Source organism: Carex rostrata, chromosome 10 (assembly GCF_964058835.1).
Source record: "Carex rostrata chromosome 10, lpCarRost1.2, whole genome shotgun sequence".
NCBI lineage: Eukaryota > Viridiplantae > Streptophyta > Magnoliopsida > Poales > Cyperaceae > Carex > Carex rostrata.
Genome location: NC_135927.1, coordinates 11,291,323 through 11,435,501, shown reverse-complemented (window position 1 = coordinate 11,435,501; position 144,179 = coordinate 11,291,323). Strand labels below are relative to the sequence as shown.

Genomic DNA, 144,179 nt, shown 5'->3' with positions numbered 1-144,179 from the left:
TAGAGATTGGTATCAGGAGTGTGGCGCGTACACGGTGTACTTAGAGGGGTGTATCACCGACAACCCTCACAAGCGTGCACCGAGGCCGAGGGATCGGCGAGGACGAGTTCATGGTATCATTCCAGCCGGCGCACCGTTTGCATCTACGGTATGTTTACTTTTAAAAACTTGTAATATTTACTTCTGTACAACATTTCTACATTGTACTTACTTATAATTTTGCAGGCTTTATATCTGGTGAAGAGCTGTGTCATAGCGGCGACAATGGCCACAGTGCGAGGCTGGAAGAGACTCGGAAAAGCTATTCTAAAGCACAATGTACCTGCCGTCTGCCAATGTGGGTACAAGACGCGCCTAGACTCTCTCCTGAGATGTGCAGGATTGCCTGGATGTGATCAGATTGATGACATATCGGATGAGCCTGATATATACGTCCGATACGGTGGTGACGAGGCATTGTGGGCTTCAGTCCAGGATGCTCAGACTGTCGGTCAGGCGTTCGATAGAGGACAAGAGACGCTTAGGAGGCGCTTTGCAGAGCAGGCTGTCCCTACTCAGGAGTAGGCCGTCCCTACTCAGGAGCAGATCCCTACTTAGTTTTTCTCTACGCAGGTAAGTTATTTTTTTAATATATACAACTTGTGCATTTTTTTTAAAAAAAATGATGCATAACTTGTTTGTAAATTTGTAGGAGGAGGGACTCGGCTTCAATATCGACCCAAACCCTGATGGTTTGTATTCTCCGGGTTATGATCCGACCCAGTCGATTCCTCCTGCATATCTACCAGGGTTCACTATGCTGCACCCCTTTCCACACTTTCCTGGCAGCTCACAGCCTACGCAGTATCCTCCCATTCCGGACTTTGCTGGCACCTCCACACAGTATCATCCCGGTACGTACTTTCCAGGTATCTCCATGGATGATCCTATCGTGAGAGCTGCCTATGGTATGGTACCGACTCAGGAGTCTGGACACACAGTTGCATTTGGTCCTGCAGTCCAGCAGTCAGCTGAGATTGAGGAGGTCGAGGCCGTTGAGTCAGATGATTCTCTCGACCACACGCCACTCGCAGTGCGGATTAAGGGTTTGAGGACTAGGAGGCCGAGGCACCCATTCAGTCCTTCTGACTTTTAGGTTGTTGTTTGTTTTTGTACTTTTTTTTTACTCTAGTGTTGTCATATACTGTGATTTGTTATATCAGGGTGCTTATCTTTCTTTCATGTTGTTATTTATTGTACTATTTTGCTTTTATCTTTCATCATTTTTCGTCACAGTAAATCTGAACGTAACGATTTTGTAAAACAAACAATAAAACAACAAATAAATCACAAATAAATCAAAACAAACAATAATAGTGCGCCTAAATAGGTGTCTGCATGTTAATACAATAAACGAGTAAACAAACAATAAATCACAAATCTAAACTTGACCGTCGGATAAAAATACATTGCTTGCCTCTTTCTCAACCTGAAAATTTAATAACAAAAATTTAATATTTCAGGGTGCCCTCTGCCCCAGGAAGCGGCCCTGGCCGCTGGCCCCCAAAGCGGCCCATAAAAGGTGCCCGCTTCCCTGCAAAGCGGCCCAGATCTAAGTGCCCGCTGGCCCTGGAAGCGGCCATGCGAGATCTGATAAATCCAAACAAAATTGGTGTTTTGGTTTAATATTTATTATAAAATGGTATTTTTAAAAATATCGGGAAAATAAACCATGCAATAAAAACAGTGTACAAGAACAATTTTTTTATATTTTTATTGACATAAAAAATATGAAAATTTTATTGGAATTTGAAAAAATTCTATAAATACATCTTAACATTTTTTTTTCAAATTATCATGGTGAAAATAAAAATAGGATTGCGCCTTGCAACTTGCAAGTACATGGGACCTGATGGTGACTTGCTACACAGTTGGTTACACAAAATCTGCCAAAAATAATTGAAACTGCTTCTAAGTCACGGCAATCAATTATTGGGAGAAGAGACCGCTTAAAGTCTATATTGAACTAATTGTAGCTTCTTTTTCTCTTTGAAAAATTGATCTTGGGTTTCTGCCTTTTCTTTTGGGGAAATGCCTGTGAGGTACATGTATTTTCAATAAATTTGGTTGGTAATTGGTAGCTTTACAACTGTAAATATCTAAGGGTGAAGATAAATTTTATGTGTACCCCTATAAAGTCCCAGAAAAAATTAATGTTGTTTCATTTTTCAAATATCTCATTATGCAATTTTGATAGAGAACATTCATTTAGTTTGTTCTTCTAAAATTCATTATATCATATTTATCCTTTTAAATTTTAAAAACTCACAAACTCACAAACTCACTCATTTTTGTTGTCTTTTCTATTAAAACTCATTTTAAATTTATAAAATAGTAAAATACCCATTTTACCCTATGTTAAAAATAAAAATATGTAGTTTGTTTCTTTTACTGAGACGCATACACAATGAGTCAATGACATATAGGCAAACGTTTGTACGTGCATCACAAATAAACGTTGAACCATTGTCCTTACAATCAATCAGTTAGAAGACAAAACATTTTTCTTAAACACGCTACATGTTTTTTATTTTTAATAAAGGATAAAATGGATATTTATAAATCTAAAATAAGTTTTAATAGAAAATAAAAATAAATTAAATTTGTGAGTTTTTAAAATATAAATGGGTAAATACGATGCTATGAATTTTAGAGGGGGGAAACAAGTAATTTCTAAGGTTTTTAGGCTATACATGAGATTTTTTCTTAGAACAAAGACATCACGCACTCTCCTAAACTTAAAAACATGTATTATCTACAGTGACATAAAATTTGAATTCAAAATCCAAACCGTTCGATCATAATATGTGCCAATATGAATCAATTTTGAAATGCATGAGACTCCTTTAATATTCGTACCAAATGGAATTTTTTTTTTTCTAGTAATTCAACTGCAGAGGATACAGATTCCTTTTCAAAAAGGCTAATTCTAACTAGCCTGTATTAATTTCTCATTTGATCAGAGGGAGACATTTAGAAGGAACATATGAGCAACTCTAAAGACCACATAAATATGCTAGCATGGAATGAAAACATACTTTTCATAATTTGGGAATATGCATAATTTCCATATATTTTGAAATTCATAGTGTACTATTTTTTTTGCTTTTTTACTGTGAAGGGGCCCATTTTCAATTTGAAAATTTTACAAGGGCACACTTGAAAATTCAGTGTTCACCTAGTGGAGGCCAAGCTGTTTTCTGGTTGGTTAAGTGGAAGCATTCTCCTTTGCAAAAAATTTAGATGCTTTTGTAATTTGTTTCTTCACTTGTGTTATTCTTTTCTCTCTTATCTCAAAAGTTTGAGGAAGCATGGTATTTTGTTTTTCTAAAGCGTTAGGCGACCAAGCACTTGATATACCTTTTGTGTACTTTGATTCCTGGTCTCCTCTCCAGTTGTATAGGATTAATTAATTAATTAATTTTTTGAAGTAGATTTGATCTGTTGGTTTCAAATCACTTGCTAATACTACATATTTTAGTATACCAATGAAAAATAGAACTTCAGAAAAATTAAAATCAAGAGAGTAATATGTTCTTGTTGTGCCTAACAATATATTTTAAGGTTAATAATAGGAAGCATTGATCTCCACTTGATCATACATATGAATGTTTATTTCACCACTATGGAATAGAGCTGTAAATGAGCTGAGTGAGCTGAGTTTGAGCGAGTTACCTCCAACTCGAACTCAGCTCATTTAATAAATGAGCGAGTCAACTCGAGTTGGGATGATAATAACGAGCTGTAGAGTCAACTCGAACTCAGTTCGTTATCAACTCGAGTTGACTCGCAATTCGTTTATAATTCGTTTAATCAGTCAAGTTCTTAGGTATTGTTATACACTAATATGTATTTATCTATACATAAACAATTGAAATGGCCTAGAAATAGTTTATCTAAATGCAAACAATCTAACACAAAGATAATAGATCAACAACTTAGAATCCAACAATTTTTCATACAACTTAGTACATAAGTTGAGTTATAAATGAGCAAGTTGGGCTCAGCTCAAATTCAGCTCATTTATTAAACGAGTCAGCTAACTCGAGCTGAAACTGACTCGAGTTGTAAATAAGCGAGTTAAAGCAAGCCATTAATGAGCGAGTTGCGAGTTCGAACAATTTTGTACACCCCTACTATGGAATATATTTTCATATTTAATATGAAACACAAATTAACATAAACAAAACTCGTTTTTTTTTTGGGAAAAGATGACTATAGGGGCTCAAAGATTCATCATTAGGGGTTAATAAGGAATGAAATCTATTGATAAACTATAATTGATAATGGTTTAAATACCTTCTTTTTAATTTCTTCACCATTCTTCTTTTTTAAATATTTAATTAAAAAAAATCTAAGTTTTATTAACAAAATAAAAAATGAAACCCTCGTTACTTGCATCGATCAATATTATATTTTAAATCATGCTTGTAATATTATATTTCTAAAATTATATTTAATATAAAAAATACATTTTATTTTTGACGATTGTCAAAATTATAAAAATAAATGGTCAATTGATCCCTTTTCATATCACACATTTCGATATACTGTGTTCGATTTCTTATTTAGACTTTATATTGAAGTAAGAAACAATATTCAAAGAAAAATATATCTCATACACATGGAATAATTAGTTAATCTACACGTTACTTGCATTCTTCAGATTATTTTATAGTTTTATCTTATGATGACATTAGTACAGAAATAATACACCCAACGATTGATTTGGGCATTTTTTTTTTTTTCTGATTTTCCTTCCACGCGTTAAATATTTTTTTTTATTTATCTTTCATAACATGAGGAAAACAAAGGTAAGTAAATGAAAATTAAGTTTGTAAATTAAAAAAAAAATCAGAGACAACCAACCTCATTATTACTTGCTAGAAATGTCAAAATGTAAAATGAACTTGAGTTATATAATAAATGTTATTTGGGGGAGCCAACAATGAGGAATACTTGTAAAACTTATAAAATTTTGTGGTTACTTTTAAGTCTTAACCAAAGTTAAGTTTATAGAAGGGTCATGTAGGGGTTGAAAACGGAGCGGATAGTGGTAAAATCATATTCATTTCTTTTTAATTTTCTGAATACGGATACAGATAAGATATTAGACGGATACAAATATAGATGCGAACTGAATTGGATATTAAAAAAAAAAATACTATTACAAAATACTAAAGTTCTTAATATTTATCTATTATTAATTATAATAGTAAATAATATAATTTATTCATTTTATATTAAACTATATGATATATATTTATTATTCGAATATGGATAATTAAAACATAAAATCATATATGTATTCATATTCACACAGATATTTGAATATCAGATATCCAGATCTAATTTTTCGAATACTAATTAAATATGAATCGGCACTGCTTTCTCCTTGGGTGCAAACGGATCGGATAGTGCTCAACCCATATCCATATCCGTATTTTTTTCAGATACAGATACGGATCAGATATTTTCGGATACAAATACATATACGGATATAATTCAGATTTCTAATTCAAAATATATATCTAATTAATTTGTTACACCATTACAAAATATATATATGATTAACTAAAATTCACCTACATAACTATAACTTTAATTAAAAATACCAACACAAAAGATACTCTTTAAAGATATTCTAATACAAAAGATAAATAGACACAAAAAAATTCTCTCAAATCTTAACATATCCGAATATCCGAAAAATTAAATTATCCGGATCCAGATAATTATCCGTATCCGTATCCGTATCCGATTTCGAAACTCAACCCGTATCCGTATCCGATTCCGCATAAAAAAAATTCGTATTTGTATCCGAATCCGCAACTATCCGTATCCGAATATCCGAATCTGCAAAAATTCGGATACGGATCCGGATTCGGACGGATAATATCCGACCCGTTTGCACCCCTGTTTCTCCTCCAGAGTCATGCCAAATTTATTATAAGAGTATTTAAAAATAATAATAATAATAATAACAATAAAAAATTAATAAAAAATCTTTTAAAAGACGGGCATATACTTTGTTGAAAGATCCCTTCCCCACAAGAAAAAGGTAAATTTAGAAGTACATCCCTATCAGTTATTCAACTTAGAATATTTTACGCTAAAGTAACCAATTACAGATTTACAACAGACGCTTCTGTTGATCATTTGACACTTGTCGGATGCCGATTCGCTATCTATTTGTTATATGGTAACAAGTGAATAGAGGTAACTTTGGATGGATGTGGTGTCAACTATTCATTAAGGAAAATATTTCATTTCATTGGTTTCGCTTGAGTATCAAATTTTGTTTATTTAAATTTCCTTTCTAAATTTGAAAAACATCAGCAATTGAACCAGTACTTGAGGGGCAAGCGGATCAAACATGAATAAGATAGTGGTAGAATAATATTTGTATAAGTTTTTATTTTCGGATACAATCGAATATTAAATGGAATACAAGTTAGATATTAAAATGGAAGCATAAATTCAATCACCAATATAATCATATTTGTAATTGAAAAATACCAACAAAAATATTATTTTCCCTAAACATATATAATTTTAAAACAAACAAATATTCAAAAATAACAATAAAAAATACACATGTAAATAATTATTCATATTCGTATACATATCCGTACAAACATATATCTTAAAAAATAAAAAAATAATTATATGTATTCGTATCCGTATCATGCTTCTAAAACTAAAATCATATCAGTATCCGTATCTACATAAATCATATTTGTATTCGCATCTGTATTTGAATATATGAATCCGCAAAAATTCGAATACATATATGAATACAGACGTATAATATCAGATCGGTTTGCACCCCCAAGTAAAACGAGTCCGCATCTTGTGCATTAACTCAACTTGCATCTCGACCATCTGATCAGGATCCAATTCAATCCGCCCGACGTGAAATGCACATAGCATTTTTAAAATTTGTGCCAACACGAATATAATGGTCCGGATTCATTCTGCATTCGAATTCAAGTAAAACTGTGCAACAGAAAAGACACACGATTCGAATTCAAGTATAACTAACAAGAGGGGCTCTTATAGAACTGAAACAACTTCAGCAAAATTACTCTTTCTACCAGAAAAGTTAAATAGTAAGACACACGATATAACCACATTTCAGTACCAGTATGAATGGGTTAATCCGTTGATGTGTATCCGGTTTGATCAACTACACATCTTCTAGTTGTCACAATTTGTAAGGTCGAATACCCGACCTAGAATGGTGACTTGATTAATTCGTTCATAATTTGTATAATACAATGTGTATAGACAGCAATTAACCAACAACACTTGGTAATTAGGCCGAAAAGCTGAGTAATTGAACCAATGAATGTATAAAACCTAATTAAGCCCATTTCAGAACCAGCCCAACAAGTTAACGGGTTGGGTTGGGCATCATTTATAGGCCCACAGTCTGGTTGAGTTCAATGGCCCAGTTACAACATTGGAGAGAAGAATACAGGAATGCACACTTTAAATTTGTAATTTATGTAACACAATACACAACTGTCTAATTTTCATTAATTATATGAAACCTTGAATGGCAGATTGGAAGCACATGCATCATACCACCATATTGACTTTCAGGTAGCCATTCTCTAGCCCTTTATGTACTGTAACTAACTAGATATCCATGTACATTTTTATCTCTCTCCTCTTCCGTCTCTTTCTCCGTCTAAAATGAGGTCGTTGCCATCCTCGCCATGCTCGTCGCCTCCGACCCCACTGTCTCCACTGCCTGTCAGCGTGGGCCCCGGTAACACTAGGTATCCGTTCTCTTCGTCTCCTTCGCCATCGCCGCCTTTCTCGTCTCCTGAAACATCGCCTCTTTTGCGTGTTCGAAATACGGGAGAGCATAACGTGCCATCTCCTTTCTCCCTGGACATGATTGTGCAAAAGTCATGCCCAAAAGGGAGATGGTTCCAGCTCAGAGTCTGGTATTATCTGCTTTATTTTTATTTTAAGAATACAATTCTGCATACTATGCAATTTAATATAGATGTACATTACAAGAACAATCTTAAATAGATGAATGCTTGCTCCAAAAAATAAATGTATAATATCATTCTATAATAAATATGAAAACAACCTATTTCTAGCAATGACATAGTTTAAGCCATCTTGATAAAAAATACGGAGTAATGTTACATACATATCATGGTTCAATTTTTAGTATTAATTGTTCATGTAATGGTATTGAATAACAGCTGAAAGAAATCTTTTATCCAAAAAAATGAAATTGCTGGTTAGTGGTTACCATCATGACATGATGTTTCCACTGTCAATTAAAAAAAAAAAAAAATCATGACATAATGTTTATTTTTACAAAATTGAAGTTGTTGCTTATCATGGTTCAGTTTTTAAACTCTGATTGCTTTGGTGAACTTGTAGGTTTGAATGGTTGGTGATTAGATGTTGCTGCTGCTGCTGTCCTTCACTTCTTGCCTTATAGAATTTTATCTTTTTTTTTTTTGGTCACCACTTTTAAGCTTTGTGTTTGTCAACTACATCGATGAAAGCTAGCTAGATGAAAAATTTCATGAGATGAGAAGGCACATCTACTGTTCGATCTTGAAAATTAACCTAATTAATTAGCAGCAATTAAATTGTTTTTTTTAAGGATTTAACAGTTCATTAAGTTGCATGACATGTTCTATAAGTTTCCTAGAATAAGTTGGAAATTGTACTATTTTTTTCTTTTCGAAATGAGTGATTCGCATCAAAATGTGCACATAACCTGAAAAATTAAATTCTCAAGTAATATATGGTGCATAGGCGTGCCGATAAAACTCATTTATTTATTTATCTGACTAATATCATGTTCAGTAAGAATGATATGGATATGATTTTTTCCGTGCTCTAATTATTGGATAAGAATATGGATAAAGATTTTCGTTAACTTATAGTGTGAGATATATGTAAGAGCAATTTAGTATTTAGTGCTCTATAGGCTAATTGTTAAACACACACACAAATTTATGCGGCCATTTTTATTAATATCCCTAAAAAAAATCAAAATTTTAAAAATGCCCCTGTTCCCCATTTTTTAAAAAAAATGCCCTAACCGCCTGGGCCCAGGGCGGCCCATAGCACAAGTGAGGCGCCAGCCCCCAGGGCGCCTCATGTGTGTTTTTTTTTTTTTTTTTTTAGAGAAATCTTAGTATTTTGATTTGAATAATTTTGTGAAAAAAGTTTAGGGTTTATGTATATGTGTATGTGTATGTCAAAAAATAAAATATTATGTGTATGGCTACCGGAAGCATTTCTGCCGAGGTGCTTCCGGGGTTATATTTTAGTGTGTATCAAACAACAAATCTAAACCGTTAGATGTTCAATCTATTATAAAATATGCTTGGAGACCAAATTTTACATTTTTTGGAATTTTTTTACTATTTATTAAGATGGTTTGAAAATCGCTGTTTTTATTAAAATTCTGCACCATTAAAGCTTATATTCAACATAATGCGCGCCAATGTAATACAGCAGTCCCATAGTAAAAATACTACAGTCAGAAATATATTACAATAAACAAAAAAGTTCACACAAGCAAAATAGCAAGTTTATCTGCCCCTACCACGACGTCTCAATAAACCTAACAAACGACTAGTTGTACTGGTATGAGCTGCAGGTGCGGCATTACTTGTAGAGGCTTGGCAACTAGATGATTGGCTCGGAGAAGGGGGGGGGGTTGTGTTCTACCAGTTGCTTCAGCAACAACTCTAGCATTTTCTCTTTCGTTGTGCGCGTTTATGGCATCTGAAAATAAGAATACAATTCAGTTAGTAATATAATAAAATCATAAATGAATTTCGTACAATGCTACATACCTGCCGTGCGCCTGTCAGAAACAGAACGGCGAGCCCGATTTCCTGACGGTCGCCTACCACCCATCTCGTCCATGGTCATTACAATACGCTTGTGTCTCTTCCTCCCCTTTCTTATCCATCCTTCTGAAGGGAGTATTCTATCACCGACATATGCAGGCCACTCGTGCTGATCGGGATAAGAATGGAAAGATCCACCCCAAGTGGAAGCAAGGTAATCGGTACGGTACATGTCAGCAACATAGTGATCCTCGCAGTAGTTCCTCACTCGGCATACCACCATCACGTGACTGCAGGGTATGTGACTTAGTTGGGGTCCCTGGCATGTACAGGTTACCGCCCTGGCATCTCTGAATTTAACCACGTACTTGCAAGCCCTCTTGACAAACGCCATAGTCCCATCTGGTTTACGGCTAGTAGGAACGTACTCATTTGGATTTTTCACTTCGAATTCTGTTCCATCATTACCCATCGGGATAACGGTCATAGTTGTACCTTTGTCCCTGTGTCGTCTTAGTTTCTCCTCCACCTTTGTTGAAAATGACTGGTTCATCCTTATTAATTCTGCGGCCTTAGCACGCCGTTCCTGAAACCAGGCATTTAACTTGTAGAATGTGTCCTCTACAATTGCAGCCACAGGCAACATCCGGCTCTGCTTGAATACTGCATTCAGCGACTCGGACCCGTTGGTTGTCATAATTCCCCAACGCCAACCTCCATCACGGGATTGATATATTTTCTCGTATGCTGGATCTTCGTTGACATCTCGGGGATTATTTTTGCCCACCTTCATTAGGTAGAGATTTGCCTTTGGCATGTACTACACAAAAAATAAGGAAATAAAATAATGTAAGTAAACAATTGTACTGAAAAAATCATTCTCTTAAAATACAATAATATATGTAAACAATTGAAATACATGTACCTTTGCAAAACTGCTAGTCATCTCTACCACCCTTCTCGGCTTTTTCTTTCTGCAATTCCATCTAAATGTTCGTTGAACCCACTCGTCGCCCCCGGTTGCCTTGGAAAGGTTCTCCGCAACGTGTTGCATACACAACCTGTGCACACACTGGCCAGTACGTGTTGACCAACCGTAATTTTCACGATCAAAAACATATTTTATTCCTTTGTGCTGGTATGATATTTTATTCCTTTGTGCTGGTCTGCATACACAACCTGTGCACACACTGTGCACACACTGTGCACACACTGGCCGTCCTCTTTATGAACAATTGCAAACGCCAAAGGTAACAGCTGGTTCTCAGCATCATATGCGCATGCTATCAGTAGCCTCCCCTCGTAACGGCCAGACATGAAGCATGCATCAATGCTGATAACGGGTCTGATGTATGGCACAGCCTGGATACAAGCACCGAAAGCCCATGCTATGCCCTTGAATTGTTGAGCTCCCTCTATTAGTACTCCGTCTTTATCAAAAAAAGGGCCATGCCATCGCTCATATACGGTGCCGACATTTGTACTTGCCATGGCCTGGAGCAATGGTGCCAGATAGCCATACGAATCCTTCCAACTACCGAATATCCTGCAGATAGCAAGTTCACGACCTCTCCACAGCTTGTTGTATTTTGGGATTACATATTTGTATTTGTGTCTGACGGTCATAGCCACCGCCTTGATGCTCATCAATGGATCCAACTTAATGTCCTCCTCAATTGCATCGGCAATTAGTGATGTCGTCAGCTGCGCATGGTCTGTCCTTGTGGACGCAGACTTGCATGTATGAGGTGGTTCACACTTCTTAATCATCCATGCTTCCCCTGAACTCGCAGGGGTTGCAAAAAGGCGGAACTCGTAGCGCGGGTGAGTTTTACACAGCACAACTAACCTTGTTCGGTCCCTTTTGTGTATTATACATTCCCAGTTGCCGTGAACATGAGTCTCATTTATTTTCTTTACAAGTTCGTCTATGTTGGTATAAACTTGCCCTGCGGCAAGTTCTTTATTGTATTCAACACGAGGACCGAAGAAACTAATGTCTGCCTCTTCGAAAGCTGTGGTGTCGTTGAATGTGGCGACCGGATGCTTACTTCCCCGACCTGTAATCGGGAATTTTTCTGCCCTGGATAAACCTGGTACATTTGCATCACCATCTGATAAGTTATCAGCTTCCCAAACCCCTTGGTATTCGTCTCCCGTTTCCATTTCCCTTTCTGGTATGGCATCAATAGCATCAATATCATTTCGATTAACGGGTACCGGTCCTGACTCTGGCATAGTTGGAAATCTAGGGATTATGGGTGTCTGTCTGGGTGGTGGTGGCAACTCTTCAGTATTTTCTGGGGAGTTGTGGTACCCCTGGTTGTCATAACCGGGGCTGTGGTACCTCTGGCTGTCATAAGGGGACTGCTGGTGATATCCCTGGTTGTCATAAGGGGATTGCTGGTGGTACTCCTGGTGGTCATAAGGGGAGTGCTGGTGGTACCCTTGGTTGTCATAAGGGGAGTGCTGGTGGTACCCCTGGTTGTCATAACCTGAAGGTCTGGCCCTCGTTCGGGGAACCCTCTTCGAATATATGTCCATTACCGGGACCCCACAAACTACAAATTGAGTATACACAACTCTCCACAAATTGGCATCTGTTATTGGAAACTTAACAAAGTAAGGTCTACCCCCCCCGCGTGAGTTGTCAATCCGTGTAGCCAATTCTATTTCATACCTGTTGGGGTTTACAGATGTCTTTTCATATATTAGCTGCTTCAGTTCCTCAAATGTGGTATTTTCATTAATCTCGAAGCCAAATGCGACTTCTTTCGTGTAATGCACGCCATCTTCATCCCTTTCTAGCTTGCCGCCGACATACAGTGCAACTAACATCTCTTCTTTAACAAACTACATTTTAAAAAAATTTTACAAGTATTACATGACATAATAATGGGTACAGTAATAAATGACTAACTGAAAAATAATTAAAAAAAAAATTAAAAAAATTACAATTTTGCTACAGTACGATACAGTAATTACAACAGTCAGATACAGTAAATGTACAGTGCGCTACAGTAAATGTACGGTACGCTACAGTAAATGTACAGTACGCTACAGTAATTACAACAGTCAAAATTAACTACAGTAATGACTAATTATCAACAGTAATGACTAATTATTATAATTAAAAAACATACCTATTCACTCAGTTTCTCGCCTCGAGCGAAATTCTCAAATCGGGAAGTGACAGAGGCAGAAAATTAAGGGTTTAAATCAAATTAAATATGGGGCGCCTGGCTGTGTGGCGCCTCACTTGTGCTATGGGCCGCCCCAGGGGCTGGCGCCCCATGGGGAATTTTGGGCCGCCCTGGGCCCAGGCGGTCAGGGCATTTTTAAAAAAAATGGGGAATAGGGGCATTTTTAAAATTTTGATTTTTTTTAGGGATATTAATAAAAATGGCCGCAAATTTATGCCTACATTTTACTATAATAGTAACCAACCTGTATCATTACAGCAGAATAACTTAAAAAAAATAAGCAACTATAAAAAAAAAGTATCACATAAAATCACCGAATTTTTTATTAATAGAAATAAAATAAAAAAAATATCGAAATACGGGATTACTTTTGTTTTTTTTCGAAATATAGGTACAACGGGTTGTGTAAACCCGTCCACCGGACGGGTCTTATTATCCCGTCCGGGTTATCGATTTTTAATCAATCAATAAACTTAATCAACTTCGCGCAAAAAAAAAAAAAATCCGGATGGGTTGTGGCGTCCCGTCCCGGTGCAAAAAAAAAGAAAAGAAAAAAAGCAGCAGCTCGAACGGGGAAACTAAACCCGTCAGACAATTTATAATGATATTATTATGGGAAATTTACCTCCGTGCCACCTCAAAACTTAGAAATTACCAAATTGCCACCCCAAAACTGAAAATTATCAAATTGCCATTCTAAAACATCTAAAATTATCAAATTGCCCTGTTTATATTGCTGGTATACATATCTAATTAAAATTAATTTGAAAAGTGATGTATTAAAAACGTAATTTTGTATTTCCAGTTTTACCCTTCCTTCAATTACCCATCCAGTATCCTACCCTTCTCCCCAATATCCTTCCCTCTACCTTTCGCCTCTCTCTTTCACCCTTCCTCCGTCCACCAAAACCCAGAACCCAGAACCATTGTTAAAAATGCATCCTTTTATTTGTTCCACCACAGTCTGTCTCTCTCCGTCTCCAATTCACTCTCGCTAGGGCTGTGGTCATGGTACGATAGTGGTGAAAACAGTAACTTCAAAATTGGTGCATGTCTAAAACATATCTAATCTTCTCTCTCTAGGCAAGGGCGTTAGTTACTGGTTCGGTACCAAACAAATATAATCCAGGGCCAAGCCTAAACACATCTTTTAATATAAACACTACAAGTGAACAAACATGGTAACCAGAACGAAAGCTATATTAATGCCTCTGATTCCTAAAGAACGCTATATAAATTTGGATCAAAATAGAAAATCAGTTTATTTATGGCATGTGAAGTTTTAATATGCAAAATTCAACTACTTGAAAATCAGGTCCTTATGAATTAAAATCACATGCCAAAATTTAGATTCTGGATCAAAAATTCAACTATTTGAAAATTCTACATAAATTTGGATCAGAATAGAAAATCAGGTCTTTATGAATTAAAATCACATGCCAAAATTAAACTATTTGAAATGAATCAACGTATCGGATTCCAAAATTAAGTCAAATTATTTGCTGAAATCCAAAAAAGCAATAAGAGAAATTGAAACATATCTCCGTACTTCAATCCAAATAAGCAATCATACCATCTTTTCAGTCTTGTACTGGTAACAATTGGTACAACAATACAAAGGCCAGCCGACTACTTCTTACTATATTCACAAATAAATCAAAAGAACGAGATGGATTAAAAAAAGAAAAAACCACTTGCAACATCAATTTAGCCACAATTTTTTTTTGAGAAATTGGCAGAGGCTGCCAAACTTTATTGATGAGAATATTTACAAAATCAACCCCCAAGTGGGCTGAATTTACAAACTCAAAGCATCTTAAACCAAACCCATCTAACTGGTACCGTTGCAGTACCAATTTTACCCCTTTTCCAAATACACTACAATTGATTACCTACCCTTCTGCATCTGTTACGCATCCCAGGAGAGCAAACCACAAACTAAACTAAACATATAAAATCAACTAGCCTATGAACTAGCCTATGCCCTCTCTGGTAATTCGCCCTTGACAGTATCTCCTCCAAGGCACCAGCTCTTCAACTATTTGCTGTGCCAGTATGAATGGGGGCTTGCACTTTTCTCTAAAAACCTTGTCATTTCTTTGCTTCCAAAGGTTCCATATGACACACATAAAGTGAGTAGCCCATTTTTTCCTAGACATTCTTCCCTCCTGCTGCACCTTTCCCCATGAATTTTCAAATGTCTGCTCTACTGAATCTCCTTCATCATTACATCTCTACCCAAATATCTTGATACCTCTCTCCAAACCTCATTTGCATTTTGACAATGGAAAAAAAGGTGGAGTACCAATTTAGCCACAATTAAGCTTCAGTTTTGACCTAGGGTATAATTTGATTGATTTCACATATACTAACTTTCAGTTGAATGCCTCAATTTAGATTTTATTTCACTTAATTTTCTCAATATCCCTATATCTCATTAAAATTGACATAAACAAACAACTACACGGTACACGAATTTAGATTTATCAGAAAAAAGAAAAAGTACTAAATACACTAGTAAGAGAAACAATACTAAGTCAAGTTATGAATGAAACTGGAAGAAATATAAGAATCAATAACAAGAATTGTGTACCGACGGAAGAAGAAGCAATGCCCATTCAACAATTGAAGCTATTGATACACTCTTCAACGGCCTTTCCTGACTGGAGGTAGAGGCGGAGGTGGGTGCGCGGGAGAGAGGGTTCGCGCAGAGGAAATGAAAACCCGGAGAAATTAGAAGAAAAAAAAGAGAAAGAGGCGAAATGTTGGTAGAGAGAAATTTCATCTGTTCTTGAAGGGTAAAATTGGAAAATACGAAAATACGTTTTATTATACAATACTTTCCAGAATAATTTTAATTAAATATGTATATTAGATGTATATTCTGGCAATTTGGTAAACTTGATGATTTTAGGGTGGCAAATAAGAAGTTTTGAGTTTTGGGGTGGCAATTTGGTAATTTCCAAGTTTTGAGGTGGCACGGAGGTAAATTTCCCTATTATGGGAAATTTATATTATATTATATTTTTTTGTTTTTTATATTATATTATTATATTAATATACTTATAATATTAATATATAATATAATATAATATTATATTATATTATATTATATTATATTATATTATTATATTAATATACTTATAATATGAGATGGGCTACGGTGAGTTGCGAAGTAAAACGACTTTTACTTCACGCTCATATTTTGCGATTTTAAAGCTCAAAATATCGATCCGAACCGTTCATCCTGTTCTCCATATTGAAATGTGCTTGGAGACCAAATTTTACATTTTTTGGAATTTTTTTACTATTTATTAAGCAATTTTGAAAGTCGCTGATCTGATGGTCCAGAAAATTTTACTGTTTTTACTGTTCACAACAAAACAGCAATTTTCAAAAATGCTTAATAAATAGTAAAAAAATTCCAAAAAATGTAAAATTTGGTCTCCAAGCACATTTCAATATGGATTAAACATCTAACAGTTCGGATCGGTCGTTTGGACTTTCAAAATAAAAATACGGCGTGAAGTAGAAACACGTTTTACTTCGCAACTCACCGTAGCCCATCTCCTTATAATATTATTATATTATATAATATTATATTATATTATATTATGATTTTATATATATTATATTATTATATTGAGTAAAGCTATGGTGTGATGTGCTCACCAAGAGAGTTTGGTGAGCACAACTCTAAAAGTTCATCGGATTGACTCCATACGTCGAATCCAAACTGTTGAAATCCATGTACTTCATGAGTGATGCATATACATGTAAAATTTTGAAAGTTTCGAGTTTATTTGCTACAAGGTCAAGCGGTCAAAGAAATAATAAAAATGGAATATATAAAATAACTTATAAATTAACTTATAAAATGTTCATTTCTTTGACCACTTGACCGTGTAGCAAATAAACTCGAAACTTTCAAAATTTTGCATGTATATGCATCACTCATGAAGTACATGGATTTCAATGGTTTGAATTCAGCATAAGGAGTCAATTCAATGAACTTTTGGAGTTGTGCTCACCAAACTCTCTTGGTGAGCATATCACACCCTAGCTTTACTCAATATAATAATATAATATAAAATATATATATTATATAATAATATAATATAATATAATATTATATAATATATTAATATTATAAGTATATTAATATAATAATATAATATAAAAACAAAAAAAATATAATATAATAATAATATCAGTATAAATTCTCGGACGGGTTTAGTTTCCCGTCTGAGCTGCTGCTTTTTTTTGCACCGGGACGGGACGCCACAACCTGTCCGGATTTTGTTTTTTTGTTTTTTTTTTTGTGCGAAGTTGATTAAGTTTATTGATTGATTAAAAAGTCGATAACCGGGACGGGATAATAAGACCCGTTCGGTGGGACGGGTTTACACAACCCGTTATACCTATATTTCGAAAAAAAGCAAAATTAATCTCGTATTTCGATATTTATTTTATTTTATTTCTATTAATAAAAAATTCGGCATAAAATCACATACGGTCCCACAATGATATGAAAAAAAAAAATACTTGCAAAATATCATTCAAAAGTCAAAACATATTATGAGAAAATTACTGTATCCAAAAGAATTAAAGTATTGAAGCAACGATGATAAAAATAAAGCAAAGAAGGTCCCACTCTATTTAATTTAAACGGTCCAACCTTTTGAATCACTTATTGCAAATTATACAAAAAGGAAATTCAACAACCAACTCATGCTTCATTCGAGGGGTTTATATTCTTTGTAGACAATTGAGGAAAATGAAATTCATCTTCAAGCACATGATGCATTTCAGAGGTATTATCCTCATTGTGTGCTTTTCTGATCATGCTTCCCTCAATTCTACTACTTTCCATTTACAGCAAAGTGTTTTGCCAGAAATAGAAGGAGATGATATTCTTGCATTTCAGAAGAAAAATATGCGAAGTAGGATTTTTTTTTTTTTTTTTTCTGTTTTTGATAATTTCAAACTCTTTTTTCAAAACATTTTACCAATAAATATTTATTTAAATATCTTTATTTTGACATCGGTGCTCATTTTAACAATACATATTCTTCTCTTGCATTTCAGTGTTCGTTAGTACTTATTTGGAACAAATTTATTGCAAGAGATAGCCTCCAAAATTTTATTTAGGGACCATAATTTGCACCAAAGAGAAAAATGTGTAGCACAAAGCCACAATAGAAATCAGAACAGCTGCTAAGATATGGATTACTTTGTTTGGTGACTTGATCAATAAACAATTACATTAAATCTTGGAAAATAATAGAAACTGGAGAAAGAAGAAAAGACCAGTAAACTCCTGTACCATTCTTTGTTTTACATCAGATGTACCACCAGTCTTTGAGCCGTTACACGGAGGCCCTCTATGCTATGCGTAGCACCGTAGCCAACTCCATTTTATTAACTGCTATATATATAGACAGAACTAAAAGTACCACCCATAGTATAAAAATTTAATGTCATCTTTGGCAATGTACTTTTGCAAAGGAATAAATAATTTCCAACAAAAGAATAGAGCCGGAGTTGTCTATGATGATCAACAAATTTCTAAGCAAAAAAAATGGGTGGCAAATGCTGGACTCGCAAAAGCATGACACGAGAGAAAATTTTATTTTTGTTTAAGCAAGCTAATGTATCTAAATCTTTATAAAATATGCTGCTGCAAAGTTCAAGACTAATTTATTCCTTGTTATGTATTCAGATAACTGGCGAGTAGTAAGCAACTGCTGTTTATAAGCAAACCGCAAGAATCAGAAGTACATTATGAAAGCCAACCCAAAAGCAAACAATTGATATGCAACATCTCTAAAAAGATAACTTAATCTTTTTAATGCACCTGGATTTCATTTCGTGCTACTATGCAAGTTTATAGGCAACTATCATTTACAGTTCATCTCAATTACCTAAAATTCCATTTCAAAAGGTAAATCAAATTTAAATTTTTAGATACTCCTGAAATAAATCACCTTTGGTGCTTTTAAAAAATTACTATACCTCCAAAGAGAAAAAATTGAAAACTGGAAAGCAGTTTATCACCAGCAACAACTAATAAGCAATTAAAATTCTACAATACAATTAATAGGACCAAAATCCTCCAACAAGCAAAACAAATAATAATAGCACAAAATAGTCTCACAACCAACATACTCCAGTACATAACAATCAACTTAAAAAACACATCATAATAAACCCTAATTAAGAACACTGCCCACTAGGACCCGCCTCACTCATCACGCTTTTCCTCAGATCCAGCCTTCTCTTCTCTCTCCCTGTTCCACTCGTCACCATGCTTTTCCTCAGATCCAGCCTTCTCTTCTCTCTCCTCCCTATTCCACCTCTCACCGTGTTTTTCCTCACCTCCTCCAGACTTCTCTTCTCTCTCCCTATTCCACATCTCGATCTTTGCTCTCCTCTCCTCGCTACTCTCTCTCACCGAGTTCCTCTCTCTCCTATCCCCACCACCCCTTTCTCTGCCTCTGTCTCTATCTCCTCTATCCCCTCTATCCCCTCTATCCCCTCTATCGCCCCTCTCTCTGTACCTGGTCCGGTCCCTATCCCTATTATCCCTCTCTTGCCCCTCTTTCCTCCTATAAGGACCTGGGCTCCTGCTCCTCCCTCTACTCCTGCCCCCTCTATGCAACCTCCTCCTCATCTCTTTCCCTATCTGCTTTACATGCATGAAATTACAATACCCACCCCTGTTACAACAGTTCTCCTCAAACTGCCGACAAGTTGCCTCACGGAAATCCGTAACCGGTGAAAAATCAACAATCATCTGACGGCCTGAATAGAACCTCCCTTGTAGGGCCCGCAATGCAGCTGCTGCCTGGTCCTCTTCTCTGAATTGCACATAAACATTCCCAATCATATGATCTGCCAGGTTATCACACACATTCAAACTCTCGATCTCTCCAAATTTGGAGAGTTCTTCATAAATGTCTTCATAGAAATCTTCGAAGTGCTCCTGCATCTTATTGGGGTCAATCGGGTTGCCCTGAGCATCGATACCTGGGGTGATCATGTCGGGGCGTAGGTACATGTTGGAGAGGACTAGTGTGGGAGAGATGGTGGGGCGGTTATGGAGCCGTGAGCATCGGTCCCCGTGACGGCATGCACCGATCTTGAAGTAAAATGGGCAGTTGACCCTGTCTTTCTCTGTACCGAAAATCGAAGCCAAGTGCTCCGCCATGGTTTACTAGACCTGAAAAGGAAACCAAATGTACAATTGAAGAAGTGATGTTGATGTTTCTATGTTTTCAGTAACAATTGTACCACTTTGAAATTGAGATTTGTGAATGGTAATGGTAGTTCAATTCTAGCACGAAGAAGCTCCTTGCAAATATAAAAAGCAAGATTATCTTCTTGACCATTCACAGAACTCAAAACACATCATTTATAAGGATAATACACTTTAATGATTGCCATAGAATATTATATTCAACAATCAGAAAGACAAGCAGCAAAGTGCATTCATCCCAATCATCAAAATACAATAAATTCTTACAAAGGTAATACAAACCAGATATACGGAAAATTAGCTTCTTGGAATACAGAAATAAATTGAAACCTAGGAATTTACCCATTGAAAGAGGATTTATGGTGCAATTGAATCGATCAAATTCTAATCTTGAGTTCCTTTTTAAAACCTAATCTGCACAGTCTAAAACCATTAAAACCAGTTCATGAGAAAAATGAATCCAGATATCACGAATAAGGGTTGATTACAAAAGTGCCACTCAAAATTTTGTTTTTGAATTGAAAATTTGCATACGAGTTCTAATTTCATAGTCCATCAAACCAAAATTTGAATTTTCTGATGTCGAACTTGTATTTTCTTCTTCCCATATACCATAAAAAATTTGCATATGAGCTCTATCTGATGTACCACAAAATTAATTGGTTGGTTAGCCATAAGCAGTTGCAAATATTGGTAGTCAAGTTCTGAAAAACTCTGAAAACATGAGCAGCTCTTTTGTAAAATACCCTCAAGTTCGATTTTTTCTAGGGTTTCTCCAGCCGCATCTGAGTGAGATATCTTAGATTGAGTGTTTCTTTTAACCTAATCTGCACACCTTTTAAAAACCGTTAAAACCTGATCCAAAACTAAAATAAAAGAACAAAAAAATTCTTTGAAGGTTTAAGCACATCCTGCACTGATAAATATTAAATATACCCTGCTAAATCAAATCAACCAAACTCGAGAGATCGATTTATAGGTTCCACGGATTAGGGTTTTGTGCAGACAATCCCTGTCTACGACACGGAATAAAATCAACAAAATATACCAAATCAGATGTATCCAAAAATAAGGGTTTGAGGAGACCAAACCTTTCGCACTCCGCCGACTTCGGTTTTTGGCGAATCAAATAGATAAATAAGTTGCCAATCAATTACATAAATAATCCTTTGCACTCGGTCTATTTTGAGATAATCGTTTACAGAAACATATACCCCGATTTCCCCCAATTTCCTCCCAAAAATCAGAAAACACAAAATCGAGAAACAACGAGTTGCAACAACCGCAGTTGAAAAATTAAAATAAAAAAACACGAAAGTAAAAGGATGGAGGAAGTTACCGCAAAGAAAAGAGAGCAGAGGTGAGCAGCGGTTAGATGCGATGAAGAGAATGATGTAGCGAGAGAACTGAGGCTGAGAGCGCGAGGGAGAGAGATCAAACAGTTTAGATATTAACTTAACCTAGATCAAACGGTTGGGATTAAACCTGACGGAGACAAACAGCCTCGTAAGGGATGTTGAATTGTTGATGGGTTCTTTTATTGAAGCAAAAGGTATAAAAATAGTATAATATTGAAGCAAAATCTAATGCAAGTCCAAAACTCTGACGAATTCGCATCCTCTGAGATTTACATATTTTGCATTTCTGGAAAATCTCAACCGTTGAAATAATCTATGCACGAATCTCAAAGCTAAAATAAATTGTTCGGGGATAAAGCAGACCGAGCGGTGCAAACTGCAAACAGATTGGATAATATCTAACCGTATTTGAATTCGTATCCGAAAATTAAATATAGAAAAACATCATAATAGCTTATATATCCTTATAAAAAGTTAATATTTTTTCTATCCCTTTTTTAATTTAATCTTTTTATTTAATTTTTTAGAAATTGAATTGGTAAGTATATCCTCATTCTCCCAAACGCCCAATAACTTTTTCTTACTTCCTTACTATTTGATCGCTACCTTTTGTTTATAAACAATGTAATTTTAACTATTGAAAGAGCATCTATTACTTATTAAACCAGAAATTCAGAAGTTAGCTAGCAAACTTCTCTTTCTAATCAACAGCTTTTCAAGAAAACAAAGTACATCCTTTTAGTTAATTATATTGCTTCTCGCCTAGGTGAGGTGAGGGATGCTAGAAGCATTCATGAGCATCTTCGAGTCATGCTTTGGAGCAGCTGCTTACTCAGATCTTGATGCAATTGGAGGTTGGCGAGACGGGCTCTTTTGGTACAAGGACAACGGTTTATATGTCAATGACGATATTTGAGAGAGATGGAGATATATTTGTCAATTTAATATTTATAAATAATTAAATAAAATTTTAAATGAATAAAATGGGTGGAAGAAAAAAATATTAAGTTTTTATGAGAATATAGGAGATTATGATGTTTTCATGAGGATATTGATTATTTTAGACTTTTATACGGCTGTAGTTAAAATTTTATCTATAAAATAGTAGAGCAAAGCTAGTGTATGATGTGCTCTTTTGGTACAAGGACAACGGTTTATATGTCAATGACAATATTTGAGAGAGATGGAGATATATTTGTCAATTTAATCTTTATAAATAATTAAATAAAATTTTAAATGAATAAAATGGGTGGAAGAAAAAATATTAAGTTTTTATGAGAATATTGGAGATTATGATGTTTTATGAGGATATTAATTATTTTAGACTTTTATACGGCCGTAGTTAAAATTTTATCTATAAAATAGTAGAGCAAAGCTAGTGTATGATGTGCTCACCACGTGTGTTTGGTGAGCACAACTCCAAAAATATATTGGATTGATTTTAAACGACGAATTCAAAACGTTAAAACTAATGTACTTTACAAGTGATGCGTGTACATGCAAAATTTTGAAATTCATTTAGTACAAAGTTAAGTGGTAAACAAAATGATGAAAAACAAACACATTAAAATAACTTATAAAACTTCATTTTTCTTTACTGTTTGACTACTAAATGAATTTTAAAATTGTGCATGTAACACGCATATATATTATGTTATGTGGAATTATTTAGTTTGTAACTTCGTATGTAGAGTAATTTAGCTTTTTGCATGTAGTATAAATCAATTGTTGAATGATTTATTTTGTTTAGTGTAATTTAGGTTTTTTGTAGTGTAATTATTAATTGTAGAATTTTTTTTAGTTTGCATGTAGAGTGATTTAGCATTTTGCATGTAGTATAAATCAATTGTTGAATAACTTATATTTTTTAGTGTAATTTAAGTTTATGTAGTGTAATTATTAATTGTAATTTTTTTTAATTTGCATGTAGTATAAATCAATTGTTGAATGATTTATTTTTTGTAGTGTAATTTAAGTTTATGTAGTGTAACTATTAATTGTAGAATTATTTAGTTTGCAAGTAATTTAACTCTTTGCGTATAGTATTAATCAATCGTTGAATGATTTATTTTGTTATGTGGTTAGAACCAGTGAGTGTACTGGTAGAAGGGTCTATACTCTGTATATATACCACCCAATGTAATTGATTTTATTAATGAAATATAATTCAAAGTATTACAATCTCTATCTCTTATAATTTCCTTTAAAAATGAAATGATAAAATAGGACATCAACAGAGATTCGCACCTTTGATGGTGATGTGCAATCATAGACAAGTAATTAAACATGCTGCAGAAAAACTTTGCTAATCACAATAGCTAACACAAAATGGGAAAAAAAAATATCACATTACATAATTCCATCCAACAACCATATAAACCAAATCTAGATAACATTTCATGAATCGCAATAATATAATAAATGCACAATAAAATATTGTTCTTCAATAATCACTCATCATAGCAGACACAGCAAGCCACACAGAGTGCTTATTCGGGATTGAAATCTGAATTCATGAAAAAAGAAACCCCCCCCCCCCCCCCCCCCAAAGAAAAAGCAAAAATCAAACATAAAACATAACATAAACCTAGCTAGTTGCTTCCACAATCAAAAGCTTAAATCTTGTAAATAATCATTGCACTTTCACAAATTCATGCATTCTGCATCAAGCCATATAAACTAATAAGTAGAGAAGAGGAATTGGAGAAACAGATGATTTTTATTCTGATTTGCTCAATGATACATGTACAGTACAGTGTGTATGCTTATTTACAAGTGTATTACATCAATCACTAATCTATCCTAACTATGGTTCAGTCATCTAACTAGTGAAAGCATTATGTTATTACAATTGTGATTAGTTGAAACAGAAAGGATCATTCTGATTGTTCAAAACTGAATTGGTCTAGTTATTTCTTAACAAGCTATTAACGAAGGAGTTTAGATGTGGAGATGAAGAAGATGAAGCCTCTTTTTTATTCTCTCTTCTCTTTTATTTAATTTTGCTTATTTATAGGGAGATCTTCATTTGAAATAAAAGGGTATATTTGTCTAGATAACAAATTTAATGATTAAAAGAGAATAAAAGAAAGAATGCTAGATTTCTCTGAGATATTGAATATTTTAAAAGTTTACATGGTACGCTAATTTTTTCCCCTAAAACTAATTAAGCGCTGCAACGTAGTTACCACATGGAACGCTATCCTCTGCGGAGTTTTTCCGTGCGGAGCTTTTAATCTGATCCGTTCGTTTAGGATCGGACGACTGGATTAAGGGTTCACCAAATTTTGAGTTTTTTTAAAATTCGAGCAAGATCTGATCTGTTTCGTCCGATTCGAAACGAACGGACCAGATTAAAAGCTCCGCACGGAAAAACTCCGCAGAGGATACTTCCCATTACCACATGGTTATAAGGCTTGCAATGGATCGGGTTCAAGCCCAAGATTGAATTTGGTCAAGGTACCGTTTTTAAGCTAAGCCCGGCCCATTATCTCAATAGTTAATCCGTTGAAATTTAATTAGTGGGTGGAACGTGCGTTCCTCATATACATCCTGCAGCGATCAATAAATTTGTTTTACAAAAATACACCAATAAAAAAATATAAAAATAAAATTAGAGTTATCAAAAGGAAGAAGGAAGAGGCTACTAGAATAATGTGCTTGAAAGAAACGCATACCTCGTTGTTGTGAGAAATTGTCAAAGATCTAATTGAGAAGGCATCTTTAATTTCATCATTGAAATCACTTTGTAGCGAGATTCCAACAATGAAGAAGATATCTGCATGGGTTTAAATCTGCTAACATTTTCCATGTGCTAATTTGTTAGATCACAGCAATGTTCCTTTTTGGGGTATGTTCTCCTCTTTTGTTTCCTTTTCCTGATTTCTATTTTGATTTTTCTGTTTAAAACCTTATAGTTACGCCCACTTTGCAAAATTATTTCTTACAGTCTTACTTCTACCTTGTCATATATTTGAAAACATATATTATGTTACAAAATTTTACTCTTGAAATCTAAAATTTGATAAGAGAATAATTAAAATAAATTATTGAATGTATTATCCCGAGTTGCGTGAACGGACCTAACTTATACATAGAAATTGTCGGGTGAGATGGTTCTAAGTTACGTCAGGATTTTTCTTCATGTAGCTATGCTCGTGGTAGAGGTAGATGTAGTCTATTTCGATCAATGATAGAATACAATTTTTTCTTCAATACAGGGAAAAGAAATACACATACGGGTCGGTCCTTATGGAGCCACTGGTGGTACAGACTGGGATGATGGTTGTCATCGAAGAATAGAGCGGATCTTTGTTAGTTACTCGAGTAGATATATCGGTTCAATCCAAATTGTTTATAAAGATTTCAGTAACAACATTGTGATAGCGCCGCGGCACGGACCGTACTCCTACACTTTTGAAGTGGTAACTATTAATTTTATATATTTTTGGCTAATATCTGCTGTTCATTTTTCTTTTTATTATTGTGCAATTAAATTCAATTTTTTTTTAGGAAATAATTCATTTTTTTTTGTGGCTATTGTTCATAAAAGATCTGACACTGTCTCACAAGTGACAACTTCCTGGTAGATGTTGCAATTTGTAGCCCTTGAGGCAAATTGCTTTATGAACCGAGTTTTTTTTTTAAAAAAAAAAGGAAATTAAACAGTTATTTTTTCGATATGGAAAAGCCTTCAATCTTATTGTAAATGATAAAATCAACATATATGCGACCGAATTCTAAGGTCTGATATGTCGAGCAACATTTTGGGTGGTGCCAGTAAAACCCAATATAATTTTTACATCTTTTTGTAAATTATGACGAATTACAACCCCAATTGACACTTAAATTAACATATGATCTGTCAATTCAACTAAACAAAAATGTTATTTAAAATCAATCGATGCTATATATATTCTTCTGGTGCTGTTCAACGTGTCAGAACCATGCCAGTAGAGTCTATAACATATCATTGAATTTTTATACAGGTTCATCCTCCACCTGAAACTCCGATTACTCGAATAGATGGATACTTCGACAGAACTGGAATTACGTATCTGGAGTTCAGCACAAACAACAGCAAAATATGTTCTTTCGGCACAAAAACGGGTTCTCCATTCACCTACAAGGATCCGAGAGGGTTTGCCGGTTTCCACGGACGCTCCAACGGCATTTGTCTCAATGCTCTAGGAGTACATGTCACCAGCTCAGCCACAAAATATTTGAATCCATCGACTTCAAGTGGTAAAAAGGAAAGTTTGTAAATTCTGGCTAATTTTGCATCTGACGAAAGCAATCATAGTTCCATGAGTAAATCTCCATTTTTTAGGGGTTTATATGCAATGCCCCCCTTTGTATTCTTTTCTTCTTTTGATTATTCTATATTTTTTTTTCAAAATTATTCACACCTCAAATATAAATTACATACTGTTTTTTCTTAAATTTCTAGTTAATTGTATAGCTTAGTTAACATGTGTAATTGTGAACTTGTGCTCATTTGATTATTTTAGATCTCTGTGTTGGGATTGCACATCAACAAAAATGGGTACCAAGAAAGAGGATATATGTTTTGGATCGTTTTTTTTTCTTTTCTAAAATATAACCTAGCAACCATATGATCGGACGACAGAGTAGTTCAGTTTATTTCAGTAAAAAAAAAAAATGAAATTAGAGAATTGTAAATTGATTTTTTTTACTGATGATGTAATAGAGAGGGATTCTGTCATAAATTTCTCACTAAAAAAATATGTTTTAAATATGTGGATATAATTTTGAAATTCGAAGTACCACGATAATAAAAGTAAAACAAATTCTTGTAGTATCTAAGGAATAAATAAATGAAATCTGGTTTATATCACTTATTCTTTATATATTGAAATAAACTGAATATATGGTTGCTAGATAATTGTTTGAAGATATCGGGAAAACAGAAGAGTATAAGGATCAATTTTTTTATTTTTTATTCACGTTATCTTCCAAAATTTTTAAAAATATCATATTTAAAAGAAAAAAAAACCAAATAACCACGAAATCCTGAAAATTCGAAAAATACCCTAGCCGCATATACTAAACCCATATATACTGTTGATTTTCCTCTACATCTTTGGGTCATATAATTATAATAAAAACTTCTCTTCAATTTTTTAGGGGTTTATATTCGATGCCTCCTTTGTGTATTTATTTCTCCTTTTCATTGTTCTATATTTTATCAAAATTAATTACAACTCTAATATAAACTTATTATTTTTCTTATGTTTGAAGTTAATTGAATAGCTTAGTTAACATATGTAAATCGTTAATCACTTGATTATTTTAGATCTCTTTGTCTTATTTTAGATCACTTGAATTAGATAACTAGAATATACAAGAAATAATTATTTGATCCCTATAAGCTTCAACTTTCTCGTTAGTTCTCTCCTAACAATTATATCAAGCTAGCAAGCAACCCTCTGATCAGAAAAATGCCAAAGGAATAATTTCAGTTTATCTCAATAAAAAATAAACAAAATTAGAAAGTTAATTTGAATTGAATAATTTTACTGATGGTGTAACTGAATAATCCTTCGGCCCAGGAGGCCTGTTAACAAAGACAGAATGGTACAATTATATTGCTATGTTGTCTTTTGTTTGGGCTAGAATTGGGCCCAGTACTATTTCATTTCCAACCTTTCACAAAGTTATCAATCCCTCGGATTTTTTTGGTAACATGATGTGCATCTTCTGATTTCTAAATTTGTATTATGCTATCTGGGGAGAAACCTTTTCTGAGTTTTCTTTAATTAAACCTTCTTCCAAATTTGGGATAGATAGCTCCTGGCGGCCTGTTTGAGGTATTAAATTTCTGGAACTGTTACCAAACAGTTTACATTTTATCAACTACATTTTTATGATTCCAATAACAAAATAAAATGAGACGCCTCCTTAAGAATCTCAGTTTTTGAGGGCAATTTTGTCCATACACATGTAAATTCGGCCTCTAAGGAGGTCCTAAGGAGGGCCGCACTCTAAGGAAGCGAAAAGCTGAGCTTAAGATCTGGGTCTAAGGAGATGCTCTTAAGCCTGTGTAAGGATCAGTTGTTCGGCCCGCTTAAGGTCTTAAGGAAGACTAAGAAAGCTAAATCCACTCTGCCGAACATGTCCATAAATATAAGTGTGTGTACCAGAAAAATTTATAAGGTTAATAGAAGTGTGTGAATGAATATAACAATATAATGGTAAGTATTCATATATTTGGAATTCTTTAGTTTTATACTTTTATTGTTGAATTTTATGACTAACCATAATTAGCAATGTAATTTAGGAAAATGATATCCCGATCAAGTGGGGACCATTAGGATACCTTACTGCTGGTTAGAGGTGCTATCGGGTCGGGTCGGGTCCGGGTACTATTATATTTGGACCCGGACCCTAAAAGTGTTCGGGTCCAAATTTCGATCCATATACTTATTTGTTTCAAATCGGGTCGGGTCCGGATCCGGATACCTATCTACCCGTAGATATTTCGAGTCCAGTCTTTCAGTTGCGGGTAGATAGATACCCGTAACTTGTTTGTGGATTATCGGGTCCGGTTCGGATACGGGGCGGTTCCGGATCCAGAGCGGGTATAGGTCACAACTCCAAAGTATTCGAGAAATTATTTACATTTAAATATAATTATAATTTCTTAAACATCTCATATAATAAATCATTATAATATAAATTAAAAACTACTGCAAAATAAAAACTATACTATTAATCATGTTTATAAATAATAAAATATATCATGCTACATAGCAAAATAAAAATAATAACTCTAAATTATTAGTTGGTTGTTGGTTGTTGGTTGTTTGGAGTACTCATGGTGTAACAAAAAATATTGAATTCAGTTTTTTGTTAATAGCTTTTGAATTCAGGAGGATGGAGGAGATATAATTTTTAGAAAGTAAAATATTAGAGATGGTGATTTCGTTTTTTATAATTCAAAAAAATCTATGAATTGAATGTAATAGAAGAAAAAAGGTATAAAATAAGCTGGTTATGGAAGAATAAATTTGACAATCATGTGTCATGTGTCACATGTGTATAATATAGAACAAAAATTAAAGGGCGTAATTAAAGGGCCAGTTAAGGATGTAATTAAAGGGTAGTGTAAAACAGTAGCATAAATTTGGTTAAGTTTTATCAAATTATAGCTCAGCTGAAATATATTATCTAACACAAAAACTTGATGCAGAGTTATTAATATATATTTTATCGGGTATTTATACGGGTATCGGGTCGGGTCCGGTTATGGGTCGGATAATTAAATGATACCTATATCCTACCCATTACAGTATCGGTTCCGGTTCGGATCCGGGTCGGATATTAAATTATTAATTTTGTACCCATACCCATAATTTAATCGGTTATATTTTTTAAACCATACCCTATCCAAATTAATCGGATCCGGGTCGGTTCCGGGTCGGATCCGGTTCGGTTCCGGATCGGATCCGGGTAATCGGGTAAAAGTAGCACCTCTACTGCTGGTAGTGTGAACTGGGATGATGGTGTTCATCAGAAAATAGAGAAGATTTTATTAAGTTATTCTCAAGTAGAAGGCATAACTTTCCAAGCTGTTTACAGTGATTCAGATAACATCCAGATGCTAGGTCCACGGCATGGAGACAACAATGCCACATCATTCAAAATGGTATTTTGTGTTTATAAAAAACTACATATATTTGTTAATTAACATTTCTCATTTTCCTTTCTTAATTTTATATGTGAATAATTATTTTTTCTCATTCACTTCACCGTCATTTAAGGACATTACTATGATTTCTAACAAACTAAATTTTCTTTTTAATAGTTATGATGTACATCAAAGTTCTATAGTAAACCAGATCTAATTGATATATTGAAAATTTACTTGTGTTCTTCATTATTTAAATATGGAATGTACTAAATTTGGACCTAACTATTTCTTTACAATTGCAGATTACTATAAAAAAACCAGTCACTCGGATAGTTGCAACTTATCAATACGGTGGTCGCGGAAATTATTTTAGCGGAATTAGTTATCTTGACTTTAGTAGCAGTGAAGGTAGCTATGGTTCAATTGGGCGGAAGTCTGATCAGTCATTTACATTCGAGTCAGATCTTGGATTTGCTGGGTTCCACGGCAGTGTATCTGGCAAATCACTCAATTCCCTTGGAGTATATGTTAATGCCTCTGTCAAGAAGCATCTAAAGCCCTGCTCCAACTAATATATTTCCATTAAACTTTTTTTCTCAGTAAAATTCTGAATGTATTATGCATGATTAAGCTTGGTGTTTGTTTTGCTGGAATGATTGAAATATTTACTAGCCTACTGGTTTTCATAATTTTGACTTAGCTTGTTTCTCCATTTTTGTTTTGAATTTGGCATGGCTATATATTATAAATGTAGTAATAATCCATAGTAACATAATCTGCCATAATATAACAACATGTTTTGTTGCACTCGGTGAAGATCACATAGGTCATGCACTGTTTACAGACAAATTAATTTATAATGTCGGACTCTTAGCTGGTTCGGATATGGTACAGTGCATGAACAGAATGTCATCAGGGTTCTGTTTATGTTTGGAAAATTGAACAAATTGGAAGTGAAGGTTGTTTTTTTTTTTCTCGGAAAGGCATTGGACCCTAAAAAAAATAGAAAATAGAAGAATAAATAAAATAAGAACAATGGGGCGGAAAGCAAATCAGAAAATATTGAAAAGTGGATCGAATGGAGATGTCCATTGAAATTGTAATGAAGGGGATTATATAGATTCATTTGGGTAAAGATTTTAACAGAGCAGTTTTGGCTTTATGCAGCGCACAAACCATGTGTAGCCCTGTTTTGATTCTATAGTCAATGCGCTGCATGGAGCCAAATCTAATCTGTTAAAATATTTACCCGATTCATTTGATCATGAAATTGAGAATGCTGCTCCGGATCTGAAGTTAGATCGAGAAGAAACTTAGGTTTGAGAATGAACGGGCCAAGAGAAAAAAGAAGAGGGGCTACTAGACGGGCCTAATTGAAGAAAAGGAATGGTCTTGGGCCAAACCAACTGAAGACAGAATAAATAAAACAAAATCGGAAGATATTGGGCTCCCCAATGGGGAGTCGCCGAGTCGGTGTCATTAAACCTGACAAACTGGGTCCCACGAATTAGTGTAAGATCTTTAACTCAGCCAATTTTTTTTTTAGCAAGTTAAGATCTAACACAGGTGGTTAGAAGTTTTTTTAGAATTATTAGTTACTAAAAGTTCAAGAGTTCGATTCTGATTTCATAATCAAATTTTTTTTTTTTGAGGTACAGGATTAGGAATTGATATTTTCTTTTTATGAGTTTTGGTTATAAAGTTATACGGTGAAGGACTTTGAATAAATTAAAAAAAATCTTTATTCTAATTTCTAAACTCGTTCTATAAGAATCTAACAACTAAATTAATATACAAAGAAAATAAGAATCAATATGTAGATTCAATACCCTGTCGTGTTTCATTTAATAAATAAATGAAATAAATTTCATTTATTCTCATTTATTTAGAATCATTGAATTCACCTTTATGATTTGGAGTCTCTACAAAGTTTTTTAAAGATTGAAAATGTTTTTTTTTAGGTTGTAGGAATTATGCCGGAGCAGTTGTATTAATTAATTATAGAACAAGTTCAATTACAATTACAATTCCTAAATGCTTGACTTGTCAGGAAATAAATCAGCTGAAGTTCCGAGATCGGGTACGGTCCACTCTGAAATTCCTGCAATTTGAAATCCAGTCATCGAATTTTTTTTGAGAACGCATCTCGAAATAGCTGGTTTTTCCTTGCACGTCTCTTGGAACAGTTCGATGGCTGGATTCGGATTGCAGGGATTTCAGGGTGAACAGTACCGACCTTGGATTTCAGCAGATTCGGATCCGACTTGTCAAGCTCTTTCTACAACTTGCTTATTAAACTGTTACTACGTACGTTAATTTTGTGGTAACAATCAGCCCGTTAATTTAGTTTATAATAACAGTTATTTCGTTAATCTTTGATTTTATATGTCTATTAATGATTTTATCAATAACAAGAACGTATTTTAATCAGATACAAGAATATTAAAGAGATCATGTGAATTATATATATCTTGTATCAGATTAGTTCAGATTTTGATCAGACGGTTCGAATTTAAACTCAAATTTTGAGTCATATCCGGACCCAGTATATCCGGGCACATAACACTTCAATTGATTTTGGAAAATTTATTGGGTACAAAATCAGACAAGAAATAAAAAATTATGATCCGAATCATCCCGCCTTGTTCCAGTACTCTTCTCCTCTCTCTCTCCATCGAGATCCTTAACTTATTCCACCAACGAAAAGGAAGAGAAGCACTCTACCATTTTATTATTCTCATTCGATCTCTTCTCCTCTTATCTCTCTCCTGTATCATTATTTATTTATAATTCTTTGACTCACGGAAAGGAAGAAAAGCACTCCACCAATTTGTGTTAAGAGTCTTGCATCTGCCTTGTGAAATCAATAGATTTTGCACTTGGTAATATAATGAGAGAGACAGAGGAAAATAAACCAATGGCTACAGCTTCTGAAGCTTTTTCTTGGTATCTTAAGGTAAGTGATCGCAGATTTCGTTGCCCGTTTTACAAAAAAAGGGACAATATTTGGGAGCAACTTGAAGGATTCATTTGATATGATTACATTCCCAGCTTGATCTTTTCCATTTTTGCTAGGAGATCATTAGATCAACGTAAATATGCCATTAATTGTGTAATTAAGAGCTCGGCAGAATAACGAGTCACCTAATTACCACCCTTAATTAATAAATCAGTTACTTCAAGATGATAAATATATATACAAGTGTGCTTACGTACCTGAACCAATCTCAAGTTTAACAGATAACGTGTGAATCAATGTAACAATGGTACGTATTCATCTTTTGGAATTCATTAGTTTAATTTGTTCTACAATTTTATGACTAACATTAACCGGTAATATGTAATTTAGGAAAATGATATATCCCGATTTTATGACTAGCCTTAACATAGTATTGCACCTTTTTTTTTATCAAGAATTAATTAATAATTAGAAACATTTTGCATGAAAATACAGGGAAGAGAAATACACATTCGGCTCGGTCCTTGTGGGAGTACTGAAGGTACAAACTGGGACGATGGTTATCATCAAAGAATAGAGAGTATCTTTGTTAGTTACTCGAGCAGTTATATCGGTTCAATCCAAACTGTTTATAAAGATTTCAGTAACAACATTTTTATAGCACCACAGCACGGACCGTCCGTGAACTCCTGCATTTTTGAAGCGGTAACTATTAATTTTATGATCAATTACAAGTTTACAACCCCAATCATTTAATTTAAATTAACATATGATCTATCGATTCTTCTAACCTAAAATATTACTCTGGTGCTGTTCAATGTGAAAGAACCATACCAGTAGTGTCTCTTTAATGTATAATTGAATTTTTATGCAGGTTCATCTTCCACCCGAAACTCCGATTACTCAAATAGATGGATACTTCGACAAAATTGGCATTACATGTCTGGAACTCAGCACAAACAACGGCAAGATGTGTTCTTTCGGCACAAAAACTGGTTCTCCATTCATCTACAAGGATCCGAGAGGGTTTACTGGTTTCCACGGAAGTTCCCATGATTCTTGTCTTACAGCTCTAGGAGTATATGTCAATAGCTCTGCCACAAAATCTCAGAATCCATAGACTTCAAATGAAAATTGTTTCTCCATTTTTATTTTCAATTTGACACTGCTATTATAAATATAGTCATAATCCATCAGTAATATAATCTGTCATAATACAAACAACACTGTCTGTTACACTCAGCGAAGATCCCATAGACCATGCACTGTTACGGGCAAATTAATTTATAATGACCGACTCTTAGATGAGGTAATTGTCAACTTGAACAGTAAGTAGATGACAATTAGCTAGTTCTGATCTGGTACAATGCAGTGGTTAATTTCAAATCAATACCATGCATACTGTTTTTGAGGATAATAAGATAATTAATTATTGTTCTTGAAAAGAACCTATCAAATAATAAAATATGACTTGAGATGGAAGTATGGAACCATTTACCTGAACTGATTTGTCATGAATTTTTAGTTACATGTAGGGGTGCAAACAGATCGGATAGTATCCGACCTTATCCGGATCCGTATCTGAAAATTAAATACGGATATCCGATATCCGAATATCCGTGCGGATACAGATACGAATTAATATGATTTTGAATTTTAATTATCCGTATCCGAATAGTAGTTATATACCATATAATTTAATATATATTATGAAAATATTTATGTATATATTTACGGATATCCGATATCTAATCTGTATCCGAAAAATTAAAACGGATACGGATATGATTTTACCACTATCTGATCCGTATCCAATCCGTTTGCACCCCTAGTTACCTGTCATCTGTTGGTACTGACATTAATTATGTTCACTGATTTTTTTGTTTGATGTGTATATTTGTTCTGTCTGTGCTTCTGTTGTGGCATCAAGCATTCCATTTAATTTGTAATTTAGAAATAATAGATTACGGAAAACATAATTAATTTACAAACAAGTTTGTGATCGTATACGACTCTACCCAGTTATCAATTTCATGAACAGAATGTCATCAGGATTCTGTTTACGTACATTTAGAAAATTAAACAAATTGGAAGTGAAGGTTGTTTTTTTTTAAATGGAACGAGATATTATTTCATATCGAAAGAATTTTGAACTTGAGAGTCACTGGACAAAAAGTTCTGGTTTTACTCCGAAAAGCAACGATCCGTTTAACATTGTTATTATTGGTTGGGTTGCTTCTCAAGGTGCCAACACAGAAAGTACTGCCTTAACAGTAGATGGTTGCATGTCAGCAAGACTTCTTCATAAAATATCATTGAAAAAAATGGTTAAAATTTCAATGAACCGGTTAAATTCAGCTAAATTCATCATGCCGCTTTGTGAACTCAACCCTAAATTTTTTTGGATTGGCTTCAAACGACAAATTTGAACCGTTAAAACTCATCTATCTTATGAGCTCCACTATCAAAATAGAAACTTTCGAATTAATTTCAAGTAGTCAAAATTAGAAGGTTTATAAAGTAATTCTAATGCATTTATTTTTTTGAATGTTTTTTTACCACTTGACTCTATACAAAATTAATTCAAAATTTAAATTTTTTTGCATGTAGATGCATTCGTAAAGTAGATGGGTTTCAACGGTTCGGATTTGTCATTTGAAGCCAATCCAATAGATTTTAAAATTAAGACTTAGTAAACTTAAGAACACCCCAGTTCTACTCGGGTTTATATACAATTAAAGCCCCCCTTTTTATTCTTTTCTCCTTTTCATTATTTTATATTTTTTCCAAAATTATTTACACGGATATAATTACATATTGTTTTTCTTAAGTTTGTAGTTAATTGTTTAGCTTAGTTAATATGTGTAATTGTGATAATTTGATTATTGTTGACTCTTTGTATTGAGATTACACATCTACAAAAATGGGTCCCAAGAAAGTAACTGGGAATATAAATAAAAAAATTTGACCCTTATATGCTTCAATTTTCTCGTTCTCTTCAAAACTTTGCCTAGCAACCCTCTGATCGGATTCATCGGAACAATAACGAAGGAATGATTCAGTTTATTTTAATAATAAAAAAAGAGAGTTGTGGATTGAATTTTAGTATTTTACCAATGGTGTAATGGATAGGAGGATTCAATTCAGCATTAAATCTCCAAGAGAACTTAAAAGTTCGCTTAATTAACTTAGAAATTAATTAGGCCTTGATGGATATGGATATTAGGTTGGGTGTAATTGTGTTTTGCCTGGGGTCAAGAATGTAAGATTGACATGGTTGAAACCTTAATACCAGTATTTAGTTCAGGATGCCATCCGGAATACTGAGACCACAAAAAGGCACTGGCTTTATCTTTTGGGTAGCTTTCTATTTTTCATTTGGAACATTTGTATTTGCCATTTTATATCTGCCTATTTTCCAAAAAAAAAAAAGAAATTAGGCCTCGACAAATATATCAAAAAGAGCAATTTTAATTTAAAAAATAATAAAAAATGTAAAATATGGTAAGGAAGACATATATATTATTTTATTCGTAATATTTTATATTATTTTTATTTTTATAAGAGGTCGTATGTTCGTAATTTGATTGTTTTGTGAATATTTATATTTTGAAATTTGATCTTATTTTTATCTTAAAAAATAACCGGTATAAACTAAATATAACTTCTTTTTGTTTCTTTTAACGCGGTCCAGTATATGACCAGAAGGCCCGTTAAGAAAGACTAAGGCCCTGTTCGGCAGATTACTGTTCACCGTGGGAAAAAAAAATTCACTCAGAGCTAAGTTATTTTTCCCATGATGAACAGTAAAAATTAGTTCAAAATTTTTGATTCTCATTTCCATTCCTATTTCTTAGCTTGCTACCGAACAGGGCCTAATGCTATAATTGTTTTGCTAGGTTGCCTGTACTGTGTACAGTACCTCTTTTATTTGGGCTAGAACTAGGGCTCAGTGCGATTCAGATTCGTATTAACTTATTTTATAAAATAATTACATTCTTTGTTAATAATTGTTTTAATTATAGTTGTATTTTTCTACTTAGATTAATGTAATTGTAGTTTTATTTGGGCTAGAACTAGGGCTCAGTACTGTCAGGATGCAGATTTGTATCCGTATCCGAAAAATAAAAATGAACACCGACATGATTTTATCACTATCCGATTTGTTTGCACCCCTGGTTTCAACTTGAGTGGATCCCTGTGTTGGGTCAGGTCTGGTAAACTAAAAACGAATACATCCGTTCCTTCTATTTTGAGGAAAAAAAATTCAAATTGAAATTCTTCAAGATAGAAAAGGATCATGCGCATATAAATCAAGAGGAGCTTTGAAGAGAGAGAAGAAAATATAAGGTTGCTAGCAGTTGTATCAAATATATTTATGAGCTAAACCATGACAGATCAACTACAATGAAAATTTTGTTCAACAGTTATTAGAAAAAACAAACAAATTATGGTTTCAATGGCCATTTAGTTTTCTTGGGAAACAGAAAGTTTAAATTTGTGCAACTGCTTTCAAAGAGTTTCCCTTGGTAACTACTTTTACTATGATTCAAATAGTTTCCTGCCCCCGGGGACAGACGATTCGGTTCCATATAATAAAACTTCAAATGAAAAGTAACGCTTTAATAATGATACATGAATAATTTACTATGCAAACAAACAAACGATTTTCAAGTGATAATAATTAATTAACTAGGCCGGCTTTATACAGAACAATGAAGAATTTAATTACTACACAGATGGTCCCATTATATGTAGTAACTAGTATGTAATAGGGAAAATTTCCAGTGTACCCATTCAAATTTTCAAAATAGCCAATATACCCATCAATACATCATAATAGTCAATATCTCCATATAAACTTAACTTTCTTTCTTTTATCCCCTTTCATTTATTTTATCTTTTATTTAATCATTTTAAAAATAAAATTGACAAATTTACCCTCATCTCTCATCTCTCCTTCCACTGTACACGGACAACATATTAAGTTTGATTGATTTGCAATTAATATTGGGGAGTTATTATGTCATCACTCGTTTTATATTTATTTTGATTAATTGCTTAATTCCTGCTTTCTGAGATTTTTTTTGGATCTAAACAATCAACGAAAATAAATTACAGTAGAAATGAATCATTCTTTTCTAACTTCAATTATCTGAGTCCGGCAAAAGAAAAAAGAAAAAGCATCTTATTCTATAAAATTTCCCACCCTAATCATTTCTAAAAAAAATATTATTCATCATAGCTATAAAAGAAATAGAAGAACATAAAAAAAATGACTAATAATTACTATCGATCCAAGGTTGTTTCCCGAGCTTTACATACAATTGATCAACAGCGAGGAGTTCTAGTGCCACTTGTTCTCATGCCTTAGAAATTAGAATCGACTAAAGAAGTTATCTGTTATTGTGTAAGGGGGGACTCCAGATTCTTCTTGCCTCTAGGGGGCGTATTGGGGTAATTCTCCCCAGGTCGCGGAGGAAGCCATGAGACAATGAAGTGTTGATTGGGGGAGGACCATGAGATTTTTTTTTTTTGTATGCAGTGAATTAGACAGAAAGAGAGGGGGATGAGGGTAAATTTGTCAATATTATTTTTAAAATGATTAAATAAAAGATAAAATAAATAAAAGGGTATAATAGAAATATAGCTGAGTTTATATGGGGATATTGGTTATTATGATGTATTCATGGGGATATTGACTATTTTAAAATTTTGAATGGGTACACTGGAAATTTTCTCTATGTAATACATCTAATCAGTAATAAGAAATTCATAATACATAAAACTAGGAGATCGATCAACGCAGATATGTCATTTATTGTGCAATTAAGAGCTCGGCAGAATAAAGGAGTCACCTAATAAATATAAGTGCGTGTACTTAGTTTTTTTTGTGCATGTTATGTTGTTTAGATATTTTCTTAGATTGCTGCCTTATGTTTTGTGCATGTTATTATATTTTTGCTACTTTCTCATGTTGCTACTTTTGTTTTGACCTGTTGTAAAGACTTGCCACATTTGATTTTGGTACCAATTTTAAGTACCAGATCGATTGTGCTAAGGATTCTGATTTCAATGAAATCGGTGGTATATACCACTATTTTTCAAAAAAAGAAAAGAATAACAATATAATGGTAAGTATTCATCCTTTTGGAATTCTTTAGTTTTATTCTATAATTTTATGACTAACCTTAATTAGCAATGTAACTTAGGAAAATGATATCAATAAGTGGGGACCATCAGGATGCCTTGGCCCTTGGTAACAATGTGAACTGGGATGATGGTGTTCATCAGAAAATAGAGAAGATTATAATAGGTTATGATCTAGGTGGAATAAAATTTATCCAAGCTGCTTACAGTTAGGGGTGTAAACGAGCTGGCTCGGGTCAAGCTGGGCCTTAGCTCGGCTCGTTTATTTTGGCCTGAGTCTGGACCGAGCGAGCTAGACCTAGGTCACCCGAGCCAAAAACCCCTGGCTCGCTTGTGACAAGCCAGCTCGAGCTAGCTCGCTGGACTTTATTGAACTGCTATTATACAAATTCAAAAATATAAAAATAAGAAAGCTCATTTAAAAAATTTAAGAAATCATCCAGCAGACACATCTTCAAGTAACTGAAGCTCATATCCTTTCTTCCCAGACCAAAAATACATCAATTTTGCATAATTGTGCCTTTGAAAATGGGATTGGACTTAAAATTATACGGGGATAAATCCTAAATCCACTGTAGCTTAACGAGCCGAGCTGACCCCTGGCTCAGCTTATTTATTTTGGCCCGAGCCTGGGCCGAGCTGGCTCGTTAATAGCTCGGTCCACTACCGAGCGAGCTAGAGACGAGTCACGAGCGAGCCACGAACCGCGAGCTTTTTTGACAGCCCTACTTACCCTACTTACAGTGATTCAGATAACATCGAAACGCTAGTGCCACGGCATGGAAGCAATGAAGCCACATCAGTCAAAATGGTATTTTATGTTTATAAAATATATATATATAGAGAGAGAGAGAGATTGGCTAAGATCAAAGTGGTAGTTCCTGAGCTTTGGTGCTATCAATTCATTTTTCAATTTTTAAATTTTAAAACGTCGATCCGAACCGTTCAAGTTGTTCTCCATATTAAATTGTGCTTGGAGACCAAATTTTACATTTTTCTGAATTTGTTTACTATTTATTAAGCCGCTTTGAAAACAGCTGATCCAACAGTGGCTTCTGATTTTACTGTTTTGTTAAGACACCGTTGGATCAGTGCTTTTCAAAGTGGCTTAATAAATAGTAAAAAAATTCAGAAAAATATAAAATTTGGTCTCCAAGCACAATTTAATATGGAGAACAACTTGAACATATAGAGAACAACTTGAACGGTTCGGATCAACGTTTTGAACTTTGAAAATTAAAAAACGAATTGGTAGCACCAAAGCTCAGGAACTACCACTTTGATCTTAGCCAACCCCTATATATATATGAGGAGGGCTCCAATGCCTCATTTTTTTTATACCTCATCATACCTCATATTTTATATCTTCATTTTCTTCATATTCAAAGTCTAAATTGTTGATCCGAACCGTTCAACATGATATCCATACTAAAATATGGTTAGGGATAAAATTTTATATTTTTTGGAATTTTTTTGCTATTTTTTAAGACGGGTAGAAAATCACTGTTTTTTGAACGGTTCAAAAACAGTGATTTTGTACATATCTTAAAAAATAGCAAAAAAATTCCAAAAAATATAAAATTTCATCTCCATGGATATTTTAGTATAAATATTTTGTTGAACGGTTCGGATCGACAATTTGAACTTTGAAAATGAAAATATAAAATATGAGGTATGATGAGGTATGAAAAAAATAAGGCATTGGAACCCTCCTCATATATATATATATATATATATATATATTGATTATGATTCCTCATTTTCATTTCTTTTTATATTTGAAATTTTTTTTTTCCCTTTCACTAAATATAATATCAAAGATTTACTATGATACTAACACAGACAATAATTTTATTTTTTCCGCAGTTCTAGCATGCATGCAACTTGTCGAATATACTACAACAAAGTAGACACTTTTTGCGAGGAAAAAAATGCTTTTATGACGGTCGTCCGTTGCAAAAAGAAAAAACTAAACAATGAGAGTAGTCCGTCGCAAAAAGTCACTTTTTTATTCTCGCGAAAAGTGTCTCTGACCTAATTGATACGTACAAAAACACTGTTCAAACTTAAGATCCTAAAATAATATTGTATTCTTCATTATTAATGAAGTGTACTAAATTTTGGCCTAGCTACTTTAATATTTTTCATACCGGATTTTTTGTGGCTGTAAGAAAAATTAATATATTTCTTTATAATTGGAAAAAAAAAATACTTGAATTCTGAGTTATTGATCCTGGTTTAAAAGTCACTTCTAGGTAAAACATAAAATATTGTGATTTTTCTAGTACATTAATTTCTAAAAAGTTATATCTATTTTGAGAATTATTTTTGAATAACAATCATTAAATAACTTAAAATTTTTGTTTTTTCAAAAATAGATACAACTTTTTAGAAATTAAATGTACTAGAAGGGTGACAATATTTTTTGTATTTACTTAGAAGTAACTTTTGAACCGGGATCAATAACTGAGAATCCAAGCATTTTTTTTTCCAATAATAGATGAAGAAATATATTAAATTTTCTTACAGCCGCAAAAAATCCGACATGAAAAATGTTGATTCGGGTTATTTGTAGCAGTCTTTCTAATAAATGAAATTATATAGTATTCCATCTATTTCAAAGAAATATATTAAATATTTCTATAAAAATATATATATATATAAATATTTCCATTTAAATAAAAAATTGAAACCTCAAAAAAATTTTGTGGTTTTTTTTTTCAAAACCGCAAATTTTTTTTTGCGATTTTAGACTAAATTACCGCAAATTTTTTTTGCGGTTTGAGTAGATTTCAAAAAAAAGAAAAATCTAGATAGTTTATGAAATTTCATATTTTTTTTTAGATATTAATAAAAATTTCAAAATAAGAATAAGAACGTGCTAACATTAGACACGTTAAAAAAATTATTATTTTTTTTGCTTTTTTTTTTTTTTTTTTTTCTTTTGCAAATTGAGATTGTATTCCTCATTAGTTTATGAAAAAAATTGGCTTATTGATTTTATCGGAATAAATAAAAGGTTTAACTACTTGGTGAAAAAATGTGATGATTGACTTAGGATACAAGTTAAAGGTAAAATATAGTGACTTTGAATAAAAACCTCAACACAACAAAACAAAACAAAACAAAAAAGGCAAAAAGAGCTAAAAACATTACAAAGACAATCGTAAAATTAACACGCGGGAGAAAAAAAAAAAGAGCGAAAAAATTACAAACATAAATGAAAAATAGACTTTGATTTAGTGATTACGGTAATGATTTCCATACAGACAATCATTTATTAGAATGCTTGATCTCATCTTTCGAAATAAACAAACATCAACTAAATCTATAATTAGCCTAGAAGTCCTACAAGGCCCGTTAACAAAGGCTTAAATCTAAAATTATATTGATATGTTTGAATTACAGCTCTTTAATTGGGCCAGAATTAGAGTCCAATGCTATTAATTCCAACCCCCGACAAAATCATCCATCTCTCAAATATTTTTAGTAACATGATGTGCATTTTTAAATTTCTAAATTCACATTATGCTATTTGCGGAGGAACTTTCTTATTTATAGAAAAAGCATCTTCAATTTAGGTATTAGGTTTATTTCTTTACATTCAAATTAACCTTTTCACAATACAAAACATCCACAAATTTCTCTCTCAGGTGCAAGATCGATGGATTTGGGAGGAAGAGAGGTTACAAAATACATCGCTTCTAGCGACCTAAGGTTAATAAAACAAACCACTCTGTATTCTTTAGAAATTTTTTTATGAAGAAACAATCCACTCATTAAATTTAATTTCTTAATCACCTTTTTTTTTCGGAGCTAATTTGCATATTCTGTCAAGACTCTGTTTTCTTTTGCTCTTGATGCTTCTATATTAATTTGGTGCAAATGATATCATTACAAAATCAGAAAAATTTGAAGAATGAATTAAGGAAACTTTGAGTTATTGCTACCCGAAGAGGATGGATAATTAATTAAGGCACCTTATTGTTTGAGTGTAATTAATTGTTAGGGGTAAATAATAAATGCGAAAGTAAAAGGAGTATGAATTTGCATTTATAGAATCCTGTAATTCTCTCCTGCTAAACTACTATGACACTAACAAACTAAAAGTAATTTTGCAATTTGTATTCATACTCTTTTTCCTTAGAAATAAGGAAAGTTTGATCAGCTATTGAACACTTATATGTAGTGTGGAAAAAACGTGTCATGCCGTGCCGTGACTAACAGCCGTGACTTTGGTCTCGTGCCGTGACCAAGTAAACAGTGATCCGTGCCGTGCCGTGACCAAAATGTCAAGGGGTGGTCACGGTATGCGAGTCACGCCATGACTCGCGTGCCGTGTTCAAACGTAACCGGTCACGTTTCTCACGTTTAACTATTTTTCATAATTTAAGTTAGTTTATTCATGTTTCACCATTTGATTAAGACCTAACGGTCCTAATTATACGTGACTCAGATGATTACGTGTCCTGCCGTGCCATGATAGGATCTTTTGCGTGTCGTGCCATGACCAAAATATCAAGGGGTGGTCATAGCACGTGAATGGTCACGGCACGGAATAGTAACACTTGCAGTGCCGTAACCGTGCCGTTCCGTGACGGAGCCGGCCCCACCGTGCCATTTTTCCCACACTATTTATATGCAATGAAAAATCATATATTGATGAAGACAAATTGAAAGTAATTAATCAATCAAGTTATGATCTTCTATGTGATGTTTTTTTAAAGGTCTTCTATGTGATGTTATTGAACATATATCCAATGCAGCTAGTTTATTTATTGTTTTATACAAATAATATCAATATTATATGTGATGTTATATATTTAAACGGTATTAACATGTATTGTTAAAAAATATATTTCATTCTTATAGGAGTAAAGGATGGGAGCAGCTAGATATAGACCTGCTTTTTGAGATCTTCTTGCGCCTCCCTATAATCCCACTTGAGGAATGCAAAGGAGTTTGCAAAATGTGGAAAAAAGTTATTACAAGCAAATGTTTCATGGAAACCTATCTTTCATGTGAGCATATACTTGATTACCCCTAATTATCATTAGTGACCAATTTTTATACTGTATACACACTACTACAACAACACATAACCAATGCCCATTCTATAATTAGTGGTTTTACACTCTCTTTTTTTGTAAAAACAATTACTGTATATCCTTTGTATCATACTGGTAAATAAGTCGAACTACTTTCTAACGGCTCATGAGTGAAACAAACACTTAGTAGAGCTTCAATTAAGTACATTAATTGTTCAAATAACAGAATTGTTATAAGAGATTGAACATGTTTTAACGGTTCAGTTCTTTGAACCATTATAATATCACTGCATACATCTTATAACGGTATCTCTTGTAACGGTTCTGCTATTTGAACCGCTAAAACTTTTAGGCCAAGTTTTACTAAGTGTTTCTTTTTTCTCAGGAACCGTTATAAAATATTGCAGCAGTATTTTTCAAAATCTTGACCCTTACATTTTGTAACTGTTATAGGTCCAGAACCGTTATAAGAGATACTGCTATATAAGCATTTCTCCCACAGAGCCGCCTCTGTTCTGTTTGAATCAAAGAGGTGCACAACTGTTCGGTTTCGCTCCAAGTTAGAGTTGTTCTGCCAACCTCTCACTGACTTGCCCTGCTGCCTCCTCACTTTGTCTGTAATACCTTTCCTCCTCTATATCTCTCTCTGAAAAGGTTGGCAGTAGCTTCCACCTCTCTCTCTCTCTCTACTCCAAGTATATTTTCACTGTCTCTCTAAGGTTAATCAATTTACTTCCTTTTTTCTTATGAATAATTGATAGTTATATACTGATTAATGGTAGTTTTGATTAACTAATAACTATATATATATATATATATATATAAAATTAGTGGGTAGTATTATTTTTTTGATTCAATTTAACTGAACATTAATTTAGCATGCCTTTAGGTCGAAACCAGTTCAAAATTAATCTAATGGAGATTAATTTTGAATAGTTCCCAGATTGGGACAGCCCTTTGAATGTTTTGTTCCGTTTAGCGGATTTGATATTTAAGAAAACTTCATTAGCGGTTCTCCTTGTCATTCCCACAAATGTACATATTGAAATTCATGTTCAAACTCCAAACGGATGTGATCCTTATGCATACTTGAAGATACAAAGGGGAAAATGATACCGATTTTTTCTTAAATACTCAATCAGTTCATTTGTGTTCACTACTGAAATAAAACATTCAAAGAGTGGATTAGAATTGTGTACCAGTCCTATATAAGTCCTAAATTTGTTCTTGAAGACATTAACCTTTTGTATTCTTAATTTTATAATTACAGATTAACTAGAAAATGGATGTATATATGGAATATCATGAACCTCAATTGAGTATTGGAAAGGTGTTGATCGTTTCATAAAATTTGTTGTGGGAAATTAACAACTAGGAAACAAAGGTGAAAACTCATTTTTGTGTCGGCCTTGTAATGTTATTTGTCATAATTTAAAAATGATACATGACACTAGTCAAGTGATTCTAAAATTTGTTGTGTCGGCCTTGTAAATTTACAAAAGTGTTAATTTGTTGTAATAAAATTATATAATTTGAAGACAAGTGATGCATGGTTGAAATGATAAAAATCTCCTGATATATTAATTAATAGATCTTTAAGAAAATAGCGCGGGTATATGCTATATACACCACCGGTACTAAACCTGTGTTAATTCCACTTACATTCACCACCTATCCTATTACCAGCTCTAGCATAACCGCTGTTGATTTTCACTTTTAACCGGTGCTGATTTGCATTTACGTAGCAGTTAATCATTTCCCTTCTTTGGTTTCACCTTTTTCAGAAAAGTTCGTCAAATCACACTCGTGTTACTGAATTTTAATTTGACCTTAATTTGATCAACTTAGTTTATTCGGATTAAACATTTATCGAAATAAGAATATATAATAGCGTACGTGCTAACATGGACACGGTTTTTTTTGGCAAATATAGATAGAATACCTCATTATTTATGGAAAAAAATTGGCTTATTGATTTCATCACAAATTAAAAATTAAATTTAACTAGTTGTCGGTTGAGTGAGAAAATGGTAATTGACTAGTGATTCAAAGGCAAAATATCATGACTTTGAATGAAAACCTCAAAACAAAACAAAATAAAGCCAGTAATTAAATAAATATTATCATAAAACATGTGAGAGCAACAATATTAATTGTCTATACATGTATAGTTTTCTATATTGAAATGTTAATATGGTATGATTGTTGAGCCCTCCTCTAATATATTTAAGCAGTATTAACTTATTTTATTAAAAAAAAAACTATTTCATTCTACAGGATAACAGGAGTAAACCTGGCAGCTCTTGTCAGTTTATAAAAAAAAAGATAACATGAGTAATTAATGGCTGCTGATTTTACTGTTTTGTTAAGCCACCGTTGGATCAACAATTTTCAAAATGACTTAACAAATAGTAAAAAAATTCAGAAAAATATAAAATTTGGTCTCCAAGCACATATTAATATGGAGAACAAGATGAACGGTTCAGATTGACTTTTTGAATTTTGAAATTTCAAATTTGGACCGTATGCATATCGGCCCATATGCTACCGAATGCATATTAGTCTCTCTCTATCTCTCTCTCTCTCTCTCTATATATATATATATAATTTTATTTTATGGTTATTTTTCACCGAAGACCCTAGAGGTTTATTCGCCGATAAAAATTGTTAGCTTGTAATTACCATCAAACCTTGAGAAAAAACAATGATGCTATCTTTTGAACACCAAATTAGCTGCTAACATCGGTTAATCAACCGTTTTTCCATTAATCGGCAGCAAAATTTGTATGAAGATTCAAAACATATGGACAGATTGTATTCTCTTTTTTTAAATAAAATGAATACCCTATTCCAAAGACTCACATTGATTTTATTTTTATATTGAAGTTAAATTGTTCTAAAACATTAACGGTTAAAAAAAGTAGTCTAACGGTACGGAACCCACCAAAAGGAAAATATCTCAAGCTTTCTGATCTCTAAATTAGTACAGAATAAACAAACAGTGTTATGTTAGGCAAGTTTATCACCTGTTCAGATTTAGATTTTTTTTTGTTCCTTATATAACATTTTTTATATTTGATATTTTTTATTGAAATTTATTTGGTATATAATTGTTGTTAGAATTTGATTGTGTAATCAAGATTAAAATAACTGTCAAAACTGAGATTACAAATAAATTTTCTTAAAGGGAAAAAGTATGGTCAACAGAAAAAGAATAATTTTCCATCTTAATGATATATTCCAATGACAGCAGGTGATATTAACAATTTAGTATCATACTTTCTAAAGGACAAAACACGGTACAAAAAAAGAGAATAAAAATAAAAGAAAAAAATTATCATCTACAGTACCCAAAATGTTGTTGGGCACTGATTGCAAGTACATCAAAATAGGGGGTTTTTTTTTTTCAAGCAACCCCATTGATCAGCATCTACAAGCTCTGATTGCAAGTGCATCTCTCATTTTGAAACAGAACTGGAGTACTAAGTTTCTCCAACAGATCACTAGCGCCGAAATACAAATTGCCTATATATGACAGCAACCTAGCCTTCCTCTTTTATGGTGGCTTCTTGTAATATATACACACTAAAGGATTTATGCATAAATAATGGCATCATTTGCGTTTTCTTTGGATAGCCATGACTGAGATAGAGAAAAACAACGCTAATAGAATCCATTTCTAGTCACCTGATGAGCTGCTATTACGCGAGGAAGAACCTTAATAAGAACAATCAAATTTGTTTCAGGAATCAGAAAATGTTCTCTCTCAAAAATAAATGAATAAGCACATGCAACTTACTTATACTGTCTATTCCGTTGAATTATTCCATATAAATTTTAAACAGTTCACTGCTAAAGAAAGACTGCTGTTTTATTCTACACCTCTGTCAGAAATAACTTACCTTTAGAAGAGCCAACAAAAAAAAAAAAAAATACAGAGAGAGATGGAGTTGGAAGAGTGCAGAGTGAGTCCCAATCAAACCAAATTTTATATGGGCCGGTTTTAGATACACATAACCCCTTTAAGATTTGTGGTAGATTAAAAAATGGATGGTTTGGATCTTACTCTACAACCTACGGTATCTCACTGGATCTGAATTTTCCGGATGGGGGGAGGGGGGGAGTGGGCGTTACCTCTTCGGTGCTTTTTCCCCTCCATGGCTTCACGCTTCTCCTGGCATTCGCGGCAGAGGAATGGGCCATCCCAAGGTCGTAATTTGCCGCTTCCAGACCTAGAGGTCTCGGAATGGACGGAAACGCCCTCAGTCGGCTTCAGTTCTGTCTGGCATATGGCACATATGAACAGCTTGAATATGTTCCTTATTGGGTACTCTGTCTGCAATCTTTGTTTTTTTCAGATTGAACAAACAAAAGTCTCAATAAGCAAATGTTACAAAACTAATAAGGTTATCCAATTTTTTAAATTATAATGTTAATTTTTTTAAGAAAAACTCCTAAAATTTACATTGTATTTTCACTTGTATCAAGTGTATTGATATTTGTGTTGACCATGCTTTGTATTATCAAAACACGATTTGATGCGGTACTAATGTAGATATTCTTATTTCTTAATACGTATGTTTTTAACAAAACTCATGCTGATTAATTTGGCATACAATTTCACGTTATAACCAGATCCATGGCCAATATATCAAACAAATAACAAGGTTTACTAATCACAAGATTTAGGACCTCTGAATTAACCAAACTGTGTACCGATTGTTAACAAAAGAGACAGTTCAAGTTATGTCCCTGAAAATGTCAAGTTGCACCTCAACTTGACATAATAGATCAACATAAAAGGTACCATGCAGCACAAAATAATCTGAGAAAAATAAATTGCAAAACTAAAAAACGGTAAATAAGTACCGTTGGGCTAAGCAAGCAGAGCCCTCTTCGTATATCTCCTCAACCATGTCGGGCTCATGGTACTCCACATCATGCAAACTTGACGAGGTCTCAGAGGTTTTCTTAATTTTGAACATGTGCTTGAAAACCCCCATCCCCTGTTTCTTCGGAGGGGGCGGGATTGTCGGGGTCAACTTTTCAAGTGGTATAATGTCTACCACAATGCACGTTGTGTCGTCCCTCAGCCCTTTTACATGCACTGCTTCCTTCATGCGTTGCATTTTGTAAGAGACAAAAAGAAGTTGAAAAGGCAAAATAATAATGATAATAATTACAATGTGTTTGTTTGTTTGTTTGTTTGTTTGTATTTCTAAGTGTAAGACTTGGATGAAAAATGAACAAGCTTATATATGATCACCTTTTCTAACGATCAACTATCTAGCTAAACTTCTAAGAATTTATAGATCAAATTCAAATGCACAAACATAAACAGAGGTTGGAGGGAGATACTTTAACAACTTTAGTGGCGGCGGTTTCCGGAGGGAGGGCACGAGAAAAATCGAAGGCCATTTCAGAGGTCAATGCATCCCATACCCCATCACTACATAAAATGAGTCTGCCCCCTGTACTAGATAGCTGTATTTGGAAAATAAAATAGTTGCAATATATAAAATAATACTTATGTAAGCTTAAATTGTATGAAATTTTAAACATGCCTACTGGTACAAGATTTTGTTCAATGTAGCCAGGTAAGAAGTTGTGTGCTCATCTAGAACTACACTGTACTACAATAAAACAGCCTAGTAACAGTGCATAGAGCATGGATTGACTGGTATTATACCCCAAACTTGTGCTATTAAATGCCAATTTAATTTGGAGGCGCAGAAAATGAAAAATTGGTAACAGCATGTACTAAATTAAGATATAACATTTATTGGTTGGTGTGAAACAGAAGGAAACCTTCACTTGCTTGACATGAGGAACTGGAACGATAAATTCACCAACATCTCTATCCCCTATTGATCTTGAAAGGCACAAGCCACCTGGCCAGCATCTCAAAGGGCCAATCTGTAAAGTATTTAAAAAGAATTAAATTACTCCAGGAATATAAAATTAAATGACAAAAAACAGCAATACTTAAAACAAGAGGTCTAACAGAGATGGCCACTGACACCGCTACCTTTTTAAGTACCGCAAGGAGAAATAGGCGACGGAAATTTTTGAGAATTTCATTAGGGAGATACGAGAGCCTTAGGGATCATATTAGGATGTAGAACATATACAAAATACTGGTATCTGGGTCTTGCCCCTCTGAAAAGGGCTTCAAATAAAAAAGAAGAAGAGCGAAATAGTACCTGAGTGCTACCTACAACATTTAATCTTCCAACGTCGCCTCCGCTTGCTGTTACTCTCTCCACCCTACAAGTTACAGTTTTAGGGTTACATATAATAATTAGTTGAAAGACCGATTATGTGCCTCATTAGTCTACAACACACAATTGTTAATAAACGAACTAGTAAATCTTATAAGTTAATTTTATTTAAGGTCGGAGAAAAGTCGCAACATACTCCTCTTCATTCTCATCCAATCGATGATCAGCAGACAAGTAATAAAGGGAACCCTCTGCCTCGAGAACTGCACGTGAATCACCAACTGATCCAACAGTTATTACCAACCCATCTATTATCACAAATGTCACTGTTGTCCCTGAAATATGCCCTGAAAATGCCATAACAGAAAAGTAAGTTCATTATAGCATTCACAGGCAAACTGGTACAATTCCAACAAAGCTAATCTGAAAGAGAGGCTTGTTTATTATTCAATGTGAGACTACAATTTAATCAAGATATTAAGGTGAGAATAAGGATTTGCATTATAATATTGTATTTGTTATATTTTGAATTTACCTTGACTTAGGAAGTCTTTATCCGTTTTTACAAAACCAGAAACCAAAGCCCTCGGTAGTGCGCCAAGCCATTCATCTCTAGACAAATTGGGAGGAATTGCACTTAAAATATTACTTAATAGATTCTCCTTTGCATAAATAGCTGCCCGACTCCCATTATGGCCATCAAATATCTGAAAAATAAAGAGAAATAAGAATAATAATTGTACAAACATCGCCAAATAACTGAGAAGTTAACAGAGATATAAGAATGATAATTGTACAAACCCAAACAACAGCAAATTTACCAGAACACATGTACAAGGCTCAAATTCCAGTTGGCAAATGATTTTATTTTTAGTTACTAATGAAGCATATGGAATACCTTAAAGTATCCCTGTATGAGCAGACACTATTTACCTTAACAAATATGTACATCAGAAAAAAAAAAAAAAAAAAAATTGAACTGTTTCACTAGGTACTTCTCCAATTATCCAAAAATAAAATTAAAGCTGTTTCAGTAGGTGATTAATTTTATTAGTAATGGCAAGGATTTATTTGTCTTACTTTAAATGTGTCATAGTAAATATATTCACATGCAGTTGTCTTAAAATTTTCTCAGATATTTGGTACAATGTTGGTCAACTCACAAAGATATGTACTATATATAATTAAACAAGGCAGTACACTATCTGAACCCAAATTTTGGTACTGATCTCCTACCAGAAAAACTTTCCATACTGATTTTATAAAATAAAAATGGTCCAATAAAACAAACAAAAAAAATCTCCAAAATAATACCAATAGTAACTATAAAGAATATCTCTCCTAACCGCATAAACAGAGAAGGTGGAAAGGGGATTGCCCGGGACCCGTTCGCAGTCAGGCTTGATCAGTGTAAAGTCTTCACCTTTCTTACTCTGGGCCCACTCGCCATATACCAATTCACACTTTTCTCTATCTCTAAGCCTCTCATCCTTCACACATTCTCTCTTCAATAGCTCCCCGAGCGGCACCGGGCCGCTCTTACTTCGCAAATTAAGCATCTTCAGAAAATCAAAATCAGAGATTGCAGGTTCGAAATCCGAATGGAAATCTCTTGTGGATATTAATGTATAACTAAGGGATTGACCCTTAGTCTTTCCCAAAAGAAAAATCAGAATCAGAATTCAAACCGATAATAGCTTTGGATTTGATTCTGTTATTCCAAATCTGGATTCTCAGAAGAGAAAGTATTCCAAAGGATCGAGACTGACGCAGCGCTAACTTCTTTTACAAAAACAAAAGATCAATTTATCTGGATATGGACGTGATCTTGCTCGTGAAGGTAACAAAATTATCCTGAACTAGCCGTTGCTTGTTAAAAGTTACTTTTTCTAAATCTTCGTGGAACTTGCCGGAGTTCATTCTTCCGGGAATCCTTCAAAATCAGCAATTCACCAAAACCAGAAACACAGACGGAATTTTAGGAACACACAATCGAGAAAATCAGTTTCCTATCCTTAGTTAATTTTTAAAAGATACATCCTGTCATTTTAAAGACTGATTCGGTTTGAAATAAAACAAAAATACTTAATTATCTAAAAATAGATAATAAAAAAAACTTCTAAGACATAGAAAATAAGAAATTATATATTTGAGACTATTTCTTTTGGTCCGATAATGGTTGTTATGGAGTTCAAACAATTTCTTTTTGCAAGCTATCCAAAATGGGATCATAATAAAAAGAACAGATTTTCCAATTAAAAGACAAGTTTGTTTAAATTCTGAAAATCCTTATATTATTGACAATTGACATAAAAAATTTAAATAATTGAACTAATAAGGATTTGAAGGACTTGTTTTTTTTTTTTTTTTCTATGTGGCGATAGCAGTTTTAGGTTCTCTCTTCCAACGGTATGGGGCAGATGAAGAACAAATCAAAAGGTTGCCACTGGTTTATCTTGTTTTGGAGTTTGAATTGTGAAAGAAGATTTGAAAATTGCAATAGAGTACTACAAATAACGTTTTGAGATAGAGAGACCAAAAGGGTACAATCTTTCGATTTTATATTTATTTCGTTTATGAATTATTCAAATTTTGACACCCGGCAAATGTTAGGACTATTATTTCGACAATTTGGAAATTATTTGTTCAATTCACATATTATTTTATAAAATTAATCACCTACTGAAACAGTGCTATATGATACTAATTTTAAATTTTATTAGATAGACTTTAAATGATAAATTCAAACTGTTCAAATCGATTTACTGTATGAGTGATGCGTTTTAATGCAAAATTTATTATTTTTTCGAGTTATTTTAATCCAAGTCAAGCAGTTAAAAATGTTGAAAAATGAATGTATTAAAATTAACTTAAAAACTCTCACATTTAACCGTTTGATTTGATACTAAATAAATTTGAAAATTAATTATCTCATCTGATAAATTCGTTTTCAATAAATTTGATTTAATTCATCTAACTTTTTTTATTTTATTTGACATCATCAATTTAAATATTGAAGATAATTTTTCTCTTAAGAGAAAAGAATGAAATGCCTAATGATTTTAATAATTAATTTGCAAATAGATTTATTTAGAACTATTTATGTGTTTAAGTTTAAAATTAAGTTACAAATTCAACTTTCAAAAAGTAAACGGAGCTCATCCGGTCCCCGTCTGAAACATAGGGGTCTTTAATATTAGTGCAGATCTAAGTAGTACGAATTTTGAAGTTGATCGGATAGTTCAAATGCATTAACTCAAAAGTTTTTTTTTTTTTGAGTTAATGCAGAGGAAATGAATTCCTCTTAAATTCCCTTCTCTCAAGAGAAAAGTTTCAAAATAAATAAATAAATAAAATAATAGATAGTGCATTGTATTAATACTTGTTTTAACTTTTAACTGTGTTGTCAGATGTGAACTCGTCATGGAGGTACCTGACTCAACACAATTGAAACGGACGGCTCAGATTCACTCTCAGGCTCTCAGCCGGTGTTTGTTCGGATGACACAGGGGCAGTATTTGTGCTTAGAGATTCATGTCAAGTTAAAAAGAACAATTTTAGACCGTCGATTCAATTATACTCAAGTCTGGTAACCTGAGGGGATGTGAATTTGCCATATCTGTCCCTTCAGGCTGTTTTAAGTTTAACTGTATTAATTAATACTGTGCACGATCTCTATGTGCATGTGTCATACTCATATGTCTCTTTAATGGAATGAAAGCAATTTGAGAATATTTTGTCTTTAGAAAGTATTAAAAAATAAGAAAAAGAAACAGAAAGAATGTCTGTAAATTTTTTATCGATCGTTCTATTTATAAAAATTTACAGACATTCTTTCTAAACTTTTCATATGCACACCCTAGATGTCGAGGTAGACCATAGTGTCTCAATCCAACTAATCCACTTTGCTGGGAAGTGTCGAGCCCTCATCACCTCCATTAGGAAAGGCCATTCAAGAGTGTCGAATGCTTTCCTAACATCAATCTTTACAAAGACTGCCTGGTGCTTAGTGTGTGCGATATGCTGCAAAATTTTTCTTGTCGAAACAAAATTTTCAGAGATCTGTCTGCCTTGGATAAAAGCGGTCTGATTGACCGAAATGATTTCCGGGAGCACCACTCGCAATCTGTTGGAAAGAACCTTAGCAATTAACTTTGGAATTAAGTTAATGATGCTAATAGGGCGGTAGTGAGTTGTGTTTTGCGGCACTTCAACTTTGGGAATCATCACAATGTTGGTCTTGTTGAACTAGTTCAAATCCAGACTGCCCTCATAGAATTGCTTGAAGATTTCACCTATCTGCTTCTTCATGTCTACCCAATAAGTCTGAATGAATTCATTGGGTAGACCGTCTGGTCCAGACGCTTTGTTCTTCGCTAATTGAAAGACCCCCTTCTCAATTTCTTCATCTGTAAACGGGCGTTGTAGAAAATTGAGGTCTGGATCCGTTAATTTTGCTGGATACAACGCGCTGGCATTGAATGGCTGAACCGATGTGGACTGTCCAAGAACCCCCTTCATCGTGTTGAGAAAGAGTTGGATTATCCCTTCCTGTCGGGAAATGGTGATTCCATTGTCCTCAATCGAAGTGACCCAGTTTCGTCGGAGTCTGGCGGAGGCATATGCATGAAAAGTTTACAGACGTTCTATTTGATCGAAGTGACCCAGTTTCGTCGGAGTCTGGGAATCCGTATCCTCTCTATTACCCTAACTTCTACATTGGGCTGCCCGAAACAAATAATCACCTGACCGATCAGTAGCCCGACTTTTTCCTTGGCAAAAAGAGAAGAGAGAAATTAGCGATATTTTACTTGCGCATCTATTTTCAGAATCATTTCATTCCTCCTCTCCCGCTCGCTAATTTGACCTCCTCTCCCGCTTGCTCTTGTGATTTTGCTCGCTCTAGCGGTTCTCTCGACGGATTTCGCCTCCTCCCCTCTCTCCATCCTCCTTGCAGAAAATCGAAGGTCAAATCAGTTGCTCGTTCTCATTCTCGAAGGTGAACCGAAGGTGATTTTATCTGTTCCACTGGTTCTTTGATTTAATTTGTGAAATACTAGCTTCTACTTGTATTTGTAAACTTCTACTTCTAATTTTTCTTAGCACTGCTTTTCTTGCTATATAGAGTTTTAGTTCACCAAAGGCTATAACTTTTCTATTTAATAATTAAATAAATTAAATGGTACGAAATTTATACTGGAAGCAATGACAGACAAATTTTGGTGCGGTCCCTATCTATTGCTGAAATTTTACTTAGAAATAAGTTTGAATTAGTTGTTCAATTATAATTTTTGGTGTTAAAATATCTAATTTATGTTCAATTACAGAGGTGACTTGAAAAGCAGTAACAGAAAGTGAACCTAGTAATGGAAGCTAGTAATGGAAGAGAGTGGATCCCTCGATTGGGTATGGAATTTGAATCAACAGAACAAGGATGGGAGTTTTGGATAAAGTATTCTGGAAAAAAGGGTTTCAATGTTAGAAAGAGCTATTGCAATCACAGTTACTTAGATGGTGTAATCACCTCAAGGGCATTTGTATGCACAAATGAAGGTTTTCGCAAAAAAGATAAACGAGATGATCAAACACTGTATCCTCGACAGGAGACACGTACCGGTTGCCCAGTTCGATTGGTACTGAGAGTGAATAGAAAAATCAAGAGGTATGAGGTAGGGGAGTTCATTGATGAGCACAATCACATCCTTCAACTGCCACAAGCATGTTATCTACTCCCTTGCCAACGAAAAGTAAGTTTATTGGTTAGAACCTTACATGAAAATTATGAGAATGACATTTTGATTACTTGTAATAAAAACTAGACATCAAAATTTGTAGGTAACTGAAGTTGCAACATATGATATTGATTTGGCTGATGATTCGGGAATTAGGCCAAAAGCAACCCACGAACTCATGGGTCGTCAAGTTGGTGGACTTCAAAATCTCGGTCATACTATCAGAGATCAGAATAATTACTTGCGAAATAAGCGAAAAGGTGCTATAATTCATGGTGAAGCTATTAGTATTTTGATGTACTTTTGTAAGCAAGCTTTAAAGAACCCTTCTTTCCAACACGAAGAGCAGGTAGATGACCAACAAGAGATTAGTAATATTTTTTGGGCTGAAGCACAGATGATAATTGATTATGGCCAATTTGGTGATGTAGTTATATTCGACACAACACATGGTACTAATAAGGATCATAGACCCTTTGGTGTATTTGTGGGTTTAAATCATTTTAGGGAAACCGTTATTTTTGGAGCTGTGCTTTTATACGACCAAACCATTGAGTCTTTTGAATGGGTATTCAACACTTTTCTTAAAGCTCATAACAATAAGAAACCTAAAAGTATATTTACCGATCAAGATGCCGCAATGGGAATAGCCATAGCTAATGTAATGCCGGAAGTAACACATAACTTGTGTACTTGGCACATTTCTGAAAATGCTACGAAGAACTTAATACGTTATGGCAAGGGTATTGTGGGAGAGTTTAAGGCGTGTCTATTTGGAATTGAAGAAGAATCTGAATTTGAAAAGGTTTTTAGTGATCTCGAAAACAAGGTGGGAGGGACTTGGTTACCTTTTATATATAAGTCGAAGAAAAAATGGGCATACTGTTATACAAAAAATTGGCATACTGTTATACAAACAAGTTTAAGGCGTTACATCCAATTTTTGACAGAAAAAAAGTTCAATACTATTCAATTACTAAAACAAAATAACAGTAGCTCAATTACTAACTTGAATAAGATAACAATAACAGTTCTAACCCTAAATATAGAAATACATTATGAAAATATAGAAATCCGTTACCAACCTGAGTAGTTCTGTTGTTGCCTTCTTACCCCGTACCAGTACCCCTTCCTACTCGATGTTGTAGTGTACCAGTGCAGTACCTAAGAAATCACAAGCGAGATCGAGCTGGGACGAGGGGGTAGGAAGAGAAGTAAAGGAAATTGATAGGAGATCAAGCTGAGCTGGTCGGAGGAGAAAGTATTGAAAGGAGAGAGCTGAGCTGGTAATAGAGAGGTTACGGATTCAGAGAGGAGCTTCTAACGGTGATTTTTTCTTGTGAAGAAAAAGAGAGACGGAGAGAGTTGGTCAGCAGTCGGTCAGCTTGTATAATAGCTTTGGTCAGCGTTTTTTAATAATATAAAACATCATATCCGTTGGATCTTGTGGACGGTGCAGATATCTGCCCAATGTAGAAGTTAGGGTAATAGAGAGGATACGGATTCGGAGTCTGGCGGAGTCTGTAAAATTCGTACCGATCTAAACCGGATTTTTTTTTATTTTTGTAATTTTTTACTAAAATATGAAAAGTTATTTAAATAGATAAAGTATTTTAAAATTTAAATATATTAGAAAGAGTTCATTTTTTTTTATTTTAACAGAGAAAACATAAAATAAAAAACTTGTTTAGATCGGTAGAATTTTACCGATTCAAACTAATTCAAACTTTAAATCGATAGAATTCCTATTAATTTTTCTACTCATGAAAATTTATAAATATTTTTTTTCTATTTCTCTTTCTTTTTGTCTAATATTGTCCAGAGACAAAAAAATTCTCAAACAATTTGCCACATAATTAAATAATACATAAATAAATGAGAAGCAACACGTGGCTCTATTGCCACGTGCCTCACCCCTTTCACCTAATTAATAGTCCCTCTACTCACTTTCCATTCGAAAAGAACAAGAAGAAAACCGAGCACACAATCAAATTGAAGAGAAATAAAAAAATATATATCGATTTGATTCTACTTTCGAGCAAAATGGTACAATTTTATCATTATTTATTTTTCCAGTACCTAATTTTATATTCTTATTCAAACATTCCATCTCTCTACTGACCTTACTGTTACAAAATCAGGCAAGGGATATCCACATCAAGCTTGCTTCAGTTGGATTAAATGAGCAGGGAACACCATGGAATGATGGTGGTCATCAGAAAATTGTGAAAATTGTGATAGGTTACACTCCATCTTTCATTAGTTCCATTGAAGCCGTATATAGCGACGGAGACGACGACACTCGAGTATTAGCTCCATGGCACGGAGCTAGGAGCAGCTCATTGATTAAGATGGTACATTTTTTGTGTTTTATTTTGAGTGAGGCTATGGTATTATGCATACCGCGGAATGGTATGGATCAGTAACTTCGTTTTCAAAGATGAAATAGTCGAGCTGAAATGATTAAAATGATCTCCATATAAAAATGTACTTGCATACTAAATTCTATATTTTTTTTTAGAATTTTTTAACTGATTTTGTAGATAGATAGAAAATTACTACTTTTGAATGGACTAGAATTTTTAGATCAAGTAATTTCCTACCAATCTAAAAAAAATAGTGCACAAATTGTAAGAAAGGTAAAATTTGATCTACAAGTATATTTTCATGTACTGTAGGGGCTATGTTATTTTTCTGATTATTTGATTACCCTTATAAGAATAATAAACTATTCTCATTTTTATAATAAAATTGATGAGAAAGACGCTGATAACATATATATTTTTTTTAATGACAATCAAATTTGCATATGAAGAGCTTAAAATAAAAAATAAAAAAAGACAATTTAATTAGATAATCAGTTATTGTGAAATTAATGTAGTGTGAACTCTGATTTGCCCATTTTTATTAGTCACGTCGTATGGATGGTAGTGAAAAAATTTCTCTCATTTGCCTACGGACTTTTACTAAACAAGAATAGAACATTTGAGTTGCCACATCACCAAATTAATTGAAGGCTTCACATATGTATTAAGATCCCGTGCATTACAATCCATCGACAAGATTTGGGCGTAGTTCATGGTGTACATTTGTACATCTGATATATTTTTCTCAAGGCATGTCTCTTAGAAAAATTGTGTCAGGATATATTAACTAGAAGGGAGCCATCGTCAAATGATTTTTGCATACTTTTTGTTCATTTATTTTTCTAAAATCTAATAAACAATTGACCCTCAATTAATTCAATAACAAGCCACTTTTATTCCCGCTTAAAAAATATAAATGATTCACTTATTATGTTCCAATGTGGAGGTTACTTGATTCTATAATCAGATGTAAATGATGCGGAATCCCAAATTTGTTCTTATTATGGGTTAGTATTGACATTAAATGTAGGTAATATATTGTGGTAACTAGTAATAGTGTATGAATAATTTCATTTCCCTTTCTACACAAGACAGAATATGAGCCATGGATAGAAAGGCCCAATAAAAATTTGAGTGGCCCAAAAGAAGAACCCCGGTGGCCCAGTCCCTTAACAGCATCTAACAAAAGCAGTATCTGGATCTTACTATACAAGTCAGGGTGCTTCTAGTTCCACAATAATTTAACAAAAGCAGTATCCAGACTTAAATTTTTGTCACCGCTGTCTAGTGCTTTTTGACACCGCTGCCTAGTGCACTAGTGCAGCTGATCAGGACATCTCATTCTCTTACTGATATTTTTATTAATAGAAATAAAATAAAATAAATATTGAAATACGGAATTACTTTTGGTTATTTTCGAAATATAGGTACAACGGGTTGTGCAAACCCGTCCACCGGACGGATCTAATTATCCCGTCCGGGTTATCGACTTCTTAATCACTTAATAAACTTAATCAACTTCGCACAAAAAAAAAAATAACAAAATCCGGACAGGTTGTGACATCCCGTCCCAGCGAAAAAAAAAAAAAAAAAAAAGTCCGGAACCCGTCCCAGCACAAAAAAAAAAAAAAAAAATTAAAATCCAATCATAGAGTTCCCAGAAATTAACATGCTACGTTACATAGTTCCAATTTAGGCATTCTATTTTACTTCCTGACATTACCTCAAACACCTTCACTGCATTACCAGTATACTGCACCAACGAAACATGAAAGCTCTTTATCCTGATCTCTGAAATTCTTAATTTCTTATCTTAACAGGGGCTCATTTGTGAATTATCTGATTAATAGAGTAAATGAGAGATGGTTTTACGGTGCGATAAAATCTGAAAAGTAGTCAAGAGAGAGAACAACTCGTTTATACTCAGTTTAGTATAATCTGAAAAGGACGGTGAAATGAAATAAGAGTGAAAAGCATGGGAGAGAAGAATAATTAGTGGCACGTGAAAGAAAGAAGTGTCGGGACGGGACGCCTAAACCCGTCCGGGTTTTTTCCTTTTTTTTTTATTGAGGACGGGACCTCTAAACCCGTCCGGATTTTTTCATTTTTTTGTTTTTGTTTATTTCCGCGAAGTTGACTAAGGCTAAAATCAGGGATTAACTCGGACGGGATAATTAGACCCGTCCGATGGACGGGTTTACACAACCCGTTGTACTTATATTTCGAAAATAACCAAGAGTAATCCCGTATTTCGATATTTATTTTATTTTATTTCTATTAATAAAAAAATCGGCACTCTCTTACGGTTCAACTCTTTTATATAGCATCTCCAACAGTTCAATCCTATGTTATCCTGACACTTCTAGGAAGCCATCGTACTCGTATCCGACATGTATCCAAAACCGACACGCGTACAATACGTATCTGGACTAGTGGAGTGGTGATAAGTACTTATCTGGACGGGCGTCAATGAGTGATCAAGAAGACTCATGGTCTCAATTAGTGACCTCCATTGCACTTTGGAGCAATGGCTACCATCTCCCAAAGTGGGAAAGTGGACGTCGTAATTTGTTGCAAAGGGGGTACGCGTTCGCGCGACCCTGCGAACTCTATTAAACCAAATTTTTTATTCGTTGGGAGAGAGGAAATGAATTAAAGACATTATCTCACCAACACTTGCATCTTACCACATGCATTTCGGAAGAATTTTCCTTCAAATATCAAGCTTGTATTTTGTTTTTCGTAAGGTCCATAAATGATAAAGTGAAAATAACTTTAATTCCAATATTTTCCTTCAACTAAAAAGCTGAAGAGATTTTCAGAATTTGTTTTGGTTTTTTTTGCAAGGTCTGAAAGAAATAATTTTGTATGCTTATATTTTGGTTTGTGTATTCCACATGCGTGTCGCTTACTGTCTTTCATAATTAAAAACGAATAATTAATTTGAAGTTTGAACCGCATGTTAGGACTCCAAGTAAGATTTTGTGGTAATATTTATAAGAGTAAAGATACTGTCCCCCCTTTCCAGTCCCCTATCTGTCCCCCCGATTAATGGTTTATGATAGTTAATTAATGCAATCATTAGTAGTCTCCCGCTATCTATAATTGAAAATCCCTCGCTGAATTCGCTGAACTTCAAATTTTCCTTCTCCACGGCTTCCTTCTCCGAGTCTCTTTCTCGGCGTGGTGCACCGTCGAGATCCGGCGAGAAGAGTGTGGTGCACCGTCGAGATCTAGCGAGGATAGCGTGGTGCACCTTCGAGATTCGACGAGGAGAGCGTGATGCACCATCGAGATCCGACTAGGAGAGTGCGGTGCACCATCGAGATCCGGTCGGGAGAGCGTAGTGCACCATTGGAGGGGTCCATGCTAGCCCAGCGAAGGTTGTCAGAGTGGAACATATGAATACTTTATTAGTTAGATATGAATACTTCATTTGTTAGATATGCATACTTCATGTTAAATATGAGTACTTTTTGGAAGAGGTGGGGTAAGAGAGATGAATCTGACAATGAATTTTGAACTGTATAAATTATTTCGAACATGTATGAATACTTCGTACTCGTCAGTATGAATACTTCTTGGAAGAGGTGGGGGTGAGAGAGATGAATCTGACTTTGAATTTTGAATTGTATAAATTATTTTGAACATGTATGAATACTTCGTAAACGTCAGTATGAATACTTCTTGGAAAAGGTGGGGTGAGAGAGATGAATCTGACTTTGAATTTTGAATTGTATAAATTATTTCAAACATGTATGAATACTTCGTAATCGTCAATATGAATACTTCATTTGTATAGATATGAATACTTCATTTGTATAGATATGAATACTTCTTTATTTAGATATGAATAATATATAGATTCACTGTAGTGGTCCCCAATCTTGGCAAATGTTGCTTTCAGACGGTTGCGGTCCCCAATCCAGGCTGTCACAAGACGTTAGCGATCCCCCTGGTCGTTACTGGTCCCCTCCAGCTTGTGTTTACATATGACGAATGGTTCTGATAATAAGTATGAATACTATAAATTCGTAGGTATGAATACTATACGTTTTGACTATTAATAAAATAGCATTAATCTTGCTCTTTAGTGGTAGTTAGCACGTTTTAACTATTTTTTTGTCTTTTAGTGCGGGAGACAGATAGGGGACTGAAGTAGGGGGACTGTTAGTCGATCCCTATTTATAATAGTATAAAGTATAGCTTGGTTCGCTAAATGGCCAGTTAGGTTTTAATTTTTAAATATAGTTTAAAATTGCAGGTTGATGTTCAGTTGCAAAAGTTCAACATTTCCTTTAAGAAAAAACATGATTAAACTTTCGTTAATTTTTCCTCTTAAGGTAAAATGTAGGTATAATACAAATCAATATTTATCATCCATGTTCTTTTATTCCGACGCATAAATAAAGCAAAATTACAATTGTGTACCTAGTCTATTAGCAAAAGAAAAAGGGTTCAAAGTATTTTTATAAATAACAACAAATAATACACTGAAGTTTAATAAATTAAAAACTGACATCATTAAAAATAAAAAATAAAAAAGCTCATCTATTCTCTCGCCACCTTTTCATCACTGAAAGAGTACTAGAAATGCCCAACAAAATATTTTACACTAAAATCCGCTCCAATATCAGAAGACAGCAGGTAGAAAAGAAAAACACTGCCGTAACATTATTCAACCTCTGTAGCACACAAAAGCTATACAAACTAAAACTAACTTCTTTTCAAACCAGAAGTTGGGTTCCATTCTTCTCCAAACTGAACTTGGGCTCAGTTGGGTACACAAAAATTGTACTGGCAGCAACCGAAGGGTTCAACTGAGCCGAGTATCTGACGGACGTAACTGTAATTCTGGGTAATTGTTGTGAACCAGAAGTAAACGCAACAAATTTGTAACTAAGTACGTGCTCCTTGCCTGGCAAAACTGAAGCCGAGTGGACATGGGCCCCACAGAATACGAAGTTTTGCGAATCACCAAGTGAATATTTTATCTCTTGTAATAAACTCGTGGTATTCTTGACCTTTATATATAGAGAGAAAGGGGCGCCGACAATTGCAAATGGGGGGCATTCTATTGCTGCAACAAGTGGCGGCTCTTCCACACAGACACGAGGCAAGCTGTGTTTGGTTGACACAGTTTGGGATTGGTCTTGGTTTTGATTCTCTCTCATCCACTCAAGACAAACCACACCTAGAGAGAAGTTAGGATTAGCTACCAGTGGGGTTACCGAAAATACCCCTCTGAACTCCTCACCAGGAACAAACCGAGTATTATGCTTATCAGAAATCCCACTTATCTCTTGTACCTCAAATAACTTCTCACTTGAATCGGTACCACTCTCTGGTAAAACTTTCATTGAGACCAGGTTTAATGGCACCTCGTTGCAATTTTTTGCACTGATAATTACAATGTTATTTTCTTTTAATGCTAGTGAAACCTTTTGTTCTTCACCAGGAGTGATCATGGACCTAACATTAGAAATCAAAAGGGGCTCGCGTCTAAAGGGCATCATAAAACGGTGGTTAATCAAAAATGGCACCTTGCCTTCAATTTGTAAGCTTCGGTGCACATTAACTCGTTGATCCGCATCTCCAGGATTGTACCCGAGCGAGACATACAACATGACTGATTTGGGTCTGTGCCACCTTATATCCAGGTTACAAGACCACGAGTCACCTTCTTTCAGAACTGGTACCGACACAACCCCAAATGAGTATTGAATTTTCTTTATAACATCAGTTTCTGTTTCTTCAAGCAGGTCAGTCTTTGAAGTGTCTTCCTTCTCTTCAGGTAGTCCTGAAATGCTAAGTAACTCCACATGGTGTGCATCAGAATCATCTGTTTCTCTCGGGCTCATTAGCATGCCACCACCCCGTGCATCTACTAAATTAATTTTTAATTCACCAGCACGTATCACATGCCCAGTGGAAACAACATGCACCGGGATTCGGAAAACCTCTCCTACTAAGGCAGGGCTAGTGGAGTTGACTGTGAGGTCTACTAATGGGTTGGGTTCCTCAACCTGTATAGATTTCTGGCCCGATAAGGAAAGTGCTGGGTCAAGGGTCGGATAGGTCTCAGGCTGGTTCTCATACTTCCACATAGCAAGATCCTCCATTAAAGCTGGGCTTTCTGCCCGACAGAAAATGATGAGATTGTTATTGATTTTAGCTTTTACTGACAAGCATTCAAGCTTACCACTTTGTCCTGCATAAAGCAATTTGAAAGGAGAAAATAAATATAATTTCAACTTTGCGAGAAAGGAATCAAAACAAGGTATTCTTCACTGAACTAACCCAAGGAAACAAGAAACCTTAAGAGAATTTTACAAAACAAAGTGTGTCATGCTCTACCTGATTTAACCTCACGTGTTAACCGTAGCCATTTATTGGTTGACACCTCAAACAGTTCTGACATGCTAAAATTGCATGCAGGTTGGTTGAACTCCACTTCCAGCGAGTCAAGCTTACATGGCAATGGCAGTTGTGAAAGGAGCGACACGGTTATCGAGGTATCCAAACCAGGCTTGACCGATTTCTCAACAAAAGCTACAGCAACAAGCAGCACAGCCCTCAATGGGCTTACCGGGTCAATGTCCAAGCCAACAGGTTCGGTTTCTACCTCAAAATTTAGTACCTCCCTCTGTATCTCCTCTCTCCTCGCCAAAGTGGCTGGACCCGCGGGCCCATAGTCAATAGTTTTCTCAGAACCAGTCAACATAACCGGCAATGCAGCCATCTCAAGGGAATATGCAATATAATCTTTTGTCGACCCTAATCTGATGGCACAATCCCTCAGGTATCCCAAAACTTCCCAGAGAAGAAGTGCCCAACCCTCGCGACGGTACAGTGCTGCAACAGTGTCAAAGAGTTGCTTGGAGTTTGTGAACTCATCAGAAGCATGGTACTCGCGGGCCATGCCAATGGTACAGAGGCATGCCATACGTTGGGACCCATTGGAGGAGAAGGATTCTTGAGCCCTTTTGTAAAGAGCTATTATTTCATAACAGTCTTGAAACCGCTCTGCCTCAGCCAATGTATATGCCACGTATTCTGCATCAGAGAGGCTGCATGAACAGTTGTAAAACATCAGAAATCAATCTCCTTGGCCTGAGTAATAATACTTAGACCCTAGTTGGGCAATTTGAAGCAAAAAAAAAACCTTTGCTATTTAACCTTGAAAATTTAATCTAATCTTACACCAATTAACCCTCAATGGTGCTGTTAAGATCAAATCACCCTGCTTAGCCTAATAAGCCTGAAATAAAAATGCTACATAGAAAGTGTTGTCTGTAAGTGCCAGAACAAACCTGACTGTTCTGGTACCACTGGTATGTACAGTATTGGGTGCAAGGGAAGCTTCTCACTTCAAATTTTGGTGTGATCTTCTACATATCTTAGTAAATTAATGCTTGGACAGCTTACAATGCATTAAATTTTTCAGGAATAAGTATAACGAGGGGAACAATAACAATGTTAAGTGACCGACTTGCACAATCCATTTAAATTTTCAGGAATAAATAACCCAAAATAAAAGACAACAAAAACTGATAGAGTGAGATACTAACGGTAAAGATGTGACAATATCGCCTTCCTCAACCAGACGTGCTGATTGGCCTATATAAATTGATGGCATCACTGAATCAGGAGCCTCTGTTATCTTAGTCGGGAGATCTGTCTTGGATAATGACGACCTTTCCAAACAAGATCTCTTTTCTCTCATGTAATTGGCTGCTAACTGCCATACACAACAAAAAAGGAACAAAAATAAGAACCACCAACTATATGGAACGGAATACACCTTCTCCAACCCCCCCCCCCCCCCCCCCCCGCGTTCTAAGATAGAAGGCAATTTTACCTTCTATCTCCTTCAAAGGTGAAACCCCACATTCTGCCATGTTTGACTCTAGTAGAAACTAACTTAAGATCTTAATTTTTATCGTGCATAATGACATTTCTGCCTTTCAACTAATTCTTCAACCATGGGACTAGATCAACAGGAGGGGGCGAGAGAGAGAGATAGCGAGGGACGGAGGGACCAACCTGATAATAATAAGCCGGTTGAAACTCCCACTCAGAGAAGGGGCTCTCAGCAGTTCCAAACCGAGGAGAGAGTGAACTTGGTGGGCCAGCAGCTGTCGTCTCTAATAACTCAGCAAAAACAAGGTATTGCCGGCTGAACCACTCCCAGTGCACGAAATCCACTTCAGAGGGGCCCACCAGTCTTTTGTAGGCTTTTATGTGTTTAAGAAACCGTGCCACAGCCTCCATTATTTTACTGCCATGGAGCAAAAGAGTTGATATTTTAAAGTGAAGCTGCTCGGCTATAGTTTTTATTTCGACCAAGCGTTGTATAGGAGGTAATCGAGTTGAGGTATTTGTCATCTATAAAGGAGGGAAAGCATGGAAATAGAAGAAGAGAAGTGTTAGAAAGAAAGATTGTCATGTATGAATCAGGCAAGCCAGCAAGTATCAGGGCCATGCAAATAGTAGAGCAATTAAATGATGCTAATTTGTTTGTCAACTTATTTTCATGATTTTGATTACCTTTTTATTCTTTAGCTATAATTTACACAAGAAGATGAGGTTTGTATTAGGATGACTAAGCATTAAGATAATAAGTATTACAGTATTGGGTCATCTGGCCAGCTAGCTGTCAAATGAGTTACATGGCAACCTATAGGAATCAAATTGTTTCAAGCCACCTTTATATTCATTTTTTTTCCAGTTTTACTCACATGTGCACGTTAACTCACCTGTTTTTCTATTTTGTTTAGAAGTAGGACCGAGATAGTTTATTAACATTGGATTTGCCAACATCAATCAAGCAAGACAATGGTGATTAAACCAGATCTTGCTGAACCAGGATTACACAAAACAGGTATAAACTATTAAGGTAATTTTTAAACCACTACCAAAAAGTATAAATTCCAAAAATGCTTGATCCCACTACAAGAAATTCACAGTATTTTTATTTATATTATTCAGCACCGTTATTATTGCTAATTCCAACAAATCAAAATACTACAGCAATCTAATATAAAGATCGAGGATTGGAACTCACTTCCCGTAAAACACGGTATGCTTCCTCATAGAATTTGAGTGCTTCATTCCAATCCCTCCTAAACTCGGCATAGATGGCAATCTGGAAAATGATTAGAGATGATGTTAATTGAATGGAAAAATATTACCAATTATCTAATAAAAAAAAGTTGATCCCTACTGTACACGTCCAATTATAGCCCCAAGTATTTACAAACATGGTCAATGCAAACAAACAGACAAGACTGAAGTGCAGAGAGAGAGAGAAGAGTTACCTTGAAGCAATAGCGAATATTCAACTCAGGATAAGGAGAACTCTTCTTTTCAATGATGCTTCTTATTCTACGACCCTCTTCCTTATAGTACATCAAACAAAGCTCCGCAAAGAGACTCGCAAGCCTAAATAATTAAACATAAATCAGACAGTATTTGGTGCATAAATAAACAGAAAAAAAAATAAACAAATACATAAATAACCAAAGAGTAAAATTAAAATCGGTTCATGTTTTAGCCAACACCAGCTTTCCCCAAGTATAAATCACTTACTTGTTGAGAGATTGTCTCAAGTCAGAGGCATCATTTTGAACAAACGTGACTAGATGTTTGGGTTCAATTTCAGCTCGTTTCCTCAAAGCAATCATCAGATCCTCACTCGGCTCCTCTAACAAAGAGGAAATTGTCACATACAAATAATTGAAAAGTGCACTTGACACATATAGCAAATGCACCATACATTTCTGATAATTTTAAATAACACCGAGCATTATTGAGATTAAGGAACTTGCACCCTGAACATGATCTTAGTGTTGCTGTAAAGATACATCAGTGCATATCACTAAATTCCTGACGATTTTCTCTGTCTCAGCTAAGCTTTAGTTTTCTATGATCTGAGGTAAAACTAAGAAAACAAGTGGTGCAAGGCCACAAGATCATTTGAATTTTTTATCAATAGATTTCTTAGTCCTAATTTGTATGATGAAAGTTAGTTGAGGCTAGCACCGCTTACAGGAATCTGGGGTTAGTTGTCCCAGTGAAATTTTAATAAAATTTCAAAATAACCACAGAAAACTTTTAGTGTAGTTTCTGCAAACAACCTTACAAAATAGCTCTTGGCCCCACTAAGGAAGTTTTCTTCCTCCGCCACTGGTTTAGGCTTAATCCAGGTATGAATTGCACAACCTTTTTTGGTTAATTGAGGCATTTATCAACCGTTCCATCATGTTACCATTTTTGCATATGGTTGACCATTCTGACTATTTCATACCAATGTTTTCTAAGTATTATAACTTTTGAACACCATACTGCTCTGCAAAATTGCATTCACATACATTGTACCAGAAGTACATCATTTAAATAAAATTAAGCTTGCTATTACTGTATCATTATGAGGTCTTACATGTAAATCAGCATCCTAAAATACTCAATTCACAAGTTAGAAGTAAGAACTCACCAGTTTCTTGTGTATGCACTAGAACAACAACTAATCGCGTACTCCTTCCATGAACCACTGATCTGTTTCAACCAAGAATCACATTAGAACTATATGTCATGACCAGAGGCATCTAAGTTTCCAAAATGCACTCAACTAAAATTAAATTAAATTGAAAAATGAAACAAAATTAGAACTGACTTCAAGTTCTCTAGATCTGTACAAGCCTGAAGCCACTGCGCAGGATCACCTGAAATCTGATCTGCACGAAACAGCGCTGCGACCACTGCTGGGACCCGCGTGCGGTGCTTAAGCAGCCAATCACGCTTAAGAATGCCAGATGGAAGGACGGGAGTGGGCTGGGAAAGTGGATCCCTGCTCTTCTTACGCGCTAAAACAGAGGCTTTGGTGAAATCAGGTAAGGCGAGAGTGTTGATCGGAGGTTGCTCAGAGTGGAGGAAGGCAGAGATGGGGTGGTGAAGCTCAGGGCAACCGGCGAGACAAACCAGCGATACTGGAGGCGTGCGGAGCTCCTCCGGGTAGTCCTCCATTGACGGTAAGGACTGGAGACGTGCTGTGCGTCGCAGGAATGGAGAGGAGAGAATGAAGTCTCCTCTTTGGGGAACTGAGAAGGGATGAAGACCGGGAGAGGATCGATTTTGTAAGAAAAATGTTATTTGTTAATTGGGTCTGTGCCTCCTTTGTTAATTTTTTTTTTTGGGCATTTAAGTTAACCCGTAAAGGCCCAATTATTGTTGGATGTGAATGGGATTATAAAAGATATTCATAAAAAAAAAAGCTCCGTAAAGGAGCAACAAACTATGTTCAAAACTGTGAAAAAACTGGAAAAAGGTAAAAGTTTCAAATAGAGTCACTTTAAATTTAAAATATGGGTATTATTGATGGAAATAAATCTGCTATTATTCTCATGGAATAATATGAATATTTTATTCATATCTCAACCGTTAATCTTTGTTGAGATTCATACATAAAAAAAAATGTTCATTAAGATTCGCACATGAAAAACTTTGAACGGTTTGGATCGGAATAGCAAATTCCTGTTATTCCAAAGATGAGATATGGAATATGGTAAGATTATGTTATTATGTTATACACACTTTGGATATGACGGGAAAAATAATAGACTAATTTTAAAAAATAAAACAGAAATAATACTTGTTATGTAGATAAGTTTCAATACTTTATAATTTATAATTCATCATCTAAAACCAATTCAAACCAATTCAGTAGATTTTGAAATTAAGATGACCAAAATACTTCATAAACTTAACAACAATATAGTTCAACTCACGTTATAATATATATATATATATATATATATATGTGTGTGTGTGTGTGTGTGTGTGTGTGTGTGGAGTAGAACTAGGGTGTTCTTAAGTTCACCGAGCCCCTTAGTAAACTCAAGTCTAAAACTCATCAAATCATATTCAAAATGATAAATCCGAACAGTTGAAACCCGCCTACCTTACGAGTGATGCGTCTACATGTAAGTTACACCAACTCGATGTGAAGAATGTGTTTCTCCATGGGATCTGCTGGAAAAAGGTGTATATAGAGACACCCCTAGGTTTCAACACAAACCAAACAGTATGTAGACTGAGAAAGTCCCTGTATAGATTGAAATAGTCTCCTCGAGCTTGGTTTAACAAGTTCATGAGAGCTATGGTAGGAATGGGATATCAGTATATCAATGCTGACCACACGGTATTTTTCTAACAACATGGTGGTTATATTACTATGCTTGCTGTGTATGTTGATGATATGATTGTCACTGGTGATGATGAGAGAGAGATTGCTCAGCTGTGTTGGCTTTGGGAACCCTCGACTTATTCGTTTGACTGGATTTGCAAAACATACATAATTGCATTTTACAATTTTCCTTCTTGAGAATTTGTGCAAGTTCATGACAGCTGAAGGTTCAGTAATTATGCATCAATGATGAATTAATGAACTGCAATACAACATCAATGATGCAGTCATGAAGCGCGAGACATTAGATAGCAAAAGAATTAACTCAAGATTAAGGATAATTAATCTATAAAATTGGTAAAATAATCTTGAGATTGATCTAAGTGAGGCCTACCATTACAACGGTCAAGGAACTGTTACAATGGTATAAATAAATCCTCTGAAAATCCCGTGACATATAAAATGGTTTTTAGCATCACCAAACGCTAACCATTCCAGAGGATTACCATTATGAGAATCGTTGCAACGGTCATGGACTGTTGTCAACAGTATCCACCGTTACACTCCAAACCGCTCATATTAACATATTGTTGTGACGATCCCTTGTACTGTTGCAATGGTCAGCACCACTTACTTCCTTTTTATCAGCTCTCTATAAATAAAAGCTATACCAAGGTTTGGAGTATCACTCTAGCCACCCCAACTTCAATATTTCGTATTTACAGATCTAGAGAAAGTTGTTATTGCTTGTGCACTTCAACTTCAATACTCACAATCAATCTCAAGCTTATTCAATCAATTCAACAACTCCTAGAGTGATTCTGCGTGATCAAATCAATTACTACTTCGAGCCTTGTGCTCACCTAGCAATCCTTGAATCCTCGCGAATCATATTGTATTCCTTTGAGCCTTTAGTTCTCCTATTCGGGCCGTGTGACTTCCCAAAAGATTGTAAGGGCTCACCGGTTCCGCCTTGTAATATTTTCTCATTGCGTAAAGAAAGACGCACCATCTCAAAGGTCGCGGGCCCCGGAGACGTAGGCATTAGTGCCGAACTTCGTAAACAACTCTCGTGTCAAGTGTCTCTAAACTCTACTATTTACTTTAGTTATTTTACATTTAGTTTAGGATAAAGTTATTTTAATTTTCACCCATAATAACTTATAGACACGTTATAACTTTATTAATTAGACAAAAATCTAAAAAGGTCCTATTCACTCCCTATCTAAGTGCCTTTGGGACCAACAAACCGAAGGTGAGATTGGGCAAAGAATTTGAGGTAAAGGACCTTGGTTAGTTCAGATACTTCATTGGGATTGAGGTGGCTCATGGAGTAGAGGGGTTGTGTTATCTCAGAGGAAGTATGCGCTAGACTTACTAACAAAAACAGGCATGCCAGGATGTAGGCCTGCAGTTACTCCAATTGATCAGATGCATAAGTGCACATGCTGGAGAGCCAATTGATCGGAAGAGATATCAGAGGTTAGTAGGTCGGTTGATCTATCTGAGTCATACTCATCCCAATATTTCATTTGCAGTAAGCGTGGTGAGTCACTACATGCATGATCCAAGGAAGAGCCATATGGATGCAATTTATCAAATTATGAGATACTTGAAGAGTGCTCCAGGAAAGAGGTTGTTATTCAAGAATAATGGTCATCTGGGCATTGAGGGCTATTATGATTCTGATTGGGCTAGTTGTGTGATAGGGTGGAAATCAATGCTAATAATATTTATTGTTGGGTTTTGACGGTTCAAACCCATTGATTAAGTATGTTGGGGTTTTGACGGTTCAAACCCATTTATTTGCTTAAGGTGCGGAAAGAGTAAAATAAAAATTTTTACATCTAACTTAAGCTACGGATTAAATGAATCAAGGAGATCCGTTTAATCCTATTTACAGATCTACTCCATAATTGATTTTCTAAAGCTTTAAATCTATTTACCAATTAAATAGATTAATATAACAATTTATACCTTATTTCCATATCACAGTTGGAATGCAGATGAGCGAGAAGGGCTACACCAGGGAAGAAATCGACTCGGAGTATCACACGTGTGATACCTCTATTAGTTATCCACCAGGACTAACCGGAGAGCGGTTTATTTCTTTTGCCAGAAATACCATAAACTGCGGAATTCTGCAAAAACACTATTCACCGAAACCGTAATCGAGAAAGAGAGAAAATAGAAACTCGAATCGATCAGACAGATCAGATACGATATATGTGAATTAGTAATTTATCTCTACCCTCACCTCTCCTTTTAGAGCAATTTGTGGCGGTTTTGCAAATGATCAAAATGCCCTTGGCATTTAGCATAATTACAAAATTGCCATTAATTGTAGCGGTTTAGAGGTCAACAAATCAAATTAATATTTGCAATGTCTTAGCCGACATGATATATATATATATATATATATATATATTTGATTTTGCCAACTCATGGCCGACATGCATATGAATTATTTTGATTTTTGGATTTTGAGTTTAATTAAGGTTTTAATTTATAATGGTTGTTTAGCTCAAAATTCAAATCCTTAATTAATATCAAAATCCAAATCAAATATATATAATTGTTCTAAACAATTATATTTTCTCACGGTTCGGTTTCGGTTGTTGTTCGGTAACTTTTATACAACGTAACGTGTACGTTTATAAATTAACCGCTGTTTCTGCTTGTCATTTTTATATGACATTTATAATTTAATTATATCACGTATAATTAATTATAACCATCTTAATATTAATTATAATCAATTTATAATTAATCAGTAAGATTCTCCTAGTAGCTCCTATATGGTGTGACCCAATAGGATCTGTGTTATGTTGGTAAATAGAGTTAAAACTGTTTTAACTTCTATAATCATGAGAGGCATCTGACAGAATACATCATGACCATCAAATTACACAGATGATGATGTACTGTACAATATCACGATCCAGTAAACAATTTACTTGTGTCAGTTCTTTTGTCACATAGCTATCAGATTAGTTTCAAGGTAGGCGTGTGTGTCATCCTTGTTAACTTAATCTTTTCTTGATCTTGAGTAGATTATCAAATATAATTACTCTTGTAATTATCCCGCATGCAGATAATCTAACTCTACCAAGGGGCCCAGTGATGCTATATCTCGTACAAAAATACGAGGGACAATAGTACTTTTGGTAAACCATCACTTCCTTAGCTAAGCTATACATATGGAAGTACTACCGTTATGACTGCTTTTTACGGACAACGTTAGATAACACTCACACATACACATCTCTTAGATAGAACGATGAATACCTCATATTGTAGAACTTTACACTGAATGAAAACATTAATGACACGAACACAATTCTATTCAATGTTTCATTCGAGGTCTGTCAAATACCATGTTCCTAGAACATGTATCTATGTGATTAAAATGACATCTCGTGTCTATGGTTTGTAAAACTTAACCATCTTTTAATCCACATACTAACCTGGTAACGGTTAATTAGTGTTCCTGCTAATTACCTCGGTCAGTAAATTCTTAAGAATATATATCATCTTAATTATGGAGTTTCACAATTCCAGTCATGAACTCGAAATGATCCATAATACAATAATATTCAAGGCAACAAAATAATATATAATTAAACATTCAATTCATGAACAAAGCTTTATGATAAATTATCGTATTATTGACTTCTAGATTATTACAAACTAACATTTATAACCCTAATTGTCTACTGTATTGTCAATTCACAAGCGCATGAATCTATCGTATAGTATAGATCAGGGTATTGATCCACAGGGATAGTGAATTGAGAGGTCTACGTGCAAGCCAAGTCTAGGTTATCAGTTCCTCTAGGTTGGTTGATTGTGTTTGGTTGATTGATTGTTGGTTGTTTGGTTGTAATGTTGAGTTATAACAGTGAAGTGGTATTAGATTAAGTGTTCAAAAGTTGGGCTTCTAGGGAATCAGACATTCTATCATTCAAACTCGTTTAATCTAGGTTCTAAATGACATGACAGTTGCATACGGTCTGTCACTAACCGCATGCTACTGCTAATACCTATCAATGTAAAGTCACTCAGTAGCATGTGGTTCTGTCACCTTTCGCACACGACTGGGTAAACCGTACAAGGACTGGTTTCTACTCTAGTCAGAATCATAGACTGTTTGGCCTTAACCGCACACGCCCTGCACTGGTATCAATTGCAATATGAGAGTTTATAATCCTGTTTTGGTGTTGACTACTTGGTCAGTAATGCAACACCCTAATTGACTAAGTCCTGGTTGGGTACTTAATACAATTGCATGAAGATTAATGATAAGTCATAATTACTAATATTACGAAAGAGGTCAAGTTCACTTGGTCGGTCCGTCCTCTAACCTTTCACAATAGTAATGATTAATATTACTCCACTACTAGTTATAGAGTGCGACTTCCGTCTATCGGTCTCTATCCTAATAGGTTTCTAACTGAAGTTCGGATACTAGTGGTTACTTGGTCGGTCTATTCCTCTTGTATCTAAGATACTCATATTCTTTGGTTACTGGTTAACCCCACAATGGTATACAAGGAGTGTACATCTCAATGTATACGAGGTCTCTTCAAGCACACAATAAGTAAGAACATAATGGATAAATCTCAGTAATAATTCAGATCATAGTGCAATGACAAATATAAATAAACAACTAGATTAAACTGATAAGAATTTAATATTACATGTCTTCACCCTAAAAAAGGGTTGCTTAGCCGCTCATGGCGGGTTCAACAACAAAAGAGACAAAAGACATTAAGAAAGAGATAGATGGAAGGTGGACATCTATGCTGCCTCTTCTCTCACGCACGCTGTCTTCTAGTCTTGTCTCTACTCATTTCTTCTAATGGAGACCTTGTTATTCTATTGATCTCTCCTTTGCATTGCCTCCATAAGAGAAAACCCTAATTTTAAGTGCTCTCTGATGTAACTATATTTTTATGGCTTTATTGATTCTAGAGATATCTTTTCCTGGGCATCCAGATGCTTATATAGGCCTTGATTAGGAAGTTAGATCTGTAACTACTGTTCTGGTAGTTTTTGCGTGCGGATGGCCGAGTAGCATGCGGTTTGGGTTAAACCGCACGGAGGGCATAACTTCCTGCGGCGGTTGTTCTGGATAGCACGCGGATGAGGGCATTTGTACGGCTAAGGCTGAGTGTCATAATTGCTTCATTTTATGCCTATTTTAGCTCGAATATCATCGAAAATATGTAATTCTCTCAGATCAAGTAAAATAACAAAAAATAATATGATTATTTAGAAAATAAATAATTGTAACTCGATAAATGACAATATTTTAGACTAAGTGATAGGGAAAATAGCGACTTATTTCACCCATATCATTGTGCCTATGCCAGGAGGTCTACCTCAGGATATTGCATCTTTGTAGGAGGTAATTTTATTTCTTGGAAGAGCAAAAAACAATCGATAATGGCACGGTCTATAGCTGAGGCTGAGTACAGGGCAATGGCCTTGGGAGTTTCTGAATTGTTGTGGTTAAAGGTTCTTTTGGTGGAGTTGAAGATGGATCAAGGGATTAACATGAAGTTATGGTGCGACAACAAGTCAGGGATCAGCATTGCCAATAACCCCGTGCAGCACGACAGAACCAAGCACATTGAGATTGATAGGTTCTTCATGAAGGAAAAGATAAATGGTGGAATATTGAAGCTAAGTCATGTTCCAACTGAGGATCAAGTGGTGAATTGCCTCACAAAGGGTCTTAGCTCTTTAGGTCTTTCTAGATTATATGACAAGATGGGCTTAATGAATATCTTTCACCTATCTCAAAGAGGAGTGTTGAGAATCAAGATTGTATCAAATGTAGTTTGATAAAAGAGTAACTAGGAAATAATTTTCGAATACCGTTTTCACCCCTACTCGTGTAAGATACGCATGATTGCATGAAATGTGCCATAACATTTACAACAATATTATATTTTTGGAAAAATAGGCAGAGTCCTTCCATTGAGATATAAAATGGCAAATACAAATGTTCCAAATGAAAAAAATAAAAAGCTACCCAAAATATAAAGCCAGTGCCTTTTTGTGGTCTCAGTATCCCGGGTGGCATCCTGAACTAAATACTGAACTCCAGAAGGAGCAGTATTAAGGTTTCAGCCATGTCAATCTTACATCGTTGACCCTAGGCAAAACACAATTACACCCAACCTAATATCCATATCCAATAAGTATTAGCATGCCAGCAAAACAGATAGTGCATGTTAGTAAAGTTCCCTACTACAAGCATATGAAATTAAAGGCCCTAACATAGAGTACCAACAAAAGTGAGGGATATAACCCATTTATTACAAATTCCAGAATGCGTGCCAGTAAAAGATCATGTCAATAGCATCAAGGGACCATAAGGGTCTGTACCACTGGAATAGTGGGAACAAGCATGTCAAGAGCAGGCAAAGGAGAGAGAGACTGCAGGGAATCATATCCAAGTCCTCAGGGATCCAGCATTGAGTAAAACACATCATAGCCCTTTTTTTAGTACCTGTTCAGTAATCCAACATAAAGCAAATTAGTAATATCATATTTCTAATTGTGGGAATTGGATGATTATCAAAGCACACCGAATTTCTAGTTTTCCATATGTACCAACATATAGCACTCACTACCATTAACATGGCTTCTCTTTTTTTGAGAGTCATGAATTGAGCCAAGAGTTGTATATTTTCTAAAGAAGTCCAATCCCCATAAAAATCTTGGAATTTACTCATCCAAAATCAGATTTTAGCAATGTAAGAACATTTAAGAAATAAATGTAATGTTGTTTTGATTTCACAGTTGCAAAAATAACAATGTGAGTCACCTTGTCATCTTTTTTTGGTCAACACATCTTTGATGAGTAAACAACAATATTATATGAACGGGGCAAATCACAAAAGAAAGAATAAAACAAAAGGAACTGGACAAATCCAGTTGACCCATACAGGAGTCAAATACCAGAACGAACCAAAGAGTTCCCGTTACAGGAAAGGACACAGAACTGCTCGCAAACCGAGGCGGTCCATTCGATATCTCAATTCGAATCCTCTGCGTTAGCTCAAACTTTGGATTTAGATCTGGACCGTCTGATTCAAATCGGCATTAATATTAAAAGACCCGTGCATTACAGGAAGGGTCCGGATTGGCCAGGATTCAGATCGGACGGTCAAAATCTAAACTCAAACGGTGCGTTAACGTGGACGATGTGGACTCTCTCTTTGCCCTCTTTTTGCTCTCTTCCCTCCCAAAAAAACCCACACCTGATGCAAAAATCGGGACAAAAAGACGCAAAACCAAAATTTCACAGCCCGGTCGAGTCTTGATGAAACCCTAACCCACCTCTGTTTCTCCCCCACAGAGCTCACTCAGCTGCTGCTCCTCTTCTCCGCTTAAAACTAGTGTTTCGCTCTTGCTTCCAACTCAAATGCAGCATTTGCCTAGTTTCGTCCAAGCTAAGTTTCCTTCCCTCCTTTTAACTGAAAATCTAGGGTTTTCTTACAAGTGCCCGGTTTTGAGCTGGTTTATCCCTTAAGCTTTGGAAGATACGAGGTTTCGTACGTTAAACTAGGTTTTCCTCCTTCCATTGGACATTTTAGTCGCCATGAGTGGGACTAATGAGCACGACCTTTCTCAAGATGAAGAGACAAACGACGAGATCTCTCAGTTACCAGCAGAGACACTTACTGAAACTCCTGCAGCACCGCGTCCTCTGGCTGAGGACTTCCTGGACACTGTACCGATTCAAAATACAGGTACTGAAAATGACAAGGCCAGTGATGGAGATATTGAAAGGGTCACAAAAATGGAGAACGGTAGTGATGGCATGGATGAAGAGAGAGAGGAAGAAAGCAGTGAGGAGGTTAAAGAAGACAGAGAGGTGAAATTGGAGGGCACAATTGTGCCCTTTGATGATCCAATCTCAGTTGCTGGTCCGGGTTCAGATTTGTTTCTGGACGGTGAGGATTCGGGTGATGAGGATGAGCAGGCTGCTTTTATGCAAGAACTGGAGAGGTTCCATATAGAGCACAACTTGGAGTATAAGCCTCCCAAATTTTACGGCAAGGGTTTGAATTGCCTCAAGTAAGTATTGATTTAAGTTTTTTCATGCCTGAGTTAAGGCTTGTTCCGAGCGTAACCCAAAAAAAAATCAAGTAAATGTTGTACCAACCCAGAAAATAAAAATAAACCTATATCAGACTGGTACATACTGGTATTGTTCAACATTTACTTGATAGCACATCTGTGCTGGTAGTTAGCCACTTGATTTTTGAATCAATTCATCATTTTTTATTCTCTTCACAGTATATTTTTCACCCACTAGAAACCTGAAATTATTGTCCTATGCCCCACTCCAAAAAGCATGAAATAACCTAAGACCCATGTAACTTACCTTTTGTCAATTTATAAGAGAAATATAAAATGGTGCTGGAGTGGTACTTGGGGATGCTTTTATGTAATGAATAGCCATTCGATGCAGTGTAATTGATACTTTTATTTTTCCAAGGTGTATCTGACATGGTTATATTTCTTATGTTTTGATGGGCATACAAGGCATTATCCCATCACAGTTCTTGCAGTTTTATGTTAGTCTGTTGCTATCTTCTTTTTTTTTTTTTTAAATATTAAAAGTTTTCATGAAACAGGTTATGGAGGCAAGTTATTAAATTGGGAGGTTATGAGACGGTATGTATTTACCATCTCAAATTTGAATTCTTTTTTGTGTTCCCTCAGCAAGACACCGGTTAAAGTCAGTAATGAAAATGCTTTGACAGTCTGATACATGTCAGAGTTCTGTTGGAAGATCCACCAGCAGTATAGAAATTTAAACATTTATTATGGTGATGATTTTGGGAAACAACATCACTTTTGAAAATTGCCCTTTTGCATCAGTAACATAACCGTATATTTCCTATTGCTGTGCTTTTCAGATTGTAACTGAGGTCATTATTTGATTATTAATTTGAACTTCTTATCTGTTTAATCTGACCAGTTGAATTAATCAAATGTCCCAAATCTGGCAAATTACTGAATATAAAATCGATAAAACCCATTAAGCCTTTATATTGTGATTTAAATGACACCCTTAGTCTGTTTCCTTAGAGGTAATGCAATTTATTTTTCAATGATGTTGGTTAACTGCTCAAAAATTCATTTCTGATTCAAGTTAAAGCCAGACAAATTCAGTTTCCTTCCCCGAGTTAAATCCAAAATAGATAAATGATTAATTTGTTGTTATTTCTAATACAAATTCTGTTGCAGGTGACATCATGTAAACTATGGCGCCAGGTTGGTGAATCATTCAGGCCTCCAAAGTAAGCACTGTGTTTCTTTTTGGGAACAGATAGCTGTCTTGCATCCATAAATAACAACAAATTTAACATACGACCTTATGAAACCTGAAACCTGCAAAGTTCTTGAAATGACATATTATGATCACAACAGGTGTCCTTGTGAAGTACTTCAGTCAGGACTTTGCAAGGGAATGTTGCATTAATGGTAGCTGGGTGCGTGCAATATATTTACTTTTCTGGGGCCATGTTGAAAAATGTTTCCTGAAAGGAGTTGACTAAGATACATTCTTATTTGTGACTCTGTGGCATTATGAGTAATTCATTTATCCAATTGCAATGGTTACTTTTTATCTATGTGTTTGATATCCATTTTTGGTGATTAGAGATATAATAGGATTCTAGTATGAGTTGCTACAAGATGCTTTTTAATACCACCATTACATTCCTAGCTATTTTAGGCCTTTGATTTGCAGATGAAGTCATATATCCTCAAAGAGCAACAAACCAGTCAGACATGTCTTAATTCTTTTATAAACAAATGAAAATAAAGAGAAAATGTTTTATCTTACAATCATTGAATGCACATATATCAAGTACCCTCATGCTGTCATCTTCTTTTCCTGTGCATTTTGTTTCTAGAATGTTGGTAAGGTGGAAGGTGCCAACTTGTTCTGTCACCTTTCAAAATCTCTAGTGGTGTTTGATGTGGATTCTCAATAGCCGTATTCAAATATCTTGGGAACCTTATTCAAAAGTCTTTATAATGGAGTCATATTTACCATTATGTCCTTTATCTGAATCATTTGATAATGTGATTGTTATTCTATGGCAGGACATGTACTACAGTATCTTGGTCATTTCGCATTTTCTATGAGAAGGTAATGAATAATATTGTAGACTTCTCAATTAATCAGTAGACTCATTGTTTTTATATTGTAGTTTGGTGCCATTGTGGGCATGTCATGCAATTAATATTTTGTTTTTGCATGGTTTGGCTGTTTTGCCCTTGATGTTGTCCTGTTGTGACCATCCTAATTAAACATCTCTAAAACCCATATATTATAATAAAACTTAAATTTCTGAATCTAAAAGTTCACCAAACACTGCTGATGTGCTATCTATATAAGGCAAATTTAAATCAAAGAAGCTTGGCAAGTTAAGATCCTTGTGTTATATGTAAAGTCCGGTGATATGTTATTTTACCATTTTTCATTGAGCTAATCGTTCTTTCTTGCCTCTTTGTACATATTCAGGCTCTACTTGAGTACGAAAAATACAAAATCCGTACTGGTGAGCTTCAGATACCAGAGTCTTCTATCCCAGAGCCAACTCCAGACAATCGTATGGTAATACAATATGATCTTGTTGGGTGCTCTTTTTATGCAGAGGATTAATAGTCTAGTTGTTAGTCTGTTATGATCTTGTTGGGTGCTCTTTTTATGCAGAGGATTAATAGTCTAGTTGTTAGTCTGTTATGATATTAAGAATTTTCACTAAGCAACTTCCTCTGTACCTTAAATATGCAGATAGCATTATTTAATCTGACCAACTATTTTATATTATCTCCAATGGTACTTATGCATTTCATAAACCCCCAAAAAATTATCAGGTCAATTTGTTATGTTTTCTGAGCAGAGTTACTGAAAAGAAAAGTATCTCTACTCCTTTTTTTTCAGAAAAGAAAACTTTTTTAAACAAAAATAAGCAGAGAAGTGAATACCAAAGGACAAAGAAATATCATTGTCTATTTGTTATTTGCAAGACAACTGGAATTATCTTCGCCTGCCAGAAAATGCAGATTTCCTTTGCAAATATGAGAAATGTTGGCTGTAACGTAAGTACAGTAAAATATCGGGTGTAATTTGCAAAAGTCCAACCATATTGGCTACATTTTATTTGTGCTTAAGCTTTTTTGGAACAACTGAATTGTTGACATAACAGATGTTTTTTGTTTTCTTTTTAATCTTTTCCCTAGGTTATTGGCCAGCCGCCTGGATCAAATAGGGTCAGGAGAGATGCAGCTCAACGCGCAATGGATGGTTGGCATTCTCATCGTCTTCTTGGTAATGGTGAGGTTGGTGATCCCATTATCAAGGTTTACTTTGTATTTATTTCATTTTTTTTCACCTTTGGTTTAACTGGTTTAATGTTTCCTGTTGCATTCTGGTTATTGATCTGATCAGTTACTTGTACTTTGTTGGCTTATCTTGTGGTTAATTGCACAATTGATGGTAAATTGCGCAAATTTGGAACTGGGTCCTACAAATGGTGGTATCAAGGCTCATTTACAACAATTGAGGAAAATTAGGTCAAGGCTTAGTTTTGCATGGATGGGTCAACTGAGGCCTAACTTTATGTTGGAAAATGTGTTTGGTTTTTCAGGATAAGAGTCCACTTTCTGTTGGAAAGAAGGATAAGCAAGTGAAAATTATGGGTAAGGTTTTTTATTTTTTAATCTAATTTTCATGCATTCCTTTATGGCATGTATTACCTTTTTGTCACTGATAGTCTGTACTTTTGTGTTATTGTTGAAAATCTGTGAAGGTTTGGGGAGTAACAGTAAACATGATAAAAAGAGAAAAGCATCTAGTTTAGAGCGGGCTTTCAAGTCTGCTGCCCGTACCAAAATTGTGAAGTCAGAGTTAAGACCTTTCCTCTCTTTTTTAATTTTCTTTTGAGTGAGGCTATGCTGCTATGGCACTATGCATAGCGCATATCGGTCCGTACTATGGATCAATATCTTCATTTTCAAAGCTCAACCAGTTGATCTGAACAGTTCAACATGATCTCCATTTCAAAATGTACTTGTAGATTCTAGACCATTCAATCAAAAGTAGTTATTTTCTATCTATCTAAAAAATAGTAATAAAATTCTAAAAAAAATGTAAAATTTAGTCTGCAAGTACATATTTTCATATGGAGATCATGTTGAATGGTTCAGATTGATTGTTTGGACTTTGAAATTAGAGATTGATCCATAGTATGGACCAATATGCGCTATGCATAGTACCAATAGCCTTACTCTTTTCTTTATATATTCTTTGCATACTAGACCCAATACCTTGTCATATTTAAAATGAAGAACAACGATTGGAAATGGTTGTACACGAATTAGCCAATGGATCTAGTCATGGTTCTTACTGATTAATGCTGACTAATACATGCCAGTAATTTACTGTAGCAACCTGACTAATTCCAGAAAAAAAGAAGATGATGGTGTAGATAATTATTTGTAGGTCGGGTTCAATGGTTATTGATGTGGGTGCTCCTGCTGACTGGGTCAAGGTCAACGTGCGCCAAACTGTAAGTCCATATAATCATAACTTACCAAAATACTATTCTTATATCCTCTTTTAATTCTAATTTGTTTATACTATGTTTGATTCCAAAAACATCTTTTTTAAAGAAGGATTGCTATGAAGTTTATGCTTTAGTTCCTGGTCTTCTTCGTGAAGAGGTAAAGCCTTTCAACTAAGTCCAGTTATTTACTTGTATGTCCTTGCAATTTTTTTATTCTAGCCATTGCCTTCAGTTGCTTTGTCTTTTTTGCCGCTCTTGTATAAGAGCCAACTACTCGAGTGAGCCTTAGTTTGTTGTTATATTTTTTTTTGGATGGAAACCAAAATTTTCACAATTGACTGTTTATTGCAATGAAGCTCAAATACAAAAGAACTAAAAAGGCTCAAATACTTAGATCTTTGTACGTGTTTTCTTGAGGTGGTATATCAGATTTTGATTCTTTACTTTGTGGGTTGTGTAAATCAGGTACATGTGCAGTCTGATCCAGCTGGCCGTTTGGTCATATCAGGTGAACCAGAACAACCCGATAACCCATGGGGTGTTACTCCCTTTAAGAAGGCAAGTCTGTTCATATCATAGATACTTTTAAAAGAGCACCTTGTAAAGAAACAGAAGCATCTTATCCTATTCGACATGCTAGCAGCCTGACCTGAATAATAATGTGTTAAATTGAAACAAAATTCATTGGTATAGGTAGATTATATTTTCTTTGGAAAAAAACTTGTTCTCAAATTTACAAAGATAATACATTAATTTTATCTTATTGTGATGTTACTCTAATTGGAAATAACAACTCTTGTGTCTTCAACGCATCTCAACATACAATCAGACCTTAATATGTTATGGTAGCAGATTTGTAGGGTCACAACTTCCCTGCTGTTATTATTGTATTAGCTTGGAATCTTTGTAGTTGACCTAACTTAATCCAATTAAGTCTCATCTTAATTTATCCCAAGTCATGCAATCAGGCCTCAACAGAGCTTTGTATTTCTTTAGTTAATCACTGAAATTCACCTTAAATTGCACTAATTAAAAACAAAAAAGAAGAAAATTATACAAAACAGGAATAGATGAATAAATAAGTAAAATATTGTCAAACTAAAAGATTCTACTTCCCAAACCGACAAATATGGAATCCTATACTTGTTCCGCAACCTGTGGTTGTAATCCATGATTTATGCTTATCTTTAGTTTAGAACTAATGCTTTATAGTATAGAATTGTAATTTGGTGTGAAATTTCAGGTTATAAGCTTGCCATCCAGGATTGATCCGCATCAGACTTCAGCTGTGGTTACTCTTCATGGCCAGCTTTTTGTGCGGGTCCCATTCGAGAATTCTGATATGTAACTTAGTTCTATATTAGCCCCAATTTCAGATATAAGGTCTATGTCCTCTCCCTCGCTCTGCCTCCCTTGTGATATTATGGTCCCTTAGCAAATTCATACTGGTTACTAAATTACCATGCAAATAGCATTGGTTAAATCCAAGTGAACATTTGTGAGTTATTTACATAACAGTTAAGCAGTTAGGCTTAGTTATCTGCAACACCCAATGTGTCCAATTAGCTGAATTGAAAAATATGCTGTAATATGTGATCAACAGGAGCTATGACTGTTAAAAATGCATTGGGTGTGAGACATGCAGAGTATCCAAAAGTTTGCATATTGGTTGCTACTACATATCTAGATAAGAAACTGAATAATTTGGGAGTTCTCACTATCTAATATAACTGCATAAATTTTCAGAATCATGTGTTAGGATACCGATCAGACTAGGGTTGAAGACTCGAAAATTTATGTAGGCAGTGTAACATTTAAGTGTAGCTTCTTGATTCATGTGCTAATGTTATGTTAAATATAGTGTGCTGTCAAACAAGCCATAACATAGTGTATTAGTCTTTGTCTAGTAGGATCTGAAATGGAGAATGCTTATAGTTCTGTAAAGTTTGTAACTTCAGCTGTTGCTTCTTTTTATAAGATGTTAGCTCGTGTTGTTAATGTAATGTGAATAATTTAGGTTCTTTTTTCTTTCTTTCAACAATTTACTTTTGATCTTTGGTATCATTTATCCAACATGAATCAATCTGTCTTTTAAATTGCTAAGCTTAGTTTGGTCTTTCCTTGTCAAGGCTTGTACTCTACTTGATGTGGTAATAGAGTACTGACTGGAGTCAAGTCAGATCTTGCAGCTTTTAAAACGTATCAATTCAGTTTCAAATAGCTTCAAGAAATAGTTTTGTTGTGCAGCACAAGGACAGTAACACAAATTAATTGGGGATGAGTATGTATGGTATTGATAGGCGCTAGATTAGCTAAATGTTGAATTGACCAAGTTAATAGTATATCAGCTTAAAATTTATAGTTTTATAGTCGTGCAGTAAAAAGTACTTTTGTTGTTAACAACAAATAGCTGTATGTTTATAGGTAATACATATTTGTTTATAAAATCTAACTATATGTTAATTAAAACGTCATATACATATTTGTTAATACTAGAAAAAAGTTTGTCAAGTAGTAGACTCAAATTGTCTTTTAATTAGGATTGTTTGTATAACAATGATAAATGATGATCAAGCATGTGAAGATCGTATAACACTTATTTTTTCAGTTGCAAATTTTTACAATTTTTGAACGTCGTATAATTGACAAATATATTCTCTCTTAATTAATAATTAATTACTTGTTATTAATATTTAGCTTTATTATTAATATTTAATTAGTTACAATAGAAAAATGAAAAGTTTTGAGTGGATACTCATGTGTGCGCTCTAGCATAAGCGGGGTCGACTCTATACTCATTTGCATCTAATTAAGCTTCCAAAGTAAAAATAAACTTTACAAATAGCTTGTATATGCGCGCTCACACATGTAGATGGAAAGAAAATTTTGGAAATTGGAAAAAAGCTGGTAGTTTGGCGGTCAATTGAGAAGAAAAAACACGCAGTTGAAATTGAGGCCCATATCGGAAGAAAAAGGCTTTTAAATGACAAGCATAGCATAGCACACTCCAATCAGATGATTTTGATCCAGTTCAAATTACCATATATTTAACAACATGCAGTATAAAAATCAGCCATAATTCACGAAAAGCCACCATCACCTTCACACACGCACAAAAAAGGAAGAAATTAAGAAACACATGAATTAACAGAGCAGGAGAAGTTCTTTGAAACATCTCGAGGTCTCAAATACAAAAAAAATAACAATCAAAGGCCCAAAAGTCAACTGACATATAAATAAATATAGTCAAAAGTCATCCCAACATTTACCAAATCATTTGTATAACCACCGAGCAGTTCTACTCTCTATTGAACCAGCAAACAGTAAAATAAAACACTCTGGCATACCGTTGTTCAAAAAAGCCCTAATAAAGTTCAAGTAGAAGAAAACAAACGCAAAATTAATTATAGTGAATGGAAGCTCCTTCAGAATCTGCAGTGTGCTCGGCAGTTGCGATCGCAATCGTAAAAACAGGGTCCTTCACAATGCATCGGGCAGAGCAGCCGCATCCCTTGGCACCGTCCTTGCGCAGTGCACATTGCATACTCACCGACCCGATAATAACTCGAGCTGTAGCTTGGCCGGTGGTGCCTGTTCCTCACTCTTCCTCCACCTCCACCACCACCGCTGCCACCACCGTCGCCACCGACATTGCCTCTGGGACTGCCACCCATGCCCCCACCACCACTGCCACCACCATTTCCAACACATTGCCACCAACATATGTTGTTGTAATTTCCTCCGCCACCTCCCCCATTATTTCCACCGTTGCTACCACCACCCCAATTGCCTCCACCTCCACCGCCACCGCCATTACGTCCACCCCCACCTCCACCTCCACCTCCACCGCCACCTCCTCCACCACCTCCACCTTTACTGCCCCATCCCCACCCCCACCCCCACCCGTAACTCCATTTATCCCCACTGCCGCCACCGCCTCCGCCACCATTCTTCCCACCACCACCACCACCACCACCACCACCACCATCACCATCACCGGTATTTTGCTCTTGGATAACATCAGCACGGTATGTCATATTAATTTTGGAAGGCAGTACTGGGGCATCCAACTGAGCTACAGATATAGTGCGAGCTGGAGGCACAAGTACTGAGTCACAAAAGGAAGGAAACACTATTGAGGTACAAAATAAGAGAACAAAAAACAATGAGACATCCATGACAGAGGTACTAGACTCTTTTGGGTTCGATGTCAATATTGTCCCATCTTGTAAGTAAAAAGGAGACACGTAGACGTAGTATATATAAAGTGCCCACATGCCTATTGCAATAATGTTGACAGGTAAGCAACGGTGGCTAAAGGATTTGTAGTTTACAGAGACAGAGAGGATAGCTTGCATTGCACTTCTTTGCCCCCTAAGTGCAATCTAATACGATCTATATTGACATGTTGACATGTTGTGATGTTGTCATGTTGACATGCTGTTTTGAGAACACATCTGCACAACGAAAGAGGCTTTATGTCTAGCTTGCTAGTTGTGTTGTGTTTGTGTGAGTGTGACCACCTACTGCATGCCTATATGGCTATATTATAATATAAATCTATGCTACCTAGTATATATCCCTCACATTACTTCACATGGTGAAGTGTTGATGCTCATGGAGTCATGGTGAGATCTTGTTGAGGACCAACATTTTTTTTTCATTTCACTTTTTTCACTAAGATTTTTGCACAGTTCTCTGAAACTATTTTCACACTTGTTAGCCTAGAGACGACCGCGTTCAACCTAAAACGACATGATTGTTAACATATAAGTATAACACTAGAGCTAGCATTTATCAGTTGTTAATTGAAAACTCAGTGATGCATCAGATATAACTTGTGATACTGGACATTCTTTCATTTTTAATTTGTTGATCAACAAAGGAAAATTTTATAAACTACACTCCTTTTTCAAAACATCACAAACAAAATATCTCTCCTTCAAATTTATTGACAAAATGTTTTTGTAGGACCCACATATACATCTTCCATGTCTTCTTTCCTTTTCCCTTTGCCCTCACCTTTTTCCAGTGAACTATCTTCATGTGACATGCATGTTTTTTTATAATATAAGCATGCTGCAATAAAGTATGCAACTGAGAGCTACTGAGTTTAAGAAATATTGCCACTCATATCACATAAAGAGTTACATGACAGATAATTAATAAGACATACTAAGTAAATCTAAGAATTTGCAGTTTCCAAAATTAAGTAAATTTCACCTAGTAAAATTGTAAAAACAAGCACAGGAACTGAAATATAACATGAATCTCAACGCTTCATATTTTCGATGAAATTACAAAACACATATATTAAACAACCACCATTGCTAAAAAGAGAAGCTCACCAAACTGGTGAAAAGGAGAGGGAAGTGCGTCCAACCCATTGGACTGAAATGTGCTTTTTAAAAGGTTCTGCTTCCGTCTGATTTGTTTTATGATCTGTGTGTGTGTGTGTCTTTTCAATATTCATGTGTGTCCGTCAGAGGCGAACTCAAGTGAAGTCAAGGGGCAACTGTCCTCCAATAATTTGAAATTTTATAGAGATTAGATTTATAGGTCCGGACTAATTTGAAATTTTTTTTTTTTTGTTTGCCTCTCTGGAAAATTTAGAATTAAAATTAGATTAAATTTTTTGAATCAGATTAATAATTAGAATAAGAAATTAGAACATTTTTTTTTATCTAGTACCCGATTAACTAATCGGTTTTGAACCCAATTCACTATTACAAAATCCGGCTCTGGATCTGCCCCTGATACCCGCTTCAATATTTGTACGAATCTACCACGCACATATCATAAAGCGATACTATATCTTTGTTGGGGCTGAAATGCAATTATATACTCAAGGTGAGAGTACAATCACGACTTCATTCCGTACTAGATTACCGATTACCTCACTGAAATATGCAGAATCCTGGCCGTACGTTATGAACATCGAAACCATCAGTACCCATAACTTCAAATTTTTCTGTGTGTGAAATCGAAGGGTACAAATAGGACAACTAGTGACCATTTCCTGGGTCCAGGTCAGCGTTGAAAACGGAGCGAATACATAGTGGTAAAACTATATTTTTTTTTTTTTTGGGGATATGGATACGAACGGATCGGATTTGGATTAGATTGGATATTTATTAAAATAAAATAAAAATATTAAAAAAGATTAAAGTTCGTAATATTTATCTAATGTTAATAGTGAATAAAACATAAAGCCTTCTCTTCTTCTAATGTTACAAATTTCAGGATGACATTTTTATAATTTGAAGGTTTTGGAGTGACAAATAATTAATTTTTCCTAAAATATATGGTATATATATATTATTTGAATACATATAATTAAAACGTAAAGCCTATCCTTATCCATACGGATATTCGAATATAGGATATCCACATCTAAGTTTTCTGATACAGATCAAATACGGATCATATATTATCCATACTGTTTTCACCTCTAGTAGTCCTCCAAGAAATATGATGTCGCAAGGGTTGGAGGGAACTTTCGGGCGAAGAGAATTTTTATTCATAAAAATCAATAAAATAAACAATGAGAGAAAAATAGAAAGAGTACAAACTTTCTTGCACTCGATCTATTGATCGGATCCAATGTTTCCGATTCACAAAGTTGGATCAGATTCAATACTCCCGGTTCAATCTTTTTCTCTCTTTCTTTTTGTATTTTGTCTCAGCAACACAGAAAATTGTGCATAAAAAGAATAAGAGGGACGACAAGGAGTTCAAACTATGGCTGAGATTTTCTAGAGGACCTGTTACCAGAACAGGAATAGGCTAACTTCAATTCAGTAAAACAGTTGTAGTGGTCTATGTGGATGTAATTATGAAAGTATTGGATGTAACCATTGGTAGCTACTACCAATCATTTAAAAAAAAAAAATGAATATACTTCAGATGTTCATGTGACCCATGTAAATCAGTACAAATTGAAAAAACAAAAAGATTAAATCAGAACCATTGAATCTGATCCAAATTTTTGGATAAGAAATATTAGATCCGATTTTTCTACCAATTTAACAATTACAATACTCATTCTACTTCCCTCTCTCATTTTTTTTCATTAATTTCTATGGATAAATTTTTTTTCGGAGATCATAAAGGTTATTTATTTTATGAGTTAAGCTGGGGTGCTATGGATAGCATAGTGGCCTCTATGCTACGGCTCAATATTTGAGTTTTCAAAATTCAAACGGTCGATCCGAACCGTTCATCTTATTCTCCATATTAATATCTGCTTGGAGACCAAATTTTACATTTTTCTGAATTTTTTTACTATTTATTAAGTATTTTACAAAATTGTTGATCCAATGGTGGCTGCACAAAACAGTAAAACCGTTGGATTAGTGATTTTCAAAGTAGCTTAATAAATAGTAAAAAATTTCAGAAAATTATAAAATTTGGTCTCCAATCAGATATTAATATGGAGAATAAGATGAACGGTTCGGATCGACCGTTTGAATTTTTAAAACTCGAATATTGAGCCGTAGCATAGAGGCCACTATGTTATCCATAGCACCCCAGCCTAACTCTTATTTTATTATCATTATTTTTAAAATAAAGGACTCCAAAGTGACACCTGTGTTTTTATTTTTTAGAAATATAGAAGCAACAATTTTTTAAAAGCACCAATATGAAATGGAAACTGTATTCTAAATGAACCTATATATATATATATATATATATATATAGAGTTAGGCTGGGGTGCTATGGATAGCATAGTGGCCTCTATGCTACGGCTCAATATTTGTGTTTTCAAAATCTAAACGGTCGATCCAAACCGTTCATCTTATTCTCCATATTAATATCTGCTTGGAGACCAAATTTTACATTTTTCTGAATTTTTTTACTATTTATTAAGTATTTTACAAAATTGTTGATCCAACGGTAGCTGCATAAAACAGTAAAACCGTTGGATTAGCGATTTTCAAAGTGGCTTAATAAATAGTAAAAAATTCAGAAAATTATAAAATTTGGTCTCCAAGCAGATATTAATATGGAGAATAAGATGAACGGTTCGGATCGACCGTTTGCATTTTGAAAACTCGAATATTGAGCCGTAGCATAGAGGCCACTATGCTATCCATAGCACCCCAGCCTAACTCTATATATATATATACTGCAGAGATTGCCTCCAGTATCACAAACTCTGGAATAAAGATTAATTAATATTTTATCCAGAAAGGATTAATCAATATGATTAATTCTTTCTGGAACGGGCATTTTATATGTCTTTTATAAAAAAAAAAAATCAATATGATTAATTAGAGTACATTTTTAGGCACTGAGATCCTTTTAAACAAGTTCAAACCAAACGATCACATTATTCCTCACAACAAAAATGCCTTCAAGTTTATGACAAATTCAGCATTCATCCTAGTGGATAGAGATTAAACTTTTGGTAAATAATTGTAGAGGACACATACTGGTATTAATAATTTCCCCGTTAAAAAGTGTCAGAGAACTTTTCAAAAGTGAAAGCTAGTGTCGTGAAATTTTTCTAACTTGCTAACCACTTTTTGTAATCATAAGGTTTGTGTCCATGATCTACAATAATATTGAAATGCATCATTTCTAATAGCTTGATTTTTTTTGTTTTTTTGTTTAAGGTAATGAAATAGAAAGAAGAACCTGCCTAGCAATCTAGATATGAATTAATAGACTAATAGGTTCTGATTTATTATTATGAAAGTATTTATTTACTAATTCCCAAATCTGGAGAGAATTTGTGCAATTGTTCTAATCAATTACTATCTGGTAATCATAAGGTACCATCCTAGATCTCCTAAATGTCATCAAGTCTAATATGTCATTATTATGTATTTAATTATCAATATCAACTGTGGAACTGAAATGTAATTTTGATTTTAGAAAATTGTGAACTAACTCAAAACAAAATTGTTCGCAGCGAAAATTAGCAAGTGTCTTAATGAAATGCATACTGTACTAATTTGGTATGAAAATAGTATTGGTTTTTGTGCATTAATTCTCTATTTCATATAGCTACCAATAATTTTCTATTTTGTAGGTCCACATAAGAAAGTTCTCTTCATTTTACTTAAAATTCAGCAGATACATCCCCCCTTTATAGATGATTTTCATGATGACTGAGAGTCTGAGACTGACAAAAAGGCTAGTGAAATGATCAAAATCAGAGGAGGCACATGAAGTGTTGCAATAAACATTACAGTAACAATAAATAATTTTACTGTTTTCCTTTCTTTTTCTTTTTACAAAAATAGGTGGAGAGTAGGGATTGCTTGTGAATTGAGGAACATGTCAATTGGATGAAATTCTTTTAATATATATATTTCTGTCCTTGTGGATCTTTGCATGACGAACCTTTCAATCATGAGCTGCTCTGCAGTGGTTTCATTTTTCTGGCCTTTCCATTCATCGATGATCTAAAAACTAATTTATTAAAGGCTAATTATTAAACACAAACCCATGAGCAACTGCTTTTCTTCTCTTTCTTCATTTTTGTGTGTGCAGCCTTAAGCTAATCAAATAAAAATAATTTTGTATATCAGAAAATTTTCGCCTAAAATTTACTAGCATCAACATCTAGTAATGTTAACTATGTAAAAGTGCTCTGCATGAAGCCAAAACTGCTATGTTAAAATCTCTAACCGATTTTTTCCCAGAAAAAAATATGTTGCATGGATACAAGTACGGGTATCGTATCACATAAGGGATACGATAACTTTCAAGTTATGACAACAGATACATATATCGATATGGTGGTACGATGCGTATCTTGGTTATGATACAGAACCATATATGAAATATCGAGATAACATAGCGGAAAATATTATAAAAATCAACCACATAAATCCTTACAGAAAGGATCGCATGGAAGAGAATAAGGCAATTAAACTGGGTCATAGAAGTGTTGTAAGAAATTGGGCCAGCCCATTGCATAGACTAGATTTAAAACTTATATTTAATTTGGGTAAATTTAAGAATAGATGCCCAAATGTGCAATCGTTGGTGGCCCTGTTCAGTTCTTTGCCATCAAATTTTCTGACTTGAAGAAATTTGTGCTGGTTGCTTAGCTTATTTTCTAATTATACTGTCTAAACAGCTTGCATTTCCATTATAAGTTGGTTTACTGACACATGGGTGAAGCTACAGTAGAATAGGGGTAGGCACCGACCCCTGGAATATAAAAAATAGAGTGATGCTTCTATGGACATAAGGACCTATTTGTAAAATGAACATATTTTTATTTTCAAAGTTCAAACAGTCGATCCGAACCGTTCATCTTGTTCTCCATATTAATTTGTGCTTGGAGACCAAATCTTACATTTTTCTGAATTTTTTTACTATTTATTAAGATGGGTACAAAAAATATCAAATTCAGACCATTGAATTTTGTACCCATCTTAATAAATAGTAAAAAAATTTAGAAAAATGTAAAATTTGGTCTCCAAGCACAAATTAATATGGAGAACAAGATAAACGGTTCGGATCGACTGTTTGAACTTTGAAAATAAAAATATGTTCATTTTACAAATAGGTCCTTATGTCCATAGAAACCTTTGCCTAAAAAATAAACTGGATTAGGTTCTTAAGTGGACCTTGACTACTCTTAGATTTAATTTTGCCTACTAAACGGAGCAGATATTTTCTCTGTCCGCTAACAAATAATTCTTAAGTCACAACAAAACCAGGCCCAGACGATTAATCAGCGGCTGATGTCATCTTATAGCTACAATAGTAAAAAATCTTAGACTACGTGCCAGTAGGGGTGTCAATGACACCCGTTTACCGTATCCGTATCGTATTCGATAAGACAAGTATGAATAATATATAATTATATAAAATAAATTATATCATAAGAAGAATATTATGCTAAATATTTTTCTTTTTTTGAATGTTGATATTTTATTTAGTTAAGGAATTGAATTTGTTAGAAGAGATATTTTGTGATTTTTTTTGCTTAATAAAAAGCTATTACTTAGAATTAATTGCATATTTATATTTTAATTTTATATTAGTAATTGTGATTGCATATATATGACAAGTTTGATGGTTTATTTGTAAAATTATTAAAACTATTATATTTGTATTATTCGTTATTCGTCCACTACTGTTTCGTTACTCACTAATTTTAACGGGTATGGGTAAGGTAGGGTAAGAAAAATTCTTAACGGGTATGGGTAAGGTAGGATAAGGAAAATTCTTAACGGGTATGGGTAAAGTATGGATAAAATTAATTCTTAGTGGATATAGGTATGAAAATGGTTCTACCCTATCCATATCGTATCCATTGACACCCCTATGTGCCAATGCCTCACAAGAAGTTCAAAAAGCTTGTAAAAGTCTCCAATAGACTTATGCTTTTACCTGCCAGCCAATCAAAGTCTCCAACAGACATATAAAAATAATAAATTGTTAAACAATTCTGTAACAAAATTATTATCTTGTAAAATCTTAAAAATATATCTCTGTGTTAATTATGAAGTAAGGATCTTTTGTTGCAGTTTAGTTTCAAGTAATATTTGTGTCAAAAGGACCAGAAAAATAAGATGCATAATATGTAAAGAAAAGTTAATTCAATATTTGAATTTTTTTTATGTTTGGCTCATAAATATTGTAAATCGAAATTATTAAAGTTGAGAATAATTTCGTAGATAATCCATCAAAAGTGGCAGAATAAAGTACATTTTAGTCTTATTTGGACAATACAAATACAAATAAGAATTTGTAATTTACAATATCACTACTACTAGGGCTGTCAAAAAAGCTCGCGGCTCGTGGCTCGCTCGTGGCTCGCCTCTAGCTCGCTTGCTAACAGACCGAGCTGTTAACGAGCCAGTTCGGCTCAGGCTCGGGCCAAAATAAACGAGCTGAGTCAGGGCTCAGCTCGGACCGGGCCAGCTCGGCTCGTTAAGCTACAGTGAATTTAGGGTTTAGTCCCGTATAATTTCAAGTCCAGTCCCATTTTTAAAGGCACAATTATGCAAAATTGATGTATTTTCGGTTTGAGAAGAAAGGATATGGCTTTAGTTGCTTGAAGATGTGCCTACTGGACAATTTCTTAAATTTTTTGAATGAGATTTTTTATTTTTTTATTTTTGAATTTGTATAATAACAGCCCAATAAAGCCCAACGAGCCAGCTCGTCAGCTCGCGAGCTAGCTCGGGCTGACTTGTCACAAGCTGAGCCAGAGGTTTTGGCTCGGGTGACCTAGGTCCAGCTCGCTCGGTCCAGGCTCGGGCCAAAATAAACGAGCTGAGCTAAGGCCTAGCTCGGCCCAAGCCAGCTCGTTTACAGCCCTAACTACTACAGAAAAAACACTTCACCATCGGGTTCCGAACCGTTGCATATTGCCCCGATAGGAAATATGTACACATATGCAACTTTCTACAAAACGCACATATTTGATGCACGCGGATCAAAATTGTTTTGAGATTCGTGTGGGATAGATTAGTAAGAAATATTGAAGCGAACACGCAATAATCTTATTGCAATGCGTGCGGATTGAACGGTAGAGAAACCCTTCAGATTCAAATTTGAGTTCAGTGGGGCGTTGTATACTTCTAATAAAGGATAAAATTAATATTTTATAAATTTAGAATGAGTTTTAATAAAAAAACAATGAAATGGGTAAATATGTGAGTTTTTGAAGTTTAGAGAGAAATATATAATTTTAAAATTTAGAGAGCGAAATACGTAATTTTGAAGTTTTTGAGGGGTATACGTGAAGTTCCCCCGAACATATATAACACCTAGTTAATTGTAATTAATTAATCATCTTCACTTAGCCTGTGTTCTCTCCCAACTCTGACAATGGTAGCCTCCATTGTAATATGAGTCCCTTTTTCAGACCTCATCTCGGAACAACTCTCATTCCAAAACCACCACCATAGACCAAACTTTCAAAGCTCTGATCTTTTCACCAAAGTTCGCCACCACTCCTTTTTTATCCCAATCAATCCATGTAAAATCCATAAACAAGGTAATAATACCAAATGTTAACGGCTATAAGTTGTATAATGAACAACCGAAACCGGATCTTACACTACCTGACTGGAAGAGGAAGCAAACATGGCCCGATAATATGCATGCCGACGTATTAGGCTTCGGGAGGATGGTTCGTCAATATGTGCAATTCTTAATCAAAATTTTCGGATAGATCGTATGAGGTTGGGGCTGATCGGACCGCTTCTATTGAAACCCTCATGAACCATCTCTAGGTTGCCTTATCTTGTTTTAATTGATTTTTCAAACCATGAATACAAATTTGAAAGATGTTCCTCGCGCGTGTGATATTTTAATACACCATTCAATTTCATATGTGAAACTTGGTGTCTATTAATTTGTTGGGTTTTCCATAATTTTAGGAAACGGCGTTGAATCATGTGAGACTCGTTGGTTTGCTTAGTGATGGATTTGGTTCCACACTGGAGATGAATAAAAGAAATCTCATCTGGGTTTTTGCTAAGATGCAGTTGCTTGTCGATCGCTATCCATGCATCTTGGTACATGTTTCTCCTCCCCAAAATTAATTTTCGTTTTGGTTAATGATTATTTTTTTGTACGATTAACAATAAAAAGAAATTTCATTGATGTCCTATCTGAGAAAGTGAAGTATTTCCACCGAAATTTTTAAAAATACCATTTTTGTAAAATTATTAAACCAAAACACCAATTTTGGTTGAAAATTATATTTTTCGCATGGCCGCTTTTCGGGGAAGCGGGCACTTGGAACCGGGCCGCTTCGGGGGGAAGCGGGCACTTATTTTGGGCCGCTTTGGAGGGTAGCGGCCACACCGGTAGGGGGCCAAGCGGCCATGGTAATTATAAATAGTGGCCGCTGTCTCGTTTTTTTGATACGATTCATTCGAGAGCCATCCCTTCAAATCAGGTAATTTTCTTCTTCTTTCTAAATTTAAATTTAGTTTAAAGTAGGAGTAGGAGTAGGAGTAGGAGTAAGGTAAATATTTAGGGTTTAGGATCATGTAATTATTTAGTAACCAAAATAATTATGGAATTGTACCAAAATAATTATGAAATGGTATGAAAATTGATTATTGACCAAAATAATTGTAAAATTGTACCAAAATTGATTATTTGACCAAAATAATTATCGTATTGTACCAAAATTAATTATTCACCAAAATAATTATAAAATTGTACCAAAATTGATTATTTGACCAAAATAATTATCGTATTGTACCAAAATTGATTATTCACCAAAATAAATATGAAAATTAGTTATTGACCAAAATAATTAATACCCCAACTATAATTATTTTTTGAAATTTAATTTCAAATCCTAATAAGACCAAAATATAAAATACAGCATGACATCTATGGGATCTGGACCGTCTTCTAGTAGGGATGTACCTTCTTCCAGTGGAGGTGCACCAGTTATACCCACTCCATATGAGATGTCACAATATGTCGATACGACATTGACATCTGTGGTCCCCGGTATCCGGCACCGCACTGATCGGGTATCAGACTTTCTCTGGTACCCGAACGCGGAGCACCGTATCGGACGTATTTTTTTTTCTAAAGCACAATGTACTTGCGGTCTGCTAATGTGGGTACAAGACGCGCCTAGACTCTCTCCTGAGATGTGCAGGATTGCCTGGATGTGATCAGATTGATGACATATCGGATGAGCCTGATATATACGTCCTATACGGTGGTGACGAGGCATTGTGGGCTTCAGTCCAGGATGCTCAGACTGTCGGTCAGGCGTTCGATAGAGGACAAGAGACGCTTAGGAGGCGCGCTGCAGAGCAGGCTGTCCCTACTCAGGAGCAGGCCGTCCCTACTCAAGAGCAGATCCCTACTCAGTTTTTCTCTACGCAGGTAAGTTATTTTTTTAATATATACAACTTATGTATTTTTTTTAAAAAAAATGATGCATAACTTGTTTGTAAATTTGTAGGAGGAGGAGGAGGGACTCGGCTTCAATATCGACCCAAACCCTGATGGTTTGTATTCTCCGGGTTATGATCCGACCCAGTCGATTCCTCCTGCATATCTACCAGGGTTCACTATGCCGAACCCCTTTCCAGACTTTCCTGGCAGCTCACAGCCTACGCAGTATCCTCCCATTCTGGACTTTGCTGGCACCTCAACACAGTATCATCCCGGTACGTACTTTCCTGACATCTCCATGGATGATCCTATTGTGAGAGCTGCCTACGGTATGTTACCGACTCAGGAGTCTGGACACACAGTTGCATTTGGTCCTGCAGTCCAGCAGTCAGCTGAGATTGAGGAGGTTGAGGCCCTTGAGTCAGATGATTCTCTCGACCACACGCCACTCGCAGTGCGGATTAGGGGTTTGAGGACCAGGAGGGCGAGGCGCCCATTCACTCCTTCTGACTTTTAGGTTGTTGTTTGTTTTTGTACTTTTTTTTAGTTTAGTGTTGTCATATATTGTGATTTGTTATATCAGGATGCTTATCTTTCTTTCATGTTGTTATTTATCGTACTATTTTGCTTTTATTTTTCTTTCATGCTTATCTTTCTAATACATTTAATTTATAAAAAGTTATATCTATTTTGAGAATTATTTTTGAAAACCAATCATTAAATAAATTAAAGTTTTTATTTTTTTTCAAAAATAGATACAACTTTTTAAAAATTAAATGTACTAGAAGGATCATAATATTTTTTGTATTACCTAGAAGTGAATTTTGAACTGGGATCAATAACTCAAAATCGAAGTATTTTTATTATTTTCCAATAACACATAAAGAAATATATTAATTTTTCTTACAGCCGCGAAAAATCCGGCCTGAAAAATATTGATCCGGGTTATTTGTTGCAGTCTTTCTAATAAATCAAATTATATTGTATTTCATCTATTTTCAAAGAAATATATTCAACATTTCTAATATTTTAATACAAAAAAAAATTATGTTTTCCAAAAAAAAAAGAAAAAAAAAAGCAAAATCCAGTGTGGCCGCTGGCCCCCAAAGCGGCCCAAATAAGTGCCCGCTTCTCCCCGAAGCGGCCCGGTTCCAAGTGCCCGCTTTCCCGGAAAGCGGCCATGCGAAAAATATAATTTCCACCCGAAATTGGTGTTTTGGTTTAATAATTTTAAAAAAATGGTATTTTTAAAAATTTCGGGTATTTCCATGATATATTGTGGGTATTAATTAGAGGGTGATATGCATTATGGTTTTTTGTGTGTGTGTGTGTGGACCAAAATTTTAATTTTTTTGGAGATTTTTTACTATGTTTTTTTTAAGATTTTTTTAATCATATTGAAACACTAATTATTATTTTTTAAATAGTAAAAAGTTTTCAAAAAATATAAAATTTGATCACAAGCACATTTTAACATGGATAACATATTGAGCTAGCGTTTCAAATCAGTTATTTTAATTTTGAAAACATAAAAATAACTTATAAACATATACCCTTATATCCTTACATGCTTATATAAGAGTAAGGCTACGATGTTATAGGTTGCATAGAAGGCTACGGTGCTACGGTTCAATATTCGACTTTTCAAAATCTTAACGGTCGATCCGAACCATTCATCTTGTTCTCCATATTAATATGTGTTTGGAGACCAAATTTTACATTTTTTGAAAAAAATTTACTATTTTTTTAGATAGGTAGAAAAACACTTGATCTAAAAAATTCTGCACCACTTAGATATTTGATTTTCTACCTATCTAAAAAAATAGTAAAAAATTTCCAAAAAATATAAAACTTGTTCATCAAACACATATTAATATGGAGAATAAGATAAACAATTCGAATCGACCGTTAGGATTTTAAAAAGTCAAATATTGAGCCGTAACACCCTAATCCTCTATGCAACCCATAGCACCGTAGTCTTACTCATATAAATATAGTAGTTTAACCTCTCACACACATATTATTGTTATGAAATTTTTTTATTATTTTTTTGAGAAAAAGCTGGCACAGTTTCATTAACTAGATGCTAAAGTTAACCTCCAAAAATTTTATTATTTTTCTGATGTCACGTCTCCATGCATATTTTGCAGTCTGTCTCCTTAGGTACCAGATGTACAATTTAAAAAAAAATAAACGGTCCAGATTCTCAATTCGGTCTCTATTATGACTGTAGGGGTGTGCTTTGAGATTTGGATCAAGTTAAAAGAACGGTCCGGATTTTTTGCTTGAACCTCAATTACCTTTGTGATACGGATTCTATTTTGTAGGAGTGATATTGTTGAAGTGGACACGTGGATCGCAAAGTAAGAACATAATACGGAGAGAATGACACGTGCGGGATTATTGCAATGGTCAAACCATACTTCGAGTGACCAGGCATAAAACTGGCGCAAATATTCTACTCTTTTACATCATTTCTTTTAAAAGAATATATTATTTTGTATCTAAAGTTTACAATTCCAAATTAATATGCTTGTCATAATTTAAAAGTGCACCAACTTTAAAATATTTTAGCCTTTCATAAAATACTTTTAAACTTTTTTAAGGACCCTTAAATTATTGATGATATGCCAAACATTAAAATTAATTCAAATATGCTTCAATCACAAACTATGATAAAGGATATATACATCTAAAATGGGAGATTTTTTAATTTAAATATTATTTTGTAGGGTAAAATTAACAAATATTAATACTAGGGGTGGCAAGAAAGCTCGTAGCTCGTGGACCGATCGTGACTCGCATATGATTCGCTCGCTAACGACTCATTTGTTAGTGGAGTCCAAGCTATTAACGAGCTAGTTCATTACTAGCTTGATCCAAAATTAACAAGTTTGAGATGGGGCCTAGCTTGGTCCAAGTATGAATTTGTGTGAATTTAGTATGCATGAATTTATTTTGTGAACTATGTTTATATAAATTTGGAGATTTAGTATTTTAGTATGTACAAATTTAATTACAAACTTAATTTATGGTAGTTGACTTTATATTACATTATCTAATACATTTGGGTTTTTGACCCACAAGCTTTCACGAGCTGGCTCGGCTCGCTCATTGTCAAAACAAGCGAGTCACAAGTTACTTTTTCTGCTTGGATCTGAATGTTGCTCGCTCATGACTCGCTTGTTGCTAAAACGAGTGAGCCATGAGCTTAGCCTAGCTCGGACTGGGCCGGCTCATTGCCAGCCCTAATACATACCATAAAAGTTTAAATTTTTTATAATTAACCTACTAATGTTAATTCTGAATCAAATCTCAATGAAGGCTAATTGTCCTAAATTCAGCATCAGTTAAATTTGTTCAAAATCAACGGGCAATTAATTAAACCCAAAAAATAACGTTTCAGTCGAACAAAAAAGGACTAGAAATGTGTAATTGGCATAAATAATAAAGATAATTTTTTTACTTTTGACATTGGTATTTGTTCACATTTTCATTTGCAGTTTAATGGTGATGATGAATGGCCTTTTTTTTTAATACCCAAAAAAAAAATTATAAAAATAACCTCCGATGTTTTTTTTATATATGCCCCGACCGCTGGGCTGTGGGGCGGGCGAAAATTCAAGCGAGCCGCCTCATGCCCGGGCGGTCCAACCCTATACCAACCCGCCCCACCTCTGGGTGGTCCACCCTTTTTTTTTTTTTTTTTTTTTTAAAATTTAGAGATCTTAGTATTTTGATTTAAATAATTTTGTGAAGAAAAAGTTGTTTAGAGTGTATGCCAAAAAATAAAACATTTGATATATTTATGAAGTGATGTCGTAATTCTTTATGTACATATACATAAATACATCTACATCTACATCTACATCTACATCTACATCTACATCTACATATACACATACACATTTACACGCGCGCGCGCGTGCACACATATACATATACATATACGTATACATATATGTATATGTATATGTATACACATACATATATATACGTATACATATACGTATATACACATACATATATATACATATACGTATACGTATACGTATATGTATATGTGTATGTCTACACACACACACATACACATATTCATATTACACATATACATTTACACATATACATTTATACATATACATATACATATACATACACACACACACATATACATATACACATACACATATACACATACACATATACACATGCACATATACATATACACATACACATATACATATATACATACTCGAAGTCCAAATAGCCGATCTAAACCGTTAGATGTTTAATCTATATTAAAATGTGCTTGGAGACCAAATTTTACATTTTTTTGAATTTTTTTACTATTTATTAAGATGGTTTGAAAATCGCTATTTTTTAATGCCTACCGTCGAACGAAAACTTAAACTGGATTTTTGAGGCACTAAACGACGTTTTTTGGAAATTCTGATGCTTCTGATGCGACGATGCGTGGTGTACCACTAAGGCATAACGGATCCGTCTCGTCCTCCCCTTTCCGAAAAGTGCTCATACGCGTAAATCCGAGTTTCCTAGTCAAAGTTATGGCTGTTTAAAGTTTTTTCGAAAATTAAACTTTGAAAATTCATAACTGACTGTAGAAAAATCCAAATAAGTTGAAATTTATATCAATTCTGTGTATTTTTGAATTTTCTACATGCTGGTGCAATCACTTTTGCAGTTTGGTCCCTGTATCAGTCCAGACTTGCTGATTTACCAGTGGCCTTTGCCGCTTGGCTGCTGAGTTTGGACTTGATACCATACCAGAGGTCAGTTTAGGATACTTTGTGCATGGACATAGATCTAATTTGATGTTTGAACATATTTTAGTAGCTCTAAACTACTGTTTTAGTACCATAAATAAAGAGAAGAAGATCAACAAGCTATTAGAGCTTGAAAATTTTTGAATAAATGCCAAGTCCTTAATTAGTGTTATATTTAGACTTGTGATATCCAACTGACAAATAAAATCAAAATTCACCAAAAAAAATAAAAATAAATCAAAGTTATAAAGAGTTACGACATCACTTCATAAATATATCAAATGTTTTATTTTTTGGTATACACTCTAAACAAGAAAACTTTTTCTTCACAAAATTATTTAAATCAAAATACTAAGATCTCTAAAAAAAATAAAAATAAGGACGGGCGGTCCGCTAGTGCTGTGACCCGCCCATGGGACAGGCGGTCCGCTTGTGTTTTGGGCCGCCCGTGGGCCTGGCGGTTGGGGCATTTAAATAAAATCCAATGCATGATTATTTTTAAAATTAATTTTTTTTAAGGGTATTAATAAAAATGGCCGCATATGCCGACAACAATATTGTATTCTTAATAATTACTCTATTCTGAATTTTTGATATTAATATCTGTCATTACAAAAATATGTAATATTTAAAACAACAATTTTTTTTTTGTTATCCAAAAAACCCGTAGGTTGGTTACAACCACTAACAGACAGTGGGTATTATGAGATATAGGAAACAAAGCTACCCTTCCTGTCCCATTACAACACCCGTAATTATATCCCTTTTACAAATTAAAACAGGGAAATGTATATCCTGTATAATCCCAATCATTTAACCTCCCCTTCTTAGCTAGGTCGTCAGCCAAATTATTCTGGCCTCTATGCACATGCTCACACGCATAAAATTTATTTTCCTGCATCAATTTCCAAATTTCCAAGATTTCATCAAAAGCACGCCAATCAGCATCCATAGGAGGTTGCGGGCTCGAAACCTCACGAACTAAAGTGAGACAGTCAGAGAAGAACGAACAAGACTCAATCCCATGACTTCTTGCTAGAACAATTGACTCCTTGAGTGCCATGGCTTCAGTTTGCAACGGGCAGCAGCCCCTTACCGACTTTGATTTGTAGGATATCAGTTCATCTTTGTACCACAGCACCACACCAATTCCACCGTACCAGCCCTGCACCCATGACCCATCTGAGAAACAATAGAAGTCATTCCGGATTTCTGACAAGGTTGTTATTTGTTGTACCCTACCCGATAACCCACTAAGGATTCGAGTAGCGCTCAGTTTAGATTCCCAGTTGACAGAATTCAAGTAGGACATGAATTGATTGAATTCAGGTTGCTTCCCACCATAGATTCTATCGTTTCTACAACGCCAAATTGCCCATGTCGAGTTGACGTATAAAAGCCATTGCTCCTCATCCAGACTATCAGAGATCCCTTGTAGCACCTCTGTAAGATTTCCATTCAAGCCATCAGTCCTTAGACCGAGGGGCCCAGCAAGAAAGCAAGCTCGAGCAAATTGACAGTTATGTATCAGGTGAAGCACATCCTCCTCATGACTGCCACAATTCGCACATAGCGGGCTGACCGAAGGAAATCTACGCTGCATAATTTTTGCTAGTGGGAGAGCTTTATGAATTAATTTCCAAAGAAAAACTCTAATTCTTGGAAGCACATCACCCCTTCTCCAAATGATTTCCCATAATTCCTTTGAGCCAACTATCAACTGCACATGCGGCTCTCTAAGTAATGCATAACCCGCTTTCACTGAATAGGTACCATTGCTAGCCTTGCTGAAAATAAGACGATCACCTGTGGCACCAAGAGTCGGGGGTGCCACATTCGCGATGATTTCCATGCACTTCATATAACCAAATAGTTCTATTAGCTTATCCACATCCCAGGACTCGTTCTCAACATCCAATAGGTCCTTCACGAGCAACCTTCTATGACTTTCCACTATCGGCTTACACTCCAAAGCCCCTTGGAACCATGGCTGAGCGAAAGCACTGCACACATCACCCCCACCAATCTGCCATTGAACCCATGGTTGTAAAAATTCTCGCAAATTCATCATACTCTTCCAAAAACCAGTGCATTTGTAATTTCTTTTACTATGCCACAGGTCACTCCTTGGAAAATATTTAGCCTTGACTATTTTTGCCCACAATGCTTCTGACCCCGCTGCTAGTCTCCACAAAAATTTTAAAAGCATGCTCTCATTCATGGCTTGAAGGTCCCGTACACCTAAACCCCCCAGCTCCAAGGGTTGCATAATTTTCTCCTACGAGACAAAAGCCAAATATCTCTGCTTCTCAACTTTTCCCCAAAAAAACCTTCTAATCACAGATGTGATCTCATCTATCACAGCCTTGGGAATCCTTGATGTGGCCATGTAATAGATAGGCAGCGCCATAAGCACTGTACGGATCAGTACCAGTCGGCCAGCAGGAGAGAGCATTGCATACTTCCACATCTGAAGTTTACTAGAAATTTTATCGATTAAAAAATCAAAAGAATTTCTTTTAGTTTCAATAGGGGCTCCCAGGTAAGAAGAACATTGGCTGTCAAGTGGAACCAGCAACGTTTCAGAAATGGCATTCCTGACAGCTTGTGGGGTTACTGCACTGAACCAAATAGAGCTTTTTTGAGGTCCCACCCTTTGACCCGAGACCTCAGAAAACTCTTGAAGGGAGTGTAGGATCAGTCCTGCCTCCTCATTGTTTGCAGCCCCAAAAATCAGTAAATCATCCGCATACAGACAGTCAGTAAGCGGTTGTGCTGAGGGGGCTAGCCGAACTCCTCTTAGTGCACTAGTTTTCACAGGATATTCCAAACTCCTTGATAAGACAGGATATCCCTAGAATGAATATGTATGGGGATAGAGAACAACCTTGTCTCTGCCCACTTTCTGGTTTCAAAAACCCGTCACCCTTCCCATTTAGAACAATAGTAAATTAATGGATCAAAAGCTTTGGACAAATCCACCTTTAAGCAAAACTCTTTATTCTTATAAGAGGTGAGACCGAATGAATGAAGCACTTCTCTTAATAAGATGACGTTTTCCGATATCTCTCGACCCGGAATGAACGCACTCTGAGCTCTTGATATGCATGAACCAATAAAAGGCTTTAACCTCAAGGTCAATATTTTGGAGATTACTTTATAGATCACATTGCACACTGAGATGGGGCGAAAGTCTGTGACTTGAACAGCATCCTCTATTTTCGGTATAAGGATCAGATTTGACCTGCCTATGTGTGAAGGCATCTCCCCAGTTGCAAAAAAAGCATTTACCTCCTGCATGATAGCTGATCCAAAAATGGACCACTTTTCTTGGATTAACCTTGCATTAAAACCATCTGGACCGGCTGCCTTGTCAGCACCTAGAGTCATTAGGGCACGGAAGGCCTCCTGCACACTGGGCTCGGCCTCTAGCAACACATGGGCAGAGGAGGGGATCCCCGTCACATCATGAAATACATCAGCTCTATAAACATCCGTAATAGGCTTGACTCCATATTTCCTGTAAATAGATTTAAAATGGTTAACAAATAAAGCCCGCATGTCTTTTTCACTTGTCACCCAGCTCCCATCTATGCCTTTGAGAGCCCGAATTGAGTTTCTCCTCTTTCTAGTTACTGCTGTTGCGTGGAAGAAGCGAGTATTGTTATCTCCAAAAATAGCCCAATTCAAACGAGCCCTTTGGTGCCAAAACCTTTCTTGCATCAAGAGGATCTGTTGGTGCTCCTTATTCAACTCTGATTCCCTTCTAATTGTTTCCTGTCTTTGCACATCACCATTGACTATTTTCATATCCTCTTCTACTCTCCTTAACATCAAGTCAGGAGTCGCCTTATCACCCAACCAACCTTTCACTTCTTTTTTAAAACAAGATTTTAGCTTTCTCCAGTCCTCATGCCCGTTCAAGGCTGCCTTTTGACACACCTCATCAAAACCCTCTTTTAAACTCCACCAGTTTTCACAACGAAAAACACGCTTAGCACGGATAGGTTTTGGCTTAGTGCGGATCAAGATCGGCATATGGTCACTATTAAATCGAGGGAGATGAAAAACTGCAGTTTCATTGTAAGTCATCGCCCAAGAGATAGTGGACATAGCTCTATCAAGCCTCTGAGAGATATTATCTGCGCCCCCTTGTCTATTTGACCAAGTGAAAGCCGGTCCATGGTAACCAAGGTCCAACAAGCCCATGCTTCTAGCCCATTCTCTAAATTGTTGGTTTGGAGATCCCAACTCATTTGAGCCACCACTCTTCTCAACTAACGACATTACAGCATTAAAATCTCCAAAAAGACATGCATGACCATCACAATGTTCAATAAATTCCCCAATCTCTTCCCAAATTTTTGGGTTTTGCACCCTTGACGGGTCCCCATAAACAGCTATTAAGCCCCATGGCTTTGAGCCATCTTTATTAGAAACTTCAACAAAAATGTAAAATTTATTAGAATGATAAATATTTACAATCACTTCATCACACCATAGTAACCATAGACCCCCCGATCTACCATTCGCTGCAACCCCAGAAAAATTACGCAAAGGCAGATCATCTACTCTTATTCTAGCTTGTTCTAAACTACACCTAGTATCAGAAATAAATGCAATGGTGGCCTTAGTGCTGCGAAGATATCTTTTTAACGTGGATACTGTCGTGCCGCCGCTGCCTCGACAGTTCCACGATAGGATATTCATGGATGGGGTGCCGGCGCGTTAAGGCCCGCCGACTTAGCCCTTTTGTTTAGACTCAAACCTTCATCTCTCTTGCCTATAGAAAAAGATCCAACCCCAAGCAAATTCTGCTCACCAGCTGCTCCCAAGTCGAGGTTGTAGGTAAAATTCCTTTCTGCATGTGCTGATTTCTCAAAGGTCCTCTTGTAAGTGAAGTTAGACCTCTCTCTCCATTTATTTTTCTCGTAGAATAGCGTACAAATCCCGCACCAAGCATTATACAAAAGCTTTTGGGCCTATCCGTACGAAGAATTATCAAAAGTCAGCCCACAGGATTCTATTTATTGCTTTAAGAAAAGAGGGACCCAAAGCATTAGTTCTACGCCAAAATTAGACCGAGTGCAGAGAGTCGGCTAAAAATAACATGAAATTCTAGATACTTCTAGGGGACGACCAATATAAGTGGTACCCAAAGTTCAGTGAGATTCTGTTCAATGCCAGGAATAGACCAAGTGCAAACAATTATTTATATAAAATGACTGGCTATTAATTTCTGAGAGATTTCCAAACGCGAGCATTGAGCATTTCTCGCCAAAACTAAGTCGGCGGAGCGCGAAAGGTTTGGTTTCTCAAACCCTAATTTTTCGATTATCCAATTCGCTATAATTTTTGTGTCTGTTCTTATTTGATCTAAATCAATCTTTTTTAATTCCGTGTCGTAGCTAGGGGTTGATCGCAAGATCTGCACAAAACCCTAATCCGTGGAACCTGTAAAGTCCCTTTCGGTTTGTGATCTCTCGAAATTGGTTGAATTGATTTTCCAGGGTATATTAATCAATTTTCAGTGCAGGATGTGCTTAAACCTTCAAAGAATAATTTGTGCTTTTATTTAAGTTTGGATCAGGTTTTAACGGTTTTTAAAAGGTGTGCAGATTAGGTTAAAAGAGACGATCTAAGAGATCTAACTCGAATGCGGCTGGTGAAACCCTATAAAAAATCGAACCTAGGGAAATTTACAAAAGAGCCACTCGTGTTTTCAGAGTTTTTCAGAACTTCATTACCAATATTTGCAACTGTTTATGGCTAACCAGCCGATTTTATTGTATTTGGGAAGAAGGAAATATAAGTTTGACATTAGAAAATTAAATTTTTTGGTTTGGACTATGAAATTAGAATTGTATGCAATTTTTTAATCATAAAACTGAAAATTTTGAGTGGCACTTTTGTAATGAACTATTCATGATATCTGGATTCAATTTTTTCTTGAACTGGTTTTTAATGGTTTTAGACTATGTGCAGATTAGGTTTTAAAAAGGAACTCAAGATTAGAATTTGATCGATTCAATTGCATAAACCTCTTGCAATGGGTAAATACCTAGGTTTCAATTTATTTCTATATCCCAAGAAGCTAATTTTCCATAAATCTGGTTTGCATTTACTTTGTTTAAACATTTATTGTATTATGTTGATAGGGATGAATGCACTTTGCTACTTGTCTTCCTGATTGTTGAATATATATTGTTATATGGCAATCATGTAAAGTGTATTATCCTGATAAACAATTTATTTTGAGTTGTGTGAATGATTGTGAAGATAATCTTGCTATAAGGAGCTTGTGCCTTATAATTTGTAGCATTTCAAGCCCTTGAACGGATGGTTGTTTCTAAATTTGTATTGGAAAAAAAGGGCTTCTTTGTGCTAGAAATCAAACTCCCATTACCATTCACAAATCTCAATTTAAAGTGGTACAATTGTTGTTGCAAACATAGAAACATCAACATCATTCCTTCAATTGTACATTTGGGTTCCTTTTCAGGTCTAGCAAACCATGGCAGAGCACTTGGCTTCAATTTTTGGTACGGAGAAGGACAGGGTCAACTGCCCCTTTTACTTCAAGATCGGTGCATGCCGTCACGGAGACCGATGTTCACGGCTGCACAACCGCCCCACCATCTCACCCACACTACTACTCTCCAACATGTACCAGCGCCCGGACATGATCACCCCAGGTATTGATGCCCAGGGCAATCCGATCGATCCCAATAAGATGCAGGAGCACTTTGAAGATTTCTATGAAGACATCTATGAAGAACTCTCCAAATTTGGAGAGATTGAGAGTTTGAATGTGTGCGATAACCTTGCAGACCATATGATTGGGAACGTGTACGTGCAGTTCAGAGAAGAGGAGCAGGCGGCAGCTGCACTGCGGGCCCTCCAAGGTAGGTTTTACTCAGGCCGGCCAATTATTGTTGATTTTTCACCTGTGACTGATTTTCGTGAGGCGACTTGTCGGCAGTTTGAGGAGAACAGTTGTAACAGGGGCGGGTACTGTAATTTCATGCATGTAAAGCAGATAGGAAGAGAGATGAGGAGGAGATTGCATAGATCGGGCAGGAGTAGAGGGAGGAGCAGGAGCCCAGGCCCTTACCGGAGGAGAGAGGGGCGAGAGAGGGAGAGGGAAAGGGATAGGGATACTAACAGGGACAGGTACAGAGAGAGGGAGAGGGGGGATAGAGACAGAGACAGAGGCAGAGAAAGGAGTGGTGAGAGGAGAGAGAGGAGCCCTGTGAGAGAGAATAGTGAGGAGAGGAGAGCGAAGATTGCGATGTGGAACAAGGAGAGGGAAGAGAAGGAAAAGGTTGACGGGTAAGGTAGGTCATGTAGTGGGTAGTGTTCTTATTATTTTACTATAGTGTGTTTGTTAAGTTGGTTGATGTGTTATTGGAGTGGTTGTGATTGTTTTGTGGTACTATTGCTGATTCGCTTGTGGAAGGTGTTATGTCTAATTAATTACATGGTAGAATTTAAACTAGTTGGTACTTGCTGAGTCGTTTGTTTGTTATTTATTTCTTTTGTTGCTGGGAATATCTTGCTTTCCAGTTTTCTACTTATCTGCTGGAGGTAGTATTTTGAGAAGCACCATAGGTGATTTTTATTTTATTTTGGGATATAAAAACTTAAAAGAGGAGGGATCAAATTACACCTTTTTTGGTGACACCGAATTATACTCTCCATTTTCAAAGTTTTTAAAGTTTAAATAGTCGATCCAAACTGTTCAACATGATGGATATATTAAAATGTGCTTGCTGATCAAATTTTACATTTTTTCGAATTTTTTTACTATTTATTAAGTTTTTAACAAAATTGCCTTATTCATGCCATTGAATTTTTTACACATCTTGATAAATAGTAAAAAAATTCAAAAAAAAATATATAATTTGTTCTGCAAGCACATTTTAACATATCCATTATGTTGAATGATTTGGATCGAGTGTTTGAACTTTGAAAATATAGAGTGTAATCCGGTGTCACAAAAAAAGCTTCAAGTGGATCTCTTCTCAAACTTAAATATGGGGTACGGTTGTGATGTGGAAGTTTAGGTAATTTAGATGAACAGATAAATGACAGTTGCTTATATAAACCAGTGTTGTAAAAAAAAAATGTTCGTTTAGGTTGAGTAATTGGCCGATTAGTCGTTGGCGGTGATTAAATCGTCATGGATTTTTCTGACTAATTGGATCATTATTTTCGAATATGGTTGATTATTTTTTATTATTCTTGATTAATTGTTTAGCGCTATTTTATCTGTCCGATTGCTGCATACTATTATTTACAACACTGATATAACAATGACATTATTCCTGTTTTAAGATATCAATTGACTTGGGGTTTTGGGTTGCTTTCGAAATGTGCTTTTGATTCTTGCGATTTGCTTATAAACGGCAGTTGCATAGTTGGTAGCAGAATGAATTTTGATTACATAACAATGAATAAACATTCTTAATATTGCTTGTGCAGGCTTTGCTGAAAGATCATCTATTTTATAATAATTTAGATGTGAAAAAATAGATTTTTCATACTGGACAGAGATAATATTTTTATGTAAAATGTTTAGTGCTCTTAAACAATCAGTTGAATATTTAGATGAAGTTTGATATTTCCCTTACACTTTCTTTATTACATATCCTAGTTCTTTTGGAATCTGTGTCCTCTGTATTAACACACCGTTTAAGTTAATTCAGAGAACCGTCGAATTACAATCCCTAGAGGTCTGATCAATCCGGTCCAGACCGTGGGGCGTGGGCTGTACTCTGTCGCGCACGGTTTCTTTAATATAGTGTAGATTTTAGAATCTGTTCTTTTGTGTCAGGCATATATGGGTCTAGCATTTGTCACCCATATTTTATTGTTTAGAAATGCGCTGTTATTAGTGGCTAGGGGCGGATTCACGATTTTAATTAAAATAGACACAAAATATGAATAAGAGTATAATATATATTTTTTTTTTGTGCATCAGAGCGGAATAGCGATAGAGATTTCAAAAAATCACGACACGATCGGATATATCATGAGACAACATAGTTCAATCAGGCACGATACAGAACGACACGACACGTGTTATAACTCGCATGTCTCGTGCCATGATTATTCATGTAAGGTGACCATATTTTGAAAATTTGACACGACACAGCATCTCATGCGAAAGATTTGGTCACAACACGACACATGGTCACGTATAATTAGGACCGTTAGATTTTGATTGAATGACAAATCTTAAATAAACTAACCTAAACAAAAGAAAAAAAAATTAAACGTGATCGGTCACATTTGAACACGTCACGTGTGCTTGACGCGTGACTAATGTATTGTGACCATTCAAGTGTCATGACTATCCTTCCTAATTTGATCACCGCATGACATAACACATAAATTTGACTTGTCATTGCACAACATGTGATCCAAGTCACGATGTGACTAGTCACGTCATGGTACATATTTAGATCTCTACCAGCGGACTTATTTTTTCTCCTGACGAATCAACGATTCTTCTGAGTTGAGTAGCAAATCATACTGCGTCTTTTTGTTTGTTTCTTTCTTTTACGCGAATCAGTCTGGTCTAACTTTTTTTCCACACCATTTTTTTTTATTGGGTCATGAATCAAATTCAGAGAAAGACACTATTTCAATCCAGAAATATACACAAATATAAAATATCTCTGAATCTAAAATAAATTTTAAATTCAAAAGTAGACAAGTGCCTACTCCTAACTTTCCTAACTTTCTTTGAGTCCGCCATTGGCGGTCACTCATCATGATTCATGAGTACTCTGGCTCTAATTTTTGTCAACTATTATTTAAATTTTTGCATTAATACATTGCTAAAGAAAACCAAATTTTTATACTATCATCATTACTCTTTACATGTACACTTGGTAAATTTTCATCCAGATTACAAATGTAGTTAGCATTTGTTATACAAGTTTATTTATAGATTTACACTTAAATAATTTAAGAATTGACACTTAATAAATTATGGAGCGACACTTAAACAGACTGAGAGTCGATATATACGAAAAATGACATTTAGGTGACTGATCTACACAAATTGAGCCAGCAAAATCTTTACACATGAACGATCTGTACTAGCTAGTAATACATATATACTTATTTGAACAATCTCAGTGTGTTGATTTCTTCTTATTAGTTAAATGTGTGAAGAAGAAACTAGATGCATGTTTTCCTTGCTTGGATTATTAATAGGATGGGCTATGGTGCTTTAAAAAGCACAGGCCCTCTCGTGCTTGTGGATTCAGCATCCTCAAGTTAACAGAATATTAGAGTATATAAATCCGAACCGTGCGTACCCTTTAATATTTGTGCCTAAACAAATCGGACGGTCCAAATCTAAAGGCCATTTTAATGTTACCTTAGGTGATAAGAATTCGGTGATTGGGTTATGCTAAAAATAATTTTTGGTGTATTTGTGTCAAAATTAAATACATAAACCCCAAAACAAATTCCTCAAACGTCTCCTAATATGCCAAAGGACTTTAATTAAAAGATAAAATTTTAGATTGAATATGAGCCCTCCCATTAAATATTCTGATTTTATGCATCATTTTTATGTTTATTTACTTGTAGAAATTTAAATTTATTTAGACACGCTCTCGCCACACGTACTCTCTACATACAAATTATATCATATTTTTTATTGGTCATGATTTTTGTCTGTTTTTAGATGTCATTTAAAGAATTTTTGAATTGATTGATAATTCACTGATTATGTCTTCATTTCTTTCTTTTTTTATATCGAAATATTATTTGTCATTTAATATGTCATTATATAAGATTTTTTTTTTATGAAAATATGTCATTTAATATATCATTTAAGACATTATTGACGTGCAGATGTCATTTAAGAAATGTTATTTGTCATTTTAGTCTATTTTTTTTTAATGAAAATATATCATTTTATATGAGATTCTTTTTTGTTTTCTTATAATATGTCTCTGTTACAATGCATGGGTACAATAGTATTGTTCTTATATTAAGCATGTAGATGTCCTGATATGTCAACGATTGTGATTAAAAGATGAAATTTTGAGTTGAATATAAGTGCTCCAATCAAATAATTTGCCTTTGTTTATTCTATGCATCATTTTGATATTTTTTTTACGTTTAGAAGTCTAAATTTTTTTAGACATGTACTCGTCACATATATATCATGTCTTGATTTCTCTATTTTTTCGAGAACTTTTATAGACCATCTTGTTTGATTAATTGTCAGATACTAAATTTTCTAATTGTCCTGAATTTTTTTCAATTTAAAATGTCATTTTAGGAAATTTTAAATGCCATTTAAGAGTTCGTTTGTATGGTACACTGCAGGTTCAAACTATCGTACGTATCAAATATAATATTTAGAAGTCGTCTAACATCAGTACTATGAGATTGCAATCAATAGTTGACCATAAAAATAGATCAAACTAAACGCATTGATGATTGACAAATGCATACAAAATTTTGACTAAGAGATTCATAAATAAAAATCATACATAGTACCATAGTGACAACTTAATAGTTCGGGAAAGGTTCGGCAAAGTTAAAAATTTGTGATTCGGGTATAATTCGGGTATAATTCGTTTTTTAAAACACCAAATCAGTATAATTCGGGTATAATTCGGGAATGATTCGGTACAATAAAGAAGTAAAAAAAAAAAAGGCCTAGTGAATGCTGATACAAATGGCTACATTGTAAGTTTATAGAGAAAATCTTAGAGACATGACTCTAATAAAAAAAAATTACCTTCTCATCTGACATGGAGAGTGACAGATTCTGAGGCGCACATGGTTAACTTCAAAAAGCAATGGCAATTCTGTTATATTACTTAAACCAAAAGGGTAGTTTTTCCGAAAGGAAAAAAGTTTGGAGGTTTGAATAAAACAGGAGGGAGACAAATTTTTCGAATAAAACGCGATTTATACAGAAAATTCGTATAATTCGCGTATCAATCGTTTAATTCGCGAATTACCGATAAAAACGCGGATTGATTCGTAGGATGTTCAAATCCGAATTATTCGCAAATAATTCGCGAACTGTGTTACTATGCATAGTACAGTTCGAAAGAAAATATATAGAATAAGATGGCTTATTGAATATGCCAATTAAAATAATAAAAAAGTGCACAAAAGATAATTTTTCTTCAAAATGGTGAGATAGATATTAAGTACACAGTAATATATATTTTCCGACATTTTTCCCCCCAAACATTTTTTTTCCAACATGGATCGTGATATATATATGTGTATTGTGTTTTTTCCAACATATATACATTTTTTTTCTTATGTTTTTAACCGATATTCTAAGTACGCATTCCTCATAAAATAAATAATCTTTAGCATTTATACAACCAAAGAAAAACCTTCAAAATCTATATATAAATACTGTCATGTTAATTACCATCTCAGACTACAACCAACAGATTTTGATTGATAATTAATTGATAGTGGAGGGCAACCCTTGATATACAAAATTTAGCACAATTGAATGAGAGATCAATTAGAGATGCATAGTAGCTGCACTGGCCTTTTTTAAAAGTATCTACATATATTACAAAAGTTATAAAAAATGGTGAAAATAATAAGTATATTGATCGAAATTTGGACGCAAACACTTTTAGAATACGAGTTCAAATATAATGACATCTGAAACCTACCCGATAGAATACGAGTTCAAATATAATGATATCTGGAACCTACCCGACATGCATGCATGATGGTACCTTTAATTATTATATGTAATTTTTTAATTTATTTTTATAAGTAAATAATGTTTACAACTAAGTAGGAGATTGATGCATCGTACAATATTGTTATTGTATTATTTAATTATCAATTTATATTTTATTGAAATAGTAAAAATAATCTACCAGCTTCAGTTCCGTTGTTTTTCAGAAGCTAAAAACACAAGAATAAGGGTACTTACTGAGTACGTATCCAACTCAGGTAGCATCTATAACCCATTGTTTCGGGGGTTGTACAACAACAAAATAGATATCTCAATGTACGTACAAATTAACCAATTAAGCAAAAAGAAAATGATCATCAAAGGTAAAATGCACATGGTTGTATTGGCATCAGAAAATAAAATAGACCCGGAAAGAAGATGTGATATCCTTTCTTAATTTTTGAAAATCATCTTTGCTGAATTTTTTATTATTATTTAGTTTAATAAATTTTTTTTATAAAATAGTAAAAAAAATTCAAAATACGTAAAATTTGGTCTCCAAGCACATTTTAATATGAAGAACATGTTGGAAGGTTCGAATCGACTACTTGAACTTTGAAAATGAGGATATGAGAGGAGGGTGCACGATAGGAGCACAAAAAGGAGGGTGCATTTTAACCCTCCTATATATATATAGAGAGAGAGAGAGAGATGGGCTATGGTGCATTGCAATGCATGGAGGAGTTTGTGCATTGGACCATAAATCTAAAATTCAAAATCCAAATGGCCGATCCAAACCGTTCATCTTGTTCTCCATATTAATATGTGCTTGGAGACCAAATTTTACATTTTTCTGAATTTTTTTTACTATTTATTAAGTATTTTACAAAATTGTTGATCCAACAGTGGCTGCTGATTTTACTGTTTTGTTAAGTCACCGTTGGATCAACAATTTTGTAAAATACTTAATAAATAGTAAAACAATTCAGAAAAATGTAAAATTTGGTCTCCAAGCACATATTAATATGGAGAACAAGATGAACGGTTTGGATCGGCCATTTGGATTTTGAATTTTAGATTTATGGTCCAATGCACAAACCTCTCCAAGCACATTTTAATATGAAGAACACGTTGGAAGGTTCGAATCGACTACTTGAACTTTGAAAATGAGGATATGAGAGGAGGGTGCACGTTAGGAGCACAAAAAGGAGGGTGCATTTTAACCCTCCTATATATATATAGAGAGAGAGAGATGGGCTATGGTGCATTGCAATGCATGGAGGGGTTTGTGCATTGGACCATAAATCTAAAATTCAAAATCCAAATGGCCGATCCAAACCGTTCATCTTGTTCTCCATATTAATATGTGCTTGGAGACCAAATTTTACATTTTCCTGAATTTTTTTTACTATTTATTAAGTATTTTACAAAATTGTTGATCCAACAGTGGTTGCTGATTTTACTGTTTTGTTAAGTCACCGTTGGATCAACAATTTTGTAAAATACTTAATAAATAGTAAAACAATTCAGAAAAATGTAAAATTTGGTCTCCAAGCACATATTAATATGGAGAACAAGATGAACGGTTTGGATCGATCATTTGAATTTTGAATTTTAGATTTATGATCCAATGCACAAACTCCTCCATGCATTGCAATGCACCATAGCCCATCTCTCTCTATATATATCATACAGGTTTATAAAAGTAGCAATACTCGGTTTTTCATCTAAAACACGGTGATAAGGTAATATTTAAAGGTAGATCTTAACCTTTTTTTTTATCTGCTCAAACTAAAATGATTGAAGTTTTTTTATTTGAAATTGTATTAGGCCTAATTCCTCTCACTTTAGCAGGATTATTCGTAACTGCATATTTACAATACAGGCGTGCTAATAAGTTGGACCTTTGTTTTAATCAATTTTCTTTTTTGTTTATTGACTTTTTTAATAATGGGAAAAATACATAATTAAACATTTTAATCAAAAGAAAATTCACTGAAATTGCATTGGATTCACAATTTCGATCGGGTCAATTGACTCCACTTCTTCCTGTTTTAATTATAACTGCATGCATATATTATCGATCCCTTTTTGCCTATCGGATCACCAAAATAAAAAATAAAGTATACTATATTGTTTATTTTATCATTCACCTAGGAATTAAGTCGTAGGTTCAAACTTAGATAATACAAATATTTAAAGTATAAAATATCGATCCCATTTTTATATATGAAAAAATATTACGACTTATTTTTAATTTTTTTTTAATAAAGTAGGGTAAAATTTCAATAGCCAGCTAGATTCATACAATGCGCAATAATAGTCCCAATCTGTGCTTCAATATAATCTTTAATTAACCAGACCAATTCTCTTTTCCTGTAACTAGAACTAAAACGTGAAGATTAGGTACTTAGTTTAGCTAGTCTAGTACCTCATCAACCACCTCACCAGAATGAAAATCATATATATCCTCTCCAATACCTGATGAGGGAATCTTTTACAATTACTAGATCTGGACCGTTCTTTTTAACTTGACACGAATCTCAAAGCCTGAATTCCAAACCGGTTGAGATTTAATCTCAAACCGTAAAATGAGGATAATCCTCTGCAATACCTGAGAAGATACGAACTCACCAGAATGCATATGTTGTTGAGTGCGCATCTTCTGAGATACCTCATATATATTTTGCGCGACTGACGTGTTCGGTGCCTATTTGGGAATAGTGCAGGACCGGGGTCCGGGGCTAGTATTATTTGTCCTTTGAGATTCGTGCAGAACGTTTTTGAATGGTTAAGATTTCCTAAAAAATCACGCAAAATATGAGATATCTATGACATCCTACCAAATCAAACAGCTCCGCATTGTCTTTAAATCCCTTTTATTCACGGACTAACAGTGGAAAAATTATATATCGTTCATGTCTGTAACATTTTAATAACAGTGTTTTCGAGATATAACACTGCCACGTCCCTAGTGCCTAGTCCGTGTAACTTTGTCTTGACTGAGTTCTTCATATTACCTGACCCATAATGATACCATGAAACAATTTGTGAGGTACAACATCTAATAAATTTAACATTATAAATATATAAACTTGGAGTATCTGAAAAACAAACTAAATTCCGCTATTGCCATTTAAATTCAACAAATTGCAGAAAATATTACAAGAAGGGAGAGTTTATTCCCCTTTTGCCTATGTAAAAAGCCACAAATATCCTGGATTAATTGAGATTCCGTGTATTACAACCCCTCAAACTTGTCGAAATTGTGTCAGCCATTTCCAAAGAGCCTCAGCTATGCACTGAATCCCTTGTCAGTTCAAATTGTATATTAATCAAGAGCTGCTAGTCTGGTATCATTTATATTAGAGTTGACCAAAATCTAATTCCAGGAGCTGCTGCCCAATGCTCGATCGATGCCTCTGACTCGGGATTTCTTCCTTCTTGTTATTATATATGTTCTTACACGAGGAGGATCTCCATGAGAGTGCCAGTAGGTTTTGATGTTTAACATGTGTTATTAAAAAAAAAATTTATCTCCATGTCTGAACTGTTTTTTTCTTTTTTGAACCTTAGATCAAGTTGTTTCTTAAGCGCACTTAGATACCCAAAATTATCTTAGTTTGAATTGGCCAAAAGTTCTTATTTTATATCCTCGCTAGTTAGTTCTGTAGGATAATTGCTCCTTTTTTTTCTATTTTGGAGTATCAAAAGTAAATATACACTAAAAGTTTAGCTGTTTCTTTTTTTAATCATTGTATGTATGGAGCGGGATTCCAGAGCCTAATTTATTCTGTAATACATGGAAGAAAATATACTTCCTGATGCATGGGACGACGCTGAATGGTACATAAACGGCTATTTCTCTGATGTACAACAAAATAGCCACGCTCTTCGGCTTTTTTCAGGTAACGTATTAATTAGGTTGACATCCTTTTCATTACCTATTTCGGTATTTGGCTTACATGTCCCAAATATGTTGTACTTGTTGGCACTTCGGCAAGATGTTCGGAAAATAATAGCAACAGGAAATTAATGTTTTTACTATAAACATTACTAATATGGATGTTAAATATATATTATGTCTTTCTAATAACATGTCAGGAATTAGCTTCCGAAGACCTTGTAATAATATTAACCAATATCTAAAGCAGTTTTTCCTCCATGTTGTTCCAGTGTTTTACGGAAGTTTCTTTCTACAATAATGTTATTATCACTTCAGAGTTTAGATCTAGGTTGCCTATATGCATGATATTATTGTAGAAAGAAACTTCCACTAAACACAATTGCGATAACTGCTGTTTATACCAAAGCATTCCAGGGCTTGTTCCTGACATATATATAATTAGAAAGACTTATTTCAGAATCCATATTAGTACTGTTTTTTGTAAATAGTGATCTGTGACCAACAATAATTTTCTGTTGTTATTACTTTCCAAAGGATGTAAACCTAATTAATTCTTTACCTGAATAAAATCTCGATGTACTTCTGTCTATTTATCTGAAATAAATAAAAGCCTAAGAACATGGCCAATTTGTTGTATATCAGAGAAATAGCCTCTTATTTACAATTCAGTGTCAGTCCATGCGTCATCAAGTATTTTTTCCTGCAGGTATTGCAGATCAAAATAGGCACTGGAATCTCACTCCACACTTACAAGGATTAAAAAAAGAAAATAGAAACAGTTAGACATTGAATATTAGTTACCTTTTGATAGTCCAAGAATAAGAATTGCTACCCAAAATTAAAAGAAAAACTGCCCTACAAAATTAACTAGCAAGAGCAAGAAATAGCATATTTGGCCAATACAAACTAAGTTAATTTGGGGTATCTAATTAAGCTTAAGAAAAACTTGATTTAGGTTAACAAGAGAAGAAACGGTTAAGACATGGAGAGAAAAAATTAATAATACATGTTACACATCAAAACCTTCAGGTACTCTCATGGAGACCCTCCTCAAATAAGAACAGGGCAGCAGCTCCTGGAGTTGATTTCCAGCCGTTCATATAACCTGAAAACGCCTTGCAATGTAACAAGACATAAAGAGGTAGAGGAAAGGGAGAGGGATGGAGTGGTGGATGGCACAAATGGTGAGGCTATATATATAGTTGTGGCTGATAGTTAGGTATGATAAGTTCCTGCTGCTATCAAATGTCATTAGGTTAGGTACATACACCGCATTGCATTTGTGTATCTTGTATTACAGCAAATGCCGTTTCTATATATCATGATTCTTTCAGCCTTGTAACTGTCTTACTTATTATACATTTAAAGTTAACAAACCACCTAACCCTTCAGTAAAGTGCTTATTTTATCCACCTAATCCTTTAGTAAAGTGCTTATATTTTTTTGTTCCATTTTCTTTAGCTAGATTGTCCATCATTGGTATAGATGAAGACGAAATGGTTGGTAGCTAGGCTTTATTCATGCCTAATGACACTAATTGGTTGTAACGTAGTGTATCTCATGAAACTTTTTTCCTTGTAACAAATATATCTTGTGTGTTTAAACAAACATATATCTAAGCCCTTAGATAATTAGTGAAGTTCTGGATAATTACACTAAATCTTTGTATTCTTATCCTTTATTTGGTTTCATCAATTAATTTCCTAACTGGTGCAATATATTATATATTTCACCATATCTTTTAGTGTATCTTTATGAATTATTAGATACCATATCTTTCGTTTTTTTATGAAGAAATTGATTATTATATATCTTAATTCACAGCCTAATGACATTTGTGCCTTATGAAATCCAATATATATTAAAATGTTAATTGTGTCAGAAACACTTCATTAAAACTGACCATTATGCTCCAAATAAAGTCTAATATATTGCACAAATTGTTCTTAGAGCAATATCGAAAGTATGGGTCCGGCTAATTTGCTGCCGGCAGCATTTTAGCCGGAGGTGCTGCCGGGTTTATTTTTATTTTGTGATGTCCAAACAACAAATCCAAACCGTTAGATGTTTAACCTATATTATAATCTACTTGGAGACCAAATTTTACATTTTTTGGAATTTGTTTACTATTTATTAAGCTAGTTTGAAAAATCGCTGTTTTCAGTAAATTTCTGCAGTATTGAAATTAGCGGTTTTCAAACCAGCTTAATAAATAGTAAAAAAATTCCAAAAAATGTAAAATTTTGTCTCCAAGTAGATTATAGTATAGATTAAACATCTAACGGTTTGAATTTGTTGTTTGGACATCAAAAAATAAATAAAACGCGCAGCACCGCCGGCAGAAATGCTGCCGGCAGCAAATTAGCCACAGCCCGAAAGTATATATGATTTTTTACGCAAATAATAGCTGTAGCATTAGATTTACAATAAACTGCATTCATAATAGATGTTTTCAATAAATTTTGGAGTCATTTCAAGTTATTATATCAATAAAATTGAGAGTTATACTTCAAATAATATAAATCTAATAGCTGCACAAAATATTGTTACTGCAATTTCATAATAATACATCAATTTTAATAAAAACTAAATTTCTATTTATGCAGCAAATTCATATATATGCAGACTAGCTGCTTTTGACATTTGTTTTGTAATTTTCTTATTGAAAAAGGGAAAGGTGCTTAAGAAAATGTTGGTCAATGAGATAAACTAGTGTTTTAAAATGTAATTTTGTTCATGCATGCGGAAGACCACTGCATACCGCATATGCCATTGTACATAAATAAATTGTCCGAAGAAGGAAATAAGATGTTTGCGTGTCTAGAAATAATTTAAATTATTAACAAATTCCCTAATAATCTAGTACAACACAAATATTCATATTTATACCATTATTGTCTCCAATAAAAATTTTAATGCAAAAATACTCTAACCATGGCAAATTCATTGTATATATATAACCAATAATTAGCTGTGTGAAAACATGGAGTGTGTTACTTAGAAACCAAGTCATTTCTTTTGAGTGAAACGGGTAGCTAATTTACAACACAAGTAGTTGTATTTATTTTTGCGCCTTACTTTTTTTTGTGAGGTTTAATTATGACCTACCGCACCACAAGAAATGGAAGAATTGATGTATATGTTGCTAGCTAGGCTGATGTTAATATATGAGATTTTGAAAGAATGTAATTAAAGAGAAGATTGTGGTAGACATTATCTTTATTTACACACAATTATTTAGATGTTGCGCACTCTAATGAAAACTCTATAGGATCTCTTTAATAAAAATTTCCCATAAAATTGGGTTTGCTTTGTTGGAAATACAAATTTTGTAATATATTTGTTTGCATATATACATTAAAATAAATTGGAAGTTTTCTGTAACTAAAACTTTTGTAATCTATTCAGACCGGTTTTATTAAGGACAACACGGCAACAACTATCGGATATGTGTGGGGCAGTCCAAGGCATAAGACAGATGTTAAGAAATTACAACTGGGATGATGCAATATGGACAGCTCAATCGGTGGGCATTTTCTATGTAAAATCGGCCTACTTTGCACTAAAAAATGGTCCTACGATCAAATCGGTTCTTCCACTGATTTGGAAGCTCAAAGCCCACCTCGTTTCAGAATCTTTGGATGGTTGCTGCTATTAAATAGGATCTTGACGACTGAAAACCTAAACAAAAGAGGTTTTAGTCTGATGAGTATATGTTACTTGTGTCGTGCGAATATTGAAACAACAGCTCACATCTTTAATGAGTGCATGGTTTCAAGAGAAGTTTATCAATTGGTGGAGATCAGGTTGTTGCCAAATCACCACGGCTAGCTTCTTGACTTCTAGAAATGACATCATAGCAAAATTGGTAAACAAGTCAATACCGAAAGAAGACAGAGCATTGATTCTCATCTCGCAATTCATCATTTGGAGAGAACGGTATGCTCGATTGTTTAGAGAGCAATATAAAATAGTCAATGATTTAGTTGAAGAAGTTAGATCTCATTGGCACTTTATGAATAATGAAAAATGAAGAATGAAGGTTGTTGCCAAATCACCACGGCTTCTTGACTTCTGGAAATGACATCATAGCAAAATTGGTAAACAGGTCAATACCAAAAGAATTGATTCTCATCTCGCAATTCATCCTTTGGAGAGAACGGTGTGCTCGATTGTTTAGAGAGCAATATAAAACAGTCAACGATTTAGTTGAAGTTAGATATTGAAGAATTAATTATATGCAAGAAGAAATTAATCTTTTCATTCGTTGTTTCATGTACTTTGTTATTTTTTTACTTTCTTTACTCTTTTCTCTTTTGTTTTCTTGTTTGTTTTCTCTCTGTTCTTGTTTTTGTTTTTGTTTTTGTTCATATGTAAATCCACACTAGGGTTACTTCTCAAAACCCTTTAAATGATTATAACCAATTATGGTTAATAAAATAGAAGCTTGACTCCTATTTGTTACTCAAAAACTTTTGTAATATATACTTTATGTTGCTATGCTGATGACCTGATGTTATTATATTTGTTTGTTGTAAAACATATTTTTTTTACTTTATAATTCTCTTGATATTAGAGAAAAAAATGTATCTTTTCAATGCACTTTAGCATTGTTGTTTGAATATTTTTTGTGAACCAAAAAATAAAGATGCAAACTGCCAAGCGAATTTCAACAACTTTTTTTGTGTTTTTGGTATTAAATCAGCGAGTGTTTTATGTTATCCATCGCTTGGTATATTATTTTACAAAATATATCATAGCCTTTTCAATTATTTATGAAGTACGAGACTTTTCTACACAGTCAAATTAAAATCATAAAAAAAAACTGAATTTTTGACGATTGTGTACTCATGAAAACATGAGATGGTGGGATTAAGATGAATAAAAAGCAAACATCAAATTAGACAAGGGCATGAACTATTTAACTGGGCCATAAACAAATGAAACTTGGCTGGGCTTTGGACTGCAGCTTAATTGAGTTCTGTTGACTTTTCACTTGGACCTAAACATTTGGAGTAGATTTTGCATTAATTTCATTCTTCTAATTATTTCTGTATACTAAACTTCTTACATGAACCGTAATATTTAAATTTTTTCGTTTGAAGAAGCACATTAATATATCCACAAAGATCCTGCTATACAAAAAAATTACTTAATGTATTATCCTCTGATGACCCGCCTTTCATTTATGTATAAAAAACAAGAGTATATTCTTATTTTCATTGGTTATCATTTTTGTTTGTTAATAACGAATTTTCTAAAATACCCTTCCCTAGAGCACTACATAATGTAACATGCCGAGATTCTTGTTGTACATAGTGTTGTACATAACGGTATGCAGTCATCAGACGGATAAGATATCGTCAAAAAATTAATCGAGAATAATAAAAAATAACCAATCAGTCAGAAAAATTCATAGCAGCTTGATTACCACCAACAAACTAATCAGCCTATACAGACTTTTTTTTACAACACTGGTTGTACAGTAAGAAATAAAAAAGATTTACAACAAACAAGTTACTTTATTGCTTGGGTATAGAGCTGCAAACAAATCAAACTAAATTAAACTTACCTTAAGTTTAAGTTTGAGTTTGAGTTTGAGTTTGAATAAAATTCAAATCGAACTGGATTGATTTGTTTTAAAACGAACTTCAATCGAATGACTTAATTGCGATTTTTTTTCGAATCAAAGTCAATCGAATCACGAACTGCGAGTTTTTTTTTTGGCAACCCTACCGCCCTTAGTTATTTTTTAAAAATTGGATAGCTTAAACTAAGCATTGCATTGGATCTTATCTGATCATATCAGGTACCTATTTGTACCTATTTGAAATGAAACCTTGATTTTGCACTAAGCCACTGGCGTTGCTCTAATTTGAATGATACATGTTAATTTGAGATTTGAACCTAAATAATTCGTGAACCAATTTCGAATGAACTATATTCAGTTTGAGTTTGAATAAGATTCGTATCACACTGGTTTGATTTGTTTCAAAACGAACTTCAATCAAACAAGTTAATTGTAATTTTTTTTTAATCGAAATCGAATCACAAACTATGAGTTTTTTCGGCAGCCCTACTTGGATACATGCACTTCTTATTCATTTGTTTTTTGGAGAAGGTATCGGGTAAGATTGTCATGATCAGTGCTATTGTTGTTTGTATAGTTCACATTCATATCATGAACTAACCAATAGAGCATGATTTCTTAATTATATAACATTGTGCATGTTGACCTCTGCATGCTGTGCATCTCTATATCAATTTAGCAAATATTGTGTGAAGAAAGCTAATTCTATGAGTTCGTTCTTTCATCTTAATGTAATGCTATTTCTTTCGCTTAATGGATAATTTTTTGTATATATATTTGTTCTAATAATTATTTTTCAAAAGTCATGTTCATTTCTAAAAGATTTAAAGAAAATAAAATATTTCAAAAACTAAACATTAGTTAGTTATTTTATTTAGAATATTTGAGAAAACCAAATAAAATCTTAATATCCACTTGCCATATTTTGAGATCTCCACTTCTAATTTTAATACAATTCGAAAAGTTTTCATATCGATTTACATATTTTTATAGTTTGAAAGTGGTGATATGGTTTTAGCGCGGAAGAAGGACAAGGTTTGGAGTTACAAGATTATGAGAGACTATAATTTTTGTTGTTGTTCTATTAACTAAGATGAAAGAATACATTTTTTTGTTAGGGATGGGTAATTACAGGTTGTTTCTTACAAACTTATTTTTTTCAAACAAAATTGTATTTTAAATAAGGTGTCGATTGCTCCAAATTTAAATTTAATTTATTATTTATTTGGATCCTGATAATTGTCCTTGCATCTCTATCCCTCAATTTATTTCTGCACTTAACTTCTATAACTGTTTTGGAGAGCACAAAAACTCCAGTATTGATTTTTTTGCTAAAGTATTTATACTTATAAGATGAATAATTTTTACACAAATAATTGTTTCTCCAACCAATTCTCAAACTATATGGGGGGACCATACACGTTTTTAGAGGTGAGTTTTTTTTTCATTTAATCTCGTTCACATTTCTGACGGTCTATGAGAAATTTTGCAAATCTAAAACCACGAAAGTCTTCTACACAATTTTCTCTTTCAAATGAGATCCATGACATACTTTTGGGCTCGTCGTCACACAAGTATTTATACATCGTCGTGCAAGTATTTATACCTATACTTGCAATATTTTTTACATATGACACTAGCTGACATATGAAAGTATTTATATCAAGTATTTCAAGTATTTATACCTATGTAAAAAAATACTTGAATAATCATCTCGTATATGCTCATCATGATGAATATTTTTTGTATTGATAAATAATAAGTGGGAACCATAGTACAACCTCTAATTTTAAATGCGGACCCTCTAATTTTAGAAGTGTTTAAATAATTAGTGGGACCATAAAACTGTTACACTTAGGGGCACCTCTAATTGCTCAAAAACTGAAATTAAATTGCAATTGAAAGTAAAGAGATAAGTTTTAGAGAAATTTGACACGCGGGATGATAACGGAGTTCGGCAAAACAAAGGCCTACGTCTCCGGGGCTTCGCAACCTTGTGTGGTGCGCCTTTCTATTACCCAATACGAAAGGATTACAACTTGTGAACCGTTGAGCCCTTACACACCAAGTGGGAAGTCAAACGGCCAACTCAAAGAGATGAGAACAAGGTCTCGATTGTCTAGGAACACAAGAGAAACACTCAATATATCACTCTAACCTAATCTATATCAAGATTAGTGAAGTAGGTTTGAGGTTGCTTGAGGGATTTTGAAGTTTTAAGCTCTCATAACAATGGAGTAGGCTAAGCTCTCAGAAAATCGCTTTTAAAATGATTAGGGTCGGCTGAGATGATTTGGGAAGAGATCCCATCACTCTATTTATAGTGTCAGCTCAAAAATGAGCTGTTTGACATAAAACGTTACCAACGTTTTATAAAACGTTACAACGTTTTAACCTGTAAAAACTTGATCAAAATAGAAGTTATTTGAAGCTTAAATGTACTTAAAACGTTACAACGTTTTATAAACGTTGCAACGTTTCTAGTTGGTACTGAACAGCTGTGCTTCAGTAGTTCTGTAGCTGTTAAACGTTACAACGTTTGTATAACGTTATAACCCTGTAACATAGTTTCTTCTTTTGATCAGTTTATTGTTTCAGACTAATGTAAAACGTTACAACGTTTTGAAAAACGTTACCAACGTTTTATCCCATTTTAATCAACCTCACACATACTTTACCAAGTTTCTAATTTTACAATTTGTATTTTTGATAAAAGTCTTCGTGATTTCTTCAGTCCAAGCATATTATACTGCAGTTCTTACTCTTCTTGGACCTACATAATCTCAAAATAGAAGAAATCGTAAAATTCAATAATTGTATGTTTTTGCAAATTAGTCAAATAGACGTAAAAGATTATTGTACGAACAACAAAAACAACCTCTAAATAATTATCACCTTATTTAACGTGGATTCTTAAATTTTAGAAGTGTTTAAATAATTAGTAGGGACCATAGTACAACCTTTCTAAATTGTAATTGTGGGGAAAGAGAGGAATAAGCGTGTGGGGAAGAATATAATTATTATATTTTTTTATAGATTTAAATTTTGAATATATTCTTTTATTAAATAATGACTTTTAAAAAGATTCATATTTTCAACAATTTTGTCTTTAATAAAAAAAGATTATTGAATGCTATAAAGGTATGACTAAGTTAACACCATTTCATAATAATTTATTGTTTTTTTTGAGAAAAAATAGAGGTCATGCCTCCATTTGATTTCATTGACTGAATTAAAAAAGTTTTGTAATTACAAATTGAAAATAGAAAAATAAAAAGAGCAAGCTCAAGACAGTTGAGCTGTAGTAAGTAAATAAACAACAAAACAAAAAATTAATAAAGCACAAAACTAAAATAGATTAAGCAAAATTTCCAGAGGGCTTCTTTGAAGAAAGACACTAAAGAAATTCCTTTGTACCAGTGATGGTCTTGTTCGTACCAGTGGCATCCTGTTTTGTACCACCACGCTCAATTCAGCCAGTATCTCTGAACGGTGCTTCCCGCTTGTTGTCAGTGTATAACTTTAAGTACCAAGCTATCTCCCCCATCAATTCCTCCATGCTTTTCAGCTTTTCCGTGAAAGACCGTGGGCATCGCTCCCTCCACAAAACAAAATTCATTATAAGCAGTATCGATTTTTGCTTTTTGCAAATGTTACCTGTCTTTTCCTTACTTGCCAATTCAATGGTTGGTTTTGCCAGCCATCCTCCTTCCTCTTGGCCTCTTATGAGGTTGTGATATAGTTGGAGCATATAAGGACATTCTTCAAAGATGTGTTGTGTAGACTCTCTAGCCTCATGACACAGGAGACACCTACTGACGATTTCCCATCCCTTTTTTTGCAAATTATCATTGATAAGCCGAAATTGTATCTATTGAAACCTAGGGTTTGTTATGTAAATTAAGCCAAGTTTTGTTGAAATTATGTTTAATTAGGTTAGAAATGTCCAAAAGTTCAAGTTACTGCCCTAGTTATGTTTGTTTTACAGGTAATCAAGTGTTTGGAGCTTAACGAAGCAAAACAGATGAGTTAGCATGAAGATTGGAGCAACTACCAACATCCATTGCAGCTCGAAATGGAGTTATTGCGGCCCGCAACCAAACAAGTCAGAGTTTTCATTTCTGCACCTTTATTGCGGCCCGCGGGACCTTTATTTCTGCCCACAAGGACTTTTATTGCGGCCTGTAATGACCTCTCCAGATTTTTCTGCGCAGTCTGTTAACTGCCTCCATGCACTGCGGCCCGCAATGAATGTATTGCGGCCCGCAATTAGGTCGGTTCAGAGTCCGAATTTGCTATTTTTGGTTGATTATTTCTAGGTTTTTGAGTTGGGTATAAATAGGGACCTGTAGAACAGATTGAGTACGTTTTTTAGAGAGTTAATTTCTTATTTTTGAACAAGGAAGAGCAAGGAAAAGCTAGAAGAGAGAAGAAGGAAGAAGATATCATCATTGATCAACCGGTTTTATTATTTTCTTTCCTTTGGAACTCTTTTATTCTTTTGAATTGATTTGTATCTTAGCCATGGCTGGCTAAGGACTTTTCTATGGTTGATTAGGGCTGTACTTGAAACTTTTGTTATGATTTAGTTGGTTTTATTTTATATATTCTTGTTCTTTGTTATGATCTATTCTTTATTTTTATTGATTGTGAAGACTTAATCGAAATCACATGAAATCTTAGGATTTGGTATTTGCAATTGAGAAATTGAATATTAGGTCCAGACCATAAGGAATAGGGTATTTGATAGGCTAAGTACTGAGAGGTGACGCTTGTCTTATACGGGCTTTACCCAATAGTTTAGATAAATTGTGCCAAGTACCGAGAGGTGAAAAACGATTTTCTAGATCAATTGGGACAGTAAGAACTTAATGACTTTAGATTAGAGTAGCCAAGTACCGAGAGGTGACGTTTATTCTAATTTAAAGATGGTATTAATATAGAGATATCACTTTGTACCTACAACATCCAACTGTGCCTTCATAAATATAAGAACAAAGTTTACAAACCAATTAGTCGTAACACTAGTGGATAGGAACCTTAAGAAACCCTAATTTCTCATACTTGTTAAAAATCAGATTTTGCTTTAAGACTTCAGTTTAATTCATTTTAATCGAAACCAAACCAACATTTGAACAAACAAAAATCTTTTTATTTCGCTTTTACTAAATTAAATTGTTAGGTTAGATTTGATATTCCAACTTGTCCCTGTGGAGACGATCCCTAAGTACTACTCGACAAGGTTGTACACTTGCAACCGAATTGAGCGTAAATTAGGATTTATTACTTGTATTGTAATAATCACATCAATCATGTGTCAAAATTTTATTCTGGATTGCTAACCATCCAAAAATCTTGAACCTTGGCGGTGCCGGAACCTTCCAAATGATTGCTGCTTGTAGTTTAATCATGGGGCCCATCTTAAGCATTGTGTATGCTGTCTTGACAGTAAAGATATCTGTTGACGTCCATCTCCATGCAATTTCATCCCTTGTGTCATGTGTTAGCTGTACCATCGATAAGGCATGTTGCAAGTTTGTCAGCTTTGGTTGCGCTATGATTGATAGGTTAGGTCTGAACAGTGAATTGATGTCAATTCCTTCCATTGCCTCGTGCATAAGTGTGTCACAATACAAGGCATACGAATACAAGTTTGGAAGCGCATTTTTTAATATACCCTCTCCCCAATCATGTTCCCATAGTCTAATTGTGCAGTCGTCCCCTGCTGTCCATCTTACTGAAACATTAAAGAATTGTCTAAACTCGGTTGGAAGTGCCAGTAGGATTGTGGATGTTGGTAATACTTCTTGCGTGAGCTGCATTTGTGCCAAAAGCAGTTTCCAAAGTGTTGCATAAGGCGCATACCACTCCCAATGCCATTTCATGAGAAGAGCATAATTGAAAATTTTTAAATCCAATATGCCCAAACCGCCAATCAGTTTTGGATGACAAACGGATACCCAATTGACAAGGTTGTACCCTTTCTGTTGTTGCGAGGCGCCATGCCAAAGAAATCGATGTCTAACCTTGTCGATCTTGAAAATAGCCTACTGCGGGAGCTTAAGTACTGATATTATGTAAATTGGGACTGACGAAAGGACCAAGTTTAATAAGACAAGCCGGCTAGCCATAGATAGGTATCTCACTGCCCACCCCGTCATTCTTCTATGCAACTTGTGTATGAGTGGCAAAAATGCAGTTTTTGGCAAGCGTGTGTCCGACAGTGGTATACCCAGATAGACAAAAGGAAGAAGTGCTTGTTTGCATCCTAAGATTGTGAGTAACTGCTCTATTTGCTGGCCATCTCTGTTTGTCACAATAAATTCTGATTTTTGCAGATTTATGGCCAGACCAGAAACCTCCTGAAAGACCACAAGTACAATTTTGATTGCCCTTATTTGATTCGGATCTGGTTTTAGGAACAGGAGCGCATCATCCGCATATAGAAGACATGGTCTCATATCGTTGTACGGTAGTCTTATTGCCCCTGTGGTTGCTAATTTTTCCAAATATCGTGCAAGAAAATCCATTGCCAAGATAAACAGTGATGGTGAGATTGGGTCTCCTTGACGAACCCCTCGCTTGAGGATTATTTTCTTGCCCAAAAAGCCATTGATTAGTACCTACGAGGTGCCTTGGAATATTGAATTATTGATCCATGCTATCCAGTCATCCGGAAATCCCAAGTTTTGCATGAGTTGCAATGTGAAATTCCAACTTACTGTATCGAAGGCCTTCTTGATATCCAATTTCAGCATCCCCAAGGGTATGTTGTCTTTTTTGGCCGATTGCAACACATGCTGGGCATAAAGGTAGCTCTCTGTAATCCGTCTATTCTTTTGAAATCCCGTCTGTGCATTGCTAATAAGTTTTGACATGTGTGGCTGGAGACGATTGGCCAATATATTGGAATATATCTTTTGAACACCATGGAGTAAGCTAATCGGTCGGTAGTCACCTGGTGATTGTGGATTGTCTTTCTTTGGGATGAGAACAATGTAAGAAGTGTTTAGTGGGGTGAGCTGCGACTTCCTTTCCATGACCTGTGTGAAAACCGCCAATAGATCCAATGATACGATATCCTTGAAGTGCTTGTAAAATTCCCCGGGAAAACCATCTGGTCCCGGGCTTTTATTGTTCGGCCATTGCGTAATCGCCGTTGCTATTTCTTGAGATGTGATTGGCATTGCTAGCTCATTTAGTTCAATCCGACTTGGGTATAAATTCTGCCAATGAATCTGCGGAGTCAGTGATGAATCTGTCCCCATTAAGCTCTTGAAAAATTCATAGAAGACAGTAGCCTTGGTGTTATGATCTGTAAATAAAAGGGAATTGTGCAGCACTTGTGTTATTGTATTGTTTCTCTTGGATCCAGATGCAATAGCATGAAAGTAACGAGTCCCTCTATCTCCGTGCAACTCCTACTTTGTACGTGCCCTCTGTCTCCATATGTCTTCTTCCAGAACTGACAAGGCAGTGTGTCTTTGTTTGATTATAGCTGTTGTGAATTTCTCCAAGGCCGTGATTGGTCTCAATTCTTTGACCTTGTCTATCCAAGCTATGAAGTCTTTGCAGGTGTTTACTTTTGCTCGAATACAACCTATTTTTTCCTTAGTCCATTCTCTGATTAATCTTTGAAGTAGGGGTGAGTAAATCGCTCATAACTCGTGAGCCACTCATAACTCGCTCATTTAAAGTTCGCTTAAACTCGCTCATTTATTCGCTCATTTGAACTCGCTCATTAACAACTCGTTCATTTACTTAATGAGCGAGCATGAGAATGACCCAACTCGTTCATAACTCGCTCATTAAGTATTTGCCACATTTAAGATTGATAGATAGTGAGCATAGTTTATTATTTAATCCCGTGTAATATAGTGAGCACAATGTAACATTTAATCCTGTGTAATATACTAATATTCATAGTTTCATATTCATTTTTTTTTGTAAATCGGCAGAACCAAAAACTCTGCCTAAAGCCCAAAACAAGTAATAGTCATAACAACTCGCTCATTTAAATGAATTATGACAATTTGTTGGATTTTGTTATGATGATTTTTAACAAATTTTGGTATGCGTGGGCACACTATATAATTTTGTTATGAGTCATAAGTCATAACTCGTGAGCCGCTCATAACTTGCTCATTAAAAGCTCGCTCATTTATAACTCACATTTACTTAATGAGCGAGCATGAGCATACCCTAACTCGCTCATACTCGCTCATTAATCACCCCTACTTTGAGTGAAGTCATTTTTTGTTGAAGTGAGTAGGAGTAGTTGCAATTGGCTCCGACTCCCATTCCTTGTGCACCAGTGCTTTGAAATCCTCAAAACGAAGCCAAGCATTCTCAAAGCGAAAGAACCTCGAGTTGCATAAACTTGTCTTGGCCGTGAGTGTTATGGGGCAGTGATCGGAGCTCGTGTTGGGAGCTGCTCTTTGTACCGAATTTGGGAAAGAATGATTCCATTAATTGAACCGATATGAGAAATCTATCAAGTCGAGCTAAATGCGGTTCCATAATAATTTATTGTTGCTCTTATTTTCTGAATTAGAAGTGAAATGGAACGATAATTTAAAATAATAATAAATGTTGGATTCTTTGCACCGATGCGAGTTGACAATTAGGACAGGCAACGAGCCCAGCTTATCACCGAACTAGATAAATTTATTTTTATATAAATATGTCAAATTTAAAAAAATGACCTCATTAATTTTCATAAAAAAGTATGTTATGAATTATATTATCAAAAAATAAAGAATAATGTAGCATAAAATTTCAATAACTAGAGATTCATACAATGCACAATAATAGTCCCAAACAGTGCTTATCTTTAGCTATACCAGACCAATTAAGGGCATGTTTGGATGCCACAAGATTACACAGGATATGATGTGAAGGAGACGGAAATCCACTTTTAAAAAAGCAGGAACCCATATGTATATATATGCATAGAAATGATTATGGGAATGTGATGAAATAAGTGTTTGGTTGTACCGTGAGATTAATTGTGAGAAATTATATTTTTTCTTCTAAAATATTTGATATTATACAATTTTTTTATTAATAAATTATCAATAATTTAATTAAATAAATAGATTGAATAATAACATAACATTACTTATTAATTATTATTTTATAAAATATAATTTTTTTTCTTAAACGAAAGGTGTTAAATAAGATGTTTTTACGTAGCTGTTGATGAATCTTTTTCATATTTCAAAATATAATGTCAAAAATCCCTTTGATGAAGATGCATTTGTTATCTAAATGTTGCATTTATGAATTTTGTACGTGTTTCTATGTAAACATTGCATTATGTAAGCAACGCGTGCCGATTTAGGAAAATAAAAATTCAGTTTTTTCTACTAATTTTAACCTAGACAGGAAAATTTTGAGAAAAAAAATGATGGGAAGCTTTGAGAGAAAGAAACGTCAGCCGAACGGTTCCAAAAAGTATCTACGGAACCCATTTCATTTCCCGTAAGAATTTTAGGCTGTGCTCAGTATCGTCTTATTAAAGGGAAGAGAGGAAAGGGGATGAAGGGGTGGCTACTCTCGTAACAGTGAAATCTACATCCCGATTCGGGGGTGACAGATTTCGTCCAAAATTGCGTTGTCTCTCCCCTCCGAACAGTGTGCGTTCCCTCTCGTTCCCCTTCGCTCCCTATCCGATTCTCCTCTTCTGGAGCAGGGGACTTAATTTGGGCTGACCAGATTTTCAGGATTTTCACCTCCACTGCCGTTCCTTCCCTCCGCGTCTCTCTTTCTGGAGCAAGCCCTTAGAACCGAACAGGTATCTCTGATTAGGGGTGTAACGGTGTTTATCAGATCCGGTTTATTTGATTTTTAACTGAACCGAACAAATCCGGTTCAAATGGTTCGGTTTTTTTAGTTTAATTGGACCGGTTCGGTTCTATATATTCTTGATGTTATTAGGTTTTTATAATTTGGTTCAGTTTATGACTTTTAAAAACCACAATAACCGAACCGATCGAAATGTAATCAAACTAAAGCGCTGAACTATAGCGTAATCAAACTAAATCTGCTCTCTTACTGTTTCTCTCTTTTACTGCTTGCCCCCTATTTTCTCAACCGATTTGAGCAGAGCTCATTAGCGCCTACTGGACAAACTTCGAGTATAGAAAAGCAAATCTCATCGTTATTGCTTGTATCAAGTTCATGATTTAGTTTTTCTGTTACTTGGTTTGAAGGATTCTTGGGTTGTTGCTTAAATGTACCAGTTTACTGAAAAAGAAATTTAATATTTTGTTCTTATTTTTCACACACCTGTTTTTCATCTAAAATTTTCATCTTTTGTGGTTTTTGGTATACTAATATACTTTTTTGAGGGCTTAAATTTAAACCCTCTAAATTTAGATGGTTTTTACCATAAATAAATTTGATATTAACCCTTGTCAGAGGGACTTGAGTGTAAAAATTGGAAATTTCGAACTTATGGTCTGAGTTATTTGGATTTAACCGAACAAATCGAAATCTAGTTCGATTGTTTAGTTTGATTGTAGTTCGATTGATAAGATTATTTCGATCAATTCGGTTCTATTCGGGTGTGTTCGCTTGTGTTACTGTTCGTGTGAAAAGAAAAAAATTCAGTTCAACTGAATTTTTTTTCCTACGCGTACAATAACCGATAGTTTATTTTGATTCATATTCCAAATTCGTTCCCAATCTCATGTATTCGCCGAACACGCCCTTCTTAAAAACCAAATAAAACTTTAATTTGCTTATTTAATTTCGATTTTAACCGAACCGATCCTACACAAGTCATCAACAGGATGTATATGTTGTTGACATCCTACCCAAATCAAACAGCTCCCCATAGACTGAACTATGCGTGTTCAAATTCCCTCCGTTTATTCACGAATCAACGGTGGTAAAATCATCGTTCATATCTGGAACATTTTTATAAGAACTTTTTTTAGATAACAATCCCACGTGCCTGTAACTTACAACCAAATACAAATACACAGATCCGCATATTCCTCGTAAAGGATCTTATCACAATTGATTTAAAATTCGGGGTCTTTGCACAAACTGTGTCAGTGACTCAGTGAGGAGTATCTTCGTTTTCTACTGTTATTAAAAAAGGAAAAAAAAAGTTCTTTTCTTTTTTTCCTTATATTTTTACTGTTAGAGACAGGGCATTAAATTCGAAGGGTTTTGTGCAAATACTATCCTTGCCGGAGATTTTACGTGCAGAGATTTTAATCTGGTCCGTTCGTTTCGGATCGAACGGACTGGATTAAGGGTTCACCAAATTTTGAGTTTTTTTAAATTCGGGAAAGATCTGATCTGATCCGTCCGATTCGAAATAAACGTACCAGATTAAAAGATCCGCACAGCTCTTCACGGAAAAACTCCGCAGAGGATACTTTCAAATATAATACCAAAGGGTTTGGTGTGAGACAGTGAGAGTGAAGCAGTACGAATAAAGCCGACATCCGACCATTTCTTAGAGAGGGAGAAGGAGATTGAATTCAAAGGAATAGAAGGAGATGGATTCAGATTATGGGATTCCTCGCGAGCTATCTCCTCTCCAAAAAGAAAGAGCTTTGTACCAGCCTGGGCTGCCTCCTTGCCTTCAGGTTTATCTCTTTTGCTGCTTTTTTTTTTGAGAAAGTTGCTCGTTTTCGTTTGAGATCTGTTGTCTGAAACTATTATGATGAAATTTGAGCTGGTTGATCTGTCTTTCTGTGGTTGCTTTGGTTGTTCGAAAGATCGAGAGTGCATGTTGGTTCTTGGAGCTAGATCGGGGATTCTGAGGCTTGAATTAGATTTTAAGGTCGGATTGGATACGGTATTAAAGCGTGAGATAGTGTATTTGGTTGTGATTTGAGCTGAAGTGGAAAAAAGAGTGAGCTTTGGACAATTATTATAGTCAATTTTGACTCTTTAAACGCGTTTTGGACTAATGATGTGGTACATTATTAGATCTCCCGTGATCAAACAATACCTTTGGTAGTCTGACTGGAAAAGCGTAGATTAGGTCTTTTATTCTTTTGAAAAAAGAATGTACATTGATTTGGTTGGCTTTTGACAACGACTTAAAATAATTCGTTTTTAAATTTCCTTTTGTATAAATATTTTGAAGCAATATTTTGAAGCTTGAGATGGCTAGAAAATATTTTAATTTTAGTAAGACAAGACTAGTACTGTTACAGATTTTGTATCCTATTCATCTAATCATTGGCACCAACTACATCTTTATTTCTTCTGTTAATATTTTATTTTATTTTTCTCCAATTGAATTGAGTTGACTTGATATTTCTGTGAAGTGCAGATTTGACTTCTGCACGATGATTTGAAATTTTGTGAATCTTGAGTCAAAAGAGTTTTTATTTATAATTAAGTCATTACCATTCTACTTTTTCCCTTTTTTAAGTACAACACCTACTTTTAGTCAATGCAATTTGAACGCTTTATTCTGTTTAATTTAGAAATCAGATCATGCTTATAAGAATATAAAAATAGTTCGAGCAGAATTTTATATGAGAGTGAGGTACCTATCATTGGCATCTTGTGATGCTATTGATAGAAAGAAATTGATCAAAGAATGATTTGGTTGCCATTTATTTTATTTTACTATTGTTATTTGTTTGTACTGGTTGTATCTAATGTACTACAATTTATGTATACATCAGTGTTCATTCATCATAACAATTTGAGGCTCTCTATGTCTTAAAGCAGCGATCCCATCCAATTTTTCATTTCTTCTGCTTAGAATATTGAATTTCATTAGTTCTCGAATTGTGTCCTAGCACCATTTTCCCTCTTTCCTATCTAATTCTTCGAATGCTGACCTTTAATTTCTCCTTACTATGTTAACTACTATTTCTTTTTTGAGTGAGTCTATGGTACTATGCATATTACGATTTGGCACTGTGCTATGGCTCTATATTCGAGTTTTCAAATCCTAACGGTCGATCCGAACCGTTCATCTTGTTCTCCATATTAATATGTGTTTGGTGACCAAATTTTACATTTTTTGAAATTTTTTTACTATTTTTTTAGATTTATTGAAAATCACTGTTTTTGGATGGTCCAGAATTTTCAGATCAAGTGATTTTCTAAATATCTAAAAAAATAGTAAAAAAATTTCAAAAAATGTAAAATTTGGTCTCCAAACACACATTAATATGGAGAACAAGATGAACGGTTCGGATCAACCGTTAAGATTTGAAAACTCGAATATAGAGCCGTAGCACGGTAACAACCCGTGATATGCATAGTACCATAGACTCACTCTTCTTTTTTTCTTATTTCTCTTCAAGAAGGTTTTAAAAAGTTCCCTGTTTAATTTTTCCTATCATTTGTCCTAATAAAGTGAGAAAAATCATCTTAATCTCTCAGCTGGATTAGCTATTGTAAGTCTTTACTGTTAAAAATTCCCAAACAAAAATTCTACATTTGCTTTACTGTTCTCCTTATCCTATACCAGGGAACTACTGTGAGAGTAGAGTATGGGGATACAACAACGGCATCAGACCCAGCTGGGGCCCACGTGATAAGCCGTGCTTTCCCCCACACCTATGGCCAGCCCCTAGCCCACTTTCTCAGAGCAACTGCCAAAGTTCCTGATGCTCAAATCATTAGCGAGTTCCCCATCATCAGGTATGATAATCTATTTCCAACTCATACAGAGAATTAAGAGTTTAATTTTTTTTCTTGTTAGAAAATAATGAATAATTCAAGTTCTAACTCATCTTGATGCCAAAGGATATTGTTTTATTTTCATATATAAATTGTTGATAGTAACACTATAATATATGATGTTGGCACTAGAAAATAACACAAGGGTTGAATACTTGAATTATGTTGGGTCAGTCATTGATCTGTCTCTTGTATAATATCAGATAGCAGTGTGCCTTGGGAGCATGTTCTTAGGTTATATTGTTTATTTTAGGGTTGGTGTGGTCTTTTGTGGGAGGCAGTCACCAGGAGGTCACAATGTAATTTGGGGGCTTCATGACGCCATTAAAGCACATAACCGCAAGAGTGTATTGCTTGGTTTTGTTGGTACGTATACAGTAGTCAATTTATGCCTCTGTTCCTTTCTTTTTTTAATTTTCAACGAGCCCTTTATAATTTGGCTCAATGCAATGTGTATCCAGCAAACCCTCCAAATTTTACCAACTGCCCTTCAAATCTAGAAATGATTATGCATACCCTGCAAATTGTAGGTACTATCATGTCTATGGATGCAATCATGCAAATGTGGAAAATATTCTAAGCAACCCTGCCTTTTACTTTTGGATTATATCCAAAGTACCTCTCGGTCCTCACTGTTTATCCTTGAGACCAAAGATGCAATTTACGGCTATAGGAAAGTAGGCATATATTTGTGCATTTTTCTACTGTTCCAAATAAGCGTGAAGGAACTTTGTTTCGGAAATTATAGATGGCATTTTTCTAATGAAACAGGTGGCACTGAGGGCCTTTTTGCACAGAAAACCCTGGAAATCACAGATGATATTCTTTCTTCCTACAAAAATCAAGGTGCCTTGAGATCTTGATTGTAATAATTTTTATATCTCTGTTATAAATGTTTTTTGTATGATTGTGATTGGGTTTCATTTCTAGCCTACCCCAACTCGTTTGGGACTAAAGGCTTGGTTGTTGTTGTTATAAATGCTTTGGTGTTGAGGGAGTTGAATCTAATTGTTTAAACTTACAGGTGGATATGATTTGCTTGGTCGTACAAAGGATCAAATCAGAACAACTGAGCAAGTCAATGCTGCTATGACTACTTGTCGGGCACTAAAGCTTGATGCCCTTGTAATTATTGGAGGTATATCCTTACAAAAAATTCAATTATGTTTGATGAAGCTAATCTAGAAAGATCATTTGCACCCTTGTAAAATCTTAGTTTTCATCCATGACTGTACAGAATGAAAATTTCTTGTTCTACTGGATATAGAATTTAAATATATATATAGAGTAAGGCTACGCTACTTCGCAAATTAAATGGGCTGTTTTAAATCGCGCTCATATCTCTAGTTTCGAAGTCCAAATAGCCGATTCAAACCGTTAGATGTTTAATCTATATTAAAATGTGCTTGGAGACCAAATTTTACATTTTTTGGAATTTTTTTACTATTTATTAAGATAGTTTGAAAATCGTTTTTTTTTTAATGGTGCAGAATTTTAATAAAAACAGCGATTTTCAAACCATCTTAATAAATAGTTAAAAATTTTCAAAAAATGTAAAATTTGGTCTCCAAGCACATTTTAATATAGATTAAACATCTAACGGTTTGGATCGGCTATTTGGACTTTGAAACTAGAGATATGAGCGCGAACTAAAACAACCTGTTTAATTCGCGAAGTAGCGTAGCCTTACTATATATATATATATATATATATACACAGAGAGAGAGAGAGAGAGAGAGATGGGCTATGGTGCATTGCAATGCATGGAGGGGTTTGTGCATTGGACCATAAATCTAAAATCCAAATGGCCGATCCAAACCGTTCATCTTGTTCTCCATATTAATATGTGCTTGGAGACCAAATTTTACATTTTTCTGAATTTTTTTACTATTTATTAAGTATTTTACAAAATTGTTGATCCAACGGTGGCTTAACAAAACAGTAAAATCAGCAGCCACCGTTGGATCAACAATTTTGTAAAATACTTAATAAATAGTAAAAAAATTCAGAAAAATGTAAAATTTGGTCTCCAAGCACATATTAATATGGAGAACAAGATGAACGGTTTGGATCGGTCATTTGGATTTTGAATTTTAGATTTATGGTCCAATGCACAAACCACTCCATGCATTGCAATGCACCATAGCCCATATCTCTCTCTCTCTCTCTCTATATATATATTGTCTAAGCCCTTCAGTGCATGTTTGATAGTCCCCACTTTTTTTTGTTAGAAAATTGACATTCTCATCCATCCGTTGTTATCTCTCAATGAATGAGTGTGCGCAAGCAATGGGTAGGGAATCTGAAGGGAGATCTGTTGGTATGGAGACATTTGTAAATGAGGGGGATAAACAAAACAGATAGTTTCTAAATTCATTTTGGAATGTATTCTAAACTGAATCATTTTAGGTGTTACATCAAACACTGATGGCGCACAGCTTGCCGAGACATTTGCGGAGCAAAACTGTTCTACCAAGGTACAACTTTGTTTATAAATTACTATAACATATGACTACCTATTTTTATATTCTATTTTCTAAGTTCAAGATTTTTTTTTTTTTTATCAGGTGGTAGGTGTACCTGTTACATTGAATGGAGATCTTAAGAACCAATTTGTTGAGATGAATGTTGGTTTTGATACAATCTGCAAGGTACAGCCCTCTGTTCCTCATTGTACCTAAAGATGGATATGATTTCTGGTAATAATCCAATTTCTTTTGATTTCAAGTTGGGTATAACAAAACACTCAAATAAGATCGTACTCCAGGTGTACTTATCAACAATCGGATAATGTCTGTTTTTTTTTTTTTAATGTGATGTGTTAGAAGATAGTTAATTCTGAATTAGTTTTTTGTATAAAGGTTTACTTTTTCCACCATCTCAGAATGTCTCTAGTTTCCTTTCTTTGAGGCTTCAAAATAGTTAATTCTGAATTTTTTTTGTTGAACAGGTTAATGCTCAACTAATTAGCAATGTCTGCACTGATGCTCTCTCTGCAGAGAAGGTAATGCACTTGTTATACAGTATCAACATTTATTCTCGTATCAATAACTTCTCTTTTGTTATTTTGGTCTTTTCTTTTCAAGAATATTATTCATCTTATTATTTGTTTGTTCTTGTTTAGTATTACTACTTCATTCGGCTGATGGGGCGCAAGGCATCTCATGTGGCATTGGAGTGTGCTCTCCAATCACACCCTAATATGGTCCGATTTGCTACTTTTCACTAATTTTGAATTCATTAAGAAAAAAGGTCTGATACTAGTTGGGTCTGAATAGTATGGTACACGAGTGAAAACTAGCTTCCTAATTTCCAAAACAGCTGTTATTGAACTCTTTATGCTTGAAGCCTTAATTCAATCTCATTGCAGTATGCTGCCTCATTAAACCAAAATTATATTCTAGTTAAGCTTCCATTAGAGTTATTTAACAATATTTCTGAAATTAAACTTAACAGTTGCCCTTATTTTAATTAACTACAATTGAATGCCTGATTAGACAAGGTAAGTAGGTAACTGTTAGCAGTTGTAATTACTGCATTTGTTCAGGTATGAATCCAAAATCTAGTCTATGAGAGACCCTAATCAACTTTTGCAAGGAAAGTTTAGTTGGAGTCTTTTGATTGCTTTTCAGGTTATCTTAGGAGAGGAGGTGGCTGCATCAAAGCTCACTATTTTTGACCTAGCACAACAAATCTGTGATGCAGTTCAGGCACGGGCTGATATTGGTGAGATTTGTTTCTCAAAGTTACTCAAATCATGTTATGTTTGTTTTCTCAAAATTATCTTAATTGGTTATATTGCTATGTATGAGAATAATATTCATGCGGAACAATTTGTATAGCATTCTCAAGATTATTAGATAGTCAAATATGGCCTTACACTTTCTTACTATAAAGATAATTAACTATAAATAATCCCCAACATGATGGGTGCTATTTGCAAATTTGGTAACGTGGGGGGGGGGTTTAATTTGCAAATTCTTTAAAAGCTTTTAATAAGTGATCTAATATATGGTATTGTTTGTTCTGCAGGTAAGAATCATGGTGTGATCCTTATTCCAGAGGGGCTTGTGGAGAGCATACCAGAATTATACGCCCTTATCCAAGTACATTACTGATAGCTTCCTTTGTCTATTATAATTGTATGCACAAGTTGAAATGTTAAAATATATTTTTCTTTCTATTTGGAAAGGAAATACATGGTCTTCATCTAAAGGGAGTGTCAGTTGAGAATATATCTTCTCAGCTTTCACCTTGGGCTACTGCTCTGTTTGAATTCCTCCCTCCTTTTATCAGGAAACAGGTTCACTCTCTCTCTCTCTCTCTATAAAAGAACTGAGCAGCTTTTCTTAGCATAATTTGATGTACATTTGACCTAAGGCATTCTTTTACTGCTTTGCAGCTGCTGCTACACCCCGAATCAGATGACTCAGCACAGCTTTCTCAGGTAAAATAATCTCTCCATATTTTCCTTTATGGCAGAGTTATTTTGGCATTGAAAATTTTGTGAAAAAAAGAAGAAGGAAATGAATGTGCATCTATTTCTTTTTAGATTGAGACAGAGAAGCTTCTTGCCCAGTTGGTTGAATCAGAGATCAATAGACGCTTGGTTAGTTTTCTTCACACCTTTCTTTTTATATATATTTTTTGTAACTTTCTGGGTAAAAATCTAGAACATTGATCATGTGTGCTTTTTTTTTTTTTATTTTGTGATAATTGTAGAAGGAAGGCATATACAAGGGAAAGAAGTTCAATGCGATATGCCATTTCTTTGGTTACCAGGCCAGAGGCTCTCTTCCCTCTAAGTTTGACTGTGACTATGCATATGTATGGGTTTATTTATGTACTTGTTAGTTCATTCTTTTATTTTTCATCTGTCCCACAAAATTTTATATATTATGTTATCTGTTCGCTTACTGTATAGTACACTGATTTTTGCAGAGTGGCCCTGCTTGTATAAATTAATACCAAATAAATACTTGAATTTAATTTGATGTATTCTATGTTTATAATTGGATTAGGTTCTTGGACATGTGTCTTATCACGTACTGGCGGCTGGTCT

The 144,179-nt window shown here is 34.7% G+C and overlaps 8 protein-coding genes and 1 non-coding gene across 13 annotated transcripts in view; 6 read left to right on the top strand and 3 right to left on the bottom strand.

Annotated features, from left to right (window-relative positions):
• Positions 1-19,136: 19,136 nt before the first annotated feature.
• LOC144560120 (splicing factor U2af small subunit B-like) lies at positions 19,137-21,822 on the bottom strand. 2 transcript variants are annotated; one of them, XM_078309274.1, is made up of 3 exons: positions 21,685-21,727; positions 20,688-20,759; positions 19,137-20,309 (listed from the first exon to the last, which is right to left on the bottom strand). In XM_078309274.1, exon 3 carries the CDS (start codon positions 20,295-20,297, stop codon positions 19,332-19,334), a length of 966 nt encoding a protein of 321 aa, XP_078165400.1. In that variant the 5' UTR covers positions 20,298-20,309; positions 20,688-20,759; positions 21,685-21,727; the 3' UTR covers positions 19,137-19,331. The 2 variants fall into 2 exon arrangements, with proteins under 2 accessions (XP_078165400.1, XP_078165399.1); XM_078309273.1 differs by lacking the exon at positions 20,688-20,759 and having other exon boundaries at positions 21,685-21,822.
• Positions 21,823-25,073: 3,251 nt separating this feature from the next.
• On the top strand, positions 25,074-110,753 carry LOC144560121 (splicing factor U2af small subunit B-like). Of its 3 annotated transcripts, XM_078309276.1 has the most exons (3): positions 25,074-25,083; positions 108,542-108,560; positions 109,758-110,753. In XM_078309276.1, the coding sequence occupies exon 3, from the start codon at positions 109,770-109,772 to the stop codon at positions 110,589-110,591; it is 822 nt and encodes a 273-aa protein (XP_078165402.1). In that variant the 5' UTR covers positions 25,074-25,083; positions 108,542-108,560; positions 109,758-109,769; the 3' UTR covers positions 110,592-110,753. The 3 variants fall into 3 exon arrangements, 2 of the variants coding, with proteins under 2 accessions (XP_078165402.1, XP_078165401.1); XR_013513330.1 differs by lacking the exons at positions 25,074-25,083; positions 109,758-110,753 and adding an exon at positions 108,664-109,062 and having other exon boundaries at positions 108,536-108,560; XM_078309275.1 differs by lacking the exons at positions 25,074-25,083; positions 108,542-108,560 and adding an exon at positions 109,115-109,308.
• On the top strand, positions 33,167-34,533 carry LOC144560566 (PYK10-binding protein 1-like). The gene is made up of 3 exons (XM_078309796.1): positions 33,167-33,312; positions 33,811-34,020; positions 34,190-34,533. Exons 1-3 carry the CDS (start codon positions 33,247-33,249, stop codon positions 34,433-34,435), a joined length of 522 nt encoding a protein of 173 aa, XP_078165922.1. The 5' UTR covers positions 33,167-33,246; the 3' UTR covers positions 34,436-34,533.
• LOC144560685 (putative protein phosphatase 2C 15) lies at positions 48,584-52,464 on the bottom strand. The gene is made up of 8 exons (XM_078309933.1): positions 52,081-52,464; positions 51,270-51,441; positions 50,931-51,081; positions 50,717-50,780; positions 50,322-50,429; positions 49,872-49,997; positions 49,383-49,627; positions 48,584-48,856 (listed from the first exon to the last, which is right to left on the bottom strand). Exons 1-8 carry the CDS (start codon positions 52,291-52,293, stop codon positions 48,598-48,600), a joined length of 1,338 nt encoding a protein of 445 aa, XP_078166059.1. The 5' UTR covers positions 52,294-52,464; the 3' UTR covers positions 48,584-48,597.
• LOC144560292 (protein FAR1-RELATED SEQUENCE 5-like) lies at positions 56,066-63,150 on the top strand. Its single transcript, XM_078309457.1, has 4 exons — positions 56,066-56,481; positions 56,570-57,373; positions 58,608-58,820; positions 63,097-63,150. Exons 1-4 carry the CDS (start codon positions 56,101-56,103, stop codon positions 63,148-63,150), a joined length of 1,452 nt encoding a protein of 483 aa, XP_078165583.1. The 5' UTR covers positions 56,066-56,100.
• LOC144561134 (U1 spliceosomal RNA) lies at positions 61,280-61,436 on the top strand. Its single transcript, XR_013513617.1, has one exon. It is a non-coding gene; the product is annotated as a U1 spliceosomal RNA (small nuclear RNA).
• On the bottom strand, positions 63,288-69,963 carry LOC144560117 (trafficking protein particle complex subunit-like protein). Its single transcript, XM_078309268.1, has 9 exons — positions 69,508-69,963; positions 69,328-69,389; positions 68,424-68,538; positions 68,153-68,276; positions 67,900-67,980; positions 66,879-67,220; positions 66,404-66,573; positions 65,190-65,902; positions 63,288-65,043 (listed from the first exon to the last, which is right to left on the bottom strand). Exons 1-9 carry the CDS (start codon positions 69,855-69,857, stop codon positions 63,560-63,562), a joined length of 3,441 nt encoding a protein of 1,146 aa, XP_078165394.1. The 5' UTR covers positions 69,858-69,963; the 3' UTR covers positions 63,288-63,559.
• On the top strand, positions 78,287-85,704 carry LOC144560118 (AT-rich interactive domain-containing protein 3-like). 2 transcript variants are annotated; one of them, XM_078309270.1, is made up of 13 exons: positions 78,287-79,110; positions 79,674-79,713; positions 80,290-80,342; positions 81,154-81,199; positions 81,575-81,667; positions 82,297-82,395; positions 82,704-82,755; positions 82,866-82,962; positions 83,558-83,624; positions 83,728-83,778; positions 84,087-84,179; positions 84,865-85,004; positions 85,368-85,704. In XM_078309270.1, exons 1-12 carry the CDS (start codon positions 78,632-78,634, stop codon positions 84,967-84,969), a joined length of 1,275 nt encoding a protein of 424 aa, XP_078165396.1. In that variant the 5' UTR covers positions 78,287-78,631; the 3' UTR covers positions 84,970-85,004; positions 85,368-85,704. The 2 variants fall into 2 exon arrangements, with proteins under 2 accessions (XP_078165396.1, XP_078165395.1); XM_078309269.1 differs by having other exon boundaries at positions 82,297-82,416.
• A 26,072-nt stretch (positions 110,754-136,825) lies between the features above and the next one.
• LOC144560111 (pyrophosphate--fructose 6-phosphate 1-phosphotransferase subunit alpha-like) overlaps positions 136,826-144,179 on the top strand; it is an 8,793-nt gene continuing 1,439 nt past the window's right edge. Inside the window, exons 1-16 of the mRNA XM_078309264.1 lie at positions 136,826-137,052; positions 138,906-139,078; positions 139,371-139,483; positions 139,889-139,963; positions 140,142-140,255; positions 141,527-141,594; positions 141,685-141,768; positions 142,068-142,121; positions 142,242-142,322; positions 142,750-142,843; positions 143,150-143,223; positions 143,310-143,420; positions 143,520-143,564; positions 143,670-143,726; positions 143,840-143,944; positions 144,139-144,179. The exon at positions 144,139-144,179 is cut by the window's right edge and continues 76 nt beyond it. Coding sequence (XP_078165390.1) covers positions 136,963-137,052; positions 138,906-139,078; positions 139,371-139,483; positions 139,889-139,963; positions 140,142-140,255; positions 141,527-141,594; positions 141,685-141,768; positions 142,068-142,121; positions 142,242-142,322; positions 142,750-142,843; positions 143,150-143,223; positions 143,310-143,420; positions 143,520-143,564; positions 143,670-143,726; positions 143,840-143,944; positions 144,139-144,179 — 1,379 coding nt within the window. The 5' untranslated portion in view covers positions 136,826-136,962. The remainder of the gene's footprint in view (positions 137,053-138,905; positions 139,079-139,370; positions 139,484-139,888; positions 139,964-140,141; positions 140,256-141,526; positions 141,595-141,684; positions 141,769-142,067; positions 142,122-142,241; positions 142,323-142,749; positions 142,844-143,149; positions 143,224-143,309; positions 143,421-143,519; positions 143,565-143,669; positions 143,727-143,839; positions 143,945-144,138) is intronic.

What these genes read in the sequence shown, in the direction of transcription:
- LOC144560121 (XM_078309276.1), top strand. Translation starts at nt 109,770, where the DNA reads ATGGCAGAGCACTTGGCTTCAATTTTTGGTACGGAGAAGGACAGGGTC.
- LOC144560566 (XM_078309796.1), top strand. Translation starts at nt 33,247, where the DNA reads ATGAGAGAGACAGAGGAAAATAAACCAATGGCTACAGCTTCTGAAGCT. An exon ending in CTTTTTCTTGGTATCTTAAG is followed by an intron (nt 33,313 to 33,810) that starts GTAAGTGATCGC and finishes ATGAAAATACAG; the next exon opens with GGAAGAGAAATACACATTCG. An exon ending in ACTCCTGCATTTTTGAAGCG is followed by an intron (nt 34,021 to 34,189) that starts GTAACTATTAAT and finishes ATTTTTATGCAG; the next exon opens with GTTCATCTTCCACCCGAAAC.
- LOC144560117 (XM_078309268.1), bottom strand. Translation starts at nt 69,857, where the DNA reads ATGGAGGACTACCCGGAGGAGCTCCGCACGCCTCCAGTATCGCTGGTT. An exon ending in CATACCGTGTTTTACGGGAA is followed by an intron (nt 67,221 to 67,899) that starts GTGAGTTCCAAT and finishes CCTCCTTTATAG; the next exon opens with ATGACAAATACCTCAACTCG. An exon ending in AACACGTGAGGTTAAATCAG is followed by an intron (nt 65,044 to 65,189) that starts GTAGAGCATGAC and finishes TGCTTTATGCAG; the next exon opens with GACAAAGTGGTAAGCTTGAA.
- LOC144560292 (XM_078309457.1), top strand. Translation starts at nt 56,101, where the DNA reads ATGGAAGCTAGTAATGGAAGAGAGTGGATCCCTCGATTGGGTATGGAA. An exon ending in ATACAAAAAATTGGCATACT is followed by an intron (nt 57,374 to 58,607) that starts GTTATACAAACA and finishes TTACAAAATCAG; the next exon opens with GCAAGGGATATCCACATCAA. An exon ending in GCAGCTCATTGATTAAGATG is followed by an intron (nt 58,821 to 63,096) that starts GTACATTTTTTG and finishes TTAAAATTGCAG; the next exon opens with GTTGATGTTCAGTTGCAAAA.
- LOC144560118 (XM_078309269.1), top strand. Translation starts at nt 78,632, where the DNA reads ATGAGTGGGACTAATGAGCACGACCTTTCTCAAGATGAAGAGACAAAC. An exon ending in AATTGGGAGGTTATGAGACG is followed by an intron (nt 79,714 to 80,289) that starts GTATGTATTTAC and finishes ATTCTGTTGCAG; the next exon opens with GTGACATCATGTAAACTATG. An exon ending in CTGGTCTTCTTCGTGAAGAG is followed by an intron (nt 83,779 to 84,086) that starts GTAAAGCCTTTC and finishes TGTGTAAATCAG; the next exon opens with GTACATGTGCAGTCTGATCC.
- LOC144560685 (XM_078309933.1), bottom strand. Translation starts at nt 52,293, where the DNA reads ATGCTTAATTTGCGAAGTAAGAGCGGCCCGGTGCCGCTCGGGGAGCTA. An exon ending in TTGGATGAGAATGAAGAGGA is followed by an intron (nt 50,781 to 50,930) that starts GTATGTTGCGAC and finishes TGTAACTTGTAG; the next exon opens with GGTGGAGAGAGTAACAGCAA. An exon ending in CCGCCACTAAAGTTGTTAAA is followed by an intron (nt 49,628 to 49,871) that starts GTATCTCCCTCC and finishes CAACGCATGAAG; the next exon opens with GAAGCAGTGCATGTAAAAGG.
- LOC144560120 (XM_078309273.1), bottom strand. Translation starts at nt 20,297, where the DNA reads ATGGCGGAGCACTTGGCTTCGATTTTCGGTACAGAGAAAGACAGGGTC.